Genomic DNA, 105,030 nt, shown 5'->3' with positions numbered 1-105,030 from the left:
GAAAGTGAAATTTATTTTAATATACACTGATAAATGAAGTTTGAAAGTACGTATCCAGTTAGATAAAGATAAAAAGTATTCTAATACAATAACTGCCCATACATAACAGCTTCCCCCTATATTATTTGTTTATCATAATTTGCGTTTTCGTGTTATATTCCTTCTCTTCCCTCTTTCCTGGCCTCTTATATACCCAAAAAATATCCAACGTTTTAAATGTAGGCCTAAAGCCACAGGGTTAAACGTTCCCCCATAGATGGGGACCCCGACCACACGCAACGCCCCTTGATGCTTGGTCGCCCTTGCGCAAAAGTATAGGTCTTTACAAATGTCCAGTATGATTGTGTAAATTTTTTTTGAATAAAATCGAGGGGGTTTTCAGCGCTATTCAGCCTATTCACAAAAATGTTAAATCTTGATATACGACGTTTTACCAATTCAGTGACGGTGATACTGAAATGCGTTTTGAGGTTTAATCTCTCACACATCGAGTATGAAATTATGTAAATTCTTGTCTCAGTCATCAAAGGTCATGGTGATTTACATCAGAGCAAAGCGTCCTATCACACCATGGACCACAGTTGAAAAAAATGACGATAATGTTGAAGGTCACATCTTCAGGTCATTGTCCACGTCTTTCCTCCCTCTGATAAAGATTTTTGAATACCCTTTTATTCATTAATTAATTCATTTATTTATTTATTCATTTATTTATTTTCTTATTTATTTTTTTAATTATCATTATCATTATAATTATTTTTTCTTATACTTTATTTTTTATTCTATTTATTTATTCATTTATTTATTCATTATCATCTTCTTTTTTTTTTTGGGGGGGGTCCCGATTCTCATTTTATCGATGACAGGGTTTTCCTTTAATACTGAAACACTACACCGGAGGCTGTACAACAAGGAAAGGCCTCATGTGACTGAGGATCCTGGACTGCTTTTGGGGCCTAGATATGTACTTGAATCCTTGATCGGTCTTCGGTCATGTATGGGTTGTCAGCCCTCGTTTGTATATGGGCCTAAATATCTCTGGCGTACAGATGGGGGGGGCTCGAAAGATGCCCCCCCCCCAAAAAAAAAAAAAAAAAAAAAAAAAAAAAGGAATATTATGTCAAAATGTTATGTCAAGGCGACAATCAACACTTTGCCACTCTCCAGCCAGGTGTTAAAATGAGTACCCGGTAGCCTTTGTAGTACATGTAGTATGCTTATAGCAGTTGAGTCTTGGAACCGAGTCTTGTTGGAATGCTTCCCAGGGATCCAATGACCGGGGTAATATATCTGTAAAGCGCTTCGAGACGTCGCGGCGTCTCTAAGCGCGTCGTTCCGACGTAAAAGCGCTTAATTAATATTATTATTATGTCAATCCTCGTTCCTTCGATTTAACATACTTTTGGAGTGTGTGCTCTTGCTGTTGCTTTAAGTGGATGTAAACAAGGGCGGAAATCTTTCCCCAAAAGTAGGGGGACCAGGGGCTGGAAAATTTGACAAGTAAGCAAAAAAGTAAAAAATAAAATAATTAAAAAAAATTAATAAAAAGGTTATCACCCAAAATGTAAGGTTATTTCGACCAAAATAAATTTGACAAGCAAAAAAAAAGGTTATCACCCAAAAAGTAAGTCATCTCGTCCAAAATACATGTTTTATTTCGATTTTGAATGTTGTATTTCTTTCCATCATAAAATACCAAAAATAATAGGGGGACATTTGATATTGTGTCTCGCCTACTATTTTGGGGAGGGGTACGCGTCCCCCTGCCCCCCCCCCCCTGGGAGTTCCGCCCATGGATGCAAAAGAGGCAAGAATTGGGGAAGGGTGACGAGAAAGGAAGGCAAGGGGGAAGGAAAACCCCTACAGGGGAATCTTACCCAAATAAAACCTTTTCAGAGGAAAAAAAAATGAGACAAGTTAATAGGTGAAAGTTTGAACAATATCCGACAAACAGTAAGAAAGTTTGAATTGTCAAAAGTCACAATATTTTATATAATCTCTACACCCATAGAGAATTGGCCTCATATGTCATAGTGATGTTGGGCAAGGACGGTCCGGCAAGGCCTACTGTTCCATGCACTCCTATACGGGGGGGGGGCAGTCAAATATATTGCTGTACACATGCGTGACCTAAAGAACGTTTAAAGGGGCTCTTTTTCAGTTTTGGACGAGGGCCGCGCGTGCACTCGTTCAGGGTGTAAAAAACACATATTTTCAAGGAAAAGGGTGGTTTTGAAAGACTGGTCAATGGTCAATAGCGGGGTCAAACGTATTTAGGGTATTTTTTTCCAAAGCTTTTTTTTAAGAGTAGCCAAACGGGTTCAGGGTATGTTTTTTTCCCCCAAGCCTTTTCCCCGGGGTCATATTCTGGTGACAACCTGTTTAGGGGCCAAAATTTGTAAATAAAGCCCGCGAAAAACTTGTGTAGGGTGTTATTTTGCACACAGAGAAAAAAAAATCTTTTAGGAGGTGTTTGGAAATAATTTGGTCACGCATGTGTACCAAATACATTTGACTACCCCCCCCCCCCCCCGGACATAAAACGGCTTAAATGTCTTTTAAAAAAAAGTTTTACTTCATATTTTTCTTTCATGAGGACATATAACAATATACTACCTGGATTACTGCCCCGGGGAATGAGTATATACTTGGGAGAAAACCGCAAATCCCTGATAATAGGTAGGCCTACGTTTGCCCTATAAGTTCAGTGCCTATAGGTTGTCCTTGCCCTTGTCATACCCAGTTGCCAATTTGAAATCTACCTAGTCTTAGAGATCTCAATTTTAAAGCATAACTTTTTTTTCTTTCTCTCTTTCACCCATAACAGGGGCATTTATTTTCAACAAAAATTCATTTCATATACACATCGTTTTTAGACAAAACTCATAGATACATTTCCAAAGCAACAGGCAAATTATGCATTTCTTTCTTTCTTCTTTTCCTCAGAATCTTATTGATATCTAATCTTAATTTCAATTCTTAGAGAAAATTAAACCATGATTTATTTTCTCTTTCTTCTTTTCTATGTAAGTTTCTAAAAATTAACATCTTATAAATACTCCAAAGTGCTATTGTTATAATATCATCAATCTTCTTTTCTTTGTAATTTTTCAACAAAATATCCACATGAAAACAAAGGTCTACGTCATACACATTTTTAATCATTATGAATAACTTATAAAAGAAATGCCTATTCAAACTACAATACAAAAAAGCATGTATTAAATCTTCTTTGATATTACAAGCTTCACATTTATCATCATTGTCCAATTGCCATAAAAAAACATCCTGTAACAGCGTGTAAACGCAGTGCAAGATAAACCAAAATCCGATTCTGCATCGGCTTTTGGTTCTGAACCAAAAGCGGATCAAGTGTAAACACAGTAATCTGTAAAGCGCTTCGAGACGTCGCGGCGTCTCTAAGCGCGTCGTTCCGATGTAAAAGCGCTTAATTAATATTATTGTTATGTCAATCCTCGTTCCTTCGATTTAACATACTTTTGGAGTGTGTGCTCTTGCTGCTGCTTTAAGTGGATGCAGAGAAGGGCGGAAATCTCTCCCCAAAGGCAGGGGGACCAGGGGCTGGAAAATTTGACAAGCAAAAAAAAAAGAAAAAAAAGGGTTATCACCCAAAAAGTAAGGTCATCTCGTCCAAAATACATGTTTTATTTCGATTTTGAATGTTGTATTTCTTTCCATCATAAAATACCAAAACTAATAGGGGGACATTTGATATTGTGTCTCGACTACTATTTTGGGTAGGGGTATGCGTCCCCCTGTTCCCCCTGGGATTCCGCCTATGGATGCAAAAGAGGCCAGGATAGGGGGAGGGTGACGAAACAGGAAGGCAAAGGGTGAGGAAACCACTTAAGGGGAATCCAACCCAAATGAAACCTTGTTTTTTGTTATGAGATGGAAAAGAAAAATCAGACAAGTTGATAGGTGAAAGTTTGAACAATATCCGACAGACAATAAGAAAGTTATTATTTTGTTAAAGTCATAGATATTTTTTATAATATCTACACCAAAAGAGAATTGGCCGCATATGTGATGTCATAGTGATGTGGGGCAAGGACTACTCGTCCATGAACTCCAATATATAAAACGACTTGAATGTCTTTCTGAAAATTTTTTACTTCAAATTATATTTTTATTTCATGAGGACATATAACAATATACTACCTGGGTTATATATTTAGATTACTGCCCCGGGGAATGAGTATATGCTTGAGAGAAAACCGCAAATCCCTGATAATGAGTAGGCCTACGTTTGACCTATAAGTTCAGTGCCTATGGGTTGTCCTTGCCCTTGTCATAATAGACGAGTTCGTAGTTACTTAATGGACAATTTTGGTCAAATGACCTTTAATTTCTTTCATTATGATAGGCAGATTTCAAAGCAAGATATTACGTAAGCATGCCTTACATAGCAGTATGAAGAAAGGGAATAGACCAGGTGACTAGAATAGCACAGTCCAGGGGCCGCGGAACCGGGGGGGGCTCGGGGGGCTTCAGCCCCCCCCCCCCCCACTTTTTTCCAAAACCGTGTACAAAAACGTAAAAATGACCATATGATTGTGATTTTTAGCATGGTCAGCCCCCCCCCCCCCCCACTTTGAAAACCGTTCCGCGGCCCCTGACACCAATGAACACTCTATGAAGGAATTGTTACATTTCTACTTTGAATGCATTTTATAGCATGTTGTACAATGTACTTGGCAAACTGTGAAATACCAGATGTTCGTGGACGCGTTGTTGTTGTTTTTGTGGATATAAATGAAAAACACAATGCAAAAGAATATATGAATAATCAAGACATCAAAGTTGGTGCTTATCTCATTAAATTTTAAACCACCATGTCACTTTAGTACCAATGACCTTCCTCTGATCATGCGCAGAGAGGAACTACGAACTGGCTTTTTGACTTACCCAGTTGCCAATTTGAAATCTACATAGTCTTAGAGATCTCAATTTTAAAGCAGCCATAACTTTCTTGATTTGATTCATTATTGCTTGTCCGATTTCTTCCTAACTTTCACCATTATGTTCTCCTTTCAACACAACATTTTATAACCAAGATGAATCCCTATCATTTCAATGCCACCCAAAGAAGCCATCGGCGTAGAGGGTGGATGTCGTGCCATTTGAACCCTATTTCACACTGTATTCCACACTGTGAGACGTTGTATTCTTTCCTACATGGACACAACAGGCAAACAAAAAATTGTATAGGCCTCTACATAAAAAAACAATCATCATCACAATAACAACTTTCGGGGTTTTCCCTTTCAATCCCGCATTAGGAATGCCGTTATTGTTAAAATATAATAGGCTTTGTATAACGAATATTTTTATCGCTTTTAAATGCACTTGGGGGTGAAGTGTGAGGAGTGGTTCGATGTTAGCACAAAGGCCATCCCACTTCGATATAATAGCTTTTCATGCTATAGTTGCCAGCAGGTATATATCTATTTAACATGTGCATCATGCAGGACAAGTTATTGAAAACACATAAGCGTTACTTTTAATAGGTAGGTGCCTGGTAAACCAAGTACCGTTAATTCAACCTAAAAAAAAAATATTTTTTTTAAATCAATAGCTGAGTGTTGCTATGTTCACGGCCGTACACAGATTTGTTTTTCTGGGGAGGGGGGGGGGGGCATGACGCGTAAAAATGTTTGAAAGTCGAAAACCTGCAAGCGAAGCGACCGAGCTTATCACTGGGGCGCTATTGAATTTCTTAAAGAATTTCGAGCACACAATTGGTGAATTTTATAAAAAAAATATGTAGTTAAAATGTATCAGGCATCACTGCCTCATTATAGGTTGTAACAGGGCCTCTGTTCGTGCATTGTTAGCGCCAACAACATTTATGTGCGGTCAGTACAGTTCGGTATTCCCTCGATCATGGGCAATTTTGGTCAAATGAACTTTCATTTTTTTACATTATGATAGGCAGATTTCAAAGCAAGATATTATGTAAGCATGCCTTACATATAGCAGGATGCAGAATATCACACCAATGAACACTCTATGAAAGTATTTGTTGCATTTTTACTTTGAATGCAACAAGTTGCCATAACAATCATGGCCAACATGGCCAATGAAATACTAGTCGCTAGTGGACGCATTGTTGTTTTGTGTGCATCTAATGAAAAACAAAATTCAAAAGAAATTATGAATAATCAAGACATCAAAGTTGGTGCTTATCTCATTAGATATTTAACCACCATGTCACTTTTAGTACGAATGACTGTCTTCTGATCATGCGCAGCAGAAGGATCCAGGATTTTCCAAGGGGGGACACATTTTCCCAAGGAAAAACTGATTTGACAAGCAAAACGAAGAAAAAAAGAAAGAAAAAACAAAAATTCAGGATATTTCGTCCACGAAAAAAAATGTCAAGCAAAAAAAAAAGTCTCCACTTTCCAAAGGGGACTCATTTCTGTTTTAACGGCATTTTTTTTACATTACAAATTTTAAGTTTGCCTCTCAAAAGGGGGGCACGGGCCGGCTTTACCCCCCCCCCCCCCAATCGCCTTGATCCGCCAGTGATGTGAAGAATGGAACTCCGAACTGGCTTATTATCGGGCTTGTTTTCAGGGTGTCATCAAGAACAACATTTGTTTGATAATGTGCATACTATTGTTAATCTGTTAGTCAACCGGTTCATGTATAGATTTTTCTGTTTGACTATTTATTATCCATGAAAATGTCAGAAAGCTCAGACAAAATGGACTGAAATAGCGATTTACGCAAATTGGCAGACATTAGCCCTGATAAGCATCAACATAGTCAAATAGATCTCGATTTATATTTGATGCAACTTTTCTATATCTTCTTAACTTTCTTTGGACTAATCGATAATGAGAAAAATGCCCCCACCCACCTCATAAAATAAGAAAAAAAACACGTTCCCCGTGCATGGGATGGGCTTGTTCGAATGATACATGTTGCATAAGACACTGACATAGCAACACGTATTACGAATTGACTAATCCCACACTAGCTACAGTCATTAGTACCACGTTACAAAAACATCACGCTCAGACATTCAACTTTAATCGATCTTGTTTCATTTCATTTCATTTATTGGTTTCTGCAACACTTTTTCATAAACACATGAACAAAGAAAATACAACAATAATATACGTATAACTGACAAGCAAAACATTGAACATAATTGCATTTTCTATTAATATATATCGATTGTTAGAAGGTTGCAGGGGTTGCCACTATAAGCTAAGCTTGACTGCGTGGCAACCCCATCTTGTTGACAGTTCAGTTCAGTTTGGTTTGGTTTATTTTCATTTCAACTCAAGTCAATTTAACAGTAAAAGAAATCATTACAAAGAAATAAATAAATATACAAATATATACAGTATGACAATATGACATAGATAAATAAATATTTACAATAGACACTAAACAATATGATAATCATATTAATAATGATATTTAAAATGAACTAGATAATCATAATAATAACTGTAGACTATTCATGATAAAGCATTTTGCGTATAATTTCTTTTATTCATCTTTACTATTTAAATAAATGTTGAGAAAATGGAGGGATCCACTAAAAAGCAGGGCTTGTTGAGTTTTCACGAGTGGGCAGGGACGGCTTCATCTTTCCCAAATAGAGGGGGGGGGGATAATTTCATCCACATCTATCGTCTGCTAAAAGCAGATTCTTTTGCTTTGTTTTATTTTGTTTTGAATTAGGGGGAAGGGAATTGTAACCGAAGGCTTACGTTTTAAGAATATTTTACCTTTATTCTCATATTTTAGCTTCATTCTCATTTTACCCTGGCTGCTATTATTTCAAGCTTTCAGCTTACGATAGCTGGCCTCTGCATTTAAATTCATTTGTTATTGTTTACATGAATTATGTCTATATCTACTTAACTACTATACAATTGTAACCTTTGTAATTTGATCATTATGTACGTTTGATGTTATATCATTGTTATAAATTTGTAATTTTGATTTATTAATAAATGCAGAAATACCTGCTTAAAAAAAATTAACAAGATCAGATATTTCATAAGGCCTAAATAAACAATGTGAGCGCGAAGCCCGAGCTCAGTTTTTTTTAAATCAAAATAAAACAATTCTGTGGTAAATAACTACGATATAGATATGGAAATGATGATGACGATAATAATGGAATTGAAAACAATAAGATATAAACAATCAAACAACATAGTACTTCATTAATAGAAATGAGATGGAAGTTTGCTATTAATTTAATTTTGATATAATCTACTGTAGAGAAAATGAAAAGGAAAAGAAATGTACATTTTGAAACCATGTAGTGTGGGCAATCGTTTAAATATTTACCAACATCACAAGCACATGCCGAATATTCAATTACAAGAAATGAATTTAGTACGCGATTTATCTCCGGCAAAGCCAAATACTCCAATACTATACAAAGACTCGTTAATTCTACTTATCCATCTGAGTATTTGATAAACCTGCATAGCCAGCGATGACAATTAATTCGCTCAGTATAATACAATAAAATGTATGTCCGATATTTCGTTACGCAATCGTTTTGATTGGCTCGCTGTCATTGACTGATTTGATATGCATCCATCCCCGGGCTGTGATTGGTCAAAAGTTTGTCGGATGGCTAGCAACAAGACCACCCGCTGCAACGGCATACCCCGCGGAGGAAAGGTTGCTTCTCCCCCGGGGTCATCCAAAAGGCACGACCCGGAAAGTCAATTGGGAAGAGGTCAAATTTCGCGAAATATAATGTAAACTTTACGGATCCTCCGCGAACGAAAAGATGGGGAGAAAAGCGAACAAAGGCAGTCATAATCAACCGAATTTAGTCTCTTCTGCATAGCTGGGTGAGATAAAAGGTGTGTATTGTGTTTTTTAATTTCATTTTGGAGATATGAACGGGGGAATGATACAATCGATGTTAATATGATTGAATAAGTGAGAGTTGAGTTGACGAGAGTGCACCGTAGCCAGTGGCAGTTGATCGTAGATGAGGCATCATCGATTTTGTGTCTCGCGTGCACACGTACAGCTGTGTAGAATACCGGTCATACGTGAATGATAAACGGGAAATGCCAATTCCATTCATACTTCGCAATGCATGTGAATGAACATGAATGAACAACTGTGAGTTTTGCATAACGGTGATTCACAATCTTTTGTGGAAAATGAGAAATTGCTTGATTGATGGTACTGTGTATGCAAATATCTCCATCAACATGATCATATTTATTGTCTTAAGTTAAGTTTAATTGAATGATCGAACAATCTTGACATGACAATGAATGAATTGAAATTCCTGATCTTGCAAAATTGAATAAAAAACATGATCATTTGACTAATGTTAGATTAATGTCATGAATTTGACTATTGTTACGAGTATAATGTGTACCTGGAAAAGAAATAAAATAAAAATAAATTTAACTACTAACAAAATACTGTAGCAATGGTCATGAAGGAGATGAAAATGATTATTAAAAGCAGGAAAAATTTAACGTTAAAATATGGGGGCTTGGGGTTATTTCGCTCTTTAAATGCGCGAAGGAGAATAAAAAAGAGAGTGACTTCTATTTCATTGCTTTGCAATGTGAAAGCGTCAATGTTGCAGATTTATGCACTGTTGTGAAAAGTGGCCCCTGAAAAAAAATTGCTTCGTGACAAGAACTTCTGAGTAAAAATGATGATGTGGATTTATGGAGCGCACTCACTATACTACATACAGATTAGCATAAGAGTCGTTTGAACGTTAAACCTCTTCAATTATTTAGCTCCTGAAATGATTTTTTTGTTTTCACTCTCTCTTTTTCAGAAAGAAATCAATGAATTCAAGAAAAGATGGAAATGTCTTGTCGGCGCAAGCAGAAATCTCCACGCAGATTATCAGAAGACCTTGAAGACAAGCCTACAGAACAAGCTGAAGAACAAATGAATCAAACAGATAATTCTATTCCAGGTACTTAAAGGCGACCGCACACCTTACGATTGGTCTGCGTCTCGATTTTTGAATAAAATGTAGTAGAATTTGATGCTAATATTGAGACTTGGAATATCTTACTGTGTAATGTTCGAAATCGTCATACGAATACCTATGTTCAAATCTGTGACTATGCTATCATCCTTCTTAGAATAAAAGCAAATTTAATATCTAGTCATAATGACGTCATAGCAGTCGTACCATGGTGACCTTTAATTGGCTGCTGAGCCCTGTTGCCATGGTAGTTGCCGTAATGGCAAAGTTACAATAGTTGTAACTCTTTGTGAAATGGACACCTGGCTCCAGTAGGGAATCGGTTAACTGATTTAAAAAAAATTGTGTTGAAGATTGAATTTATGATCATTCGGAGCTATCAAATTCTTTTCATGGTATTTAGGAAGAATCCCACAATAATAAATGGTCCATTGCTAAGGGTTACTTGTCAAATGCACTCCAATTGTTCCAGTTGAAATTGCCAGACTGACAAGCCTATGCATTACACATGTAAAGTGACCTTTATAGACTGTTATATTGTGTTGCATCAAAATAGTATCTAGTCTATTGGATGACTTGCTATGGTGGTTTTATAGTGTAGCCTCTTTGACTATATAGCACAAGTGCACATTACCTAAATTAAGCCTCTATTTAATCATGATTATGTACACTAAAAATCCTAAGGGGGATAGCACCACACATGTGAAATTGAAATTGAACTGATTATCATGGAAGTTAGGTACTTTCAGCATGGAAAACTAAAGGCGGTGCTGCACCACCCCGAGTTTGCTCAATCTCGAGATTTTAGCCTGATCGGCCTTCTTCGCGTTTAATCTGGAGATTCAAGAAACCCTGTCTTCACCATCGCAAGAAGAGCGATTCCTGCTTGAGCAAGGCATCAATGCATTATGGTCTGACGCCGTGAATAAATAATCCCGAGTGTGTCTGCACCTGCGAATTAGTAGGATAATTCATTATATAACACACTATTTTGCAAATAATCCCAAGTTGACTTGGGATTGCAATCTCGAGATTAATCTTGCGAACTAGCGCGGTAATTGCGTCTCCATTACAAATAATCTCGAGATTGTTCAGAGCAGGATAATTTGCCTGATCAGAAATAGCGTGCTAATTTGAAGACTCTGGCTTGTGCAGACGGCCCTAATGGGATTTTTGTTTTCTTGAAACGCTTGGTACCCTGAGTCCTGGTCTATAATGAACCATAACATAGGTTTACTGTTAGAGACTACTACCCAGATGGTCAAATTGCAACTGTGTCTAATTACTTGATGCTCTTTGTCAAATGAAAATTTGGCTTATAGGGAGAGTGGGGTAAATTGAGGCCTCCTTTTCCATAATTCCAACCATATCTTTTTAATGCATAGCAGTAGAAAGCAGGGGCCGCGGAAGCGGGGGGGGGGGGGGGGGCTGGGGGGGCTTCACCCCCCCCCCACTTTTTTCCAAAACCATGTACAAAAACGTAAAAATGACCATACGGTTGTGATTTTTTGCATTATCAGCCCCCCCCACTTTGAAAACCGTTCCGCGGCCCCTGGAAAGATGACCAGATGTCTAATACAAGGTCTTCAAGATACCTGCATTATCCAATAGAAATATGAGATCTAATCAATCTCATTTTATTAATCAGCATTCAATATGGTTGTCAGGGGACCTCATTTGCTCCATTTCAAGATTTGTGCCAAGGAACTGTCTCAAATACCACACAAACAGCATTCCCTTTGACACCGGTAAACTTGAGCAGTGAGCTAAAAACAACGGGTGGGTGTTTCATAAAGCTGTTCGTAAGTTAAGAGCAACTTTAAGAACGACTGGTGATCCTTTCTTACGCGCTAAACCATTGCCTATGGTGTATATAATTTATACCATTTACCAAAAGAAAGGATAACCAGTCGTTCTTAAAGTCGCTCTTAACTTATAATACGAAGAGCTTTATAAAATGGCCCCCAGGGGGCCTTATTTACCCCACTCTCCCCTATACAGTTTATCTGGTAGGTTAAGTGGTGTTTGACTAAGTCAGTGAAAAAATTAGACAAGGGTTGGGCGATTTCGCCCCCAAAATGCTCAAAAGAGGACCTGGTGGGTGTTTCATATTAAAGCTATTCGTAAAGTTAAGAGCGACTTTAAGAACGACTGTTGACCCTTTCTTGTGGTAAATGGTACATGTATATTCATTGGCCATGGCTTAGTGAGTATTAAAGAAGGTTCACCAGTCGATCTTAAAGTCGCTCTTAACTTACAAATAGCTTTATGAAATGGCCCCCTGGAAAATCCCCATTCATTGCAGTATTAAACCTTTCCAAATTTGAAGATTTAGGTAAATGAGAATTGAGATGCATTTTTTTAAAGTGGCAAATGATAAGATTACGCAGCATTTTCAAAAGTTTTTTTGTGTCATCTAAACTTGTAAAAACCTGTATTTGTACCTTGTGAATCAGTTTTGAGTACCCCAAAAAAAAAAAAAAAATCAAATTTTATGAAAAATGGATCTAAAAACAAGTGGCCAGTGCAGCATATCGAATGCATGTGTGCAACTGATGTCAACCTCTCCCATGAGGCATTGCGAATTTTGGCCTGTCCGCAGCAACCAACAGGTAGCGCACCGTATTGTGAATCCACCGAATGATAATGCAAGTTTCTTCTGCTTTTCCCCCTAGAAACCAAATCTTCCCTGTGCCATCTATGCAATTATGAGTTTTCTGGGCCCGGACAGCTTGCGATTCATCTGAGATATGTACACCAGCAGATAGCCCAAATTTCACCCAAGGTCAAGAAGGGGTCAGAGGGTCAAAGGTCAACTGAGAAAGGAGGAGAAAAGGGCAGCAGACATGAGTCAGATTGTCAGCACAGCAGATCGAGTCCTCTACAAGGTAAGTTTATAAGATTGATGGAGACACCATTCCATGAAACAAATGTTCAGTGATTTTCACTGATTATCTGTTATAAGCTACTGAAATCCTTGCGTCTGATTGGCTGAGAGCAAAGTTTGTTTAAAATCACTGAGAAGATGCTTCATGAAACAGTTCCCTATTAATTCCCAGGCATTTGGGGCCGTCGTGGTCTAGTGGTTAAGACCCATCTTTCAATCTGAGAGACGTGGGTTCGATTCCAAGCCAAGTTGTGTTTTCCTTCAGCAAGAAATTTACCCACATTGTGCTCCACTCAACCCAGGTGAGGTGAATGGGTACCAGCAGGAAGTACATTTAATTCCTCAAAAAGCTGCGAGCACCGGAATCGGTAGACTAGCTTAGCTGTGGTAATATAGGAGCCCCTTAAGCACCTAAGAAGGTGGATATGTGCGCTATATAAATCCTATATTATTTCTATTTATTTAGTTGCTGCCTATTTCCAGTGGGTTAGAGTGATAGTCCAGGCTCCCACTTCATGAAGATTTACCATGTGTGTGGAAACCTTGATTGTGTAGGGCTGCTTAGCCCTGTTACCATGGTAATTGCCTTAAGTTACCATGGTTGTACAATTAAGTCTTTATGAAACCATTTCAAGTATGTAGGATGGGTGAAATACAACATCTTTTTCAAATTCTATGTTTTTAGAGCGTACTAGGGACAGTGATTTTCCGTTTCTTTTTCAGAAATCTGAAATTCCGTTTCAGCATGTCTGAAAACGGAAATTCCGTTTCCCCATAGACTTTGTGTACATGAAAAAGTGACAACTCGATTTACATAGAAAAAATCAATACACAATGGGTTGCGATGTCAAAATGCTCACGCTGGTCAAACTTTGTATCTATCACTGTACTAACAACGCTTTAAAATCAATTTTAATCGAAGAGATTTGAGTGTAAAAACTATTTCAAGAAACATAATTAACATAAGTTCTTCCTCACCTTTTACATTATTAGCATTATTTTATGGTTAAATGAGATTTTATTGCTGATTTGGGGGACTTTTTGGACATTGTTTTGAGCAGTCTACGACTTTCGCATGTCCGCCATGTTGGATTTGTTGAATGTACCGCGATCATGATATGACCGAACGCAGAGGGCAGCAACACACGGCTGTGTTTCTGCCTTTATATGCGGACGTGAGTGTAAACCAATTTCGATAGGATCGAGTGATGGAGGGCCTCGAGTGCTGCAGTCATGATGTGTGGATTGTCAGGATTGTTGTAGCGAAGTGAGATTGTGTTTTTTCTAGTTGATATTCATATTTCGTTGAGGATTTGGGAGTAATTTTTGTTGCTATTGTGTATTTTGAGAAAAAGTGTTTTCCGTGATTTTCCGTTTGAAAAGCCACTTTCTGTTTCAAAAGGCCGATTCCGTGAATTCCGTCTGTTTTCCGTGATCGCGGAAAATCACTGTCCCTAGCGTACACAACTTTGTTTTTGTATCTTTTCATAGTCTTTTTTTAAATAAAAATCTTCAAGAGTTGGTTGACCGTTTGTGCGTAGTCCCATTCATTGAATCCTCTGAGAGCTGCTTGTATCTCTGAGTGACGCCTGACTTGCAGCACTAGTAAATTATGGATTGATAAAGAATTTATTCTGTTGAAATTAGACTTGAAAAGAGTGAAAGTTGACATTTTTAAAAACAAACATGACAAAATTTAATATCCACTCGCTCAAGATTGCGGATTTAATGGTGCTTGACATAACAACAAATTTGGCTCAGTATTTTCAATGGAGGTGGGAGTAGGGTGAGGACAGGAAATTTGTGATTTTCTTGAGTTTACTGACAGAATAATTGTGAGTGTAGTAGTGTATGTGGATAGTGTTGGTGGTGGTGGGTGGGGGGGGGGGCTCTCACTCCCCTAAAGCTTGCAATCTGTCTCACCAAAAATCTACCAAAACATACAATCACAAATATTTTATACACACTTCACTGAAAATCTTACAAGGGAAACTTATAGGGGTACTCCAGGCTGAAAATAACATGATGTGAACACTTCAGACAAACAAAACAATTAAATTTTGACCAAAATCGGACAAGGAATAACAAAGTTATGACATTACATAGATTTGCATTATTTCAGTGAAACTTGCATATCTTCATGAATATTCAATGAGCAAACTGATGAGGTCATATTTTTTCCCCCCAAGAACCCCCCCCCCCAAAAAAAAAAATGGTTTGACAATTGAATAATGCAATAGACATTCATTGCCGCAACTTATTTTATCATAAGGGAGACATATAATTCACACATATACATATGAAAAAAATGAAAAAGTTATGATTTCGTGTAATAACATTTGAAGAAGGAAAGTGGGGAAATTGTGACATCATCAGCCCACCTAATGACTATTCATGATGACGTGCATAATTAAACTGCTCACAAACTATTGCTAAATTTTAATTTTAATTCAATAACTTCACAATTTGTTTTCCAATTTCGATGTAAGTTTCAGCATTTTGCTTTGCGAATTTTAGATGTAATTATTTTAGGCCCGGAGTACCCCATTAATGAAAAGGGAAGCTTACAGTTTACAGTTCAGATGATAGGAGGGGGGGGGGGGGGGTGAGGGCATACTCAAATAAAAAAAGGGAAGTTACTGTCTGATTATACCATGAAAAGGGCAAAGTATCTGTGCCAGCTTTCTAGTCTTTTTTTAGACTTCTGAGAACCCTCTTATATTGATGAATATACCCGGGCCCCGTCTTACCAAGAGTTACGATTGATCCGATCAACCACAACTATGGAAAGCCAGCAATGTCAACATCTAAAATGAATGCTTGTTCAAAATATTTTCTAGATATTATATTCATACACTGTACAATTATGGTTACACTTCGTAATTCCGAAGGTTCATAATTCCGAAGGTTCTTTATTCCGAAGGTTCGTAATTCCGAAACACGTAGATTGCCTATACCTCGATGTTCGTTAATCCGAAAACGTAAAAGGGTTCGTTAATCCGAACATTTGTGGCATTATTCCGAAGGTTCCATAATCCGAAAACGAAATAAGGTTCGATGTTCCGAAGGTTCGTTAATCCGAAAACGAAATAAGGTTCGTTGTTCCAAAGGTTCGTTAATGCGAAAACGAAATAAGGTTCGTTAATCATTTCGTTTTCGGACTAAAGAACCTTTGGGATTACGACCCTTATTTCGTTTTCGGACTAACGAACCTTCGGAATTACGAACCTTCGGAATAACGAACCTTCGGAATATCCGAACCTTCGGAATAACGAAGCTTCGGAATTACGGATGTATGCGACATTCATTGTATTCTTGAAAAAATCATGGTGCTTCTCTTTGTTTACAAAGGACATCATGCAAATTTCCTGGCGAAAAAATTATAACATTGTTGGATTTCCATATAGTTTAAAGAGAAATTCCAGTATTTGCAGTAAACACTGATTTCATGAGAAAGTCTGTAAAACAAGGCTTAATTGTCAGTATATCATCGAAGATCTAGATCTGGTACAGTTACATAAACTGAACTTCGTGAAATCTTGAAATCTACGCTGAAAAAATGTTCAGACTGAAGATCCCCAACACAGATAAGCGCACGTGGGACAGTGTATAATTATTGCTTTGAATGTCGGGCCCGACGCTCTACCCGAATCCTGTGCTTATTTGCTGATTTCTCAGCAACTACACAATTTCTTCCAGAATCCTTTGGCACATACGTTTTATTTATACAAACAGACACTTTGGTGGTCATTTCATTGGATTCTGTACGAACTCATTTTGATATCGTTACCAAAACTAGCATTTACCTTTAAGATGATCAGATCAATCGTAAATCTTTGTAATACAGGGCCCAGTTATGGTTGCTCAATTGATTCAAAAGTGAAAAATGTTAATAGTCTTTCTGGTATTAACATTATCTCATGAAATGCCCAGGCATTCTCTTCTAAAGTGACATGTACTTGGGTACTTCCCCAGAATATTGAAATGATACATTAAATTGGCAACAGTGCTTATTTTCTAATACATGCATGATATTAGTTCTTGTATTGAAAAAAATTAGACATAACATAAAACTCTTTCCTCATAACTATATCAAAGTTGTGAAATTCATTAAAAAAATTAAAAAGGTTTTAAAGATCCTCTTTAACCTAAAAGTACTGCAATGTCCAATGTTTAATAATTTTATTAACATGAAAAAGAATGAGGACCATACAATACAGTATCAATTTTTGTTTAATAGATATTATTTTTTAATTTTTACACATAATCTATATAAAATAATGAAAATATTTTGGGGGGAGTTCTTTGGCCACAGTCACCTGCTATTCATGGGTTTCAGTCTTAATACCAAGCTGAGAGAACATATATATGTTGCATTCGATTTGTTTAAACAAAAATTTAGTACTTCTGACTATTGCACTTTGGTGCATTCACATAGTCATCGTTTCAAGAAACATATGTGACCTGCCACCCTAAAACCAACAATAAGTCGACCAAACTGAATATTGAGATTTTAATTGAGCTTGATAATTCACTTTCTGAGCTTTAAAATGAAATGTGATATGTTGAAATTGACCAACAATAACCATTACAAGTGCTTGATTGAATGCAGAGCAAATTCAGCAAGAGCTTAAGAAAAATGAGAAAACAAGGTTTGAAGTTCACGGTTCACATAAGCATGAGATGTGCATACTGTGTAATAAATCTCAGTGAAACTTCCGAGCTGTCCGACAAAGTAGTGTCCAAGAAACTCTTGTATCTTTTCTTAATATTCAACTTTACAACTTCAAATTTTCACAGTACGAAGAAGAAGAATTGCTCTTTCAGATAAGCTATTTTTTTCAATTTTTGGCTTTTGGAGACTATACTATTTTGGCTATTTACAGAGAAGCTTACCTGGCGACTAATTGGTGGTTTTGGCGTGGTAGGATGTGGAAAAGAAAAGAGAGATGATCTGAAATTTATATTCTTAAGATAAATAGAAAGACAAGTAGATCTATGAAGCTCAGTACAGAAAAAGGATATATCTATCTACCCAGAGAAATCATCAAATTCGTGTGAAACTCTGTGAATCTTTGCTTTCACTTTTAGTATCTTCCAAATTCTATGTCATACATGTAGCTTATATTGTTTGATTGCATAAACACGTAACCATTTTTGTCTCACCTGCATAGCAGAGTGAGACTATAGGCGCCGCTTTTCCGACGGCGGCGGCGGCGGCGACGGCGGCGGCGGCATCAACACCAAATCTTAACCTGAGGTTAAGTTTTTGAAATGACAGCATAACTTAGAAAGTATATGGACCTAGTTCATGAAACTTGGCCATAAGGTTAATCAAGTATTACTGAACATCCTGCCTGAGTTTCATATCACATGACCAAGGTCAAAGGTCATTTAGGGTCAATGAACTTAGACCATGTTGGGGGAATCAACATCAAAATCTTAACCTAAGGTTAAGTTTTTGAAATGTCATCATAACTTAGAAAATATATGGACCTAGTTCATGAAACTTATACATAAGGTTAATCAAGTATCACTGAACATCCTGCATGAGTTTCACATCACATGACCAAGGTCAAAGGTCATTTAGGGTCAATGAACTTTGGCCGAATTGGGGGTATCTGTTGAATTACCATCATAACTTTGAAAGTTTATGGATCTGATTCATGAAACTTGGACATAATAGTAATCAAGTATTACTGAACATCCTGTGCAAGTTTCAGGTCACATGATCAAGGTCAAAGGTCATTTAGGGTCAATGAACTTTGGCCAAATTGGGGTATTTGTTGAATTACAGCCATAAATTTGAAAGTGTGTTGGTCTAGTTCATAAAACTTGGACATAATAGTAATCAAGTATCACTGAACATCCTGTGCGAGTTTCAGGTCACATGATCAATGTCAAAGGTCATGTAAGGTCAAAGAACTTTGGCCACGTTGGGGGTATTTGTTGAATTGCCATCATATCTCTATAAGTGTATTGGTCTAGTTCATAAAACGTGGAAATAAAAGTAACCAAGTCTCACTGAACATCTTGTGTGAGTTATAGTAGTTTTCAAAATCAGCACTGCTGCTATATTGAATCGCGTGATGCAGGTGAGACGGCCAGAGGCATTCCACTTGTTGTATCTATAATGTCCTGTCATCTCATGTACAGGGTTTGTTCATTTTTATAAAGTGTTATATTTGCTTTGTTGCACTGAATCCTCTAATTGGAGGCAAAAACCCAAAAAATGTTGCATTAGGTACTGATTTGAACTTATTATTCTAAGGCTAGAAAACATAAGACTATCTGGAATATATATCTAGTATATTGAAGTATTGATATTTATTTGAAATTGCAATTACTATTTCACTATGGGACCAATTACAATTTTTGATGTTTGATTGTGTTATCTTTATCATACATTATCGTTTATTAAAAAAAAAATGACCACTCGTCTGATCGGGCAAGTGAGTTTGAGAAAATGCTTGCCCGCAGTCATTTTCACTTGCCCTGGGCATGCAAGTTTGTCGTGTCCTGATATGGTCCAACCATCATTTTATCCTCAATTTCATTTTTTTTTTAATTATAAAGTACCAGGGTTGTAATAAAAAACGTTTTTTATAAAAAAACAAAACAAATATAACGTTTTTGTCTCACCTGCATAGCAGAGTGAGACTATAGGCGCCGCTTTTCCGACGGCGGCGGCGGCGTCAACACCAAATCTTAACCTGAGGTTAAGTTTTTGAAATGACAGCATAACTTAGAAAGTATATGGACCTAGTTCATGAAACTTGGCCATAAGGTTAATCAAGTATTATTGAACATCCTGCTTGAGTTTCATGTCACATGACCAAGGTCAAAGGTCATTTAGGGTCAATGAACTTAGACCATGTTGGGGGAATCAACATCAAAATCTTAACCTAAGGTTAAGTTTTTGAAATGTCATCATAACTTAGAAAATATATGGACCTAGTTCATGAAACTTATACATAAGGTTAATCAAGTATCACTGAACATCCTGCATGAGTTTCACATCACATGACCAAGGTCAAAGGTCATTTAGGGTCAATGAACTTTGGCCGAATTGGGGGTATCTGTTGAATTACCATCATAACTTTGAAAGTTTATAGATCTGATTCATGAAACTTGGACATAATAGTAATCAAGTGTTACTGAACATCCTGTGCAAGTTTCAGGTCACATGATCAAGGTCAAAGGTCATTTAGGGTCAATGAACTTTGGCCAAATTGGGGTATTTGTTGAATTACAGCCATAAATTTGAAAGTGTGTTGGTCTAGTTCATATAACGTGGATATAAGAGTAACCAAGTATCACTGAACATCTTGTGCGAGTTATAGTAGTTTTCAAAATCAGCACTGCTGCTATATTGAATCGCGTGATGCAGGTGAGACGGCCAGAGGCATTCCACTTGTTTATTGTTTTAAAACGCGTTTCAAAACATGTTTTAAAACACACCGTTTAAAACGTGCCAACCCTGTAAAGTACACGTGCCATGATGCCACTGAGTAAACCAAAATGTATGAGTTCACTGTGCAGCAGGGAAAAACAATACACTGGGGGCTCAAGGGGATTTGCCCCCAAAATACTCATAAGAGCCCTGGAAAATGATTTTAAAAAGGGAGCCCTGGAGATTCCCCCATTCACTGCAATGTTAAAGCTTAAAATCAAATGTTTCAGATTTACACTGTAAATTGTGTAAAGTAGCCCCCCCCCCCACAAAAAAAAGAAGAGAAAACGGTAATATAATTTTTTAATTGATTAATTAATTATATGAATGAATAAATAAAATTAAGAATAAGATAAAGAATGATAATTGATAATGAATATACAGATAAAATAAATGAATGAATGGATGGATGAATGAATGAATGAATGGATAAATGAATGGATGAACAAACGAATGAATGAATGAATGAATGAATAAAAAAAATCATTTTCCTGGGAAGTCTCAGATTTCAATTACAAAGTGATCACTATTTATTAACTTAAAGACAAAGTATACAGACTTCTCAGTAAAACCAAGTATGGGTTTGAACACTGTAGAGACTTAGATTTTAATCACCGGTACACAAATGATCATTTATTTTTTTTTCATTAGTACACAGACCACTCAGTTTATTAGAGATATGTTACTTATGAGTTCCCTGTACATTCTCAAATTGCATGGCCCTCAATGAAAAATAATGAAGAACCCAGGATATGCATGTAAAGCAAGTACTTGGGGGCTGTTCTCACTACGTTCCTAAAACTAGTTTACTGGAAACTAGTTTATTGGAAACTAGTTTAGCGCGTAGTGAGAATGGTCGAAGCGGTCTTGGAAGCGATCTTCCAAACCAGTTTGGAAAACCACCTCGCGATGTAGTTTTCAAGATCGCTTTGCCTCGTTAAACTGGTTTTAGCGTAAGTGAGGACACGACCGTTCTTCGGGAAGCGATCTTCGCACATTTTGAGCGTGCCACTCCACACGACAGGTGTAGAATGCCTATGCTGCGGTTTCGAATTTCGCGCGAAGTGTCACCCCACTGAGAGCGTTTCCATAGCAACAAGAGCGCTTTACGTGAAGTGATTTTGAAAACCACTTTTGTGTGATCAAGTGGGAACGCTAGCAAAGCGATCTTCCAAAGTGGTTTCCTGAATCGGTTTCCAGTAAACCAGTTTTAGAAAGCGTAATGAGAACGGCCTCTTGGTGTCCGACCAAGTGTAGAATAGAGCTCTCTTCATAGTCATGCTGGATATTTGACCAAATTCAAATGGGCTACATGAAAACGTCAGTTAGACCAAATGGTTTAGACTAGATGTAGACAAATGGGGCATTGCAAGAAACTTGAGATCAGTTGCAAATCCATTTTCGGTCCCTAAATCAAGCATAGGTCTTGAAATTTATTGCGAATGTGCGATTGATTGTGTATCTGCTTCTCGAAACACGAAGTGTGATCTGATTTGCTACAGTTAGAAATTGATCTATTTATTTCAAACTTGCAATAGAATATTTGCAAATATTTTCTTGCAACACCCCCTATTAAAGTCAGTTTAGACCTTGTGGGATGAGATCTACTGTAATGGAAAGTAGACAAACTGGGCTGTGGACGAAGTGAGATTAGACCATACTGGACGAGAATCACGAAACCATGGGCCCATTGCATTAAAGTAAGTTTGCCATCCAGGGGTAACTACCATGGTAACGATGATCAACAGCCAATCGAAATCAAAGATTCCATGCTAGTACGTAGTTACCATTGGATGGGAAAGTTACCATAATCACGAAACCATGGGCCCATTGCATACAAGTAAATTTGCCATCCAGGGGTAACTACCATGGTAACGATGATCAACAGCCAATCGAAATCAAAGATTCCATGCTAGTAAGTAGTTACCATTGGATGGGAAAGTTACCATAATGGTATTAACTTTTATGCAACAGGACCCATAGGTGATAAAGACAAAGTGGATGCGGACTGAATGGCAATGAACATGGATCTCAGGGATGACGTCATTGACATGCAACTTTCCAGCATTTGTCTAGATGATAAAAGTTTAAGGGCTTTTTGTTTTCTTTATTTTATACCCAGCTCCCATTTTATGAGCATTGTGAAATTTGATTGTGTATTTATAATGAGAAATTCAATCATTTACTAGTATTCAAATGAAGTTTATTGGCTTTATTAGAAAGTGCAGCTCGACCTTTTAATATATTCAGATGCTTGAGAATATGTGACTAAAAACAAGCATTAAATTGGCATTTCATACCATATGCAGTTGCGATCAATTAATTTTTCTGAGAAAAATTAACCTATAAATCTCTTTCATGTACCTATCAGACAATATGGCGGACCCTTTTCGCAGCAGTCTCGAGACAGCAACAAAATCACATGAATTCCCTATGCACCAATACATGTAGGTCACATATAATTTCTACTACACATTGAGAAATGTTGAGCACTGTGCTTTGTACACCTGTTGGAGTGATGGTAGAGAAAACATACACAATAGTTTGTCTATCGTTTTCTATAGTCTATCTTGGTACATTGTCAAAGCGCAGGTAGTTATTAAATGCTTTCAATGAATTCGCAGGGCTCTAATTCACTAAAAAAACGTTATATAGCGCAACACTATTTGCTAGACTTTGTACTCTGTTTAAAAGAGATTTTTGACTTCATGGTCCAGGTGCCCTACATTTACTTTGAGTTTCATCAAACCTATTAAAGGGGAATCCAACCCAAATAAAAACTTGTTTTTATAGGGAAAAGAAAAATCAGACAAGTTGATAGGTGAAAGTTTGAACAATATTGGACAAACAACAAGAAAGTTATGAAGTTTTAAAGTTGTAAATATTGGTAATCACTATACCCATGGAGACTTCAAATTGGCCGCATATGGGATGTCATAGTGATGTAAGGCAAGGACTATTCCATGTACTCCAATACATATTTAGGCTAAAATGTCATTTTTCCCAAAAGTTTTATTTCAAATTATATTTTTCTTTCATTAGGACATGAAACAATATTCTACCTGGGTTATATTTAGATTACCGCCCCAGGGGAATGGGTATTTAGGAAAAAAACACAAATCCTTGATAATAAAGTACATGGCCTTTGGGAAAGTTGTCCTTGCCCCTTGTCATAATTTACTCACTCAGTTGCCAATTTGAAATCTACATAGTATTAGTGATCTCAATTTTAAAGCAGCTATAACTTTCTTATTGCTTGTCCGATTTCTTTCAAACTTTCGTCATTCTGTTTAATTTATTTTTCTCCTTCCCAACACAACATTTTATGGCCAAGGCTGGATTCCCCTTTAACTGTCTGATTTACAATCTTCCAAAAGAATACCTCTAATTTCCTCTTTTCATCCTTTCTCGTCTTTCCATTTCAATTTTCTGCCTGTATTTCCTTTCCCTTCTTCATATTACACATGGTGAACCATAAACCTTCTCCACGCTATAAACTCCACCATGCAAACCTACAAGGATCATCTGAAGCTTCCTATTATTTAAATGCAGGGCCGATTAACTTTTCATAGTGAGTGGGTGGCCTATCTACCTTTTATAGCATCGGTAGGGTTGATAATTTTTATCTGTTGTTACACCCATTATTGGGTGAAATTCTGATGATTAAACCGAGGTTTAACCCGAGTCTAAACTCTGATTTTTAAACCACACTCTTATGGAATGTTCGCTTTATAATTCCATATTTATGGCAATTATAATGTACTGGTGGTCATTTAATTCTTTAAAACTCGTTACATTTTTGTATTTTCCTATTTCCATTTCATTTTCACATCTCAATTATCTTTTTGACAACTTTTTGCGGCTGGATAAGAATAATTTTTGCAATTGGTGAACGAGTTCACAACTGGCACCCCATAAAAGTGTGGTCGGTAAAGTTGTAACCAAATTAAACTAATGACTGTGGCTTTCAGAATACCACCCATTGCACCATTGAGGTAACATTGGCTATGGTACACTACAAATGTGTTTAAAGGTCAAGGCCACCTCAGAAAAATGTTGATTTGAATCAATAGAGAAAAATCAGACAGGCATGATGCTGAAAATTTCATCAAAATCGGATGTAAAATAAGAAAGTTATGACATTTTGAAGTTTCGCTTATTTTTCACAAATATTTATATGCACGAGTATAAACCTCTCTTTAAGAATGTCGAATAATCCGTTCCTCTGATTGGTTAAAACTGAGGTCATGTAAACGACCATGCCTTCAAAACAACAAACTAAGGTGGTAACCAAGGGCAACGGGCATAGTTAACAATATTTCTGCAGGTTGCCCCCTGATCCGCCCCTTAACGATGGGCATAGCAAAATTTGGCTGAAGTCCCCATTTCATTGCATGCAAAATGTTGCTTTCTGCGGTGATAACGGATACCATAAATATCCGCACGATTTGATCGAAAGTTTTAGACAATTTGCGCATTTACGCGCTTATTGCGCAAGTGCGCGCAACGGATTGACATATCGATGGAACGATGCCGATCTTTGACTTTTTATTGTTAATTCCTGTTATTAAAAAAGCATTTATTGAAAAGAAAACTAGCTTATTAAGGACATAACGGATGTATATCAATCATCAAGTCTTGTTGCAGTTCGCTCAAATGCATGCTCGCAAAAGGTGAGTCAGGTGAAAAGATTCGACAGTCACTGCACTTTCTAACAATAAACGTTTAACTTGTTCATGTCGTTACTTAACCTTAGCCTAGGACAGTTAGGTATTGACAAACGACAACGTTAGGACGGGTAGATCTAATGTTAATTGTCGTTAGCTTAGAAGTTAAGAGTAGACGCTAGATCTAACGTTAGGACGTAGGTTTAGTCGACTAGATCTTACGTTAGATTATACTCTAGTCTAAATTTTAAGACTGAACTTTAGATCTAGCTAGGCCCTAGACCCTATTCAGAATCAGACCCTAATTTGGTTCCTAAAAATATCTAGCCTAGGCCAGTAGGGCCTATCGGTATGAACTGCTCGGGAACTGCTTTGATATTCCATTTTGAGACCTAACTTCAGGGTCAGGGCTAAGTAAGGGCCTAGACCTTACGTTAGCTTGGGGCCTAGGCCAGGGGCAGGTTTTTTTGTTTAGTTTTACTAGATCTTAACCTAGACTAGGCCCTAACCTTTATGTTTAATAATTCGGTTCATTAAATATATATGGACCGCTTTTATATTCGAAACATGGTTGTTTCAATTCGGCTCGCGGGTACTGCATCGGCCAGACCATGCCCTCGGGCAAAGCCCTCGGGCATAGTCGCGTTGCGGTCCCCTTGAGCCTCTAGAAACAACCATGCCTCTCAAAGCAGTCCATATGATCTATACTATTAAAATCATATGCAAATGAGAGAATGGATGATGTCCTTCACTCACTATTTCTTTTGTTTGAATCAAACAATGTTTCAATTTCTAAGGATTTAAAAATAAGAACCAACTTGACTGAACCATAAAATGTTAAACAATGGTAATTCCACATGTTCAGGGAGAAATAAAACTTTGTTTCACAGGTCAATGAGGAGAAAATTAGAATATTTCATATTTCATATAATGAAATATAAAAGAAATAGTGAGTGATGTCATCAGTTCCCTCATTTGCATATCGACCGGGTTGTGCCGAAAATTCAAAATGTCATAACTTTCCTATTTTACATCCGATTTTAATGAAATTTTCAGTGTTATGCTTGCTGGATTTTTCTCTTTTTATTCGAATCAACTTTTATCTGGAGTGGACTTGTCCTTTAAAGGGTATTCCACCACACACTCATCGAAAAACTTAAACTCTGGATCTATTACACTATACCCTACCCTAAACCTAACCCCAAACCATGGGTGTCGATTTGTGTTGTGAATCTCAATTTTGTTCAAGGGAGGAGGGGGGATGATCTATTGTTTTATCCCCACCCCCCACCCACTTGAGTAGTATGACGTCGCATATCGACACCAGTGCCAGACCTGCCAACCAGTACGTTTTAGCCGTATTTAGTACGTTTTTGCAACCAAAATACGGCAGTACGGTTTTTCTTTGAAAAATACGTAATTTTTTTTTATTTTACTAAATCGTAATTTATTAAGAAAAATAATCTCTATATGTCTCTATTTCATAAAACGTACACAAATATTGTTTTTTAGATCAATGTTATTTCAGGTAACTTATTTTTTTTTCAATCATTTTGTTAAAACCAGGGTGAAGATATACACATGTTTTAATGTTTTTTTTTTTTCATCTGCAAGAGCAGTGCGCATTTTAGCTTGCATGCAGCTTGAGCGCCGCGATGAGCGATTGCGCCAAGCATTTTATTATGAAATACACTTGTTTGGGGAAAAATACAGTTTTTTTATCACAGAATACAGTTTTTCATTCCCAGAGGTTGGCAGGTCTGCAGTGCACCAAACCTAAGATAAAACCCTAATTTAACCCTAACAACAACCCTACATCTTAGAGGAAAGCCTGGGTGGGCACTTACATTGACGAGTGGATACCATGCGCGACCAAAAAAATATATGTAAAAAGGATGTCTTTTTCAAGTGAGGGCACGTTTCATACATAACTTAATAAGGGTGTCAAAAACACTAAAATAATGAAAAAAGGGTATCTATTTTTGCTAGGAAATCTACGTGTTTAGGGTCCAATTTGAGAGGGTATAAAAAATTATTGACTAAAAAAAAATGTTTTAAAAAGGATGTACTTTTTGCCCCAACAGTCAACATTACGTGTTTAGAGTACGGTTTGCGCGAGGTGTCGGAGGGGGAGCCATACGTACTAAACCCAGTGATGTAGCTAAAGGTAAAACCGACAACAGACTTCCGTGACATAACAATTAAAATATCGCTGTACTTGCTTAGGGGTTCAATACAGGGAATACTTGCCAAGAGTATCGTTTTGTTTCACACGCCAGTACTTGTTTAATAAGGAGTACATTTTCAGAATATGGAAAATACTTGTTTAGGGTACTTTTTCAAGACCCCATGGTTGCGCATGGTATCTCCACTCGTCAATGGAAGTGCCCCCCCCCCCCCAGGAGTAAAGAAAGCCTGGAGCAATTGGAAAATACTTGTTTAGGGTACTTTTCGAGACCCCATGGTCGCGCACGGTATCCACTCGTCAATGGAAGTGCCCCCCCCCCTCCCCCCCGGAGGAAAGAAAGCCTGGAGCAATTGGTAGACCAGTGGTTTCGCAATCTGGTGACTTGAGTTTGATTCCCATTTACCAAAAAAGTGTGCTTTAGTAAAAAAAAAAAAAAGAAGGCATTGATCTTCTTTACCAGGTCCCTCACAGCGGACCTTAAGCCTTGGGTCAGACTCTGGCGACTTACCTAGATGTATAAGAATTTATGCTTTCTGATCAATCGAATGAAAAACGAAGTCCGTAGTTGTTGATGAGTATTGGGGGTAAGTCAAAGGCCACAAATATCATGATATATGAACATAGCTTTTTACAATTATTCAAGAACTGTTTAAGGATTCTACTTTAAATTTTGCATATTGGAAGGGAAATGAAATTTGTAGCTTTGGGATTACAAGGTCAAAGGTCACTCACAGAGGTCATTATACATGTACTTTATTGGAGTTATATTCTGTTCTTTTGAGAACTGAAAACACTCTTTAAGGGACCAACTTCAAACTTGTATGCTTCATATTTGAAGGGCACTTATATTTGAATTAGATTTTTTTTGGGGGGGGTCTAGTGGTAAAGGTCAGAGGTCACAAAGGTCATTGAATCATTGCATGACCTTTCAAAATATCCTATAAGTAATTAGGACCTGTTGAGGTTTCATCTCTGATCTTGGCTCTTATACATGTATCCATAAGGGAACAACATTGATTTGATTAGATTTGGGGTCATGAGATCAAAGGTCATGGAGGTCATTATTTTCATTGGAATATCTACTGAACATGTATTTCTCAATGACCAGAGCCATTTTGAAGGAACAGTTTTACACTTGACTTGTACATGTATGTTTAAAGTGAGGATTATCTGTTTAGATTTTATAGGGGTCATGAATTCAAGGTCAAAAGTCAGAGAGCTCAACTGCAGGGGGGGGGGGGCTCAAATTAAAGGACAAGTCAACCCCAACAAAAAGTTGATTTGAAAAAAAGGAGAAAAATCAAACAAGCAAAACACTGAAAATTTTATCAAAATCGGATGTAAAATAAGAAAGTTATGACATTTTAAAGTTTCGCTTGATTTCACAAAACAGTTATATGCACATCCTGGTTGGTAAGCAAATTGGCAGACTGATGACGTCACCCACTCACTATTTCTTTTGTATTTTGTTATATGAAATATGAAATATTCTAATTGTCAAGTGATACAACGTTTAATTCCTCCCTGAACACGTGGAATTAGAATTGTTTAATACTATATGGTTCAGTCAAGTTGGTCCTTATTGTCAAATCTGTAAGAAATGAAATATTGTATAATTCAAACAATAAAAAGCTAAAGAAATAGTGAGTGATGGACATCATTGACTGACTCACCTAGTGGTGCATATCACTGTTTTGTGAAAAATAAGCGAAACTTTAAAATGTCATAACTTTCTTATTTTACATCCGATTTTGATGAAATTTTCAGCACTATGCTAGTTTGATTTTTCTCTATTTATTCAAATCAGCATTTTCCTGGGGTGGAATTGACCTTTAAACTATACTAGATATTTAAAAATGGCATTGCCCATTTGCTTTTTTTTCATTTCAACTCAACTCACTTAAAAAGAAAACATTACAAAGATCTATAAATGAATATACAAATATATACAGTATGACAATATGTATAGATAAATGAACATTTACAATAGACACTAAAACAATCTAATCATATTGATGATATTTACAATGATAATAAATAATAACTGTAGAATATTCATGATAAAGCATTTGCATAAAACTTCTTTTATTCATCTTTACTATTTAAATAAATGTTGAGGAAATAGGGGAATCCACTAAAAAGCAGCAGTCAGTCGGCAAGCCCCTGTGTTAATGAGCAAATGAGCAAGATTTATCCAAGTCCTCTCGTGGCTGAATTCATGTCCCTGCAAAATCTCGTGAATTGTGAGACTTTTTTTCGCAAAGAATTTAACCACTTTCTCCTTGAGTAATATTGATTATTTTTGTACCATGGGAAAGAGTAAATGTTACTCTTTTATATTGGTCATTTCTTTTGAATAAAATATTTTGATAGATAAGTGATTTTTTTACCTGAAAAGATGCATCTAACAGAATTTTCTTCTTCTGTTTTCACTTGCAAATTGTGCAACATTTTGTGTTTTAGGCACAAACATTATTTATATCATCAGAAAGCTCAAACTATACTTTCTTCCAATGTCACTCTTGATACGTGGCATCTTTTAGATGGGTCAGCAGCCAGCTTTTTCCATCAAGATACAAGACGAGATTTCTGATATTTCTGAGTAACATAAAATCCAGAGTTCTGATTGGCTGAATAATGTTTTCCAAACAACAGGCGCGGGTAATTTGAAGAGATTACCACATGGTGAGTGTGACCTTGCAGAAGCCCAGTGTGGGGAACATTGGAATTTGAGTGGGTGTGTGGTCCCTTTGACCAATCAGAGCGCAGTATTCTTGTTTTTGAGCTGCTAAATGTACTTGGCCTATGAAAAGCTAGCCTCTTGTCGAGGCCCTGGCGGCTGCTTCCCGAGCGAAGCGAGGGATTCCCTAATTCGCGAAGCGAATTAGGCCTGGAGCGAGCCAGGGCCTCTTGACATCTGAACTGAATTATATATTCATGAGGAACATCTTCCTAATGAATATACATGAGTCATGATATTACCGGTCACCGAGTAAACCAATGAAATGTCAGAGCTGTTTCGTTTTGGGTTCGGAATACTATATAGTATAGTAGTCCATTAAAATTAATCCCTTTCATTTAATTGCGGGACACTAAAGGGGATATAACCTGCAAAATGCTACAAGTAGTACTGTAGTACTACTACTACTACTACTACTACTACTGGCCGTAACAGACCCATCACCGCCCCGAAACTTCCCGGGAGATACTGCTCAGCCGCTGGTCAGACTCGAGTCAACTCCCAGCAACTCCACTCCAGCTTCCCTCACTGCACTGCACAGCGGAGATCGATGATCGACGCCCCGGTTCGACCGGTGGAATCGCATGAAATATTAAATTTTTTCCATATCCTGTGGGTAGATTTACAAAGACATCTCGTCCTTTCAGTGCAGAGTTAATTTCATCGACTTGCAAATCCTTAAATCGGTCAATATTCAGCATTTTAGAGTCATATTCAGCGTTCTTTGATATTTCGTCGTCACTCTTCGCCAAGAATCCAAGAGTCGCCATTCAAGATGAGCTCATGAAATAATAGACGTCATAGCAGCTTGCGCTCTCATTGGATGATTTTCACCGACCAGTTTTTGGTCCGTGAATTGGTAAAAACAATAAAAAACAAAAGAAAGTCGGTGAAATTCGGGTCAGATGTCAAGAGGCCCTGTCTCGCGGCGCTCTGCTTCGCTCTCTCCCTTGCTTTGCAATGTTCGCTCGGAAAGCAGCCGACAGGGCCTCGACAAGAGGCTAATGAAAAGCTGGCTGCTGACCCATCTAAAATACATCTTCTTATAAAAATTATATCATATTAAAGTCATATTAAAGCTTAGATCTTCAGCTTTATCATGATCTAAAAATCATTTGTGCTCAAACAGAAATTAAGTGTAAAAACAACAACTTTTGTTGCATGAAAAAAAATATTTTGTTTCATGTTTTATATCAAAAGTTTTCCCTTTATTAAAACATTCTTTTAAAAATCCAAACACATGACCTGAAAGAATGATTCTTCTACTTTACAAAGATACCAAAAACATGAAATTTGGTCAACATTTAGAGCAGCAATGGCCGAATAAAAAGAGGTGTTTTGGTTTGCACCAAGCTCATTAACAATGCAAAAACCCTCTAGTCATGAATATCACTTGGATAAAAGAAGCTACTTTTTCAGGGCTTGCCGACTGACTGGCAGGGCTTGTTGAGTGTGGATTCCTCAAAGAATAAGTTAAAAGACAGATTTGTAGGTATAAATGGAAGAACAAGAATTATTAATGAGAGCCCTGCATTAATGTGTGTTCTTGTGATTGATGGAGGGATGGATTTGGCTGTGCTTGGGCCCCCATTTCAGTCTGAGTTTCAGGTCAGGTCACATGACCAAGGTCAAAGGTCATTTTAGGTAAAAAAATAAAATTATTAAACAAAGAGAATCACACTGAATCTTTCAAATCAAAACTCAAATCATTCAATCTGATTGGCTGATGGTAAAATTGTAAATTGCGCTTTGTTATTATTAAAAATATCATATTACAAAATACAAATCTGTATAAAATTGGACCTAGAGCCCTGTCTTAAAAAGAGTTACGATTGATCCAATCAATTCCAACTTTATGGAAATCCATCCATACCATAATGATTTTTTCTACAGGAAATTTGCACAATCTCCTGAAATTAAACAAAGAGAATCACACTGAATCTTCAAGAGAATGATGAATGTGTGTACAGTATATACATCATATCCAGAAAATATTTTGAACAAATTTGCATTTTAGATGTTGACGTTGCTGGCCGTCCATAGTTACGATTGATCGGATAAATCGCAAATCTTGGTAAGACGGGGCCCTGACGAAAATGAAGGATTCATTCATGGGATTGCAATAAACTTTTGTTGTGACAGGAGTCATACCCTGGATAGTTAAAGCAATGTCCTGGAATGTCATAGATAATGATATACTACAAGCCAACAAAACAATTTGATTTTCTCTATAAATGTTGTTTACTTAGTTCACACTTTATAACCAGCAACATAATGCAAAGCCACATACCACTGAATTATATTCTGATTTGTTTTCTTTTTCTTTTTTGGTGTGTGTCGATATTTTCATTTTCATTTTTGAATTGTTCTGGAATTGAATGCTGTCTGTTGAATGTCAATAGCTGTTTTGTTCATTTTTGGTCTGTTAATTAACGCGACCTGCTTTAGTATAACCTTCTAAATCGATGCCCTCCTTTTATCACCCAGTTAATGTCGACCTACCCCCCTTCCTCCCTCCTGTCTGTTGAAATTTATGGAGCGTTGTGACCCAGTGGATTAGTCTCAGGACTTTGAAATAGAAGGTCTTCAAGGGTTCGAATCCAAACCATGGCATAGTTTCCTTCAGCAACTGCAAATTGTCTTTCTGTTTATTCTGTTTTAATTGGTTGTTAAAGGTAAATTCCAGTTCTGGTAATGATCTCAAAATGACTTTTTACAGAATCTAATATAATGACCACCCAAGTGTCTGTTTGTATGAATAAAAAATATGTGCCAAAGGATTCTGGAAGAAATTGTGTAATTGCTGAGAAATAAGCAAAATAAGCGCGGATTCGGTCACTTCCGTCGGGTCTTTATTCCAGCAATAATAATACACTGTCCCACGTGTGCCTATCTGTGTTGGCGATCTTCAGTGTGATCGTATTTCAGCTTAGATTTTATGATTTCACAAAGTTCAGTTTATGTAACTGTACCAGATCTAGATCTACGATGATATAGTCATACTTAACCTTGGTTTTACAGACTTTCTCACAAACTAGTGTTTTACTGCAACTACTGTAATTTAGCTTTAATGGCAATTAATTGTTTTGACTCAGCCCCGTTCCCTCCATTGTACTTGTCTAAGCACAGAACTTTCTTCACCCCTCCCCCCCCCCTTCCACAGGTTACACTTCGTAATTCCGAAGGTTCTTTATTCCGAAGGTTCGTAATTCTGAAACACGTAAATTGCCTATACCTCGATGTTCGTTAATCCGAAAACGTAAAAGGGTTCGTTAATCCGAACATTTGTGGCGTTATTCCGAAGGTTCGATAATCCGAAAACGAAATAAGGTTTGATGTTCCGAAGGTTTGTTAATCCGAAAATGAAATAAGGTTTGATGTTCCGAAGGTTCGTTCATCCGAAAACGAAATAAGGTTTGTTGTTCCGAAGGTTCGTTACTCCGAAAACGAAATAAGGTTCGCTAATCATTTGTTTTTCGGACTAACGAACCTTCGGAATTATGAACCTCATTTCATTTTCGAATTAACGAACCTTCGGAATTACAAACCTCATTTCGTTTTCGGACTAACGAACCTTCGGAAATACGAACCTTCGGAATAACCGAACCTTCGGAGTAACGAAGCTTCGGAATTACGAATGTATGCGCATCCACAGCCTTGTTTCAATGATGAGATTTGAGAACGAAATTTGGAGGAGCGAGTGGCATCGGATGTAGAATTCACGGGGCACAGGTGTTTTATTTATGCAGATTAGCTGGTTGTACAGAATGGCATGCCAGTTTGCATCCGTTGTTCTACTAGCTGATGGCCTATTTCTAAATTCATCATTTTTTTGTTTTTTTAATTGATGTTCTTTTTTCTACTATAGTCTACTGATTTGGATTGATCTTGAGATCTTTGTTTTTCAATCTCAAAAGTTGATTGGAAGATCCTGTTTTGTTTGTATTATCAGTAATGAATGTAAAAAGGGAGTAGCCTAGATAGGCCAATGGTTTTTTGTTACTCCCTCACATCCCCCATTCATATACTTTATGTTTTGTCTTCAGTTGTTAATTTTGTGTAAATTGTACAACTGTCATTGTTGTCTTTACTCTATTAGATTAACTCACTATATATTGTACCCTGTTTTTAAGAGATGTGTAATAAATGAATTTGAATTTGAACACTATCAAAATATACCGTTATTATTATTATTATTTCAATTATTATTATTATTATTATCATTATTGGCCCAAATGGTAATTTGGTCATGAAAAAGTACAAGAAAGTTATCTGGGCAATTCCACAGGTTGGTGGACATGAGCTTAAAAATTCAAATTCAATATTTTCTTGAATTTTTTAATACTTTAAGTCCTTCATGCATGATAGTTTCAGGAACAAGAAATAAAAAGTTTATTTTCATATTTATACTTTGGAAAAAAATGGTCAAAAGTTGTGTCTTCTATTCTGTACCAAAATACAAGAAAATAGTGAAAAATGAAATATGCCTTATTACCATTTTGTTATTGGAACAACATACCACTTTATATATTTCTGAAGTTTAGAAGAGTCAAATTACCCAAAATACACAACAGCTTTTCAAGTAAATTTGTAGTACTCATTCAAAAATGAATATTGCAACCTGCTCAGGTGATGTAACATGAGTAACCGAAAAAAATGACTTTGTTTTCTGAGAGAAAAATTCTTCACAGTTAATTGGTGGGATTTTAAATTATCTTCTTTCAAACAATCTTTGACACAGTGATGACTATAAAAATCATTAAAAAGTACAATTTTTTGTAAAAAGGATGAAAAAAAACTGTAACGTGAGTAACCATCATGTAATGTGAGTAACCAGTAAAAATTATGCAGTTAGGTAGCATTTTCTGTGGGATGTCAAGTTTTAAGTCTCATGGTGAGTTGTGAAGTTATTTTTGATTAATTAAAAGCAAAATGAGGGTACACCTCTTTGATGTGACTCTTTGTTTATCAAAATATCAGTGGTCATACAATCACCCAAAAAAATTGAATATTAGTAGAAGTATTCACAATGCGAGAGTGCATTAGTAAGACTTGGTTTCGATTAACCAAACTTTAAAGAGTGTTCGAACAACACATTGAATGTCCTTACCTGTAACCCTATCTAGGCAGGGGTATTTTGGGAGTTAATATGGCCAGGGGGGGGGGGGGGTGGGTGGGGCCTCCCAGGCCCCCCTTGAGATCTCGGCCATTGGCCGCACGATCACGCCGAAAATTTGCACGCAGGTTGTCTTGGACATGATCTACAATTCTATACAGTAATTTATTTCATGCAAATTGGTATTAAGCAATTATGCTAATTTATGCATAATTAGTAAGCAAAATCATACTTTTCCCTTTTACTCCCTAATAACGCTCCAAATTGTTCCAATTTTTTGTATAAAATCTCTTTTTGATGTTCCTAGCAATGAATTTTACACACATTATTGAATTGTTAATGATATTTGTGTTGTTAACCATACATGGACAAAATGTAACGTGAGTAACCATAACGTGAGTAACCATATTATCTGCACCCCAAGTAAAAACCATGTGTTATTTATTTTTTTAATTATTTACAAAGTTTGTCTCCCTAATATACTTCTTTGAAATGGATATAATCAGCTTTCATAAAAGCCTTGTATGAGGAGACTTTTCACTTATGTCAACTTTTCATTTTATGCATGTCCAAATCATGTAACGTGAGTAACCAACACATTCCAAAGATTTGCCAGGAGCATAATAAAATTTCCCAAGTTTTGTTTTTATACAAAGGATAGTCAGACTGTGTACTTGTTGTGATAAGGAGATGTTTAGTTCCTATCAATAATAATGGAGTTACAGCTCCAAGTATGAGTCAAGGTGTCTCCAAATGTAACGTGAGTAACCGTGGAATAGCCCATCTGATCTGAAAGTGGAATTCTTCATCGAACTGTAAAAATTTGTTCTAGCTGTAAAGTTTAAAAAAAAGCTGTGACAAAAGCATGCATCAGCATTGGACATTTTATTTTATCATATCCATACCCTAATTTTTTGTCTCACCTGCATAGCAGAGTGAGACTATAGGCGCCGCTTTTCCGACGGCGGCGTCAACACCAAATCTTAACCTGAGGTTAAGTTTTTGAAATGACAGCATAACTTAGAAAGTATATGGACCTAGTTCATGAAACTTGGCCATAAGGTCAATCAAGTATTACTGAACATCCTGTGCAAGTTTCAGGTCACATGATCAAGGTCAAAGGTCATTTAGGGTCAATGAACTGGCCAAATTGGGGTATTTGTTGAATTACAGCCATAAATTTGAAAGTGTGTTGGTCTAGTTCATAAAACTTGGACATAATAGTAATCAAGTATCACTGAACATCCTGTGCGAGTTTCAGGTCACATGATCAAGGTCAAAGGTCATGTAAGGTCAAAGAACTTTGGCCACGTTGGGGGTATTTGTTGAATTGCCATCATATCTCTATAAGTGTATTGGTCTAGCTCATAAAACGTGGAAATAAGAGTAACCAAGTATCACTGAACATCTTGTGCGAGTTATAGTAGTTTTCAAAATCAGCACTGCTGCTATATTGAATCGCGTGATGCAGGTGAGACGGCCAGAGGCATTCCACTTGTTTTTATTTTTTGCCTTCATTCTTCATTATAACCTCCCAAATCATGACCTAGCAATTATATATAAGTAAATAAAATTTGTTTTAAATAACGTATGTTCAGATTCCCATCATTTTTGTCTCCCCTGCATCTAGCAAAGTGAGACTATTACCATCATTACTTTGAAAATTTATTGGTCTAGTTCATAAAACTTGGACATAAGAGTAATCAAGTATCACTGAACATCCTGTGCGAATATCAGGTCACATGACCAAGGTCAAAGGTCAATGAACTTTGGCCATGTTGGGGGTATCTGTTGAATTACCATCGTAACTTTGAATGTTTATGGATCTGATTCATGGAACTTGGACATAAGAGCAATCAAGTATCACTGCACATCTGTGCAAGTTTTAGGTCACATGACCAAGGTCAAAGGTCATTTAAGGTCAATGAACTTTGGCCATGTTGGGGGTATTTGTTGAATTACCATCATAATTCTGTAAGTGTATTGGTCTAGTTAATGAAACTTGGACATAAGAGTAATCAAGTATAAGAGCAATCAAGTATCACTGCACATCCGTGTGAGTTTTAGGTCACATGACCAAGGTCGAAGGTCATTTAAGGTCAATGAACTTTGGCCATGTTGGGGGTATTTGTTGAATTACCATCATAATTCTGTAAGTGTATTGGTCTAGTTAATGAAACTTGGACATAAGAGTAATCAAGTATCACTGAACATCCTGTGCTAGTTTCAGGTCACATGACCAAGGTCAAAGGTCAATGGACTTTGGCCATGTTGGGGTATTTGTTGAATAACCATCATAACTCTGAAAGTGTATGGATCTAGTTTATAAAACTCGGACATTTAAGAATAATCAAGTATCACTGAACAATAACATCTCATGCAAGTTTCAGGTCACATGACCAAAGTCAAAGGTCATTTAAGGTCATTGAAGTTTGGCCATTTTGGAGGTAATTATTAGATTGCTGTCATAACTTTCAAAGTTTATCGAGTTTATGAAATGTGGATAGGTTAATCAAGTATCACTGACAAGTCTTAGGTTGCATGATCGAGGTTAAATGTCATTTATTGTCAATGAACCTAGTATTGTATCATTATATGATTGGTGTTTTTTGTGAATAATTATTTTATAGTAGTTTTCAAAGTCAGCACTGCTTCTATGAATCGCGTGATACAGGTGAGACTGCCAGAGGCGCTCCACTTGTTAATTCTTGATATTCATGTTGACATATGCCTTTATTTTTTTTCTTGAACAAATAGTCTGCTTTATTTGATTTTGTTCATGAATGTATATATGTCTGCTTTTTGTTTTCTCCAGACAATGCAGTGTTTGATGATGGGCAAGCCGCCAGGAGGAGGATGTATGTGCAATCTAGCATGCCTGATGATCGCTATATTTGTAAGTAAAACGAACAGAACAAATTTTCATCTTTCCACAATCAATCTTGTTTTTACCTCGTTAGCTTTTCGCGTACTCATTTCTACAGGCTTCTTCAGACCAGCGCCGTAGATGGGGTAGTAGCGCGGTAGTCCGTGAGAATGAGAATGTACTTAGTAGAAAGTTTGTATCGTCTGATTTTCGGTTCATGGAATGTGCCTGGTTCTTCTGGATGTGAATTGCCTCCCTGATCCATCTTGTGTATTTATTGTCGTCTCACGGACTGCCGCACTGCCGTTATTACCCCATCTACGGAGAGTCGGCAATACTCTGAAGAAGCTTGCAGAAACGAGTAAGCAAAATTTCAAAACAAAATTGTGGAAAGATGAAAATTTGTTCTATTTGACTGAGTTCTTCCTATCAGATGAATTTCTTTACGGATGTCAGTAAAACAGTTTGAAAATCCACAAGATTTTGGTATTTGTAAATAGGTTAAAGTAAATTCAATATCTATAAAATTTATTGTCCTAGTTGGTTAATATAACATATTAAGTGGAAGTCCACTCCAACAAAAAAAGTGTTGAAATTAAGAAAAAAATAAAGCAATCTTATACAACTGTTATGAAAATATCATAAAATTCAGATGTAAGATGAAAAAATTGTGTCATTTTAAGTTTTGCTAATTTTCACAGAACAATTATACATGTATACTCATGCTGGCCAGTACAGACGTCACCCACTCACTGTTTCTTCTTTATTTTATCATATGAATATATATTTTTTTTTCATCTATGATGTAAAACGAAGTTTGATTCCTCCCTTTATTTAGAATTGCCAAAGTTGGACCTATTGCGAGTCAATGAACAGTATCCTTTTTGTCAAAGCATTCAAAGAAAACTCAAAGTTTCAAACAATAAATTTAAAAGAAATATGGAGTATGTGGCATCACCGATTTTCACATTTGCATTTGCATCTTTGTGTTGTACATACAACTGTTTTGTAAAAAAATATTAGTGAGCAAAATGTTTTAATGTCATTGCTTTCTAATTTTACATCCGGCTTTGATGAAATTTTAGGGCTTTGCTTGTTAGATTATTCCTGTCTTATTTGCAACTTGTTGTTGGGGATGGACTTGATATTTAATGGTTAATTTGACTTTGTAAGGGGTTACTTTTAATAGCTTGGATAAATAATGATAATAATATTCCGCATTTATATAGCGCTTAACACATCGAAACGACGTCTCTAAGCGCTTTACAGATATATTATTACCCCGGTCATCGGATCCTTGCATGCCCGCATACAATGTATGCACTTTCTACACTCCCTGGGGAGCATTCCAACAAGAGTTCCAAGACTCAATTGCTAGGAATACTACATAGGCTTTCGCATCCTACCGGGTACCCATTTAACACTTGATAAAGATTATAATTTGGCTCGATGGTATGTTGTTGTTTGGTAGTCTGGATTCGGTTTGATAGAGAATTGTTACAATAACAAACACACAATTTCTATAACAAATTAACTATCAGCCAATCAGATTGAAAGATTTCAGTAGCATTAAACTGTTTTTGCAAATTAGTTATTACAACAAGTGTTATGAAATGGGCCCCTGGTCGAACTTCTTGCTTTAATACCGACCCTTCTCCCCTCCGGCCCTCGAACAATGCAATGTATATCTCATGATCGACCTATTGTGTTTGAAGTAGGTTGGGTCATACATATTTATCATGAACTCCCTGTTTTCATGGGTTCATGGCAAAAACATGCACTCTTTCAATGCATGCTCTCATGATCTCATCATCACCCACAGGCCACGCCACAATAACGCTATGACTATAGAAATGGCATTCAATAGCTTGTTCAAAGGCTTCTATATGGTACAACAAACAAGAATGGAAGAATCATTTGATGAAATATGATGCCCTGTTTGGGCAAACAGGGCCTGGGTGTACCTTTAAATTCAATAGCCTTTTTTTCCATTCATGGCGGAGTAGTCAAGTCTACCATACATCAGCCACAAAATTTTTTTTTTTATCATAGCCATGCTCTTCATACACTGGCGTGGTGATTTCCTTTCTGGGAATACAGAAGTCGAAAGGGGCCAAGAAAGGGAAGAGTGTATCTGACATTCGGTGCTCTCACACTCGCACGATCATGAATAATGCCTGGTATTAGCTGTTTGCGTATATTAATACTGAATTCTACCACGATCAGGAAATACTATATATACTATGTGAAAGTTTAATTATGTGTAATATCCCAATATCCGAGCAGAAAGAGAGGTAGAGGTGTTGTGGCTCAGTGGATAAGTCTTCGGATTTTGAACCACAAGGTCCGGGGTTCAAATCCCACCGCAGCACTAGCGTCCTGGTACCCGGTAGGCAGTGACCATGACCCGAAGGAGACAAATGGTTGGAGGGGCACTGTATTCTTTGTGAACAATGCTGTGCCCCTCCAATGCTTTGTCTCCTCCGGGTCACGGTCCGCCACTGCCGGTAGGAAGGAATTCCTTGAATGCTCAAAGCACCCGATTAGTAAGCCAGGGTAATAGTATGCAGTGCTTAGAAACATTTATTAAGCACTTTATAAATGTTGCATATTATTGTTATTATTAAATACCGGCAAAGTACATATAAAAATGATGAGAACTTTAATAATGGTGTTTTTGTCTCACCTGCATAGCAGAGTGAGACTATAGGCGCGGCTTTTCCGACGGCGGCGTCAACACCAAATCTAAACCGAAGGTTAAGTTTTTGAAATGACAATATAACTTAGAAAGTCTATGGACCTAGTTCATGAAACTTGGCCATAAGGTTAATCAAGTATTACTGAACATCCTGCCTGAGTTTCAGGTCACATGACCAAGGTCAAAGGTCATTTAGGGTCAATGAACTTAGACCATGTTGGGAGAATCAACATCAAAATCTTAACCTAAGGTTAAGTTTTTGAATTGTCATCATTACTTAGAAAATATATGGACGTAGTTCATGAAACTTGGACATAAGGTTAATCAAGTATTACTGAACACTCTGCTTGAGTTTCACGTCACATGACCAAGGTCAAATGTCATTTAGGGTCAATGAACTTTGGCCAAATTGGGGGTATCTGTTGATACTATCATAACTTTAAAAGTTTATGGATCTGATTCATGAAACTTGGACATAAGAGTAATCAAGTATCACTGAACATTCTGTGCAAGTTTCAGGTCACATGATTAAGATCAAAAGTCATTTAAGGTCAAATGAACTTTGGCCAAGTTGGGGGTATTTGTTGAATTTACCATCATAACTTTGAAAGTTTATTGGTCTAGTTCATAAAGCATGGACATATTCAAGTATCACTGAACATCCTGTGCAAATTTCAGGTCACATGACCAAGATCAAAGGTCAATGAACTTTGCCCATGTGGGGGGGGGGTATCTGTTGAATTACCATCATAACTTTGAAAGTTTATGGATCTGATTCATGAAACTTGGACATAAAGAGTAATCAAGTATCTTTGAACATTTCGTCCGAGTTTCAGGTCACATGACCAAAGTCAAAGGTCATTTAAGGTCATTTAACTTTTGCCATTTTAGAGGTAATTATAAGATTGCTGTCATAACTTTCAAAGTTTATAGTATAAACTGTGGATATAGGGGTAATCAAGTTTCACTGACAAGTTTTAGGTCACATGATCAAGGTCAAAGGTCAATGAACGTAGTATTGTATCATTATACGAATGATGTTTTTTGTGAATAATTATTTTATAGTAGTTTTCAAAGTCAGCACTGCTGCTATATTGAATTGCGTGATGCAGGTGAGACCGCCAGAGGCATTCCACTTGTTTCCTATCTCATAGTCCTAGAGAAATTTGCATTGTGAAAAACCCTAATGACAAGACCTATTTTGATCTAGAGTAAGAGGATATATTGTTTGCTAGTGATGAACGGGGGAGGGGGGTACTCAGTGTTAGTGTATGATACGTATGTGCCATGCCTTTTTCCCCCTTCTGGAGACCCTCAAATTTGTAATAACTCGCTCCAGATAGCGCCCGTCATGATCTACTCAGCCGGTCAGAGCGGCGAGCTCGATCATCGTGGAGCCCTTATGTCGGCCCGCCGAAGCTCCCCGCGCCTGCAGCTAGCTTGCGCCGGCCGATATGAATCATTACATAGCCGCTACCGATTACGCCTACGATCTAATGAGTTCCAGAGACCCCGTTCTTGATGTGGTCGGTTCCAGAGCATTGCATTTTTAGCAATCGTTGATCCAAGAGCTGCTTTGGAGACCCTAATTTTAAGACCAAGATTTAGTTCCGGAGCCCCCTATTGTAGAGTTGGCGCGGCACATAGGTATCATCTTATAATTCGAGTACCCCCCGCCGCCGGGAATGAACTAAGCTTGATAGAATTATTAATTGTGGTGTCCATATTCTGGAAAGGGTGGGGGAGAGTCCAAATACGTACATGTACTATGCACTTTAATTGGATTATCCTATGAGCCAGGTGTATTGCTATGTCGTTGCATAAATTATCTTTTGTTTTAAAAAGCAGTGCACATTTGAATCCACTACTCGGAAGATATTATTGTAAAAATTGCTCCCAAAATAAATAAAAGGGTCGAAGAAAGAGGGTCTGGGTTGGCCAGATTTACCTCGCACTCACATAAACCTCAAAACCATCCCTCCACTTTACTTTATTAAGTGCATGCATCCTCCTACCTCAACCCATCCCTCCTCCACTTCTTGCTCCTTTCATGTCTTCTTCAGTAGCTCCCTTCTCTTTGCTACTCTGCTACTAGAAGTTTATCTGGTTTAGACAGAAAAAAGTGTGAAACACTTTTAGGCCTTCAAGTTCATATAATTTACAGGTATTTTCATGAACGGAGAGGTGTAAACAGACCTATTGTGGTTTATTACAATAATAGTGCTCAAACTACTATAGTTTCACTCACCCATGCTGGCCAAGTGCAGCCATGTGCAGCCATTTATGAACGTATAGTCAGCAAGAGAGATGGTAACGTTTTGGTAGCTCTTTCGAGAATTGTTTAGTTTGTATGCTGGTTAGTGTTCTGTCCAGTCATATCGCTGCCGTTGCCGTCCTGGTGTCGAGAACTCAAGAAATAATGGGTAATTTTCTTGATGTGTTTTTAATAGACTTGACCCCTTGCAGAAGTTTCTGATAATTCAAGGGCTTGGAAAATTTTGCCATTGTAAATATTTTAGTGAGGACACTGAGCTATATAAAGATAGAAGTGAAATTATATATTTTATAAAAGTGAATGTAATTTAGGGATGCATTCACTGTAGACTTTGCATCTGGAATGTTGATCTCCATATTCCTCAGAAATCAACTTATTTCTCTTGACATATTTACTTGATGAAATTTTGATATAGTCTATTAAAAGACTCTTTGGGACTTGCACCATTAATGACCCTTTTCTTTTTTTATTTGTGCTGCTTGCATGCATTTTTCCTGACTGGCTTTTTCCTTTCTTTGTTGCAAATTTGTAACTATTAACAAGACTTCACAAGTTTATTTCACACAACTATCTTGTGCTTTATTGTACATTTGCGTTGCTTTTATTTTTTATCTGAGGGTATAAACATTACTTTTACTGTAGAATTCTCAGATTTTGTTTGTTTCTTTCTCATTTTAATCACTTTATTAAATTGCTTCAATAATCTCTTTTTTTTTCTTACTGCTCTGTGTATTCGTGAAAGACAGAATCAAAGACTGTTCTGGTATATGGAATATAAAGTTTTTATTCTTTCTTTAATGATGATCAGGAATACTTTTTTGTTGTACTTGTCGCTTGATTACTTGTTGGAAAAAGGTTTTTGAATTCCCTTATCCCTCTTTTTGTTGTAAAATGAAAAGTCTTAACCATATTTATGCACTTTACAGTTTAGTTTTTATATTTAGTATTGTTTTACATGTATATTTTCAAGGGTTTATTTTGGCATTTTAGAAGAATTAACGTTTCAGCTAATGCCTTGTTTTAAATAGATACACAGGATGCCAAACCGTTCTGAATTTCAAGGAGAGAATCAGAATCTTTAATCTCCCAGGCTTGTTTCAAGATTGCTATTATTGTTTTCTTTAGATGACCACATCCTCTTAATGGGGAATGCACTTTATTGCTACCTTTGAGCAAAATCATCTTTAGATATTCAGAAATGTTTGGATCCAGTTTCCATTTCTCCATTAAAAAAAAAATACATGTCTATCTATACATATTCTCTATTTTGAATTTGTTCTTGTCTTCTTCTTTTTTTCAGACTGTGAGGAATGCAAGGAACGTTACGAAGGGGAGTGCCCGCTGCACCCCTTCACCGTCATCGAAGACAAACCCGTACCTGCGGAGTGCGAGAACCGGGCCAGATTAACCCTCCCGGACTTCCTCTCTATCTCACACTCTGGAGTGGAGGGGTGCGGGGAAGGGGTGTGGGCCGAAAAGCACATACCCAAAGGGGTGCGGTTTGGTCCCTACGCCGGGGAGATCGTGAGCAACGATGCCGGCTACTGGAGCGGATATGCTTGGGAGGTAGGTCTATTGAATCTTACATCAAAGAGAGGGGGATGGGGGTTAATCATTAGCATGCTTGTTCAAGATTCTTAGAGATACCCCCTCCCCCTTTAAGGAAGAAAATGAATTAGGTTTTTTACCCCCTGTCACAGGTTTTTGGAATAGAACACAGCAAATCAAAGGTTTTATTTGCCACAGACCTGTGCTTTGAAGGACTGCTTTCAAAATTTTCTCCACGATTTTAGGTTTATTCTGGGAGAATTTGTAAACTACCCCTGATTACAAATATTTCTGGAAAAAATGTAAAATGACCTAATTCGATGATTTTTCAGGATCCCTCCACTGAGGTCCTTTTCCTCCTCCATAGTTGGGAACCCTCTTTTGGTTTAAATGATTATCATTGTTAATAAAAAAATTTGGGGGAGGGCCTAGGGGTACTGGGACTAATACTAATATAAACATTTTGAGGGGGGCTATATCTATTAGGAATTGGGATAGGGGGAATAGATGGGGGATGAGGAGCACAAGAGAGGTGCAGTTTTGGAGAAAATGCAGGAAAGATCATTTGCATCAATGCCGGTTACATGCCTGAGAGATACATGTAGGTTTGAAATACACTCCTCCTTTTGGAATGATGTGGTCCAACGAAGGGGTGTGGGCCTAGAAACACATGGATCCTTAAAGATATCAATACTTTATTTTGATGGATTAATCATGTTTACAAGTTGATATTATGTACATTTTGATATTGAATGAGTTTGGTTCTGAAAGGTACATGTAGTTCCTTTTACATATTCAGAGAGAGAGAGAAAAAACCACATTGTTAGCCAAATGACCGATAGCTATGGAAAGGGATTTTAGAACGTCCTTTCTTATCAATATTTACTTTAGAAAAGTAACCCTTTTTCCAAAGACAGCTAGCTACCTTTCTGAATAATTGTTTAAAATATTTGTTTTCCAATGAAATTTTAAGAAGTAACTGATATAACCCAGCTTTCCTTATGAGAGACAGAAGTTATTGGTCAGAGAAGAAGAAGAGATACTTTGAACCACAAAGTCCAGGGTTCAACTCCCTCTGCAGTACTTACTCCTGTCCTCTCACAAGGCGTTTATCTACATTTGCCACTCTCCACCCAGGTGTAGTGAATGGGTACCCCGTAGGAAGGAATTCCTTGTATGCTTGAGCATAATCTGATTGATAAACTGATTACTGATAAAATTATTGTAAAAACTGACTTACAAATCTGATGAGGATAGCTGTGCTATAGCCAAGAAAATAGCATTAAGTGCTTTTTTAATAAAAGTTGTAAAGCATTGTATAATTTTTTTTTATACGCCCTATAATGGTATCACGTTCGGTGTCCGTCCGTCCATCCATCCGTCCGTTAACTTTTCCTTGTAAATGCGATAACTTCAGTTTAACTTAACCTAGGCTCATGTCATTTGGTGTGTATGATATTAGCATGGATTCCAGGGGCAGTATTCTGAAAATACTTATTATCTTCGTTCTTATCTTAATTTTGTTCTTATCTACGTCACGATCTCAAATTGGTATTCTGAAAACGTTCTTATCTTTTTCTTATCTTTTGTTCTTATCTTTTTCTTATCTTGCTAAACATCCTATGCTGAGTGCGTAAATGTATTACTCGCGCATATAATACAAAAGCGCGCTAAAAAGATAAGAACAAAATGAAGATAAGTGGTATTCTGAAAACGTTCTTATCTTTTCTCTTTCTTATCTTTCACGATATTTATGATAATATTTAAGATAGCTAGAGGGTTATCACATCTCACGATGTCCGCGTTCTTTCTTGCTCAAACTCGATGGTCACTAGAAGTAAGAAGTACCCACAAGTATTCCTCCCACCCTTTCTTTCATTCATCCTTTATTTTGCCCGTCTCTTTTTTCTATCCCTTTTTTCTTTATTTATTTATTTTCTCTTTTTCTTTCTTTCTAACTGTCTTTCATTCGTTTTTTTATAACTTTTTTTCTTTTCGGTTCTTTATTACTTCATTTTATCCTTTCTTAATTTTTTTATTTTGTCCTTTTACTTTTTTTCCTTCAAGGTTCTTTCCTTTCTTTCTTTATTTTTTCTTCCTCACTTTATCATTGATAATCGTTCTATTTCTTTTTCCTTCTTGTATTCATTTTTTTTTCTTTCTTTATTTTTTTATTTCTAAGTAGTTTTTTTTGCTTGCTTACTTTCGTTTACTCTTTATTTCTTTCATTACTTTCTGCTTTGTTCCTTTCATCTTTTTTTAAATTTATGCTTCATTTGGACACTTTTCTGTCTTCTTACTTACCTACTTTCTTTTCTTCATATTTTATTCCTTATTCGTACCTGCTTTATTTACTTTTTTCTTTACTTTCTTTATTGTATGCATGTGTCTCGAAATAATCAGTCATTGCGTATAAATTGCCTATTTCGCGCAATGCGCCAGAAACCGTGTACGCGCAGCGCCCATGATATTCTCTTGACATAAGGGACGCCTCTATTGGTTAAACTGCCAATATAAAGCGCATTTTGATTGGTAATATCCTAAAAATGGGCGTGTTGAAGATAAGAAGGAGGCAGTCCTTACAAAGATAAGAACGCGTTAAGAAGATTTTCAGAATACTGATTTGCAATGATTTTAGCGTCTTCTTATCTCAATGAGATAAGATAAAAGATAAGAACAAAGATAAGAACGTTTTCAGAATACCACCCCAGGAAGCCTCTTGATTTTGAGGTCAAAGGTCAAGGTCACAGTGACATGTTTTCATTTTGCCCTTCTGCAGTCCTTGTAAATGCGATAACTTCAGTTTAACTTTAGGCTCATATCATTTGGTGTGTATGACACTAGCATGGATCCCAGGAAGCCTATTAATTTTGAGGTCAAAAGGTCAAGGTCACAGTGACATGTTTTCATCTTACCCTTTTGTAGTCCTTATAAATGCGACAACTTCAGTTTAAATAAACCTAGGCTCATATAATTTGGTAAATATGATACTAGGATGGATTCCAGGAAGCCTTTTGATTTTGAGTTCAATAGGTCAAATGGTCAAGGTCATGGTGTCATGTTTTCATATTACCCTTCTGCAGTCTTGTAAACGCAATAACTTCAGTTTAACTTAACTTAGGCTCATATAATTTGGTGTGTATGATACTAGCATGGATCCCAGGAAGCTTCTTGATTTTGAGGTCAAAAGGTCAAAGGTCTAGGTCAACAGTGACATGTTTTCATTCTGCCCTTCTGCAGTCCTTGTAAACGCAATAACTTCAGTTTAACTTTAGGCTCAATAGTAGACTTGTTAACTGCAAAAAAAGGGGTGAACGCTGCATTTTTTAGTACAAATGTCCCACTTGGCACAAATGTTCCTTGAGTCAAAAGAAAAGGATTCATCCAAAGAGACACGCTGTATCTATGCAAATAAGCAAGTAATTTGCATAAATTTGCATATTATGTCGATATAGTAAAAACAAGTATTTCAGAATATATTTTTAACCAGAACTGCCCTAAAATTTGACATAAAGACTTAGGGTAGGAAAGGGAAGAAAATTGTCATAAAATAATTGGGATATCCTTGTTTATTATTACCTAATTTACATAAATTATGCAAATTATAATTTAAAACAGAGTATTTTTTCATGAATCCTGAACTGTTTTATAAAAAACAGCAACTAATACACAATGTCAACATTCTACATGAAAGAGAATATATTAGCGAAAACATCGATATGCTTCATGACAGTATTAGTGTCTTAATTTGCTTAGAAAGAGGGCAAATATGTCCAAATGTATGACGTGATATTGCGCTAAAACGAGACCAAAACAACCTCTATGTCACAGTCACACTCACAAATCGGACAATAAAGCGATCAATGGTATGTCATTCGAGATAACACAATCTCAACACAATAGCTTCCATCGGCTTCTCGTATCGCTTTTGTTGGTGTGTCTGCCACACCGTAATCTATGGTATATACGGGCAAAATGCATTTCGGTATCGGTAAAACACTATTAATTTTGTTTTATTTGTTTCTAATTTGTTTCTCTTGGAAAATTTACAGGAGACATTGCTTTGCAGGTTACTGCTTTAATGAAGCTCTGGCACATGAATCATGACAAATGTACCCCACCTCAATCCATATTTTAACTTTGTTAAAATATATATCTTTTGGAGACCCCGAAGTGGCAAAACTGCATTCACCGCGGCATTTCCGCTACTTTACAAAACCAGTTTGACTTGTATCATCGACTTGGAAAAGACAGATATATGAGACATCAGTTAACATGTTTCCAGAAGATAGTTTTGTTATTTTTTATTTAAGCCTACGTCCATGGGAGCCCTCCGAATTTACCCCATCCCCTCTCTGTATTTCGACACTAAATAAAAAAAAACATCGCGTTTTAAAGCCACCGGCAAGGCAAATTGCGTTTTTGGTTTAATAAAGCAACTTTTATATCTATATTTCATATTTATCTATATTAATATTATTATTATCATTAATATTATTATTATTATTATTATTATTATTATTGTTATCATTATTATTATTGTTGTTGTTTTGCAGTTTGTAATAATGCTCTAGCACAGTAAAGGCTATAACCCAACAGGAGCATGCCTAGGATACCCTTTCCCCTTTTGGTTTTATGTATTCAAAAATAGTTTATTGTCTTTAGAACTCATATCTTGGAATAGATTGAGGTGAAAATACTCTACAATTGACATGTAAAAGAGCTGTGGTACATTGAAGAAAAGCCACACGTAAGCTCTAAAATACCCCTTTATTGATTCCACTCTATATTGAATTTAAATATTTTTAGAGTCCATTCGGAAGAAAGATACATTTCTACTACACACAGTAAAGCCTCTTTACTTTCTCCTCTTGAAAAAAAAACATAGAAGGCATTGTTTTATATCGCATAAAATAAGTTCGTGTACATGACGGTGGCCTGTCGAAGTTGCCCAACCCTTTATTTTGTTTTGACAATATATATTTAGAATATCGTCTAAATGAAGCCCTCATCTGGAAAAGGGCACTTATTAAAGGCAGCATCTACATTATATAGAGGAGGTGAAGCACCCACAATATTTTTCTAAAGGGGGGGGGGGGGCTGTGCTGCGTGTGTTATTCTCCATAGACAGCACCCCCTGGAATTCCGGCAGATGTGACAAAACGAAAAAAAAGAAACATTACCAAAAAAAAACCCTTCATTTTGTAGTGCAATCAATTTTGTTTATTTGCTTGTTAAATTTCTTGATGTAAATTTGAAAAGCAAAAAAGTTTCAATGTAAAATCTTGGTCCGAAGAAATTTAACAAGCTTCAGCCCCCTCTTCCCAGTGCCAGGGCCTCCTCTATATAATGTAGATGCTGCCTTTAATAAGTGCCCTTTTCCAGATGAGGGTTTCATTTAGACGATATTCTAAATATATATTGTCGAAACAAAATAAACGGTTGGGCAACTTCGACAGGCCACCGTCACGTACACGAACTTATTTTACTAGTATGAGATATAAAACAATGCCTTCTATGTTTTTGTCTCACCTGCATAGCAGAGTGAGACTATAGGCGCCGCTTTTCCGACGGCGGCGGCGACGGCGGCGGCGGCGGCGGCGGCGTCAACACCAAATCTTAACCTGAGGTTAATTTTTTGAAATGACAGCATAACTTAGAAAGTATATGGACCTAGTTCATGAAACTTGGCCATAAGGTTAATCAAGTATTACTTAACATCCTACCTGAGTTTCATGTCACATGACCAAGGTCAAAGGTCATTTAGGGTCAATGAACTTAGACCATGTTGGGGGAATCAACATCAAAATCTTAACCTAAGGTTAAGTTTTTGAAATGTCATCATAACTTAGAAAATATATGGACCTAGTTCATGAAACTTATACATAAGGTTAATCAAGTATCACTGAACATCCTGCATGAGTTTCACATCACATGACCAAGGTCAAAGGTCATTTAGGGTCAATGAACTTTGGCCGAATTGGGGGTATCTGTTGAATTACCATCATAACTTTGAAAGTTTATGGATCTGATTCATGAAACTTGGACATAATAGTAATCAAGTATTACTGAACATCCTGTGCAAGTTTCAGGTCACATGATCAAGGTCAAAGGTCATTTAGGGTCAATGAACTTTGGCCAAATTGGGGTATTTGTTGAATTACAGCCATAAATTTGAAAGTGTGTTGGTCTAGTTCATAAAACTTGGACATAATAGTAATCAAGTATCACTGAACATCCTGTGCGAGTTTCAGGTCACATGATCAAGGTCAAAGGTCATGTAAGGTCAAAGAACTTTGGCCACGTTGGGGGTATTTGTTGAATCGCCATCATATCTCTAAAGTGTATTGGTCTAGTTCATAAAACGTGGAAATAACAGTAACCAAGTATCACTGAACATCTTGTGCGAGTTATAGTAGTTTTAAAAATCAGCACTGCTGCTATATTGAATCGCGTGATGCAGGTGAGACGGCCAGAGGCATTCCACTTGTTTTTTTTTTAAGAGGAGAATGCAAAGAGGCTTAACTTTGTGTAGTAGAAATGCATCTTTCTTCCGATTGGGCTATAAAAATATTTAAATTTAACATAGAGTGGAATCAATAAAGGGCTGTGTGGCTGTTCTTCAATGTACCACAGCTCCTCTACATGTCAGTTGTAGAGTAATTTCTCCTCAATCTATTCCAAGATATCAATACAAACAAAAGTAATCTTTTAAGAGTTCTAAAGACAATAAACTATTTTTGAATACATAAAACCAAAAAGGGAGAGGGTATCCTATAGGCATGCTCTTGTTGGGTTATAGCCTTTACTGTGCTAGAGCACTATTACAAATGGAAGAACAATAATAATAATAATAATAATAATAATAACAGTAATAATAATAATAATAATTATAATAATATCAATAATGATGAATGTAAATATAAAAATATAGATATAAAAGTTGCTTTATTATACCAAAAAACGCAATTTGCCTTGCCGATGGTTTTTTTTATTTAAAGTCGAAATACGGAGAGGGGATGCGGTAAATTCGGAGGGCTCCCGTGAGCGTAGGCTTAAATAAGCAAAAAAAAACTTTCTTCAGGAAGTATGTTGACTGATGTCTCATACATCTGTCTTTTCCAAGTCGATTATACAAGTCAAACTGGTTTTGTAAAGTGGCGGGAATGCAGGGGGATGCAGTTTTGCCACCTCGGGGTCTCCAAAAAGATATATATTTTAATAAAGTTAAAATATGGATTAGGTAGGATACATTCGTCATGATTCATGTGCCAGAGTTTCATTAAAGCAGTAACCTGCAAAGCAATGTCTCCTGTAAATTTTCCAAGAGAAACAAATTAGAAACAAATAAAACAAAATTAATAGTGTTTTACCGATACCGAAATGCATTTTGTCCGTATGTATCATAGATTGTGGTGTGGCAGACACACCAACAAAAGCGATACGAGAAGCCGATGGAAGCTATTGTGTTGAGATTGTGTTATCTCGAATGACATACCATTGATCGCTTTATTGTCCGATTCGTGAGTGTGACTGTGACATAGAGATTGTTTTGGTCTCGTTTTAGCGCAATATCACGTCATACATTTGGACATATTTGCCCTCTTTCTAAGCAAATTAAGACACTAATACTGTCATGAAGCATATCGATGTTTTCGCTAATATATTCTCTTTCATGTAGAATGTTGACATTGTGTATTAGTTGCTGTTTTTTATAAAACAGTTCAGGATTCATGAAAAAATACTCTGTTTTAAATTATAATTTGCATAATTTATGTAAATTAGGTAATAATAAACAAGGATATCCCAATTATTTTATGACAATTTTCTTCCCTTTCCTACCCTAAGTCTTTATGTCCAATTTTAGGGCAGTTCTGGTTAAATGTATATTCTGAAATACTTGTTTTTACTATATCGACATAATATGCAAATTTATGCAAATTACTTGCTTATTTGCATAGATACAGCGTGTCTCTTTGGATGAAAATTTTTCTTTTGACTCAAGGAACATTTGTGCCAAGTGGGACATTTGTACTAAAAAATGCAGCGTTCAACCTCTTAACAAGTCTACTACAAATCATATGGTGTGTATGATACTAGCATGGATCCCAGGAAGCTTCTTGATTTTGAGGTCAGAAGGTCAAAGGTGCAGTCGCCACCTACCACTTTTCTTGCTTGACCAATATCTCAATTTTCCTCGTTACAGGCGGGCGTATTATGTGCTCGCCTTAGCGACACTCGTGTTTTTTTGTTGTTGTTGTTAGCTACCCAGCATGCTAGAAGGCACGCTTGGTTTTGGCTAGGATGTATGGATGGATGTTTCTCGTCAACCGATTCACCCCAAAAAAGGTGAACCTGAACAAGAAAGCAAACTCTGATTTTCGATGTTGGTATTGTCAGGTACAAGTGTTACCCATGCAAAGTGATGATGGAATATGTGCATGTTAATGACCTAATTTGCATATTTCTTCTGATTGGTTCATAAGGATAAAGGGGAACTTCAACCCCATTCCATAGTTAGATTTCGATGCCGCTTGGTATGTATGTAGTGCCGGGTACAAGTATTACCCATGCAAAGTTATTAAAGAATATATACTTGTTAATGACCTCACCTCATTTGCATATCTTGTCTGATTGGCTCACAAGAACAAGCTACTTCAACCCCTTTTCATAGGCTAATATTGATGCCGGAGTGCAACCCACTGGCTTATATTCTCTGAATATAGCAATCGCGAAACTCTAGTTTAGTATTATGTTGCTTTTGTGAACTTTCAGATATGCGTCCAGGGCAAAGTAATTCATTGCATCGATGGCAAGGACGAGAGGAAGGGAAACTGGCTTCGCTTTGTCAACTGCGCCCGTAACTTGGCAGAGCAGAATCTGGTGGCCTTCCAGCACCTTGGAGAGATCTACTATCACACCTGCAAGCCCATCGAGCCTGGAACGGAACTACTGGTCTACTACGGTGAGGAATTCGCCAAGAAGCTGGACGTGGTCTCGGAACTGACCAGCCTTATGTATGACTCAAGTAAGTTGGATTGAAGTGTGTCTTTGCAACTTTGGGAAGGTACATGTAAGGGGTTGTTCAAATTGCTGGCCAATCTCATGTCAGATTCAAGAGTGTCTTTATTGCTTAAAGGAAGGGATGCGGTAACATTCACTGGCCAGCTTTTGTTATGATTCAGGTAATTTTTTTGAAGGAATGGGGGTATTTGATTGGCTTGGCTAGCCTTGTGCATGATGCAAATAAGTCATATTCAAGAGTGTCTTTTGCAGCTTTGGGAAAGGATTGGGTTATTTGATTGGTTAGCCAGCCGTATGTAAGATTCATGTAAGTCAGATTCAAGATTGATTTATTGCTTTTGGGAAGGGATTGGGGAATTTTATTGCCTGGCCAGCCTTATATATGAGTCAAGTAAGTTGGATTCATGGGTGTCTTTGTTGCTTTCAGAATGTATTGGGGTAGTTGAGTTATAGGGTCTCTTTAAAACAAACAATACCCATTGGTTAAAACATAATACCTAACATGCCTAACTTGGGTAACAGGAGATAACTCTTGTGATTCCTCAAACGACTTTGCTCTGTAGCTGGGTCCAAACACCCCATTTGGTGTCAGTATACCGTAAGTAACGGACTATAAACCGCACCCGTGGATTAACCGCACCCCCAACTTTGGACCAAAAAAAAAAATACAAAGAAACAAAAACTAAGTTAAAGATTTCAAAGTATCCAAAGAGATTACCGGTATGCGGAAATCTGCTGTTCTTGATCAATTCATCTACAAATGTTTGCAAGAAAGAAAGGTCCCGACAATATTGGCCACTTACACACTCACTCACCTCACAGTCACAGTGTACACACACACAGCACTGCCGTTCTTGTACATTGCAAACTACGATACGGTACCAGTACATCTTATCAAATAATGATCTGTGTCTTTCCCGCCGTAGGAGGAAAAAACATTCACATTTCTTGCATCACAAACTCACAATCACTTTCAGAATTTGTCTAGCATTTGATGTCTTAGCATGAATTTTGGATACGGGATTACAGGAAGGTTCTAGAAACAAAGAAATTGGCATTTTTTACAGTTGTTTTGACGGCTTCGTGCCGTCTCTCTCGTTGCGTGGTGTACATGGTATCTTATGAAAAGCAAACGGGAAAGAAAAAATAAGCTGGCGCGAAACGGGACTTTGGAGGGATCGAGGGTTAAAATGAATAGCGCCAGCTTAAGTCGCACTATAACCACAATATATACAACGCAAGCTAGCTCAGCTAACTCAACTCTCGCGCTCGCTCAGCTGTGACAAAATATTACCGAGTATGCTTGGCTTCTCTTTGAACTAAGCCAGGGAACTTCGCTACTTTGAACCGAGAATAAAGTCGAAATTAGTGTCATGAAGGTGGGTGCGTTTGTTATAATCGCTTCTCATTACCCGCAGCTCATACCCCTCTAAACGACATTGCCCTGGGCGGCTACGCCCGGCCACTCGATGTGTTGTGAACTGGCAGAGGGGTTACGACGGGCTGGCTCAGACCCGTCACCGTGGATAAACCGCACCCCCGACTTTTGCTTCTATCCCGCCGAGAAAAAGGTGCGGTTAAAAGACCGTTACTTACGGTAATGGGGTAAGCTCTCAAACAAATGTTTGACATATATGGTAAAATTGGTAATCCTTATTTTTTTCCTCTACCATGCAAACCTTCAAATCTCAACATTTTCAACAAACTCATTTTTTTTTCAGAATCTGGAACATACAAGTGTGAGTTCTGCGGTCGGCTGTTCACCATCGCGATCTACCTTGCCCGCCATCTCCGTTACTCCCACAACAAAGTAATCAGAGGTTCTTCAACCAGTCATCACGTGGTCAAGAGCATTGACAGACAGACCCTTGCAGCTATGGTGGCTGAAGCAGAGGCGTACAATCAACTAACAGCCAACAGTGAGGCCTTCACAGGTCAAAGGTCGGAGTTTGGAGGTCCGGGTTCGGAGGAGAGGGATCAGGATTCAGAGTTAGGGGATCAGAGTGTAGAACTCGCAGGTCAAAGTTCAGGGGTGGGAGGTGAGACGTATGAGAATGGAGGAGACAACTCCAGTGAGCCGGCGCATATGAGTGAGAGCTCTCAAGGTTATGAGGATGCAGGTCAGGGATCGGAGTATTATGACCAAAGGGGTCAGAGGTCAGATGGAGAGAGTGAGAGTGTGGGTGGTTACGCCACGAGTAATGGTGAGCCCATGATGGATCTTGGTATGCAAAGGTATAGGGATTTTGAAGCAAATGATGGGAATAGGGGTGTAGAGGTTGAGAGGGGAGATGGTGTAGGTGGTGCAGAAGATGCAGCGGAAGCCGGGAAAGGGTATGTGTGTGGCGTTTGTGGGCAGCAGTTCGCTCTCGAGCTGGTCTACAATGCTCACATGATAACACATAGTGTTGTCGATGGTCAGAGGTGTGAGTTATGCGGTGATCTGTTTCCAACGAAGGAAGACCTTCTTGGCCATGCCTGTATGCAGGGGTCAAGAGTTGCTGAGAACGGGGACAACCAATCACACTTGGATGCCAACAAGCCGTTCGTCTGCACGTTTTGCGGCAAACGCTTCAGCCACAAGGAGTACTTGCGAACCCATGTACGCATCCACACGGGAGAGAAACCCTATAGCTGTCGCTTCTGTGACAAGTCGTTCACGCAGGGGAGTGCACGGAACACGCATGAACGGACCCACACCAGGGTCAAACCGTTCATGTGCGATGTGCCAACTTGTGGGATGAGGTTCAGAGATGGCAGTCATCTGCGGACCCACAAGCGCATCCACAGTGACTCCAAGCCATTCCAGTGTAGGTTCTGTGGCAAATGCTTCCTCTTTGCCAGTCAGTTGATGCAGCATGAGCTTACGCACAGCTCTCTGAAACCCTATATTTGTGGTGTTTGTGGAAGAGGGTTCAATCAGAAGGCATACTTGCGTGTTCATGAACGCTTGCATACGGGTGAGAAGCCCTACCCATGCAGAGTTTGCGGGAAGCGATTCAACCAGATGACATCACGGAATGTCCATGAACAGAAGCATGGAAACTGGGGGATGTATGACTGCAAGAAGTGTGGTCTGAGCTTCAAAAGAAGTCGAGACCTGCTGCGGCATGAATGCAGTGGCTTGGCTGCTGTAAATGGTGTTCCGCCTATGCTCTTTCAGCGGCCAATACATCCCGCCCCAGTGCCGCATCAGCAGGTTTTCCCATGTAGGCAATGTCCTGAGGTCTTTGCGTCTTCTTCAGAACTTCACCAACACCAGCAGTCTCATGTGCTGAGGCCATTTTCCTGTGACATATGCAGCAAGCGTTTCACGCACAGGAGCTACCTTGAGATTCACGTCCGAATCCATACTGGGGAGAAGCCTTACTCCTGTAAGTACTGCGGGAAGACCTTTAGTCAAACCAGTTCCAGGAATGCTCATGAGAGAATTCATGAAAGAATCAAAGCAGCAAAAGAAGCAGAACAAAATTGCAATGAAGCACAAGAAGGTGGTGAGAAAGAAGTTGCAGATGGAGCCAACGGAGAGAAGGAAGGCGAGAAGGCTTCAGAAACAAATAGTGAAAATTCCACTATGCCTAATCTTCCAGTGCATCCAGCTATCCAGAGCTGTCGTTATTGCAATAAAACCTTCACTGATGCTGCCTTGCTTGTTAGTCACGAACAGACGCACATGCGGCCAAGAGATCATGTTTGTGGCTTTTGTGGGAAGGCTTTTAGCAAAGGCCGATATCTACAGATTCACGAACGAACACACACGGGCGAGAAACCATATCAGTGCCGGTACTGTACCAAGCGCTTTACCCAAGGAAGCTCTCGTAATGTTCACGAGAGGATACATGTAAGGAATGGGGACTATAAACTCAGCCCTCTATCCCCTGTAGATCACATGCCATTGCGTAGTCCGAATGTTCCATATGATACCATTCCAAATTACAATAATCAGAATCTCCCGGACCATCCCAACAATGCCTTGCGCCCAATGTACACCTGTAGGTTCTGCAGCATGCGCTTCGATGACACTGCTGCACTTGCGCATCATGAGAAAGTGCATGGTATCAGACCATTCATTTGCAACATATGCGGGAGGACATTCACGCAGAGTCGCTACCTGCAGATCCACGTCCGCACGCACATCGGCGAGCAGCCTTACCCCTGCCGCTTCTGCAGCAAGCGCTTTTCGCAGTGCAGCGCCAGGAACATGCACGAACGCATCCACACCGAGTTCCGACCCCACCAGTGCCCCGTGTGCGGAAAGTCGTTCATTGTGAACAGTGCCCTGCAGAAGCACCTCCAGAAACATCAGCTCTCTGGCAATCCTTCCCTGCCTGGAAGCGAAACAGCGCCACCGCAAAATATGCTCTTGCTCTGATGACTGGTATGAACCTTTCACATACATTCACTGCCTTTTGATGTTTGCCGTTCATGTGTTTGCTCGAAGAGGTTAAGACTAAATTTACTGGCCATGTAAATTGATGGTACCGTTTGGACTACATCAATAAGTAGCACAGCCCCCTCACCAGTAATATTCTGCATACATGAAAAGTATGAAAAAAATGCATGAGTATGAAATTATAAGCTACAACGAACCATACTTCATGGGAAGTAAAGCAGATGTTCTCCAATATCTATATCACAATAGCAACTTGTGATATCTGGATCAAATAATAATTACATGTATGTACATGTATATCTGCCTTACATTGAAATATTTACTTATATGTACATGTAAGATCATGTATATCATCTCTTTCTGTACCAACGCTATATGTTGGCAAGCGATATCAAAAGGAGATATTGGAAAGCGTAGCCTGAAAATGCAGATACTGTAACACTACACAATACACTCTCCATGTACACGAGTGTTGTAACGACAGTCACCGGCGCGGGTCGGAACTTTCCAGCACCCAAAATTTCCAGACGGCACTCAATAAAATATCACACCCTTCTGACCAGCACTAATATTCCCACCGACAGTGAACTTTATGAACATATCATTTTAATGTGTAAATCCTGAAAGCCACCTATTTTTCGTTCCCCAGAACCGCCACGACAAAGTGTTGGGCAATAACATTTCCAACACAATAAGGTCCCAGGTGACAACCCTGACGTACACCAAATAATGGTATTGCTATATGAACGAATCATCCCATTAAGCAAGTTTAAAGGCCAAGAGTAATCCATCGCCAACTTAAAGTGGTGTTCTTGCGCAAAGCCATTGGGAATCGCAGAACTCAGTATTTAACAGGTTAACCCATTAACTACTAGAACCAGATGGACCATTACAAAGCTTTACAGAACTCAGGAGTCAATGGGGTGCGAATGCCTATTGGGTCAATGGGTGTGGGGTCCAGTCATGTTGCAGTGACTACTCGGATTGATCGAGGGTTTAAAGAGGTCTAGAAAAGTACAGTGTTTGCTGAATTTGTGTTGAGGTTAATCGCTGACATCTTGCCTAGTAGTTAATGTACATCATCTTTTTAAAAAAATTCTGATTATTTTTTCTGGAAAAAAAATGAATTCGAGGGGGTAATAATGTGAAATTAAATTCTTCCTGTCGACACTTACGGTATTTTTAAGGTAGAGATAGATTGGTTATTTGATTTGAGAGAGAGGTAGCTTGAGAAGAGGAATTAGGACTAGGTGAATAATACAGCATTCATTAAGGAGTGTAGACAGAAATTGAAATCTATTCTAGGGATTTAGGAATCATTTTCAAAAACTGACATTACAATCTTCTCCCTTTATGAAAGTCGGTGGAACTGGACTTGGATTTCAGCGGAATCCGCAGAGACTGAAGCTTGTGGTCTTTGGTGAAAGAAGAAGGAATGATGGTAGAAAAAGATAGAAAGAGAGAGAGAGGGGGGGTCAATGAGAGAGATTTCATGAGAGACAAAGGTTTGGAGAGATCGATAGCTTTAGCTTTAGGCTGCCTTCCGATGATCGGTGTATTCAAGGAAGTAGTCCGGCCGGGTACCCACTCACCTCACCCGGGTCGGGTGCAGCACAATGTGGGTAAATTTCTTGCTTTGACTGGGATGGCCTGCAGTAACTAGGGGGAAATGATCAAGAATACTAGGGGATAGAGAGATTGGTAATGGTGTTGATTTTTTACCTGATTGGTAAGAAAGCATGAATGCTTGTGAGCAAGCAACCGGAGGACCAACGGCTTCATGTCCTCTCCGAGGGAGCGATAGAATAGATAGGTAGAAGGAAAAGAAAGAAGAGCGAGATAGAGATATGGAGTCATGATGTGAAGAGGAGTGTTGGAGAGAAGTATTTAAAAAAAATTATATCAATCATCCTCTGTTGATAGAGAAGGGTATGAATATTCATACAAATATTCATACTATTGTGCCATTAGGGCCTCTGTCTTGCAAAGAGTTACAATTGATCCAATCAATCGTAACTGTATGGAAATCCATCCACACCATATTTTTTCTACAAGAAATTTGCACAATCTCCTTAGTAAACAGAGAGAATCACACTTAATCTCCAAGAGAACGATGAATGTATGAATATACATCGTATCTAGGAAACATTTTGAACAAATTTGCATCTTAGACGTTGACGTTGCTGGCCGTCCATAGTTGTGGTTGATTGGATCAATCGCAACTCTTCGTAAGACGGGCCCCAGAATTACGTGCCATAGTTTTTCATAATGATTCAACTCTAATCAATTTCTGTACATAAAATGGCAACCTAACCTGAGCCACGTAACACAAAGTCCAGCGATTGATCGTAGGGCAAATTCTTATGATTGATTGCATAGACCATGTTGTATACTCCTTTGTAAAAATCAATCGTATGAGCAGTCGCTAGGCTCTTTGTTACGTGACCCAGGTATTGGTTTCTCTCTCTAAAGTACAACTCAACCTCGCAATAAAATACTATCAGCATTAGGAGAGAGAGAGATAAAAGATGCTTCGAGAATAGTTCCTATATAAAGATGATCGAATCCACCAAAAAAAGAGATGATTTACTCGCAGCTGTTTTATGATGTAATTTTGCCATGAAAATTAACCAAACTTTGTAATTCCTGATCATATTATGTATTGTGATCACTAAACCTTGTATTTTTGTCTTTTTTATACAGTTTTAGAGAATCTATATTGGGATGAAGTGATTTTTTTTGTTTTTGTTTATATGTTGGTAGCGATGTGTATATGTCTTGCCTCAAGATTCCGTTGCTGAAGTAGTTGACTATATTTTGCTGGTCTGTGTGTGTTTTATGGTGAAGTTCAATTAAAAAAAAGAAGAGAAAATTTCACCCAAGTGTAATACATGTACGCAGCCTTTCCTGACAATCTTGATATGTTTTTCATCTTGAAATAGTTTTTTCTTTGGTTTCAACAGCCCTTTTTTGTGCAAGTTGTTGAGTCGTATTCATTCCATTGTTTGTATTTTTTTATAAATAACCCAAAATCTGTAATACCTGTAGGTACATATAAATTCGCACCTTATGTGGTGAAACGTCATTCTCTCATAGACACTGCACATTATTTATCATAATTCCAGAATAATAAGAATATATACTATTTGATTCTATTTCATTAATATAGATTGGTAAATATATGGTTAATAGAATATTTTTCAAGAAGTGAGGGGCTTAATGAGTGCAGATGCAGTGAAGGCAAGTAATGAGTGCTGAATATATTCAGTTGAAACCTTTAAGGTGTTGAGAGTGATTGAATCACTCTTTTTAATAAAGGCTCTTTAAAATTGTAGTACCTAGCTGGAAAATGACAAATACAAGGCATTTTTTTTTACTGCAAATGAGAAAATATATCCCATCGAGATTACGCTGACCAAAACAGGCATGCTTTTCTAAATGATTGCAATTTTCCACAATGATGCGTTTCTCTAAATGAAAAAAATAAAGGAAACAATTCAGAAAGAGTATTGCCTCAGCTACACAATGATGAATATTGGGCAAAAATCTACCAATATTTACACAGATTTGCATAATGTTGACAGTTCCTATCATTCTACCAGTGGCTTCCCTGGAATACTGCAAGTGCAGCAACCTTTTGTTTGAAAAACAAAAAGAGAAAACCTATCAAAGAGGAGGCAAATTTTGTCTGTAGAAATGAAAAACAAATCTTAATGCCTTCCACCTTGATGTAAAAGGAATTTTATTGTTGATATTCTTGGCCCTTTTAAGTACTCAAGGCCTTACTGCCTTAGCTTTTTAACTGAAAATTGTGTAGATTTTTTTTCTCTAATGTATGTGTAGAACTAGTTGCAATATAACTATTTAGGTTGAACAGAGTATGTGTAGCGTAGCAATATGTTTTCCATTCTTTCTTTCGCAATGCCTGAACTATTTTATTTTTATGTCTTGATATTTCTCTTGTGCTTGCTTTTCACTTGTGGTTGTTTTAATGCAATTCTTCTATTTATAAACGGATTGATAACGTGGGTTCAGTATTATTTTTAGTTTTGTATATGTAAATTGATTTCTGTGGATCGTTATTGTATGTGTATAAGACACCATATGTTCATAACCGACAAATTCTTGTCGAAATGTTTGTTTCTTTATAAACAAAAAGGTGCTTGGATTGTCAATATGTATAAAAAGATGTTCAGATTTTACACAATGGAAATGTATTTTTTGTACTCTAGAAATTCATTCCATTGTTATTTTATGTTCTTTTCTGCTCTGTCGCCATAGACAATCTATCCCATTCCCTCGTAAAATAATGAAGTATGATAATATATCTATAAACGATCATTTCTTTTGAGGTAAAAGGACCAAAACGTAAATTCTTTAGTCCTATTGGTGTATGTATGCAGATTACAGAATAATGTGCATGTATTGCAAATTGCGTCTTGTAAAGTCTTCATTGTGTATGATGTTTATTGTATTCCTTCCGTGAGAATAATATCGCGGAAAAAAAACTTTTTGCAATGTGGTAGCTCATAAGCATAATGTGTTCATACAAAGATTTATTCACCTATTTGTCATGTATGGTAGTGCCAAAGTGAGAAAAAAAAAGAGAGAGAGAAATTGATGTCTTTCTAGTTGGAAGAAGTAGTATTCAATGTTATACTTGAAGTTTGTATATTCACTATGATGGTTATATTGAATGTCCTTTGTACAGTGATTTTTGTATGTGTTTCTGTTCAATTTCTGACACCGATTCCTGCGCTTAGAATGGAAAGAGGAAATGTACATGCAATGGAAGGGGTTTTTGATGACTGGGGGAGGGGGGAGGGGGAATCATTTTCCAGAAATTTGTTTCAATGTTTAACTCTGGATTTATTTACAAATGTTACCATTTGAAGGCCTCTGGAGGCACACAGAGATGTTAGATGATAATGTGATAAGCACTACAAAAGAAAAATAAAATACTATCTTTAATCACTGTTTATTACTATGGTACTTGATAAAGGTATGATCCAGTATTATCAGGTCCTTTGGAAAGGCCCCCAAAGCCATAAGTCCTCTAATTGCCATTTGTATGATCATATCGCTAGCCTCCCAACTGAGCTCTTGTACCGTTATCATTCAAAGTTAGCCCAACTTATCCCACCAAGTGATTGCCGTTTGTTACTGGCAATATGTTGCAGGTATTATTATTAGCACAGGGGCAGTAGAAAGCGTATGGAAACACATAAATATGCCAATGTATGTATTCTATCTAGAGAGGATTTCAAGGCTTGTAAAATAGTGTACAGTACATGTTAAGAGGATAAAAAAAAACATTGTGTGTTGGGGAAATGGATGAAAATGAATCATATGTTATTCAATGGTGTGTCATGGTGGTGTAACGAAATGGGGATAATCATGTGTTTCTTTTATTAAAGTATGTATTCATGTCTGTGCTGTGGACATGATGGAAGATTGTAAAATGTATCGAGCAGTGATGGTCACTGCTTTAATACCCTTTTATCCGAAATTTCCAATGGATAGGAATTGTTTTCTAAAGATATAATGGAATGATCATCATCAATATGTATGTTAAGCAAATCTAGCACGCTGCTCGCACAAGTTCTGTTTTAATAATTGCCAAAATAAGTCTCCATTGATAAATGCAGGCAGGGTAAAATGATTGGAAATGATTATACATGTATGAAAAAAAAAATTGACATTTATGAATAGACACGTAGATTAATTAAAAACTTAAGTATGGATAATTGATTAAAGTAGCACCTGGGATGAAGTGTCTGCACCGGTGTCGAAATTCAAGAATGCAGCTCAATTCCATCACCTATCCCTCTCTTGCCAGCGTGATGCTCTACAATATTGGCAACTTTGATAACTAATCACTCTCCGATTTCCAGAGCTTCATTTTGCTCTACATGTATATGTGACGTTGTTAATTGTTAGAAATGGGATTCTTACTGGAAATACGCTTTCTAAAAGTTTTCATGAATACTTATTATTGATATTTGGATTGGAGGAAGTGAAGTATTGGTTGTGAAAGGGTTGTGCTATTGTGTTTTTATGTAACACTCGAGTATTATGTTGCAAAGTTTGTGTGTAATCCAATGTGTAAACTTAAATGTTTATTATGAAGAACAAGAAAAAAAAAATGATTGATAGTTTGCAACATACATAAATACCAAAGAAGTAGATATCTTGCATTCTAAATGCAGATACTTGTTTGTTTACTTGGGACCACTTGATGTCGATAAATATATGATTACTTCTAAAGTAATGTTTAGTGTAATTTGGTCTGCATAATGATGTACAAATCAAGTGTGTTTGTAGAGTTCATGTGTGTACGTGTGTGAGCTCATTGCCATGTGGTGTAGTGTCATTTGGTCTATTACCAATTGGTCTAATATCGGTTCGTCTTCTACCAGTTGGTCTTACACTGCTTCGGGCTTCTACCAGTTGAAGTTGGTCTAATGACATTTGGTCTGTTCCCAGTTGGTCTTATACTTGTTCATTTTATACCAGTTGGTCAAATAATATTTGGTCTGGAACCAGTTGGTTCTATTGTATTCTTTTTAATACCAGTTGGTCTAATATGTTTTGGTCTTTATCGCATTTGGTCTAATGTGCTAATGTGTTGTATGAAGTGGGAATATAATTATACGAAATGGATAATGAGCTCATTAATATGTACTTATATCAAACGATTATTATACAAGCTGTTGGAGACAGAATTAGACCATGTGGAATTAGACCAAACAGGCATTAGACCAAGTGAGTCTGGACCAAGTGGCAATTCACCTTCACACACGTACAGGAAGATATTTTTTACTATTGACCTATAAACCATGTATTATTAACACTATACTTTCAGTTGTTACTATTCAATAACTTTTTAGAGTCAAACTCAAAAGGTGTTGTATTTTCCGTGGTACTGTTCTTTTATTTTCTACGTCATACCGATGGCTGACACAGTAACTTATTCTTTGCTTAGCAAGTATGTAAATAATCTATTGTTTTAGTTACTTAATGTAGATTCTTCCAGTGATAAAGACAATGTGTAATCTGTGTGCAACAGCCTTCTTAAAGAATGTGCTTTTATTACATCCATTTTTACTCCGGAAGGGTGCTCGGAACGGGAATCTCCCTTGCGATTTAATGAATCTACTTATTGTCTTGAAAAATATCAATTTTTCACAAGAAAACCTAGTGTTTTTAAATCCAGCTTAAACTTAATGAAATACAAATCATTGCCTTTGGATTTTGATCAAATTTTGCTGTTTTTAACATGTCGACCAGTTTTTATTGATGTATATTTCCTTTTTAACGGATTGCAGTCTGTATTCACAATGGAAACAGTTATAAACAAATGTATTTGTTATCAATTCAAAGCATATTATGTGATCTACTTCAGAGATTAATCAAAAGAATTCCTCTAAATCAAATTTCTGAAAGTCCTGGATATTTCACTCTATCAAAGTATCAAATAGGATACAACTTATTAAACAAAAAATCTGAAGCAAAACTGAGTACATATTTAACTTGCCTAAGGCAAATGTTTTGGGATCACATAAATCTTTTTGACTTCAGGATAAATTTGAATTACTGGTAGGAGAGGTATATAGCACATGTTTTGCATAATCTGATCTGAAAAAATGCTTCAAATTAGGCAAATATTTGACTTGTGGATTGTTGACTTATTACCTGTATTCAATTTCCACCTTTTGATATGGTGTTTATAGGTAACAGAGAAATGTACCCATTATTAGGGCACAATTGTTGTTCAACTGTTTCACAAACCATTAAAACAAAGCAAAACAAACACAGGATACAATAGCACACAAATAAACACACAACAACAAAACAGCAATTGCAGTTATTATACGGTTTGGGATACTGTTGCACACAATTCTGAGTGACTATTATATGTATGTGTATGTACAAATTAGTGTAGTGATAGAAGTTAAAACTTCCAACCCCGTAGCTTATTTTACTTGAAATAATTGAGAAAAAAAATATCATGGTGTATTCATAAATGTACCTGCTCTATACCCTGCCATATTAAGCATATAAATATGCATTCAATGTTACAATAAATGTGCTTGGAAATGACTTCTAGTTTGTGCATTAGTGGTTGTTTTGTGTTTAATTGATGAAGGAGATTCTTGAATTTTTATTTCTATCAAATGTTTGTTTTACAATTTTGTTAAGATGGATATATCTGCACGTGCACACAGATCTTTGGGACGTTTTATAAAGCTTTTTCATGTTAGGCTCTACTGAAAGGACAAGTCCATCCCAACAAATAGTTGATTTGAATTTTAAAAAATAGAAGAAAAAAACCGACAAGCAAAACACTGAAGATTTCGTCAAAATCGGATGTAAAATATTAAAAGTTATGACATTTTTAAGTTTTGCTTCATTTCACGAGATATATGCACATTAGCACATAAGAAGTTTACAGGGATACTCTGTGTTTTAATGCTTAAGTGAATATTTGACTTTGGATAATTGGTTTCAGATTATTATATAATTATGTTTCAGATGGTATCAGATTATTACTAATTTAAAGTTATTATGCTGCAAAAAATTACATTTTTCAAAAATGGAACATTACCCCATACCTGAAGCCAGAGATAAAGTGGACATACATGTAGAGAGATTGAAATGACAGGGAGGGGGATGGGTTCTGCCCATAAGTGTACCCCTCCCCATCTTTGCAGTCTGTTCTCTATTAATTTCTCTTTCCCTCCACTAATACTCAATCCTCCTTTTGCAGCATTTTCAGTTCTCTCTCTTCTCCATTCTTTCTTTCCATTATACCAGAGGAGGGGCACACTGCCAGTTTAGTTGGGACACCAATTTAAAAAATAATGCCTGCAATGAATTATCAAAATTGCCAAAATCAGGGGGAAAGGGAATACATGTACTTTTCAACATTGAGATGGAATAATGAATACTTTGTCTTGGGGCCCCGTTTTGAAATTCATGTACGAGTGTGACGAGCATGCTGTCCACTTTGAAATGACAGTGCCAATTATCCCCCAACGCCCCCCCCCCCCACTTTTTATATACCAAACAATCCTTTTTCCTCCACACATTTCTTTTGATGCTTTCCCTTCTAACTAGTGTACATGTATCTCTGTTTAATACAGTCCCCCTCAATGTCCGTCTATCCCCTCTCTCTCTCTCACCATGGACCAAGTAGGTCCATGCTCACACCCCCCCCCCCCTTCCCTTATCTCCCCTTGTCATTCTCACACTTTAATTCTCCTCTTTTCTTTCCTTATCTCTCTCTCTCCTTCCCTCACACAAATTTCCCCCTCTTCTCCCTTTCACTCCATTTCTCTTTCTCTCACACACACACACTGTTGGGGCGTTAACTTCAACTTTACAAATTGTAACTTGCCACAAGGAACAGAATTGAAAGGCAAATTCAATTAACAACATGATGCATACATTTACAAACTATTGACTTTAATACCGAGCATTAACACATGGATAACACCACAGAGAATTAATAAAATGCTTTGAATAAATTCTTTCAACAGGCATAATGTACCTTCAGTAGAGTGGAAAGGTGGATTGAATTTAAAACAAGTCAACGAGCAAAAAACACTGTACAAAAAAAATACCATTCGGGCTTATAAAGCCTTCCATTACATATTGTAATGTCCAGTCCAAGTAAACCTGAACTAATAATTCATTATGTTATACATGTACCTTCAAATAGCGCATGTTAACTACATGTATATGTATGGTGATCATTTCAATGACAAAAGTTGCTCAATAAGTGCTCCATCATGTTACATCTTGTTGCAAAAAATAAAATAAATTCACGTTGTAAAATTGTGAGGCTAGATTGTAACTATAATTCAACATCTTGCCTTTGATATACAAATTAGCAAGAAAGTCTTCCAACATTTCTAATGTATATGCAAACATAGTTTGCGGAGAGTTGCGAGTATAACTGCAAGGAGAATGATATAAGAATTCTGTCATTTTGACAAAATTATCCATGTGAAATATGAGCAGAAATTGAGTTTTCAATACGTTTACAATATACCAATTGATTTATTAACGATACAAAAACACTGAAGTCTGGTTAACCACCATGATAGGAGGCCTACATTTATATGACATCTCCGTTAAGTTGTAAAGACACAAAAATGAATTAATTGGAATTTTTGTTCAATTTACTAGAAATAACACTTTTAGTCAATTGCTTCCTTTTGTCCTACATGTACATGTAGTAGAGCAGTATGTTTTTAGGTGATGAACACAAAATACTTAAATTATTTGCCATTATCCTTGGGTTTTTTCTCCCTTTTCTCTTCACATCACATGTAGGCCTACCATCATGTGTTGAAATTGAATAATGAATACAATCATAATCCCGATTTGTCATTCAAATCATTTTGTTTTCATTAATTCTTCTAATCCCATGGGTTTATTTCCAATTCGTCCAATTGCCTCCTCGTCTACTACCATTTGGTCTATCATCAGTTTGTCTACTCACAACATGGTCTGCTTTCATTTAGTCTAATGCCATTCCATCTAATAGCCAGTTGGTCCAATAGCCATTTAGTCCATATACCATTTGGTCTAATCAAACTTAAGTGTTGATTGTGCAAAATGAATGAAAAGGAAATGGGCATTAGTCTAAGACCAACTGGTTATTAGATGAAATGGAAAATGGAAATAGATGAAATGGTGATAAGACGAAGTGATGAATCGACCAAATGGTTATTGGACCGAATGGTTGTTAGATGAAATGTTGATGGACGGAATGGCATTAGACTAAATGAAAGTAGACCATGTGGTGAGTGGACGAATTGGCAATTTACCATCCCATGTACCAGGTTTTAAAATTGATCATAAACATGGAGAAATGCCAATGCGAATCATATATTTGATATCATAAAAAATAAACTTTTTTTCACCAACTCATCAAATAACATTTTATCGCTATTTAAAATTGAAAACATAATCTGAAGAAAATTTTTGATGTCATCAAAAAAATTATCCCACTATTTTCATGTATCACAATATTAAAAAGTGATCATAATGTACGAATGCAATCAGAATCATAATTTTTATATATCAATCATTTTTTCCACTGATATCAATAGAACCACTTTTTTCACAAACTTGTCATATGACTTGTATCACCAAGTATTCAAATTGAATACATAAAGAATGCAATAATAATTGTAATTTTGTACTTTAGATGCCATTAAAAATCAGATATTTTATCATGTATAACCAGGTTGTTGTTTTTTAAAGAACATAATAGAAGTAATAAAATTTTGACATATTAAAAATCTGAATTCTTCATTAATTGCAAATATCAAATATCATACTAGAATATGCAATGGTGTTCCTAGCTATGATTTTTAATCAAGAGTGATGCTTCAATCTAAGACAAAACAGGGCAAAATTATAAGTATCTAAAATAAATATCTAAAACAGAGATTATATCTGCACCTACATGTAAAGAGGCACATTCCCTCCAAAGTAGGCTAAATTCAGCAAATTGGGAGAGTTTCATAAAACATCTCCCTGATTTTCACTGACCAAATTTGCTCTGAGCCAATCCGAAGCAAGGATTTCGGTGGCTTATAACACCTATCAGTGTTTCATGAAATGCTATCCTGCTTTTTACAGTGTACTGTACATGTAGGTAAGTTTTGAAATCAAGAACCGATTCTTCAGTTTGATGCGGACGGTATATGATTTTAAATGAAGCAATTATATCTAAGTTACCAATATACATAGTACATGTGTGCATGCATTCTTGAACACATCACTAATTTTAAAGCAATTGCATAAAAATAGAAGTTGTACTGTTTGAATTTTTAACTTGATGACTACAGAATTTTATAATTCCAATATACAACTGTACAATAACCACTCGGTTTCAGTTTTTAATATTAGTGCACTGATAAAATGCAGTACACAGTGAATGGCGAATGGAGGACGTATACACGGGTGTGAGTGGTCACAAATACAAAGATCTGGAAAAAGCTGAAGAGTGTTGAAAAAGCCTGAAATAGAAAGAGCTCCCATACTTTTTGTACAGAGGAAGGCCAAAAATAAGCTGAAAATCAAAACAAAAAAATCTGAACTCTCACACCCCTGTATACAGATGACTTTGCCAAAATCAAATCTCTTGGGCTCTCAGAAATCTTCAGTGAAATCCAACTTGGAAAATGTGTATAACACATGCGTTACATAACAATTATGGTAATTACCATGGTTACAAGACTCAACAGCCAATCACAATCAAGGCTTCCATGGAAATTACAATAATGGCAAATTTACCAGTCTCGACCAATCAGATAAAGAGATCCCAGTCACTTTTGACAAATTGTTGTAATGTCAGACTATTGTCAGGTCTGACATATTCTGAAAACTATTCTGAATAATGCAATTTGTAAAAGAATTTTCAGAATTTTTTTTTTACTAAACTTAAAAAGAACTTACATAAATTACAATACAGTGATCATACATTTCCTTGCATTTGATAATGAGATGTGTACTTCATTGAAAACAAAACAAAAAGAGAAAGATAGTCACAAATCAAATGTTCTTTACAATACAAATAAACATGCATTATGCAAGAGATAACTACATATAAATTAAAATGTAAAAGAAATCAAAATTCCAATTCAATCGCCTTAGGATCATATAGTGGAAAGTAAACTTGGCGTATATTCAAAGATTTGTAGCAACCAAGTGAGAAATTTATTTCCACAACTGATTGCACTTCATGACAACATAAAAGAAACTGATCTAACAATTAGGCTCTGTAATACTAAAATAGTAAACCGATTGACCAATCAAAATAATTGTAACATGTGCATTTTGTAATACTAAAATAGTAAACCGATTGACCAATCAAAATAATTGTCACATGTGCATTTTGTTAAGAAGACTGACCGACAACCAATCAGAGTAGTTGTTACCAGCATGCTATAAATTGTGCTGCACTCAACCCAGGTGAGGTGAATGGGTAACTGGCAGGAATTTATTCCTGGAAATGCCGAGCGCTGGAAAGGCTGCTTGAGCTACAGCCGGGGTAATAATATCCAAGTCCTTTGGAAGCGCATAGAGACATTATTCATAATGTGTTATGCGCTATACAAGAACCGACTAGTATTATTATTAATCACAACATATTGTTTTACTCTGCCCTGTACATCATTGAGGCCCTGATGTTTCTGACATTGAGATGTATTCGCTCTTACGACAACCTTTAGCATGGTGATCTTAACTAAATAAAAAGACAAATTCAAGTTTGAAGGACGTTCTCGAGATTTCGTTGAATGTCACCTCTCAAGCATTCAAATCACATCACGAGGAGAGTAGACCAGCGTTAACAGAACCCAACCAGCGTTGGTGATGGTGGACGACCAAAGCGGGAAAAAGATGCACGCATACTGAAACTGATCCAATTCAACATTTTCTCTGGGTGCATTCGAAGGCAATGCGTGCACATTTACAATAATGATAATTTCACTGCCGTATTTAAAAAGAAAGATAGTGATTAAGGGCCTTTTAAGGCCAAGAAAGATATTTATAATTATCTACAGGTAACTTTGCCCAAGTCAATTAATTTGGGACTACAAAAAAAAAATTTGACTTAGAAAAATAAATTTGACTAAGAGGTATACAGTAAACTTTGCTTAGGAATAGGTCGACGTTCCATATTAAAGTCAAATAGTCACCTTAGTCAAAACATGTTTTCCACAATGAAAATGCAAACTTGTAATTCACACCTTCTAAGTTGAACAGATTTCTGTGACACCAAAAGATCAGGGGGTGTTTCACAGAGATTTTAAGTATAACTTAGAGTCGCACTTAAATGTCTAGTAAAACCGCATCGGTCAAATCATGCAATGACACGCACTACTGCGTATTGATCAATTAGATAGCGCATTGTATTTCAGATACGCGTCGGCATTCAAGTGCGATTTAAGTCATACTTCAATCTTTGTGAAACACCCCCCTGGTCTAAAAACTGCTTCAATCTGGGTGAAAATATTCAACTCATTGTAGGTTGGCATATGCAAAATTACATGTACGTTAGCAATGCATCCATATTTACACCAATTTCAATGCAATAATAATGAAAGTTGTTCTGTGTTGGTTGAAAACAACAATTAAAGGAGAATGAAACTCTTGGAGTAAGTTAGCTTTTGTGAAAGCAGAAAAATCAAAGAATAAGATCAACAAAAATTTGAGTAAAATAGGACTAGCAATAGAAGAGTTATGAGCATTTGAATGTCGAGATCACTAATGCTATGGAGATCCTCCAATTGGCAATGCGACCAAGATCTATGATGTCACAGATGAACAACTCTCCCCTTTTGGACACTGAAAATATACACCAAAACATCTCTTTTTGCTCATTCTAATCATATGACAAACGATTCATCAATGATATAATGTTGTGAAACCTCTGTACTTGTCCTCTCATGAAGAGAACACCTCACCTCGTGATAGACTCTATAAAAGTGAGAATATAAGTGAAATAAGTACTAAAGTAATGAGGAAGTTGTACGTGTGTGACATCACAGATCTTGGTCGCATTGCCAATGGGAGGATCTACATGGCATTAGTGATCTCAATATTCAAATGCTCATAACTTTCTTATTATTCATTCAATCTTCCCCAAACTTTCAACAATATGTTTCTTTGATTTTTCTCTTTGATATGGATTCAGCTCGTTTCAAGGGTTTCATTCTCCTTTAAGCTTTTGCTCTCAATATAAGAAAAAAATATATAAGAGTTAATTTACCTCAACATTTTTGGCTCCCGACTTCAGCCATCCTTAGCGATGGGACCCGCTTTAATCGTAATGCAATGATCAATGATCGGGGCAAATTTGGGATGAAAGCTGCATTCAATAGCCGAAAAATTTTGAGGTAATTATTCAAGATCATTTCCTGTGTTGAGAGCAAAAGCTTCGTCAGTTGTTAATTTCAACCAACAAAGAATAACTTTAATTATTATTGCATTGCAATTGATGTAAATATGAATGTTTGTACCCATAGAATCTGGACAATCATGAACTTTAAATTCCATGGATTGAAGCAAACGCAGAACAAAAATTAAAAAATAAGTTAAAAAATACTGAAACTGGGAAGATAATCCGACATTCTTTTGTAATAGAAACCAAAAGTAATTGCTTAGCAGGATATTCCTGGTTACATATAATGCAAAGACGAAAGGGACCAGCATATTTTTAGAATTAATTACAGAGCAAACAGGAAACAATACAGGGAAAGAAAACAGATACTAAATAATGAAGATAAGTTTGCTGGATATAAAATTGTTAATGTTTATATTCAAAGCATGCACAGATAATGCACCATAAAATTGGTAAAACTTTAGGAAACTAAATTCCTTGGGCTGGGATATATACAGAAAGAAAATTTCCTCATATAATGAGGCAGTACTGTTTTTATCTTTCCAATTGTTCTAAAAATTCCATTTCCCTTAATAAGAAAAAAAACACTCCTCCAGTGGTGTGTAACGATCATGCCATGAATTCTAAAACTTTATGTTAAGGTGATGGTGTGTACAGTATTCAAACAGACACAGGTGTCTGATGGTACAGCATTTAGCACGAGGTGAAAGAAAGATGCTCTATTCCCCGAGGCGTAGCCGAGTTTACTAGTGTCTCTTTCTTTCACTGAACGCGAAATCTTGTACCATTGCATGAATAAGAATATTTGCTATGTGTGTTGTACAATGCCTCGGAAGTTAGGATAGATACAAATAATTTTTTTCTGACGTAAATCTACGAAAATGAGGAAAATTATATTTAAAAAAAAGCAATATCTACAGTAACAGTGCATGTTTAGCCAGAAGGCCCTACGCATACTGAACTTGCAATGGCGCATTTTCAACGGTACATGTGCAATGGTACTCAACATTGTACACTCAGCCTCCCATACAACAAGCTACATGAAAGTAGGCACTGTACAATATAAATTAATATGTGAACAATAATTATATTAGATAGTGAGAAATTGCTAAGTTCTTAGCAGAATAAGCAGCATGTTCGGCTATGAGATGAATTTTCAAGGTACTTTTTATTACCAAAGCATAACCAATGCACACATGCCAATAAAGAGCTCATCAGTGTTCATGATTTTCTTTTTTTTTTTCCAGCTGGTTTTCATTACATTTTTAACATTTGACTTGCATCAAAAGTACATTTTACAATGAGATAAGAATTCACCTTTATTATAAGGGTTCAACATAATTTCCTGGAATCATTGCTTGCTGCGATCACTTAAATTTTGATAAATTTAGCATTGATAGTGAGAATGCATTTTGTTAGTTTAATGATTATTCCAAATTCGACAAACTTGTAAAGCATAATCAGTAATGCATAATCAACTTAAGCTTCTTTGTACATAATATATGATCAACAAGAACGATAACACGTGCAATTAAATTTGGCATGAGGGCTGATGATTGTCTTTTAAGAAAATTTACATCAGGAGAAAGAGACAGAAAAAGGAAGAAATGTAAAATAAATTCTTATCAAGATGCAGAGGTGGTGGTGTTGTTGCTTTGGGATCATCACAGACAAGACTGCTAATCAAGAGGTTCTTGTTTGATCTGCATCCCCATCCATTCCCGATCGTCATCTCCAATCCCGTCACCGAGATGGTTAGAATTCTCAAATCCAAAGTCCTCATTCTGATCTTCAGCAAATGCTTGTGCTTGAGCCTGCTCAAGCTCTGTGTCTGATCTTAGATCCAGATCCTCGGCCTGGCCAAAATCCACATCCTGCTCATAGTCCAGATCTCCACCGTTCAGGTCCAAATCGTCCATTGCTCCAGGACCGAACGGGCAAGACTCTTCATGCTCCAAGCAATCCACCTGTAGCTTGTATTCCTGGGCACAGAACTTACATTTGTAGAGACCTACTCCATGATGGACCCTCATGTGGTTTTCTAATCGGATACGTTTCCAGAAAGCTCGAGGACACTTGGTACATTTATGCTTCTTCTCTGGGACCTTGATCTTTATACCCTGAACATTTTTGGGTGGAGGTTTGCTTCCTGTATCCCCTTCCTTGAGTTGGGCAGCAGCCTTCCGCCCAAGAACATGGAAGGCACAAGAGTCTCTCTTGATGTGTCGGACGAGGTGGTGCCGTTGGGTGAAGGCAAAGTTGCACTTGTCACATCTGTAGGGCCTGTAGTCCAGCTCACCTCTTGAAAGGAGGGCAGACTGGTTAGTTGGTGATAACGATCTTCCTGTCAGCAGAGATTCTAATCGAGACATTGGCTGGCCAGAAGATGATGATGGCATCAATGACGGCGAGAGAGGAGCCTCAAGACGTTGCTGCAACAATGATGGTTGCCTTTGATAGGCAGTTCCATGGTGCATGTTTCCTAGGCTCGTTATACTTGTTATAATTGGCCCCTCATCATCTGAAATATGATGTACTTCTGCTTTATCTGCAGTATAATCCCTTTCAGGTTCTTTGGGTTTCAAAGGAACTCCATGTTTGAATAGCATATGCCTTGACAAACTTGACTGTTGTTCGAATACAGCATTGCAAATGTTACATACAGACATCTTGCTGAGATCTTTAAGAGGTTGTTTGCTGGTGCCTGATGCCTTTGAGTAGATCTTCCTGTGTGCTTGACGTTCATGAGCCATGCAGAGTCCTTTCAGCCTGAATGCTGAAGGGCAATATCTGCAACGGAACAGTTTCTGTTTTGGACTTGCCTTTTGCTCAACAGACTTCTTGGTCAAGACGACATCAGATTGAGACTTGTCAGATACCCTTGGACTGCTACTTGGCAATGCCTCTGTCACTTGTTTTACCAAGGTCTCCGAGTCGGGCATTTCACCAACATCCGAAGCTGCAGGAAACACACTTGAGGCGGAAGTTACAACACTGGAAACTGATGTCAAAACAGATGTTGATGTACTTGGCACATTCTCTGAACTGGGTCTTCTTTGAGAACTTAAACCAGATACAGAAAATATACCTGATGAAGAATGTAACCTTGAATCTGATGATGATGGTTTTTGAGCTGCAAGATTTGACACTATTTTTTCCAGTCTTCTGGCAGATGAAGATTGTCCTTCTGGTCTTCTTGTTTGCTGCAAAATACTTGGCAGTATGCTGTCTGACGTGTCAGGAAGCAGGGCTTGATAATCTCCAAGAGCACTATCCTGAAGAGATCCAAGATCATAGTTGTACTCTGGTTCATCCACAGGTTCTGGTTTTACCACCAGGACTCCAGAGGCTGGTCCATCCTGTAGGACCTTCTCAGGAACATATGGCACTAGGGGTTCTACTGGCTCTTCAAGACCCGGTTCTAACTTTACCCTGACACCCTGCCCATCTTCTGGATTCAGCCTCCTGTTGAACTCTGAGGACAACAGTTGCAGTAGCATCTCATTCCAGTCAGGGTGGTTTTGCTCATGTTTCTTCTTCTCCTCTGGATTGGAGAATCTAAGAGGACATTTGGTGCACTTGAAGAGCTTGTGATAGATATGTTCATGGATATGGATGCAAAGCATCACAGATGAATTGAAGTAATTACCGCATACTGGACAGGCTTGAGGTGCTTCCGTGGCAGGGTTTTCCTTCTTTTTAGGGCACCCGAAGCGGGTATGCTCTTCCAACAGAGACTTCTTGGTGACTGAATACCCGCAGTCCCTACACATGTATATCGCTGCTGTTAATTTTGCCGGAGAAGCAGAAGGCTTGGAATGTTCCCATTTCATGTGTTTAGCATAGTTTGAGAGGGTTTTGTAGCCCATACCACACTTGGCACACACATGTGGTCTATCAGGTGATGGTATGTGATACTCAAGATGGATGCGTAGTTGACTTCTTTTGACAAAGCTCTTATTGCAGTGATGGCAGATATGCCGCTTCACCTTTCCACTTCGCGATAGCTGGGGTTGCTGCGGTACCATCTCTTCTGGTGCTGCATCCAACTCTGTACTACTGTTGGTCAAAAGATTATTTTTCTCATCCAATAGCCTCTTCCTTTCCTTTTCCTTTGCCAGTTTGATACACTGAACGTTCATGTTGACATGCTTGGTTAAATGCTGCTTAGTACTATAACCAATTTGACATCGCTCGCATCTGTATGGCTGGTTCTCCCAGTTGTCATGCACTTTCATGTGTGTTTCGAGATGAGGTTTGGCAAGGAATTGGTAGTTACATATGGGACAAGTCAAATCTCTGTTACTGAATCCTAGCCTGGTGGCAGCACTCATGGTACCTTCCACTCCTTCTACTGCATCAGACACCTCATTACTTTGGTCACCTCCATCACCACCTTGCTGACTTGTCTCCACTTCTGGAAGGTCATCTACAAACTTGCACGTCTGTTTCTCCAGGTGCTCTACCAAATCACTCTTAGTGTCAAATTTCTCCTTGCAACGAGGACACCTGACCTCATTTTGATTACCCTTTCCCCATGGGTGAACAACATTGCAGTGCCTGTGATAGTCCAATAATCTAGTATAACCCAAGGTACAGATCTTACAAACATATGGCTTTGTGTGGGCTATTGTATGAAGTCGTGTATGCTTGCGTAGATGGATGACTGTCATGAAGGCGAACCCACAGGTCTGGCATACAAATGGTCGGGCCCTATCAGACTTGTTTGTTCTATTGTGAACGGGTGTTCGACCAGCTGTCATAAACCAACTGCCTGAACTATTTGGAGATTCTTCCACTTCAGGTAACTGATGGGTTTCCTCTGTCTTGCCTCCTCCAGAAAGATTCTCTTCATAACTTTCTTCTAAGGTTTCAACATTCACTTCAATATCCTCCTCTTGCTTGATTGCAGTAGGAGAGAAGCCCTCTTGGGGTCTGATGAGGCCAAGTGCATGGCGTCGCAAGTGCTTTTCAAGTTCACTAGGTCTTTTGTACCTTTGGTCACATTGGTCACAGCAAAACTTCTTGTCAGCACCGGTTTCCCTAACAATTCTCCTACCACAAAAGTTGATGACATCCCTTTGATAGCCACCATGATCCTGACGAACGTGTTTGGTGAGCATGATCTGATTGCTAAAAGGAATGGAGCAAATGTTGCAAACAAATGACGAAGTTCTGGAGCACCGTTTCATGTGAACTAGATAGTGACTCTTTGTACGGAATGCCAACCCGCATCTCTTGCAGCGATCCGAGGTTGATTTCTTTCTCGCATGCATATCTGGTCCGAATCCCGGAGCTCTGCGGTGAATCTGTACATGCCTTTCTAGATGGGCCCTAGAGTAGCAAGCCAGTCCACAGGTCTTACAAGAGAACGGTCTTGAATTCGATACACCAAGTTTGTGAACCCTTTCATGTCTCCAGACAGAGGATCTGTCCCTGTAGGTGGCAGGGCAATAGCGGCATTTATGCAAAGTCTTTCCCAAGTTGTTCTGCAGGGTGCTTATATCTGGTTTAATGTCTCTTGGTGGCTGTTGAGATGATCTTGCTGAACCTTCATCGCCATTATCACTGACATAGTGGTTGACTCGACCCCGATGCCTAGACAGGCCAACCATGGTATTATATCCAATTTTGCAAATCTCACATTTGTATGGCTTATTAGCACTCTTAGCATGGACACGCAAGTGCTTGTAAATTCCTGAAGAGTCGGTGAAGTTATCACTGCATATTGGACACTTGTAGGTTTTCATTCCTGTACGTATTGGTTTCCTAGTATCAGTTTGTACATGCTCTTTGGGATCTCGGTTATGAACGCGGACTATATGCTTCGTCCGTTCCTTGATACTCTTGAATCCGAACCCACAGTGGGTACAGCGGAAAGGCAAGTTGTCTCCAGTCTCGTGCCGCTTCCGATGCCTGTTCATGTTGCATCTCATGGTGAAGGTATCTCCACAGTACTTGCATGAGAAAGGTCTTGCTTTGAAAGGAGACCTGATAGATCTGTTCGGAGAACTGACCGAGGGTGACACTGGTTCTGGGGTGACTTTCAGGCTTTCCAAGATCTCAGCCACAGGTTCATCTCCTACATTGTTTGAAAATCTGCGATGGGCCCGTTTTAAGTGCTTGGTCATGTTACCAATAGAATAGAATCCAAGGCCGCACTCTACACAGCGGAAGGGTTTTCCAGCGCTCTGCCTGTGAAGGCGAATGTGCTTGTATAAGGTAGTCTTCAGTCGAAATCTGTCACCACATGTTGGACATGGAAAGGGTCTATCTGTCATTCTCATGAAAGCTTCTCCACTACTTTCACTTACATCTGCAGACAATGCCCCAAGTTCCTTTGGTTTCACTACAGACTGTCTCGGGGAAATGCTATGGATCTGAATGTGGTCATCAAGGAGATGCTTCGCTTTGAACGTTTCACCGCATAATCTACACCGAAAAGGCCGTTTGGTCTTGATATCTATACTCTCAGAACTTTCCAGTTGAGAATACTTCGAGACAGGATCAGACTGTATCGGAGTCCCTGGTTGGCCAGTGTGGACTCGTTGATGCTTCTTCAAGTTAGTAGAGCTTATAAACCTACACTCGCAGATGTCGCAGACATGATTACGCTCATCCATTTTATCATGGCTATGAACTTTGGTATGTGTTGTCAGTGATCCTTTGGTTTTGAAAGTGCACGAACACTGCTCACAAGAGAATGGTCTTTCCTCTGCCCTTGGTGTCGTTTGTTCATTTTCTGTATTTAGAAGGAAACCACTGCTTTCTGGTGTTGCCTGAAGCTTTGACGGTGACTCATCGCTTTTGCTCCCTTTGATACGGTGAGAGTGCATGTGATTAGATAGGCCTGATCGCCTCATGAATCTCATGAGACAAATACTACACTGATAAGGCCTGTCCAAAGTCATGTCTACCGATCCTCTTAGTTCTTCCTCCCAGACAAACTCGACATCTGGGTGAACTCTCTTGTGATTGCTGACACCGGAACGTCTTGTGAAAGTTTTCATACACACCGGACACTGCAAGCCTTTTATAACAAATACCTTCTTGCTACCGTTCCGGAAAAGATCTGGTGTTTTCACAACTTTGGTTTTCTCCCATTTGAAGCCAAAGTTCAGTTTGGAATGGGACCTTTCATGGATGGTAAGGGATCCTCTGTGCTTGAAGCCAGCATTGCAGAACTTGCATCTAAACATGGACTGAGAAGATATGGACTGGGTATGAACTGCTAGATGTTTCATCAGCTCTTGCTTGGTTGGGAAAGAACTTCCACACTTTTGGCAGTCATGGGAAGCTCTTCGAGAGGTTGATTGTGGACCATGAATCTGACTGTGCTTGGTAATGCTGGTTTTAGTCTTGGCATAAATTCCACAGATTTTACACTGGAAAGGGCGGTCACTGGACTTGATATGGCGAGGGATATGTTTCCTAAGGTTCCTTGCATACTTGTAGCTCGTACCACACTTGGGACACACATGGGGCCTAGCTTCCTTTCCACTCAAAAATGGTCCTTTATCCGTTGGTGCCACAGTGGGTTTCACTGGCAGATTTGTTGTGGATGTTTGAATTCTTGACTTCCTGCCAGGCATGTTACTCAGGATCTTCTTTGTCTCCAGGATATATTCTGGGGTATGAACCCTCATGTGGCGCGTGTGATTGGAAAGTCCTTTGAAGGCAGCTCCGCATTCAATGCATCTATACGGACGAGGAAACCTCGAGTGTTTTTCATGAACTCTTGAATGGCTCTCCAGACCCCAAAATGAGTCAAAACGTGCACCACATCTATGGCATACATGCACTTCAGCAGGAAGTGCATTAGTCTGAGGGGTACTAGGTGGTGGTGTAGTTCCTGGTTCCACTTTTATTTCCTTTTTGTTCAATGCACTAGCATCAATATCAGCTTGGTCAAGGCCATGGACGAATTTCAAATGCTTGGTACGGTCAGACTGCCTAATAAAGGCCAGATCACACAGTGAACACTTGAAAGGACGAGAACTAGAACCCTGACTGTGTTGTTTCAAGTGTACCGATAATGCGTAATTACTCTTGAATGATCCTTCACACTTGTCACAGTTAAAACCTTCCTTCTTGATCTTGCCAAGACCTACATTTGCTTTATTCCTTGAAGCCCGCAACTCCCCTGCATGTTTCTTCTTCATGTGACCTCGCCAAACCTCCTTTCGATTGAAGGACCATGAGCAGAATTTGCATTTGAATGGACGCTCTCCACTGTGGATGCGCATGTGCCTCCGAACATTGGCAACAGATGAGAACGTGGCACCACATTCACGACACATTAGCGGGTCTCTTGTCAGATTAGACTGGGAAGAAGCTGGAGACATCTGTTTTTGGAATGGCAGCTTTATTTTCAAGGTTTTTGAGCTTGAGCCTGGTGAATGTTGAGCAGGAGCTGCTTTAGGTTGGTTGGAAGCCATCAGCTGATGCTCATTAGGATGATGGCGAGAGGTATGCATAAGCAGGAGACATTTCCGACGGAAGCTCTTGGTACAGAAGCTGCAAGGGAATGGCTTCTTGAGTTTGTGCCTGAAGCGGTGATCCTTGAGATAAGCCCGCTTGGAAAAAGTCAAGTCACAGATCTCGCATTTGAAGGGCTTATTGGGGTCTTTGGATCTTGAACCTGGAGGATGTTGGTTCTTTATATGCTCATCCAGGTAGCTCTGTCTTACAAACCGCCTCTCACAGAAATCACACAGGAGCGGCTTCAGCTTGATGTGGGCTTGCATGTGCTTCTTGAGAGTGTATGAGAACTGAAAACGTTTATCACAAATTTTGCAGGCATATGGCCGATTTGAGTTAGAGTCGGTGATCACATCAGGCTGAGATATCTTCTTTTGGTCCATAGATTGATGCCGGTCAAGTGCTTTGTTGATCAGCTCTTCATATTTCCCATCTAGAACACTATCTTCAATTGCAGAGGTGTCTGCCTCAGGGTGGACTTCTTTCATATGGCTAATAAGGTAGGTTTTCCTTGTGAATTGTCTTTCACAAAAATCACAGGGATACGGCTTCCCAAAATGTAAGAAGAGATGCTCTCTCAGCGAGGATTTAGCAGTAAATGCTCTGTCACATAATTCACAAGCGTAAGGTCTGTTCTTTCCATCATCGGGACATCTCAGAGGAACGACAGGCAGTGGGGCTATGGAATCACCCAAGTCCTTGAACATTCCACCCTTTTCCTCATTGATGTCGTCATTATGAGATTGTGGTTTTGTTAACAGATCTTCAAGAATGGATGCCTTGGCATCATTAACTTGGCCAGCATTGCTACCATCCAGGTCAATGTTTGCCCTCTGTCCGGGCTCTTCTCTTCTCCCGCGCCGTTGTTTGTGTGATAGCATGTGTCTCTCAGCATCATAGGCTCTCATGAAGTCCGTCGGACAATAGCGGCAAGCAAAGGGTTTGTAACCCCAATGGACATAGACATGTTCCAGGAGATGTGCTCTCTGCTTGAGCTTCCTTTTGCATATCACACAACCCCAAGGTCCATCCATGCTATGAATCTCTACATGAATTTGCAAGTGAGCTTCCTCAAGAAATGTTGAATCACAGAGTTGGCATTTGAATGGTCGCGCTGACCTCATCTCTTCAGGATAGGTGCCTGTCTCTGCAGACATATCATCTATACTTGCACTATCCTGAGAAGAAACAACAGAACTTGCAGATATACTCGATGTACTTCCATAGAATTGGTGAACTTTAGAGTGGCGTTCTAGAACTGACTTAGAAGGGAAACTCTGGCTGCAGGTGTCGCATTTGAACTCCGACTGATCACTGGAATTTTTTAGAGTGGAGTATGCTTGACCACAGCCTGATTCTTGTTCCTTCAAAGTCTCTCTGTCAAAAAATTCCATGTCCACATCAGACACTGAAGCAGAACCATCAAACTGATTCTCTGATAGAACTAATGGGGGTGGTGGGGGCTTCCGAGCAGCACGGATTAAGTTCTTATGATGTTTCTTGATATGCACTTTCAACTTTTTGTTACGCATGAAGCCTTTTGGACAGTAGGGACACACAAAGGGTCGATGGCCAGTGTGGCTGTACTCGTGTTCTTTCAAGCTGGACTGACTTTTGTATGTTTTTCCACATGTACCGCAGAAGAATGGCTTTTCTTTATGATCTACCTCATGCTGCCGAAGACTTTCCTCACTAATGAATGACACAAAGCATATGGAACACTGAAATAATGGATGCGACTTCTGGTGTTCTTCAAGAGCCTCTTTGTTGTGACATGCCTTCCTACAGATGTTGCAGATATATTGCCTCCATGCCTGTTGAGACATTCCATCTTCAATCTTCCTACCGGCCGAGGGGTCGACCAGACTGTCATCCTCATCTCCAGGAATCACTTCCACTATTTCTTTCTCAATGTTCACACTGGCATCGGAGTTGAAACCTCCAAGATGAGAACCAGTTTGCACTTGGTCAATATCTGCTGTGTCATCTTCCTGAATGAAGTCTCCAACGGTTGAAATTGTGGCAAATTGCTCATTTCCTATTTCTTCGACATCATCCTCTTTCGCATCAAGATCTGGATTTGTAGAAGGCAAATGTTCATCTATGGCCATGATATCATTGTCTTTCAAGGCCCCCTCCTTTGCTCCAGTTTCATCCACATCCTCAGAATCAATTACCTCTACTGCATCACCGACTTCATTTAAAGTTGTTACTTTTCCAGGAACTGGGCCAAATTTGTCAAATATGTTACAAGTCCTAGCAGTACCAACATCATTGCTCTGGTCTTTCACCTTCTCTCCTTTTGTATCCTTTGAGTTCTTCTTGATCTCTTGGACAGTCCTCTGCTTCTGTTCTTTACTGCTGCCAACCTTTGTCTTGGACCCCTTGTCTTTAGAGCTCGAGGAAGCAGTTCCATCAGCAGAATCTTTGGTAGAAGCCTCTTTCTTGTTCACCGGTTTACCTCCTACAGTGTGACGAGCAGCAACATGAATCTCCAGAAGTTCCTCTTCATCAAAGAGTTGTCCACATTCATGGCAGAGATGCCACTCGAGTTCTGAAATACAGGGTAGATGAAGAAAGTGAGACAAATATATGAAAAAATTCATTCAGACACTGTTTGAAAAAAAATGTTAATACTTTATGTTTTCTTTACGAATGGTAAAGGTAATATCACAACAGGATAATTTACAGCAAACAAGCAGATCAATTTTTAAAAGTTTGGGCATCTCTGTCAAGCAATCACTCATACATTCTGTTGTACAGTAAAACCTGTCTTTAATGGTCAACAAATTGTCTTTCTTTTGAAATGAACATGTATTATAGAACCAGTCTCCAGTGGCCACTATTTGAGTTCAGAGAACCCCAACATATTTTGGCGAAGAATCTGTAATATGAAGAGCTCATGCCTCATTATTTCATGACTTTTCTTCTTTCTTTCAAGTCTAGTGCACCTTTTGAGACTATATTTGTATTCAAGTAATGCTCACTTAACCAGAGAATAGAGATTTTCCCCATTTCCTACGGGGAAACCCTCTACACCGTATTGATTCCTTTGAAAATGCAATTAAAATCACAGTGGAGAGCTGAGAGGCTTTTGTCGAAAGTTGGTGGACTGGGATAGCAGATCATCCCAAGATTTGCACCGTATGTCAATTGACTTACAATTTCAAAGGAATTGGGGCGTTGTAGAGAGTTTCCCCGTAGTAAATGCAAAAAGTCCTGAATAAAGACCTTCAAGTGTAATTAATGCTCATCGTAAATATAACTGTATGACTTTACTGCCAAAATCACTTAAACACTTCAAATGATGCAAAGTTAATATATGATTATAAATCAATAAAAGTGAATATATGACAGAAATTTACCATTGTCATCCTGTTCAGGTGACAGCTTCCCACTGCTTCCTTTGACCTCATCATCATCTTCACCATCATCAAGATCTGTAGAAGTACAAGAAGAAAAGAAAATCAGGTCTACCATATTACAGAAGTGTGCATAGTTAACGTTCGAAATAAAGTTGAACAAGTTAGAATAACATTATTAGTATTATGCCGTTTAGAATTTTAGCAAGTGAATTTGTCTTTTCCCAGTGTGTATATGGTTGAATGTCTTAGTGGTTCTGGGACATCATTAGCTGAATATGGTAGTGGATAAAGAATGGACCAAATCATAATTATACCACATCAACAAGAGGAAATATGGGTTTACTATAGGGTGTTAAGCAGGGATGTAGTTGAAGCCGGCATCAATACAAATTTTGCCAGCCTTGGCCTTGGACAAGTCACAAAAGTCTATGGAAAAATGTTTTCTCCAGGGACCTTGTTCCACAGAAGTACCGTCCTCTTCTACATCCCAGGTGGGCATTTCATAAAGCTGTTCGTAAGTTCAGAGCGACTTTTAAGAACGACTGGTGAACCTTTCTTGTGCACTGAATAATCACCAATGAACATTTAGTGGTGAAAATTATGTACCACAAGAAAGGATCACCAGTTGTTCTTTCAGTCTCTCTTAACTTACGCACAGCTTTATGAAACGGCCCCTAGTGTTAGATAACCCGGGAATTAAGCTACGGCCACACTGGTGAAACCGACTCCAGACCGACATGGCTATTACTGTATGTTGTTATCAATGACATAAAATCAGTTGGTTTGGAGTAGATTTCACTATTTCACACTGGCGAAACCGACTCCAGACTGACAAGGAACAGACAATGAGTCAGTTTGGAGCAGATTTCACTGTTACACACTGGCGAAAGAGACTCCAGACCGACCAAGGATATTAAGTTGTTATCAATGACAGCCTATCAGTCGGTTTGGAGTTGATTTCATTGTTACACACTGGTGAAACCGACCCCAGACCGACAAAGAGTAATACGTTGCCACCAATGACAATGGGCCAGTTTGGAGTATATTTCACCACTACATATTGGTGGAACCAGCTCCAGTCCAACGCATTGTTACAAATGACATACCATCAGCCGGTTTGGAGTAGATTTCACTGTAGCATAAGACCAAATGGTCAGCACCAAGATGAAGATCCATTCCTGGAGGCCGTTTCATAAAGCTGTTCGTAAGTTAAGAGTGACTTTTAGAACTGGTGATCCTTTCTTGTGGTAAATGATATTCACCATTAATGTTCATTGGAGATTATTTAGCGCGTAAGAAAAGTTCACCAGCCGTTCTTAAAGTCGCTCTTAACTTACGAAACACCCACCAGGGGGCCTGTAACAAAAAGCTTAGCCATTAAGCTGACACTACGAGTCACAATTCTTTGACTATTACCTGTTTCAGCCAGAGAATAGAATCAGTGAACCAAATCTATTGTTCTCTGGTTGAAACAGGTAATAGTGATTCAAAGAATGGTGACTCATAGTGTCAGCTTGATGGCTAAGCTTTTTGTTACAGGCCCCCTGGTGGGTGTTTCATAAAGCTGTTCGTAAGTTAAGAGCGACTTTAAGAACGGCTGGTGAACTTTTCTTACGTGCTAAATAATCACCAATGAACATTAATGGTGAATATCATTTACCACAAGAAAGGATCACCAGTGCTAAAAGTCACTCTTAACTTACGAACAGCTTTATGAAACAGCCTCCAGGAATGGATCTTCTAGCCATCTTGGTGCTGACCATTTGGTCTTATGCTACAGTGAAATCTACTCCAAACCGGCTGATGGTATGTCATTTGTAACAATGCGTTGGACTGGAGCTGGTTCCACCAATATGTTGCGGTGAAATATACTCCAAACTGGCCCATTGTCATTGGTGGCAATGTATTATACTTGTCAGTCTGGGGTTGGTTTCACCAGTGTGTAACAGTGAAATCAACTCCAAACCGATCAATTGTATGTCATTGGTAACAATGTAATATCCTTGGTAGGTCTGGAGTCGGTTTTGCCTGTGTGTAATGGTAAGATCTACTCCAAACTTTCTTGTTGTCTGTTCCTTGTCAGTCTGGAGTCCGTTTTGCCAGGCTAAAATAGTGAAATCTACTCCAAACCAACTGATTTTATGTCATTGATATCAACATACAGTAATAGCCATGTTGGTCTGCGGGCCGTTTCATAAAGCTGTTCGTAAGTTAAGAGCGACTTTAAGAACGACTGGTGAACCTTTCATATGCGCTAAACCATCGCCAATAAACTTTTTGGTGCATACCATTAACCACAAGAAAGGATCACCAGTCATTCTTAAAATCTCTCTTAACTTACAAACAGCTTTATGAAACGCCCACCTTGAGTCGGTTTCACCAGTGTGGCTGTAGCATATTGACACTTGATTACTGTGATCATTATCAGCAATCAATCATGAAATTTACTCTATGATCAATCACTGAGTTTTGTGTCAAGAGCCCCACATGTCCAACCTGCCCACTTGGGCACCGTGAGTGAGTGTAATATACATTGTGCCAAATAATTGTGCTAAATAAGTATAATTATAAGATTAACTTGTGGTTCAGAGACATGTCCAAGATTTTCTGTGCCCGAATACATACTGCTATGTTTCCAAACATCAACCAATATTAAATGAACAAAAATTATTTAAAAGAGTGGTTGAAACCGTGCATATAATATATTCAACCTTGAGCAGAGCAATTTCCTTGATTAACCCGTTGGAGACTGGACAATTTTGCTACAACACATGTTTTCCATAGACTCCAGCACTCATATATGCACAGGATCAGTCTCTAACAGGTTAATGAAAAGGAAAAGATATGGTTTGGACATGCCCCAAAGTATGCCAATGTGTATTGCATCACAATGGTAGTGGTAGAATTATCATCTAAATATAGATTCTAAAGCATGCAGTCTATCACATGGACATAAAATTGTGCATAACTTCGTTGACATGTAGTTGAAAATCATGCAATGTACTCTAGTGCAAGAATAATAGACGTATAGATTTCTTTCTACACACCAAGATTGGGATGAATGAGATCATTGGCTTGAAGACTAATGTTAGCACAAAATTCGTAACCAACTTTATAATGTTAGATGTTTAATATCAATAGTGTGAAGAGGAAGTTTTGATTTCTGAAAAGTAAAAAACACCCTTTCAAGTTAACAAAACATTTTTGACAAGCGGTTCAAGAAACACTTTATATGATTTTTACTACAGGACAGACTTTTGCTACCTTTTTCTTTGCATAAGTATTAAACAGATTACAAGACTTTCTGTTAAAATCTGTGAAAATCATTCACAAAATTTTCCAAGAACCTAATACACAGCAAAATGAGCAAATAATTCAAAGATAATTTTAAACTTTTCAGTAGTATTTCAAACTGTTATTAATTTCTTTTTTATCTATCTTTTTCTTTTAACTCTATTTTGTTTTTACACTCCTAAATATATATTTTTATTCATTTTCATTTTTTTTTCATATATTATTAAATTTTTTTTTTTTGGGGGGGATAGGAAGTACCCTTTCACATATTGTTAGTTTGGTAATATTTAGATAAAATAAATGAAATTAAATAGAATACCGCATGTATTCTATCGCATCCATCAACCCTTCATATAATGATGAATGGGTATAAATCAAGGTATAATTTTGACAAATTGTTAGTCTGGTATTTGAAGTGTTAACGGGAGTATCACATGCATTCAGCATTCAGCTCACCTATTAACCCCTCCGCCCAATCTTGTACATCTTCAAACCACGTGCACACCACAGGGTCTGAACCAAAAAAAACAGAGGAAGAGAAGAACACAGCATTAGGGTCTCTACAAAGCATGAGAGACGGAGAGACATGCTGACAAGCCAGATTACAATCCTACATCTGGTACCCATCTTACGAAGTGTTAAGATTGATCCAATCAATCGTAACTCTATGGAAATCCATCTGTGTCAAATTTTTTTCTACAGGAAATTCGCCTAATGCCCTTTGTAACTTTGAATGAATTTACATCATAGTAAATATTTTGAACAAACATGCATAGTAGATGTTGACGTTGCTGACCATCCATAGCTGTGATTGATTGGATCAATCGCAACTCTTTGTAAGATGGGGCCCAGGGATCCATTTTATAAAACATGTTAAAATAACAAATTTGCAGTTCTAAAGCTACTGAGATCATTCAATTTCATTGGCTGATGGTAGACTTGTTTTGGAAATACTGCATCTTTTATTATAACAATTCTTTTATGAAGCAGGACCAAGGACTCTATCTCGTCCAGTCTTGCCCACTGATCTGAAGACTACATGTACATGTAGCTGCATTGGTGTTCCTAAGATGGCAGGCACCGGCTTTAGTCCATGCCGCTTGACCGCCTATCCAGTATGTATACAGATCAGTAGATCATTGACCAATCACATGATGTGTAAAGGCCTTTAGATTAAGCTCTTGGGGATGGATTGGCATGGGGGGGGTATTGTGTGTCTCCCTCTATGCCTGTGTGTACTGTATGCATGATTGCTTTGTGGTAAGTATATACAAGGTTATGTGAGGCTGATTCTGTGTCAAATTTAGAATAATCTATGGCTGGCAGATCTAGGCAAATTTTTTTATTATACTATAAAGTGCAAAAATTTTGATGATGGGCAAGTGTTCACATGCAATTTTCATTGAAAAGACTAAAAAAAGTCTGAAATAATGCATTTACAATGAGGTAAGAAAATATTGTATATTATCATTTTTGAATTGAATTCAATTAAAAGTAAAGTATATATAATGCAAATATGAAAATGAAGCTCATAAATATCTAACAGGATTAAGTGTAAAGAAGAGAATGAGTCATGCAATTTGTGAAAACACAAACAAGGTTCAAATTCTATATAAAAAAAAAAATCTATTAAACTCTATAACATACAGCGAAAATACAGCACATTTACAAAAATATCAACAAAATATACCCATAACCAAAAATAGGCAATACATTAGCTTGCATGCAAAACAAAAACAACGCTAAGAAATACATCCTAAAGCTTACTGACTTCCACTCTTTGAACCAAAATGCGAGAGTGCATGTCAAAATCATATTTGAGATTTTTTGGTACTAACCATATATTTTAATTGACTTTTCAGCATCTATGGAGTGATTGTGTATTTGACTCAGTGCGGGAATATACATTGTGTGATGTGAGTATTATGCTAAGAAAGACATCCTAAAGCTTCTTGACTTCCACTCTTTGGACCAAAATGCAAGACTACTTGTCAAACTGTTAAGTACATCTTAAATCAGCGCTAGATTTCAGATCTTTTGGTACTAACCATATCCTATTAACTGGCTTCTCATGTGACTCAGTGCAGGGATGATCATTGTGCGATGTGAAACAGCCAACTTCATATTTTGATGAGGTTGTTACGGAAGGTAACATGGGGAGCATTTCGTGAAGGTTTTTGTCAGTGATTCTCACCAATAGTCGATCCCAGCAACTGGAAATCCTTGCATCTGATTGGCTGACAAATTTCTTCCTTAGAATGCTCCCCTGGGGAACATTTCATAAAAGGTCAGACGTTTTAGCTGACAAAACCTCTTTTATCAGACTATTGCCATGGTAAAGGTGCTTCTCAGCCAATCAAAATCAAGTAAGTTGTCAGATGTGACGACTTGTAAGATGACAAGTGTCGATGAAATGCTCTGGAATATCCCTATCACCAAACCCCATGGGCCCAGTTCATAAAGGACAAACAGCAACTGTTGTAACTTTGCCACATTGGCAACTACCATGGTAATGGGGGCCCAACAGCCAACCAAAATCCGGGTTTTTAGTTACGATGGTGGCAAAGTTACAACAGTAAGTCTTTATAAAAATTCTTTAACAGCGACAGTTATAAGCTGCTGAAGTAATGCAATTTAATCGCAAGTGGCTTTGGCAAATTAGGTACCTGGTGCAGCCTCTGTGTCTCCAAGGTCATCATCTGAATCAGCTTTCAGAGACCAGGTGGTATGCTTGCTGCTGCCGCTACCGGCCAACCTGACATCATCATCATCCTCCTCCTCGTCATTGTCCAGTAGGACCAAGTCTTCAGAATCTTTCTTCGGAGTACCTGGAGCCTTTGAAGGTTTGGTGGATTTGATAGCTGCAAGCAGAAATGAAAGAATATTCAGCTTTTTAGTGATTTGAATGGACAGAGAAAAGGGACAAGAAATTCTTCAACCTCCTCCTTCTTGTCATTGTCACGTAGGACCAAGTCTTCAGAATCATTCTTCGGGGTACCTGGAGCCTTTGAAGGTTTGGTGGATTTGATAGCTGCAAGCAGAAATTAAAGAATATTCAGCTTTTACAGTGATTAGAACTTTAGAAGAATGGACAGAGAAAAGGGACAAGAAATTCATCAACCTCCTCCTTCTTGTCATTGTCCCGTAGGACCAAGTCTTCAGAATCTTTCTTCGGGGTATCCGGACCCTTTGAAGATCTGGTGGACCTGACCAGTGTGCTTACATGTAGAATCTTTAGAAAAATTGAGGAAGAAGTAAAGAAGAAGAAATTCAGTGTGGGCATTGCTTACAATCTTCACAGATATATATTTTAGGACATTTTTTATAGCCCCCTTCCCCTTTCTCTCCCTCCCCCCCCCCCTTCATCCCCTCTCTTCCCCTGAGATAATGGTAATGACCCTGTTTTTTTTTCATCAACACTGTCAAGCCTAATACCACAAGTAAACTGTTCAATTTTTTTCAATCAATTTCACTGATGAGCTACTTACCAGAAAGTTTAAAACACAATACAATGTTTAGTAACTATTTCAGTGATTACACCAATGATAGGTATAAGACGATCTCAATGATTACACTCAATGATGGGGTATAAGACTATCTTAGAAGTGGACCAACTGCTTGTAGGCCAAATGAATATAAACTGGGTGAAAGACTGACCTCTTTGTGTTGTTGAAGAACCTAGTCTTGACTTCCTACTTGCAGCTTTCTCTGTTGACGTATTAGGACCTGAAAAGGAATCAGTCACGATATGTATTAAGGATGGCAACCTCGATATCTATGGTATGGGTTCATTGATGCGAAATGAAACGCTCGCTGATTAGCCGCTACCTCACAAGTAGTGATCACGAGCGGGAAACAATGGTTTAACATAAGAGATCCAAGTCAAGTTTCTAAAGGCCATGTGGCTGAGCTCGCATTCACCCAGCTTTTCGCGATTAGTCTTTTTACAGTCAAGGAGGGGGGGGGGGTTGATATAAACATATCATAACAGACACAGGGCCTTGTCTGAATGGCTACTCTAAACATGGGAGAGACAACATGGCCGGGTAAAATATATCTGTAAAATACCGTGAGATGTCACCTCAAAGCATGCAGTGCTATTAACAAGGTATTATAATCATCATCATCTTGGGCAAAACTTACTTGTGTCAGTTTTGCTAATTGCTTTCTCCAGTAGGTCCTTGCCTTGCTTGACTGATTTCAAATCTAATGTAAGATACATCAATAAGAGAAGATAGAAATAAAATGAATGTAGCATGGGGTATGAGTAAATAAACCTCCTCAAATTCTTAAGATTCTTGCAGTGCAGTAATAAAGGGGACCCTTATAACCATTACAATATTCTTGGGAATTATTTTGTAGTGCTACTGATTAATCCTTAAGGTACTCTTTCCTGTGCTTGGGATTCACACTTCCGCTATTTCTATTAAATACTTTATTAAGTTTTCTTTAAATCTTTATTCTCACTCGTGCCCATGCTATTTGTATGTCCTCAAACAAAAGCAGGCAATCAACAAGGCTTCAATGATGACCATTGGTGTCGCACGTATCATGAAACACACAAATCATTGCAGGAGCAATCGCCATGAAATCCCAAATCCAAGTTTGACTACAGAATTCGGTTTGGGTGCTGTTTTTTATGGTAATTTCTAACTAGGGAGCTTCAAGTATCCCTTACAAATGAAAATTTATGCATTGACATAGAAATGTACCTGGTGGGTGTTTCATAAAGCTGTTTGTAAGGTTGCGCACAACGGGAACATGTTCTTAGGTCATAAATCAATTATATAGGGATACCACATAGCACAAGAAAGGATCAGCAGTTGTGCGTAAAGTCATTCGTATCTTACAAACAGGTTTATGAAACACCCACCTGGCCCATCGTATAATCTATTCAAGGTGCGTTTATTGTTCTTTGGAAGCCCCCAGTTATGACAGTCGCAAGTTGCAGAGCTCTGAAGTCAAATTCATCTATACTTACATTCAGAAACATCAGCATTCATGTTGTACATGGAGGGGATGCCATAGCGGCTCTGATGGACATACTTCAGGTGACGACTCAAAAACTCAACAGATGTTAGTAGCTGGCCGCAGATGTTGCACAAGTGAGTGTCTCCGGTAGCAACTGGTGGGAAACGACAAAAATAGGATCCCAAAGGGGTCATTATACAAGTGATATCATTAATACTTAAAGAATAGCGGTCATTGTACATGTAGGGTCTGTGATATTAAACTATGTAGAAAATTGACTCTTCACATAAATATTAAGCTAGCATGGCTTTCATCCAGCATATAAATCTTACATACATGTACATCATGTTATGCATTATATTAAAACTCGCTTCAAAAATGAAGTGTCAGATCTGAACTTGTAATTTGAAACAATGATTTTGATTATCAATGCAGTGGGCTACCTGTGGAAGGTTCCATCTCAATGCCCAACTTTCTCCCATACTCCTCTCCATAAAACGCCAAGAGTTCTGTTCCAGCCTTGATAGGTTTGTAGGCAATGTAGAAGATGTCTTCACCATCCTGGTACGACCTCAGGTTCTGGTCTACTTCCTTGCAGGCGCAGTTGACGTAGCGCATCCAATTGCTCTTGGCCTCGTCCCCGGCATCTATGCAATGGATGACCTCTCCTTGGCCTCCGTCACTTCTTATCTGGTATCAAAATTTAAAAGAGCAAACAGTACAAGTATGCATGAAAGTGATGGTAGGCAACAGAGTTGCACACTCTTAAAACCCACTTAAGCCCCAGCCACAAATAGACGGCGGACAACCCCCGCATCAAATCTGGAATGGAGAGATCCGTGTAGACGCCTTGGCATCCTTGGGCAACCTTGGAGGACCATGGACGTCCATGAGGCCAATACAGCAGTTTTGTGGGAGGCCAAAAACATCCAGCATCATCTGTGGACTGTCACGTCGGCAGAGCAATCCAAGATGATCCATGTAGCTGCCATGTTGATCTGTATTGACACCCTGTTGATCCGCGTAGACGACGTGCTCTGCCAGCATGGTCCGTGTAGGACAGTGTGTAGGAACGTGTAGTTGCCATGTGTACCGCTATCAACGACCGTTGCACTTAATCTGGGGAAAAACTATCCCGGACCTCCCCACATCATGCCGCCATTGCCGTGTAGATCCTTGAGGATCTGTGTTTAATATGTCACTGGGGCTTCAAAAAAAAAGTCTTTGTGATATCATATCATATCATATTGCCATATTTCCAATGTGAAGGGAAGAGCGAGACCTTCCTCCACACAAGCACTGAGTTACCTAAATTACCATAATTTAGACAAATTCCAAAGACCTTTATAGTAAAATGCAACATTTTTTCACTTACAATTTCAATTAGTAAATTTCATTTTCTATATTAGAGATTCTTCTTAAAATTAAATCTGAATACAAGGTATAAATAAGGAATTCCTTACTGTTATTCCCAACACTTCACTCTTGAAAAGATTTTCTTTAATCAACGTACCTCCCATGCATAGCCACTTTGGTAGCCAGTGATTTTGTCCACCTGCTCGCCTTGGTAGGGACCAAAACGTGTTCCTTCTTCAAAGTCTCTCCCTGCCCAGACACCCTGGCCAGCTCCTGAGATCCCGGAGTCACGCACCTCCAGTCCTTCAGGCAAGGTCTTGGTGGCTCGGCCAGGACCATTCTCAGATACAGCGGTATCAACGACGGTGCAGGTAACCTTTGGCTTGGTAGTCACTCTCTCAGGGATAAGATAAGCACTGACAGAAGTGCCTATAATGAAAAGGTCAACATTTTGTTACTAAAAAAACAAACTGAATTTTAAGATAAAACAAATGTAGTTCCTACATGCATCTAATAATATCCAGCTGTTTGGCCTTGTATCAAAATGCATTCTACACTACATGTAGCTCAGCCAGGACCTTCATGAAATACAGCGGTATCAATAACACTGCAGATGACCATTGGCTTGGTAGTTACTGTCTCAGGGATAAGATAAGCACAGGTAGAAGTGCCTACATGAAGAAGGAAACGGTCAACATTTTTTTTGTTATTATTAAAACAAACTTTGAATTTGAAGATAAAAACTTATTCCCTTTAATATCTAAGAATATCCCACTGTTTGGACTTGTAAAGTGTGTTTTACATATTATAGCTCCAATATAGGACCCTCATCAGATATAGCAGTATCAACGAGACTGCAAGTCACCCATGCTTGGCTTGAGAAAGTCACTCTCAGGGATAAGACAGGCAATGATGGAAGTGCCTATACTGACAATTCCACATTTTGCTAAACAAACTGAAAATTCATTCCCTTATACAGTTGAGGCCAAAAGTTTACATACACCCATGAAATTCAGTGAAATCTGTTTGCTTGCCAAACATCGTAAAATTTACTATATCTTCAGAAATGAAAATATTAAAATAATACCATGACGAATTTGGTATCAAATGAAAGAGCATATTAAGCTCTTTTATATGTTCTGGATGCCGTTGCTATTAAAGTATATTTCAGGTGAAATTTTCTTTGAAGGAAAAAATTAATATTCATGCCAAATGTATTCTATTGTTTGTTATTATATTTTTAAACGTTGTTTCATAGAAATATATAAATTCATATTACATTTTCTATCATGATACGTCACCACTGAACAAAAAATTGTAATCTGAAATGTTTGTGTTGAGAAGTAACTAGCACAATTCTGCACAAATATGAAAGTTTTTATTTTTAATTTGTCTAAAATATGGAGATTCTTAGTTGGGGAAAAAATGACACCTAAATATTTTTCAGTTCCTGATGACAAAACAATGTGATGAAGGGGCATGACATACTAATTTGTTTGATATCAAATTTGTCATGATAGCACAAATATTTCATAAGATACAGTAAATCTTATGATGTTTGGCAAGTGTCAACTTTTGTTTGAATTTCCTGGGTGTATGTAAAATTCTGGCCTCAACTGTATCTACTCTTCAACGTGTGTTCTACACTAGCTCAGCTAAGACCCTGAATTAGGTGAAGTGGTTTGAACTACACTCTGTGTACTTTGGCTTGGTAGTCACTCACACAGGGATAAGATACATGTAGCTCTCATGGAATTGCACATAATGAAAAGGTCAACATTTATGTATCTTGCGTATTCCCTATAAAGATTTGGTCTTGTATCAAAGTGTACTGCACTAGACCAGCCAGGACCCTCTGATACAGCACTATCAATGACACTGTAGATGACCTTTGGCTTGGAAGTCACTCTCTCAGGGATATCAAGCACCAATGGAAGTGCCTATACCATGTAGGTCAACATTCATTTTGCTACCATACACTTACATACATGTACAATATGTGCAAAGTTTGTCAAGACAAGATCCTCCATTGTACTATCCCCAAAATCATGAGCTGTTTCATCCTTGTAATGGCATCAAAGTGTCTTGTCTTCTACACTACTGCAAACTTAACATTTGAAGCCCTAGCAGTACACACAGACAAACTTAAGCTGTATAGTCAAATAAAATGACAGAAAAGTGCAAAACCTGCAGAAGCAAATGCTGTGTGAGAAGGGGCCTGTTGAATAAAGAGTTACAATGAAATGCAAATGAAAACAAAAATCAAACACAACTTAATTTTCAACCAATGAAACATACATACTAGGGAGTTTGCTTGCTTTCACGAGTTGCACTTAACAGCATACTCTTTCTGCAACAGGCCCCGACATTGGCATCTATAGTTCTTTTTTTTTTGGGGGGGGGGTTAAACTAAACAGGTGACATACTCCAACACTACATGTATGTAATATCCATGGAGCTGTTCATTTATTTTTGTTGTACCTTCCTGAATGTAACTGTCAAAAATATACCAAACACTATCAAGAAAGACAGAATTTATCCTTTTAACGCTTGGACTTGCACTGCATTGCGGTAAAACTCTTGAACTCAACAAATTCTTATAAAATTCTCAAGAAAATCAAACAAGATAAGACATGATTACCCCTAGTACCCTAAAGAATGCAATTCAAGGAACATTGCTTGAATATTGACCTTCAGACCAACAGATGATTCCTGTTAAGCAAACAAGCAGTACAAAGATAGCTACAAAAGATACGAAAGTGTATATAAAGACAAAGACTAAAATGGCTATAAAACAGGAGTTGAAAGAATAGACAAGGGGCATGGAATTGAAAAGCTAATGCCTAGTGCCTACATCAACAATAGCTGACTCAATAGTCAACACCACACAGAGCTATCACTATAATTCAAATGATACAACTTATTGGTCAGTTCAGAGTCTGTGGAGTTGATGGCAATTTCTCAGGAATTTTAATAGGTGTTTCCCTCCCAGGTGGGAAATACTGGGAAAAACTTGTTAATGCTGTGAAGAAGACAATGCGATGTACAAAGATCCTGTAAATTCACATTCAGGATGTTTCAAAGGTACTTTCCTAGTTGTACATTAAAGTGTTGACTGGTTTAATTGACATTTAGTTTTGAGATAGTTGTAGATGTGTAGATCTGTTATTCACCTTCCTTGTAGTTTTGTATTAAGTGATCGATGACCTCACTGACCCCCACCTTGCCCACAAGGCTGTTTCCTCAATTCTGATTCCCAGACATGCTAAGTCTCGGATCAAGTCTAATGCATCAGGCAGTGAGATTCCCTGACCACCTTTGATCACGACCTTCACAAACTCTCCAATGGCTGAGACCTACATATTACAACCTATTTCCATACACATTTCAGAGAGTTTCTTTTTAATATCTTTTGTTTCCATTCCTGAAACCCCGAGCATTGGTGGTCTTTGACCTTAGCATACTGTAGATCTGTGAATTCTCTTTGTCCAGTACAATGTACCTCCCTTTAAGGTCACGAAAGATACTTGAAATACTGCATGAAAGATGCTAAAAAGGTGAAATATAAATGAGAAATGGATTCTATTCTGCTGAGTCACAAGCACTGCATACAGAAATCAGCCGGGTTTGGTTCGTGAGAGCATTTATGAGAAGAGCTCCTGGACATTGGGTCATTTGATTTACTTCCTAAACAACATTAAAAGAACTGGAAAGCTCACTAATTTGTAGTTCAGTAATTTGTGAACCTTTCCCTTTAATGCAGTGTTTGCCAGAGTGAGAACTGAAAAATACTGCCAGTAGTAAATACTGGTAAATACTGCTGCAATAATTTTTGAGGAAAATGTGAAAGTTGGAAAAGCAGGGAAATGCTATGAAATATACTTCTTGAATATTTCCAGGTATTGCTTCCAAGTGTTTCTCAAGCACAGATGTGTACGTATACTGGCATCCTGAGATGTAAATTGACACTATCTAGTATTACATGTAGATCTACTTCGTACATCTTTCCCAATGTGCATCAGAACAAATTTACATGTAGGTGACCTTGAAGTGTACATGTATGCAGAGTTGTGTTCTCATTACTGACACCAATGGGGGGGGGGGTGTTTGATGTTGAAACTGTCTGTACAGTGTACATGTAGCTGTGTCCTTTGGTACAGATACCAAAGGATTTTAAAGTTCCCAATTACTCTGAAAATATCCAATGGTAGGTCCATATACCAACCCCCGAATCTGAACAAGTTTTTCTTTAATTTTTTTATGGAGACTGTCCACTTAACCCAATGAAAGAGCCAACCAGGAAGGAAGATCATGAAATGGTGTCACAGGCAACTATAAAGCATAATTAGAGCAAGAGCTTTACTTACCTTGGTCCTCTTTCTCACTGTCCATACTTGTACAGATTCACATGCACTTCTAAGAGTTGTTCGATGTAGCTCATCTGCAACAGTGATCAGACAATGGGATCCATTAGGTTCATTGAATGTAAATTAGCTTGTCAAGTCACTACTAGACTCCAGAAGGATCAAATCAATGTTTGGATACATGTATGTAGCATATCATTGGTCATTTTGGAGTCGGTTTTATTGGAGTGACTGTATCAGAACTTTAAAGGCACCTTCAGAATAGATCAGGGTTTCTGTGACAACCCTAACGATTACCCTTCCCTTGCTAATTATCCAAAAGAAAATTTTATAAAACAAGCAAGTTTTCTGTTAAATTGAAATTATAAGTAAAAAACAATATATGTCCCATGTATAGAATTTCTTGTATGGTTTGGATTCTTCTATAAGGAGATGCGTAAGAAAAAAAATTGTGGCTAATTATGTTCCCCTTTTATATGAAATTCAATATGAGTTTTGATAGAAAAATTGATCCAGATTTGAAATAGAGCCAATATAATTTTTTGGAAAATTTCCACTTAAAAATTGCTTGGAATTGCCCTTTACTATAAATGTGGGGGCCTCATGGTCTAGTGGTTATGACTCTCGTCTTTCAATCTGAAGGAACATGGGCGGAAATCCCGGGGGGGGGGGGGGCAGAATATCAAATGTCCCCCCTACTATGTCATTGTGACCTTGACCTTTGACCTTTTGAACTCAAAAGCTGTAGGATTCCTGGGATCCATGATGGTATCATACACACCAAATTATGTTTAACTGAAGTTAGAACTTTTACAAGAACTTCAGAAGGGTAAGATGAAGTCACTCTAACATTGACCTTTGACCTTTTGACCTCAAAATCAATAGGCTTCCTGGGATCCATGCTAGTATGAATACTACCAAATTATATGAGCATAGATTAAGTTAAACAACAGTTATTGCATTTACAATGACTTCAGAAGATAACAAGTCACTGTGACCTTGACCTTTTGTCCTCAAAATCGATATGCTTCCTGGGATCCATGCTACATGTACATGTAATATCATACACCTCAAATTATATGAGCCTAGGATAAGTTCTACTAGAGTTATCGGAATTCAGAAGGGTAATATGAAAACACATCACTGTGACCTTGACCATTGGACAAAAATCGATAGGCTTCCTGGGATCCTTGCTAGTAAACTATCAAACACCTCAAATTATATGAGCCTAGGATAAGTTCAACTAAAGTTATCGCGTTTACAAGGACTTCAGAAGGGTAAAATAAAAGCATGTCATTGTGACCTTGACCTTTGATCTTTTGACCTCAAAATCAATAGGCTTCCTGGGATCCATGCTATATCATACACACCAAATTATATTGAGCCTACATGTAGGTTAAGTTAAACTGAAGTTACCATGTTTACAAAGACTGCTGAAGTGTAAGATGAAAACATGTCACTGTGACCGCTTGACCTTTGGACTTAAAAATCAATAGGCTTCCTGGGATCCATGCTAGTATCATACAAACCAAATTATGTGAGCCTACATGTAGGTTAAGTCAAACTGAAGTTATCGCATAAATACAAGGAAAAGTCAACGGACGGACACCGAGCGTGATACCACACGCCCTGTCTAGGACGGGTGTATAAAAAACGTACAAATGCCCTCAACTGATTGTGATTTTTTTTGTATGGTCACCTGACTCAGCAGTCAGCCCCAAACCGTTCTGTGGCCCTCTTTCTCCCCCCCCCCCCCTTCTTTTGTACTCCCTAAGATTACCAACTGCCCCCCCCCCCCCTGATGCTGTGACACATCCTAATATGTCACCCTGTCTCACCCAACTTGAACAACAATGAACAAGGAAGCAAAATGGGCTTTGCCACCACCCTGGCTCCAGAACATTGCTTAGCAGGAGTCCCCTTTTTGCCCCTGCAAGCCCCCCCCCCCTTTTTTTTTTTTTACTAACTTTTTCTCTCACTGTGTAACATTCTATTCAACTTCAGAATGGTCCTCTGGGAACTGCATTATATACATGTACCTGTATGCATTTGGGAATCAGGATTTCTTTTTTTGGGGGGGGGGCTACATTTCATAACATACCTGAAGAAGGCCTATAGGCTTATTGCCTAAAAAGAAGGCTAAATAATACATATCTTAAGTCTGTAACATTTAATATTTTGCAGTGAAAGGGGACTACCGGGGCACCTTCTTTTATTTTTCAAGGCTCTTGCATGCATTTGGGGGTGAAATCACCCTGAGCCCAACCTAGAGTGTAGATGTATTTTTTTATTCAAATCCATGCTGGAATTGCCTTGTGAAAAGGCACTATGGAAGGTTTCCCTATTTTTACTTTTGAGCCATAAGAACCACCCCCCCCAAAAAAAAAGGTATTTTCCCAAAACATTCTTAAGGAAGAAATTTATGAATTTTCTTTAAGCCCCTCTCCCTCAAATTTATGCCAGTAGAGCTTTACATCTCCTCCATCATTGGTTTGGACTGTGATCTGGTGGGTATATATATTTCATAATTTAGCTGTTTGGAAGTTAAGAGCGTGACTTTAAGAACGACTGGTGAACCTACTGTACGTGCTATAAATTATAATCACCGATGAACATTAAATGGTGAATATCATTTACCACAAGAAAGGATCACCAGTCAGCTCATAAGTCACCCTTAACTTAATACATGTAGCTTTATGAAACAGCCCCTGGGCAGCCATCAGATATAGGCTAATAGATTCTGACATACTGGCTATCTGCATAGATCTGCAGACCCATCATGGCATCAAATCGTGAGGGGCAAATGCACTAGGCCAGGGCATGGATATTATAGAGTGACATTTTGATGGGGTGGGGCAGTTTTTTTTCTTGATTAAATTGCAGGGGAATTTTAGTTTCTATGACTCTTCTTTGACTTTTGTTTGTTTATTGACTTTAAAAATAGGCTTACTTGAATTATCCCTGTTCTGTTTTTTTTCTTCCATTTATTTTCTTCATTTTAAAATACTTTTTCCCTTTTCATTTTTTCCCCTAAAAATCTAGTGTCCCCTATGACTCCATATGTGCAAACCAAGGGCAAGGCCAGGCAAATATTTCAAGATCAAGAAAGGCCAAAAAGGGTTTTTTTTTAATATTATAGCCATAGGCCTATATATTCTGAAAATGAACGATGTGGCCCGATACCACTACCAGTCAAATTAATTTGGATGCTAACAGTAACATTGAGTCACGGCAATTAAAAACTTAACAACTGATCACAAACAATATTGCAAGAATAATTCCACAACACGTTTCACTTTCAGTTTCACATGCACCTCCACTCCAGCTCCCCAGTTCCACTTCACTCTTCATTCATATTATGATCTGGCACCACACATGCATCCATGCACAGGCACAGCTCACTGGCACTGCTGTGCACTGACGACACCGAGCTGCACACAGACATTAGAAAGAACAATCCATATGACACACGCAAATGGCCGAGCCCACACAATGCCACGGCCACTTCAATACACACACAACTGCTGCACAAAAACTAAACATGGCATTGCCATTGCAATACACGTACAACACGCATAGCATAGCAGCTCGCATACATACTGCGTACAAAAATAGCCGACGAATCGGATCCCACATGGCTAACACCCAAAAATATCCAATTAATTTTTAATACTCACCGGCGATACGAAAAATTACTTTGCATCACGGCATCGGGGAAAGAACATGGCCATGCCAACGATCCAATTCCGGAATATTGAAGTCACTTGTAAAATCCGAAAATATCAGTACAAAAATGAATCGTCCATTTCGGATAGCGTACAAATCCTCCCCTTCTCGATGGTACGGCCGTGTATGCAATGCAATGCAGCGTGTCCAGCCAATCATTGGCCAGCAAGCGATGAGTCTTGAATGAAAAGCGCATGCGCTATTCTCGTCTTGAGCTGCACTGGGCTTTGTCCTTCCTATTTTCAGTCGGTGATGATGCACGCACGTTGAGGTGGATAACCTTCAGCATTGCATGGCTAGAATATCCAATACACATACCGGTACCTTACGTATCGTCTGTGTGCAACGCACACTTCCCCGGTGAACTTTGCAAATATATTGTTCGAATGGATCTGGGCCGAGGGTTTCGTTGGGGAGATGCAGACAGCTGGTACAGACTGAGGCCCAGATACCTACATCAAACCTCCATGGGTAAAAACTCCTTGGTAAAACATTACTTTTAGGGCGGATTGTCATTAGGCCTAATACCTTCCAGTGCAGCTTGGTGGATTAAAAGTAGCTTATTGGGGATATGACTTCAGCAACATTAATTTTATTTGGCCGGGGTCTTTGGCAATTAAAAAATCCAGACTCTTTCTGACAAAAGCCTATATAGCTAGTTCACTATATTGACAGGCCTATTCTATATAGCCGGTCGACTGTATTATATAAAGGAGTGACAGTAACTCCCGTGATTATTAGGCCTACAAATTTCTTATAGTGCTGAAGTGATCTCCAACTCTCATTGGCGCCATACATGCACCCATCTTTTTTTAAAACTAAAATCTAATCTGATATGTGTCTATATAGGGCGGCCTATATCTAGGCCTGCATGGGGCGGCGGCCGCTGGCCGGGCCAATAACAGGTTGAGTAAATTTCCCGCCCATTTCTGATTAATTATCTTTTCAGACATCCATCCAGAAACCGAACCAAATTATATAGGCTAGCTAAATCACCGCGCCAGGGGTTTAATTGGTATAAGACTGGCAAGTAATATATAACGCCTTTATTTTTCTTTCTAGCTCTAGCTCTTACGGCACCGCAGCCTGAACTGTTGTTATGGGGGCCCTTTTCATCTGAATTAAAGCCAACTATATACTTTTCCATCGGATGGCAATTACTATGGTAATAGGGCTCAGAGAATTAAAATCAAACTTTTGGACTGTATAGTTACCTAACTAAAAGACGACTTTCAAATTTTATGAGTCAACTTAATTGTAGGCCTACGTAAAGAGTGCCTATATGTTTCCTATCCTATGATACGTATAGTCCCGACTTTATCTTTTCATTATGCCTATAATCAAGACGATTTTATGCATTGTAAACCCGGGGGGGTGCGGGAGGCAGTCAAATGTATTGCTGTACATATGCGTGACCAAATTATTTCCAAACACCCGTAAACAAGTTTTTTCGCGGGCTTTACATATTTTGGCCCCTAAACCAATTGTCGCCAGAATACGACCCACAAACAAGATTTGTCTTGGGCCCGAACACATTTTAGAAACGAGGAGGAAAAAGCCCCGGGGAAAAAGCTTGGGGAAAAACATATGGCCCTATACACGTTTGGCTAGTCCGCTTTACAAAAAAGCTTCGGAAAAAAAATATACCCTAAATACGTTACTTGACCCCGCAATTGACCATTGACCAGTCTTTCAAAACCACCTTTAAAAAAATTGTGATTTTCATACCCTGCATGCGCGGCCCGCATCCAAAACTGAAAAAAAAATACCCCCTTTAAACGCGTTTCAGCTGTGTCAGCTTCAAAACTCTCGGATTTTCCACTATCTACATCACTAGCAGTTTTAGTACAGTCACTGACAGTAGCGCTGTTACCCCGGCTTTAGCCGGGTAATAACGAGTCATAATGATAATAATTATTTGGTCGTATTCTTATTCGAGTTCTTGTCCTTTTTCCCGGGCCTAAATTGTTTTAAATTTTCTTTAAATAGTTGATTATTTTCAGTGAGAACCCCCCCCCGGTCCCTTTGTTAATTGGGGGGGGGGTCAACTCAAAAGCATAACGATCCCTCCCCCAGTGTGAAAATCATATATTGCTTCCTCAAAAACACTTCAGTGATATTGCCAACAAAATATGAAAAACTGTTTATCGGAGATCCCTCAGAGGATTGGGGTGCTAAACTTAATGAAAAGTGTCATATCCTGGAAAAGCAGATTGAAATTGTGCCCAGATCGAGCCAGATAGCCAGTGCCAAATCTTTGCCTCGAAATCCGATGCTGCTTAATTATTGGGGAGGAATTAATTGCGCCCCTTCAAAGTTTTGACATTGGCAGCGTCAACTGTGCATCAGCCTGAGCGTCTTCGGTTGTGGCATATAAAATAGTTACCATGGTAACTATTTTATTCCAATGCCACAACCAAAGACGCTTGAAAATTCATTATTTTTCACATTTTCTTATATTTTCCCCACCCCACGTATAACCTTGCCCCCAGCATAGCGGAGTTGTCACCAGCATGATTTAAATCTACAAAAGGGTGTTTAATTACCGAATCTGTTGCATAAATCTACAGCCTAATTTATTTAGTTTGTGCGTTTGTGCTACCAATGGCGATCAGGGAGACCAAAGAGGGGGGAGGGCAAAAATGAAATATATAGAGCATATAGGAGAAAACATATTTACAAGGAGAATAAAAGAAAAGAACTAAAGGCA

General features: G+C 38.1%; 2 protein-coding genes and 1 long non-coding RNA gene across 3 annotated transcripts; 2 read left to right on the top strand and 1 right to left on the bottom strand.

Moving 5' to 3' along the window:
- Positions 1–8,747: 8,747 nt before the first annotated feature.
- LOC129266704 (uncharacterized) lies at positions 8,748–15,488 on the top strand. Its single transcript, XR_010294305.1, has 3 exons — positions 8,748–8,873; positions 9,824–9,967; positions 12,658–15,488. It is a non-coding gene; the product is annotated as an uncharacterized LOC129266704 (long non-coding RNA).
- Positions 15,489–37,852: 22,364 nt separating this feature from the next.
- On the top strand, positions 37,853–62,419 carry LOC135155105 (zinc finger protein 420-like). The gene is made up of 4 exons (XM_064103786.1): positions 37,853–37,929; positions 44,173–44,438; positions 53,196–53,448; positions 55,166–62,419. The coding sequence occupies exons 1-4, from the start codon at positions 37,890–37,892 to the stop codon at positions 57,814–57,816; spliced, it is 3,210 nt and encodes a 1,069-aa protein (XP_063959856.1). The 5' UTR covers positions 37,853–37,889; the 3' UTR covers positions 57,817–62,419.
- A 10,464-nt stretch (positions 62,420–72,883) lies between these two features.
- LOC129266211 (uncharacterized) lies at positions 72,884–102,564 on the bottom strand. Its single transcript, XM_054904044.2, has 11 exons — positions 102,272–102,564; positions 98,598–98,671; positions 94,388–94,659; positions 93,318–93,564; positions 92,885–93,028; positions 92,047–92,109; positions 91,561–91,629; positions 90,570–90,764; positions 88,360–88,416; positions 84,610–84,684; positions 72,884–83,798 (listed from the first exon to the last, which is right to left on the bottom strand). Exons 2-11 carry the CDS (start codon positions 98,620–98,622, stop codon positions 74,443–74,445), a joined length of 10,503 nt encoding a protein of 3,500 aa, XP_054760019.2. The 5' UTR covers positions 98,623–98,671; positions 102,272–102,564; the 3' UTR covers positions 72,884–74,442.
- Between the last annotated feature and the right edge of the window lie 2,466 nt (positions 102,565–105,030).

The sequence above is a fragment of the Lytechinus pictus genome, chromosome 8 (genome assembly GCF_037042905.1).
Source record: "Lytechinus pictus isolate F3 Inbred chromosome 8, Lp3.0, whole genome shotgun sequence".
NCBI lineage: Eukaryota > Metazoa > Echinodermata > Echinoidea > Temnopleuroida > Toxopneustidae > Lytechinus > Lytechinus pictus.
Note: the sequence above shows the minus strand (reverse complement) of the source record. Positions and strands in the feature narration are given on the sequence as shown.

Excerpts from the sequence above, each read along its gene's own strand:
- LOC135155105 (XM_064103786.1), top strand. The coding sequence starts at position 37,890 with ATGTATGTGCAATCTAGCATGCCTGATGATCGCTATATTT. Across the intron at positions 44,439-53,195 it reads GGAGCGGATATGCTTGGGAG|ATATGCGTCCAGGGCAAAGT; the intron begins GTAGGTCTATTG and ends GTGAACTTTCAG. Across the intron at positions 53,449-55,165 it reads CAGCCTTATGTATGACTCAA|AATCTGGAACATACAAGTGT; the intron begins GTAAGTTGGATT and ends TTTTTTTTTCAG.
- LOC129266211 (XM_054904044.2), bottom strand. The coding sequence starts at position 98,622 with ATGGACAGTGAGAAAGAGGACCAAG. Across the intron at positions 93,565-94,387 it reads AAAGTGGCTATGCATGGGAG|ATAAGAAGTGACGGAGGCCA; the intron begins GTACGTTGATTA and ends TTTTGATACCAG. Across the intron at positions 90,765-91,560 it reads TTCTTCAACAACACAAAGAG|CTATCAAATCCACCAAACCT; the intron begins GTCAGTCTTTCA and ends TTCTGCTTGCAG.